The sequence below is a fragment of the Argentina silus genome (assembly GCF_951799395.1).
Source record: "Argentina silus genome assembly, chromosome: 8".
In the NCBI taxonomy this organism is placed as follows: Eukaryota; Metazoa; Chordata; class Actinopteri; order Argentiniformes; family Argentinidae; genus Argentina; species Argentina silus.
The window spans coordinates 4913556-5027817 of NC_139662.1; the positions used below are offsets into that span (position 1 = coordinate 4913556).

General features: G+C 41.3%; 4 protein-coding genes across 10 annotated transcripts; 3 read left to right on the forward strand and 1 right to left on the reverse strand.

Annotated features, from left to right (window-relative positions):
* The first annotated feature begins 775 nt into the window (after window positions 1-775).
* Window positions 776-63455, forward strand: kif1b (kinesin family member 1B). 5 transcript variants are annotated; one of them, XM_083675113.1, is made up of 47 exons: window positions 776-1038; window positions 2511-2664; window positions 18392-18468; window positions 18598-18777; window positions 19659-19724; window positions 20232-20410; window positions 21308-21419; window positions 22404-22481; window positions 22580-22645; window positions 23384-23459; window positions 24626-24704; window positions 24844-24986; window positions 27812-27945; window positions 29745-29824; window positions 30881-30956; window positions 32502-32581; window positions 33046-33152; window positions 33505-33588; window positions 33712-33892; window positions 34095-34167; window positions 42117-42219; window positions 42430-42456; window positions 42781-42929; window positions 43886-44064; window positions 44571-44708; window positions 47780-47898; window positions 48371-48456; window positions 48835-48964; window positions 49390-49543; window positions 49880-49970; window positions 50086-50204; window positions 50282-50337; window positions 51875-51983; window positions 52102-52168; window positions 52603-52687; window positions 53069-53174; window positions 55999-56113; window positions 56224-56357; window positions 56571-56632; window positions 57151-57296; window positions 57545-57811; window positions 57943-58014; window positions 58128-58249; window positions 58512-58664; window positions 58991-59183; window positions 59507-59625; window positions 59888-63455. In XM_083675113.1, exons 2-47 carry the CDS (start codon window positions 2559-2561, stop codon window positions 59928-59930), a joined length of 5121 nt encoding a protein of 1706 aa, XP_083531239.1. In that variant the 5' UTR covers window positions 776-1038; window positions 2511-2558; the 3' UTR covers window positions 59931-63455. The 5 variants fall into 5 exon arrangements, with proteins under 5 accessions (XP_083531239.1, XP_083531238.1, XP_083531240.1 ...); XM_083675112.1 differs by having other exon boundaries at window positions 776-1028; XM_083675114.1 differs by having other exon boundaries at window positions 776-1028; window positions 51881-51983.
* Window positions 63456-65344: 1889 nt separating this feature from the next.
* Window positions 65345-71419, forward strand: pgd (phosphogluconate dehydrogenase). Its single transcript, XM_083675416.1, has 12 exons — window positions 65345-65486; window positions 66041-66116; window positions 66272-66451; window positions 66727-66792; window positions 66884-67072; window positions 67173-67307; window positions 67567-67756; window positions 68905-69035; window positions 69360-69493; window positions 69945-70044; window positions 70552-70674; window positions 70876-71419. Exons 1-12 carry the CDS (start codon window positions 65479-65481, stop codon window positions 70993-70995), a joined length of 1452 nt encoding a protein of 483 aa, XP_083531542.1. The 5' UTR covers window positions 65345-65478; the 3' UTR covers window positions 70996-71419.
* Window positions 71420-74608: 3189 nt separating this feature from the next.
* On the reverse strand, window positions 74609-79685 carry tardbpa (TAR DNA binding protein a). 3 transcript variants are annotated; one of them, XR_014554345.1, is made up of 7 exons: window positions 78889-79685; window positions 78412-78575; window positions 78184-78324; window positions 77855-78025; window positions 77650-77734; window positions 76638-76784; window positions 74609-75879 (listed from the first exon to the last, which is right to left on the reverse strand). XR_014554345.1 is itself a non-coding variant. In XM_083674634.1 (6 exons), the coding sequence occupies exons 1-6, from the start codon at window positions 79127-79129 to the stop codon at window positions 76690-76692; spliced, it is 897 nt and encodes a 298-aa protein (XP_083530760.1). In that variant the 5' UTR covers window positions 79130-79685; the 3' UTR covers window positions 75957-76689. The 3 variants fall into 3 exon arrangements, 2 of the variants coding, with proteins under 2 accessions (XP_083530760.1, XP_083530759.1); XM_083674634.1 differs by lacking the exon at window positions 74609-75879 and having other exon boundaries at window positions 75957-76784; XM_083674633.1 differs by lacking the exon at window positions 74609-75879 and having other exon boundaries at window positions 75957-77734.
* A 616-nt stretch (window positions 79686-80301) lies between these two features.
* ciroz (ciliated left-right organizer protein containing ZP-N domains) lies at window positions 80302-85452 on the forward strand. The gene is made up of 11 exons (XM_083675963.1): window positions 80302-80381; window positions 80489-80571; window positions 80791-80892; window positions 81316-81440; window positions 81551-81694; window positions 82126-82164; window positions 82540-82677; window positions 82782-82866; window positions 83233-83429; window positions 83544-83661; window positions 83782-85452. Exons 1-11 carry the CDS (start codon window positions 80344-80346, stop codon window positions 84114-84116), a joined length of 1404 nt encoding a protein of 467 aa, XP_083532089.1. The 5' UTR covers window positions 80302-80343; the 3' UTR covers window positions 84117-85452.
* The last annotated feature ends 28810 nt before the right edge of the window (window positions 85453-114262 follow it).

Genomic DNA, 114262 nt, shown 5'->3' on the forward strand with positions numbered 1-114262 from the left:
AACTATGTAAGTGTACTGTAAACTGTCCCTGTTCTTTCAAGGAAGTTAGTTTGATCATAATAATTTGTTACTACTGCTTCAAATCAAACAACTAATGTCCAAGCACAGTCCCCAGGCATGTAGCTGTCAGATGCCGGTTATGGGGGTTAATATTGTGATTCCAAACTGTTTGAGTTACAAGTTATCCTATTTATGCGCAAGACTTATTGATAAAGAGAGACTTTAAAATATTTGATAAGATTCTGTACTTGCTATCTAAATGTAGAATATACTTGCTACACGCACACACACACCATTGAAATGTACCGACACACCCTGTCTCTCTCTCTCTCTCTCTCTCTCTCTCTCTCTCCATTCATTTAAATTTTAATGTCAATAGACTTCATCAGATTACATGATTACTCTGTTCAATGAACACAATCATTCAATTTATTCATGCAATTGTGAACTAATATGTGGAATCTGAAGCTGTGTGACATTTTCTATCAATTATATCTATTACTATAATCCTGTAATACAGTTTTCCTGCTAGGTGGCGCCCTATGATACTATGGCCCTTGTCCACTCTGGGGCAGTGACAGGGAAGCGGTGAGAAATCCTGCAGTATGCCGTCACGGCCTATAGTAACTCCCATCGCGTTTTGTGGATCTTCATTGGCTTTCCAACACATTGCTCACGGTTAGTCTGATTCTATTGGTTTATCAACATGACAGTCAGAGTAGTCGAAAGGGAGTTGACGTAATCTTTTCAGTAAATCAAGGCATTCTATCCCTTCTTTTTTCGCTTGTAGATATACGGCCGCCTTTCATCTCAACTGGAAAATAACCTCACCAAGGAAACACCGAATGCAGTGGAAGCCTATCTGGTGGAGACTAAAACACTGCTATAATGGGTGTTTTGAATAAAAGTGGACGTTTCGACCGTTTCTCTGCCAGCAAAATCTGATGAACCACATTACACACTTTATTTGATCGTTTCGTTTTCGCTGCTTTTCTATGGTGTAGTCGTTTTCCTGTGGATCTGCAAAAGTAAGTAAACGTATGCCCCCTGTTTTTTTTTTCTTCTGTATAGGCCTGTGGCTTTATCAACACATCTAACATAAATATTTAGCAAGTGTTGATGGACGTCGTTTTGGGTCATAAAGGAGGGCGATTTGCAAGTCTGTGCAAGAGTGGTGTTTTTTTGTTGTGTATGCTGTTTTGCTTTGGAGAAGTAAGTTTATGTTCATCGAAGAGATCGACGTGATGTTTCGACAAAATATGCCATAGCCTATGGCATTGTAGACCAAATGCGCTTGAGAGGTTTGTAATCAGCCTTGCGAATCGCGACGTATAGGCCGTACCGACAGAGAGCCTATGTTTCATGATATTGATAGGCTGACAGTGGGTTTAATTTCACCAGTGTAAATCCAACAGATTTTAGTGATTTATGTGGAAACATATGTTTGCATCAATTTTACATTCGGCCTACTACATTGTTTCAATTTCCCTCCATACAATCTAGAATGTTGCCATCAAAAGCATTGCGACAATGTATCGAGATTGCAGGATTGCTCGCGCTTGATTTGACCAGACTAATCTAATATAAAATTGGATGTGTTTTCTATACATGGTCGAGTTTTTCAAGAGGTACAGATGTATTTAGTGGGCCTATGGTAGTGGCTCTGTCATTAGTGTAGCCTTTACCAAATAGGGTAGATAGAATTTCATGGGCGTATGCCTTAGCAAATGGTTGACTGCAAGGACACATGACAAAAACATCAGATTTTTCTCTCTAATCTTTATTATTTGAGATGTGGCCTACATAATGATTATCAAAATGGTATTGTTCTTATGTTATAAATTGTAGTAACAAATACAAAAAGAGTTATTTGTTGAAGGCTATGGGATGTGTTTGCCGCCTGTTATCCAACAAAGATGGTCAATAATGGTTACATTTTATGTTTTTTTATGACCATTATTTTATAAATAAGTAGTGTAGTTGCTTGGAATTTGAGGAATGTGAACATAAGTGAGGTAACTGTATATTAATGTCAAAATAATTTATACACGCTGTTTGGGGTCGGCCGTATTTGTTGTCAGTGCATACGCCTGGTAGGAATTGGCCTAATACCAATTGCTTGCTTACAAAATCTACCGGTATGAGTCAGGTTTAAATGTATGTTTTTGGTATGACTCAAACCGTTGCAGTTGTCCAAATTAAGAATGAGACATTTAATGTACAAGCCCCTGTAACTACTCTTTATTCTGGTATGGCTTGTGACAACCACTTGAGACATGACGCGGTGGTAGCCTTGCCAGCTAGTTTTATGTGAGGGGAATATTTGATATCATTCAGCACCTCTGCATTACAACTTCATTATGCTGTGTTCATGTCAAATCTACAAATACAACCTGTACACTCCATGTTAAAATCCAAGTTGTAATCATCTCTGTAATCAACTCTTATAATTTGTTTGTAAATGTGGTTGTGAGTTTTGAAAATAAGACTTTATTTTATTCTTTCCTCAGGAGGGACGTTATTGGAACCATACTGGGAGAAAGTCCTCAACTGCAACAATGTCCGGGGCTTCTGTTAAAGTCGCTGTCCGAGTTCGTCCATTTAATTCAAGGGAAATAAGCAAGGATTCAAAATGCATCATTCAGATGCAAGGCAACTCCACCAGTAAGTAGCCTTGGCTCTTGTGTACACACACACACACACAAATTATTTTCCTATAAGCCACAGATATGAATACTGCTTCCCACATGCTCCATCTAGGGTCTACCTTAAGGGTCTAAGTTGAAGACAGTACAATGAGCAAATTAAATGGATTACACTGGCTTGACAAATGGCTTGAGCAGGAATAAGAGCCCTACTGAATGTTTCTTCTTTTGAAAAAGGTTACATGCCTGAGGAGCTTCAGTGACAAAAATGCTGACTGAGTTAGTTTGAGACCAGGGGGGTCACTTCATACAGTAGTCTTCTCTTGATCCTATTACCAAATGAAAATCACACTGGTAACCTGGGCATTTGGTGGGTTGTCAGTAGTGTTAATACTGATGATGTAAATACTCAGAACTCATGTTCTACACAGCCATTTGGTGCACATTGAAGGACAGTATAATTATTTTAAGAAGGTGACATGGGATGTAGCTATAACTGATGTTTTGATCTATCTTTGGTCTTTATTCAGTGGTACATTGAATTGGTTTAATCAGTATACAGTTTGGATCTAACTGAATGTAAGAAACCATGTTATCTAAACATAATTGGAACTCTGAGCCACTGTAATTGCAACCATTTTCATCATTTAGTATATAGATCTGCAGCATTTGAAGTAGAGTTTGATGTAGAGGACTTCAAACACAAAATGATTGTAATTGGTATTAAGTTGCTGTGTCAGCTGATGAAATGTGTCCCCATCCAACAGCATATAATAGGAATAAATGATTTAGATGGATCATCATGGATTCTGGTCAAATGTTAGGTCTATCTGACAGCACAGCAGTGTCATGTTAGCACTGATATTAAACTAGCTGAAAGAGCAGAGATCTAGAGAGTTTTGTCTATTGAGACTAATCTAAGACCGTTATTAAAGACCAGACAAAGCAAAGGCCTTCATGTTGTTTGTAGTCAGTGATTCACCCTTTCCACCTGTGACTGTGAGTCACCAGTCAGTTTAAATGGCTAGTTTCCCCTCAACCTGCTGTCGAATGTTACATTAAAACCCTCATGAGATGAATACTATCTCCGACAGGCAATGTAACTCCTCCTTACATTGACAAGGAACGCAAATTACATTGCAAAAAGACTGCAATGGATCATTTTAGAAACCTGTTCTATGAACAGGTTTTTATTTGCTTTTGGTTTCTTGTCTTACTGTAATAATGTCAGTCCCTCGTTGACATTTTGCATGCCCCATCTCAGAGAAACTGAACTCAATGCCATCCTCGCTTTCACTTCATAAGGATCAAACTTCTCCAAAGGAGAGCTTTGTGTTGAATCTTTAGTCTTTTTGGTTTGTGTCATTGTCCTGGTGGTTTTTTTTTTTATGCCAATGACACTTGAAGGTGTCATAGGAGCCTAGGGGTTTGTAGCAGAGCAGACCAGAGTTGCAGTAGAATATGCAGTGTTTTTGGGGGTTAGTGAGAGAGCGAGAGAGGAGGCTGCAGTAGTGCCTACTCTACTCCTATCACATGGGCAGATTGCAGAGCAGAATGGGAGCCTGGCAGGCAGCCCACTCTCCCTTGAACAGGACTCCATTGCAGATGGTATGCTGAGAATGCTGTCTTATTAGGATGCTGAGAGATCTTAGCCTATGGCCCACACACACATAGTCCAGACAATATGTGACAGGAAATGAGATAAGATCCCCTTTCTGTAGGTCATTTGACCATTGTTCACTGGTTTTCTAAGCATGTGCCTACTGTGTATACACTGAACCAACAGTGGTTTGTTTTGGGTCAAGATGCTGTTGAGACTTATTTCAATGTTTTACTCACAGTTTATGGGAATGAATGTTGCCTTTTTTGTGGTCACACAGCCAAATGTTCTTAAATTGCCTTGTATTCTTGCCAGCCTTGAAATATGTATTTCAGATATGGTTATTGTTCGAATTACACATTAGACTCAGAGAGTGGCCTGACTGATTTTAAGGTGTTTATGGATATCCCTGGTCAACTTACAGAGGACAACTGTGAGGACTGGGCTGTGACACTCCCCTTATTGTTGTCACTGCCTCAAGGTGTGTGTGTGTGTGTGTGTGTGTGTGTGTGTGTGTGTGTGTGTGTGTGTGTGTGTGTGTGTGTGTGTGTGTGTGTGTGTGTGTGTGTGTGTGTGTGTGTGTGTGTGTGTGTGTGTGTGTGTGTGTGTGTGTGTGTGTGTGTGTGTGTGTGTGTTCCTTAGTGCGGGGAGGCTGTCATGGATGGGGAGCAGAGAGGGGGTAAATTGATTATACAGTGTGCAGGAGATGAATTCAAGGCCTATGCAAGCAGGGTGATGAGGCCGTTAGACATACCAGAGCTAATGTAATTAGTGCAATATGATGCGATGGGCTGCAGCCGGTGCTAGCGTCGGTACACTGGATGTGTGTCGGAATCACAGGAGACCAGAGCTCTCACTTTATGACCCTGATGTGCTCACACTGGTCTCTTTGTCTTATGTAACCCATGTGTTATGTTCTTCCTCTTACTCGATGCTGTGCTATCGCGCTAGGCTAACTGTAATGGAACTAACCTTTTTAGATGTGCTTGACTGAATTCATATATTTTGGGTGCTTTGCTTCTCAGTCCGTCTGTTCCATCATGGAGGATATCTGCTGATATTCAAAGGTAATTGTTTTTGAGCGGGGGAGTCTCACTCATATTTTTAGTAGAGAAAGACAGGAAAGTAACGAGAAGAGGGTATGTCAGCAGGGCATGGGCTAGATTTGTGTGTACTGTATAGTGCTAGACCACTGGATCACACCAGGCCACATCTGCTGATATTCAATGGACACAAGCAATGGAGTTGTATCTATATGTCCGTATTGAAAGCCGTTCATTGACGATAGTCCATTCATGCTTCCACGTAGTGAAAAGTAGACGAATTAGATGAAAGTCTTAGCATTACAGAATTACAAGTTCAATTTACAGTAAGCATTTGGATACAACCTATGGCAGAAGGTCATAGAATTGGTTCAGCAACCATTTTCCAGATACAATTCTGCTCTTCTCATGAGGAAGTCACCTAGTCTTCACCCCCACTACCCTCCCTGTACTAACCCTAACCCCAACCCTTGAGACCTCTTCACCCCCACTACCCTCCCTGTACTAACCCTAACCCCAACCCTTGAGACCTCTTCACCCCCACTACCCTCCCTGTACTAACCCTAACCCTTGAGACCTCTTCACCCCCACTACCCTCCCTGTACTAACCCGAACCCCAACCCTTGAGACCTCTTCACCCCCACTACCCTCCCTGTACTAACCCTAACCCCAACCCTTGAGACCTCTTCACCCCCACTACCCTCCCTGTACTAACCCTAACCCCAACCCTTGAGACCTCTTCACCCCCACTACCCTCCCTGTACTAACCCGAACCCCAACCCTTGAGACCTCTTCACCCCCACTACCCTCCCTGTACTAACCCTAACCCCAACCCTTGAGACCTCTTCACCCCCACTACCCTCCCTGTACTAACCCTAACCCCAACCCTTGAGACCTCTTCACCCCCACTACCCTCCCTGTACTAACCCGAACCCCAACCCTTGAGACCTCTTCACCCCCACTACCCTCCCTGTACTAACCCTAACCCCAACCCTTGAGACCTCTTCACCCCCACTACCCTCCCTGTACTAACCCTAACCCCAACCCTTGAGACCTCTTCACCCCCACTTCCCCCCTGTACAAGTTCTCTCCTGTTAATAAAAAAAAAAAAAGAAATATATATATATATATATGCCTTCTGGCATTACGACTGCCAATGGCCCCTGGTGTGAGCATTGATTACTTTGTCTTATGATGACTGTTGGATAGATGATTCACTTACTTAAACAAATGTATTTGTTGGCGTCTGCTAAATGCCGTAAATGTAAATGCTCAATTTACTCCTAGAGTCAGCAAAGTGGATGTCCAAACTGACCTTACAAAAAAAAACCTTCAGGGATTGACTGAGCGGCATAATCAGTGAGACTGAAAGAGACCGACTGTAACCAGGGTGATGAAGACGTCAGTCAAAACCATCTGCACTGATACAAATGGAGAAGTGGGTGATTGAAAGTCACAGAGAGAGCAGTGACAATATAAGCTCGGGCAAGAATGGGAGAGAGAGGGTTGGAGTAGGGAAGGTCATCTTGCCATTGAGTCTTCTGTAGATGGGGGCGATTGACCTGATTAGGGCCAGTAATCCGCCAGCTCGTCTGAGTTTGCCAGGCTTGGCACAGTAATCCCTCTGGCCCTCACAGGTGCACACACACCCACTCAGGGTGTTACATTCCTCGTCGGGCTTGATCCCACACTGTCATTGTTTGGAGTGGGACACACACTCGTACTCTTTGAAAAGCAGACACTCACATTCCAGACTGACTTCCTAATGAGATGGACAGGCAGATAGTGTCTGTAAATTCTAAATTCATGCTGTACCAGGCCTTGATCCTGGGCAAGCAGGGCTTCGTGCACATATGGTTAAGGTTGTGGTTTTCTGGGGATGAATTTTTACATTTCATTGACACATAAATGCAGATATTCAGGTTATTGCTATTTACCAATGTTTTACAAACATTGAGTGCAGAAATGAGTTAGTCAAGTTCCACTGTTTGAGGGAAATTTAGTTTTTGAGCAGACTTTGTGTTTGATCATGGAATTTCCTGGAAAGTCTTCTAGGATCTTACGGAGCAGTAAGAATGCCTGTCGTGATCAATAACACATCTTGTGATGGTTGAAGGAAGCCATTGCAGAGTGTCTGATGATTCCATTCACCATTTGTTGATGTAAGACACACACAAACAGGATATGTCAGAGTATGGTGACACCTTATATCATTAATGGTTGCCTTTTATAGAGGGTTTATAAACTGGTGTGTATATTACAAGCATTTGCATTTACCAAGCAGTACTAACAGTGCAGCCACATATTCACCAAATGACTGACAGAATTTCAACCAATGAGTTATTGCTTTTTGTTTTCTCAACTATCAAATAAACATCAAGCTTTGGCTACTTGGTCATTAGCACGTCATCATTTGGTGTTTTGAAAGGAAACGTACAAGAGGAGCATGACATGCATACCAGGAATAACAGCTTGCTGTGTTAGAGGTCAGAAGGTCAGAATAACAGCTTGCTGTGTTAGAGGTCAGAAGGGTGAGCTGATAAACGACTGCTCTCACTAATATTTCATTTCTCTTGCACTTATCACTTGGGTTGACTTTTTTCCACCCTGTCATCTCGTTTAGTTTCTGTTTCAATTCATTTACATTGGGGTTTGAATGGTTGCGAATGCAGATTTCCATTTTCTTTGACCTCTGTCCTTTGACCTCTCACCCTGATTTCAATCACAGTGACATGAACTGAAAGAAATAACACAATAACACCAAGACATTCAAAATAATTGTCTGTTTATTTTGGCTAAACCCATCTTGATAGAACATGCAACAATGCATCCCCCCGCTCCCAAAAAACTGTAATGGTCAGTCGAACTAAAGATGCCCTGTACATGGATAGGCAATGATGACATCATTGGCTCAAGTGATGTGCCACAGCTGTGTGGTAAAGCTTAAGACACATGACATATTAATAAGATATGGATAAGTAAAGTTCTGTTTCATGCTGGAATTTTCCTCAAAGGGAACAACTTGTACATTTCCCCTAGAGAAAACAAACTGTATTAAGTTAAGTAGGTTTCAGATGTTATCTAGGCAGATGTCTTGCCTTGAATGACCATGACTAATGGATACATGAAAACTATTTACACTTGCATCATTCACTACAATTGGATAAAGCAAATCGAATTCATGACGCGATCCCGAAAATAAACTTTACACAAGCATCATCTTACAAGACACATGTCGGTCCAAGGCTGGAATTTGGAATTTATTCATAATTTACTCATTATTATCTGCTACACATACCTATAGGGTAACCTGGCCTTCCCTTTCCCTTACCCGCATCAAGACTGCACCCTGCAACCTTGACATTCAACAAAATGTTTTATTATGCATGTTATTTTTTCTATTATCAAAATGCCATATCTTACACATTCCATTTTTAAATGAGAGCTTGACTAGGCACTCGATCACACTATCTATGTCTGCATGATGATGAACCAGAGAGCCATCCTTCCATTTCTCACCTTTTAAAAGAGGACATTTGTGAGCACCTCGCAGTATTTTTAGCTTGCTATCAGTTCCCTCCAGTAATTGAGTCTGTGTGGTTTCCTGGGTGCTGGGTGTGAGAGAGGATACAGGGCTGTGTCTGTGTGTTTCTTCCTGCAGAAGATGAGGGATGTGAGGGGAGAGAAGCTAGCCGTGGTGGGGGAGGGGGGATGGGGCGGGCGGGGGGGGGGGATGCAGCAGCAGCAGAGACCGTGAAAGGCGTGCATGAGCACCCATCACGTGCAGGAGAGCGTGAGACAGCGTCGCAGGCGCCCGGCCAGCAATGATGAGATTTTTGTTGCCGCTGCAGGCTCCGAAATTTGTGAGGCACATCTACTGTCATGCTAAGAAGAAGAGGTTTCGTCCTCACTGACTGGACCCTAGAGGTTGTTGTTTTTGTCTGTGGTGTGTCTTCTGCCTCTCTTCTTTGGTGGGGGAGAGATGGATGTTTATTGGAAATTGCTCCTAGAGGAAAGCGTTTCTATTGGCTGCTGGCCACCAGACATAACAGAAATCCATTAGGTTTATTAATATTACTAGAGATAAAGGCCAAAGTCCAAACCTCCCCCTCCTCCCCCTTAAAAGGTAGTACAGTACAATACTAAATTAGTCCTGTGAAATTCAATCCCACCAAACCCAAAGACGTGTCCCAGTTTTATGGCGATGCATAATCAGATGATGGGGAGGGGGGCTTGGATACCATAACAGAGGAGTCACTGTCCAATTTCCTCTGATGGCGTTCTGGATGCACTTTAGTCTGAGTTAGGAGATGAATCAAGAAAGTGTGTGTCCGTACCCTTGCAGGCATCTGTAATTCGAGTAATAGGAAGTGCATGACTAAGGGATGTGGTTGTCCAAAACATAATTTGATCTGAATTAGGATTATTAAAGGCACTGCAGAGAAAGGGACAGAGTCCTACAAGACAGACACCCATGGACAGTATATTTTGATTTAGCTATTGACCTCTTCAGAGGAAGGATCTGTTACTTTGGAAAAGTCTCCGATGTTCAATATTCATGGTATTACTATAACTATATGACTAGCAAACATGTCATACTGTATGAAGTAATTTACTACTCAAAGATGGAAATAGAAATGCAACGTTTTTTTTTTGTATCCAACCTCAAATAGACATTGATCAAAAAGTCTCTTTATGTAATGAGAGGATTTTTCTGTCATGTCACACAGGCCCACATCCATCTCCATTTGTCTCCGTCTCGATGATGCAAGCAGCAGTTAAAAGCAGATAATGGTGCGTTTGTTCTGAGGTCACAATGCTTCGAATCCCTCTAGAGTTTGGCTTGTTACCTAAGGCTGGGATGAAATAGCTAGACTTTCCCACATTCAAAACTGAATGTGTTTTTTTACTTGCGCTCAGTCCCAGCACAGCGCTGTTTCCAGACCTTTTTTCTTGTCCTCTCACAGATGAGGAGCTGAATGCGGAGACTAGTGGGAGAGTTTTGTAGTCTAGGCACGAGCTGCCGGTGTTGGGCACCATGCTCATCTTGTATTATTCATGAGAAAAGGAGGGAGGGATGAGGAAGTATATTATTTTTTAATCCTTAATTAATAAGTGGAATATCCTCCTCCCTCTGGTTCTCTCTCTGGAACCTCTGCCTTCAAAAGTAGAGCTGTTTCATGCTGCTCAGCTGTGCTAATACCCTCCAGATAATCGATCTCACACAGGCACGCGTGCGCACAGTTCGTCATTTCCGTCCTACGCAGAGAAGATGCTGGATAAATGGTGTTAGTCATCTGACGTTAACCCTTGCCATCAAACAGTGTTTATGTTTCCTGCATTTATGGAACACAGACTGTTTAAACTTGTTTTGTTGTTTCCCTTAAAAACATGATCCTTTTTTTGGTGTAAAATTGATTGCTATTGTGAGAACTGAATGTCAGGGGATGTATGATGACTAACTGACCATAACTGTGGAGAGTGAGGCCAGCCACAAAGGGCCACCACATTTTGTGTGTTACATCTGTCAGAAACTCACATTTCCATATTACATTTATTTTAAGACCACTAGACTGTTGTGTTCATTTAGAAATAGAAACAGATGTTGTACCTGTTTAATACTACATTTTGGCATTTATGTCCATGTATCTTTTACAGCATTACCAATGTGTTAGAACGTGCAGTGCAAAAATAATTACAGGATTTAGTCAAGTTTGATGCCAAGTCTGATGCCATAAAGAGTGTTTAGCCAAATTAAGTCGGGGATTCCCTGTCATATCTTTTACCACTGTAAATGAGAAGAGTACAATTTACAATGTACCGCAAATACTATATGCCTACTGGCTCTTGTACAAATTCATTTTGGGAATGAGAGCCCATGCCTTGGCCTTGGGTTGGTTTAATGGACAGTTTAACCTGCCTCCGCTGATGTTTGGAAAGCTTTCCAGGACAAACAGCGAATTTCAACATGGAATTATCTTGAGTGGAGGTGCACTGCATCTTGGTGAGTGAACATATTTCCCTTGGCATAACTAGTTCAGGTTTAGGTTCCCTAGGCTGTGAACTATTTGAAGATAAAGATGCCAAAGATAGTTCAATTTATTAATGTATATTTGTCCCCTTGAGCCTGATATGTGGAATGTTTTTATGATACAAATCTCACTATAGGCAAATCATTATTTCTTAGTAGTAAAAAAAACAACCACTTCATTGTTTGTAGACTTTTGATAAATCATTTTTGCTTGTCAAGCAGTTGACTTTGAATTCTGAATAGTGTTATTTTTAGGCCAGAACATTCCAGAGCCTCCTGACACTTAAGTGTGTTACAGTGTAGGTCTCATGACACAGGAAGTGTTTGGGAAAAGACCTTTGAGGAGGACACCTGCAGCAATGTAGATATCCTCTTTGCACCACCTCGATGAGAATGTGCCTCCTAGAGCTATGAAAACAGCTGAAAATTCATCCATAACATCTCCTTAATGTCATGATGTCAAGTTTTGGTACATGTCAAATTACATGGAGTATAAGTGTTTATGTTTGGCAATGTCATTTTCATGTGTTCTTTTTTAGATTTCTCACTGGCAAGTATAAGATGTTTTATTTGTTTGTGTTTAGGGTTAGATGCAGTCATCCTCTTCAATACCTGAGGGAGGTGGCTAACATTTGGCTAATGTTTCCTCTCTGGTTTCAGGGCTGTGTGGAGCTTGTGAATGAAACCATGCTGGCTTTGCATGTTTTCTCTTAGAGCTTCTAGAAGCCTCTCTATAGCTTAGCTGTCACCCTGGCCTCAGCGAGTCTGCGTAAGCTGGCAGTATCAGAGGCCACTAGCACAGTGTGCTAGCAGTGTCTGTGGGTTTTGGAGGGCTGTCAGGTGTGGCTACAGGAGTGTGGCGGAAAGGTTGGGCAGCAGAAATCTGCCCATTCCTTCCTGTCACTGACAGTCTGTCGGCATGTGAAGCACCAGTTGCCATCTGGTGCTGTATAAATAGACAGCACTCTCAGCTAGAGCAGCTGGCTAAGGCTCGGCCGCTACTCTTTCCCAGTTGTTTCCAGCTAGACAGACAACCCCACTGACCCTTATATCCACTGTCTCTCTACACCCCAAACCCCACTTTACAGGTTGACGATTTCTCACGTAGAAAGCATTGTTTATTTCTACTGTTACGGACAGAATTTGGCTTCCTGCAGAGAGTATTTCCCCTGGAGTTGTAGCGTTTTACAACTGCAGTAAAGATAACATAAATTTTTTACAATGAACCAACTCTGCTTTTATGTTCTGTTTACATAGACAATGCTAACCTTGGTCCTGCAGGATTTTTTTTTTTGCTGTTGAGTGCAGTCACTCTGAAGCTCAATCACCTCTCCATAGAAAGTTTCCTTTTTTATGAAAGTGGCAAAGTAATCATAACGGGGGTACCGTAAGGCTCTGTGAAAAGGGTCATTGTCTGCAACAGAGGGGAACTGGCCACATAAAGGCTTGTCATAACAGATTACCTAATGTGTTGTGCAGCCTCTGTCGTTGACTGCAGTCCTATATTCACTGCATTGTTCTTGTGTCTTCCTGTGTTTTTTCTCTCTCCTCTCACCCAGTAAAAGGGAAAACTACGTGAACGGCCTGCTGAGTGGAAACCGAGAACTCATCAGTGGGAATTCTTTGCCTCCCCCTAGAGTTGCAATAATTACTCTCAAAGTAATGACTCACCTAATGAAATAAAACTGGGTGCTATGAACATTAATGGGATTATACTTTGTCATTGCCTGGATGTTTAGCTCTCCCTTTGGGCTTGTCTGATTCAGACGAATTAAGAAATATGACATTTTGGTTTGATTCCATCTCATGGTTATCATCTTGGCCTTGAAAACTCTTGGTTCTGAAAAATCCAACCCATTGGCAAATTACGGGATATGACAAAAGTCGTATCCAGAGTGTTTTTTGTGGTTGTTTTCTTGAATTAAAGGATGAGGGGTTTAGAATGCTAGTGCTAGTGTGTACTGTATCCAAGGCCTCTAATGCAGATCCCACATGGCATGGTCTCTGTTTTGGAGATGTTTTGCGTACTGTGTTGTGGCTGCGACAAGCTCAGCTGTTTGAGGAGAGTGTACTGCAGTGGTTGACGCTAGTTTTAGCCTGTAGCGCTGAGCCTCAGCCACTGAGATCTTTGCCACCTGTGCTATGGCCCTGTCGACCCAACCTACAAGCAGCCACTGCCAAGCAGATTGAGAACAGCATGCCAGAGCATGTCAGTTGTCGAGTCAGAATGTGCCCTGTCCTCTTTTCTGCTTCCTCTTTAAGATGGAGGGATTGGTTTAAATGTCGCTAAGCTGTCTTTAACTATCAGGCTCATGGCAGTTTTTTTTTTTTTTTTTTGCTTTACCAATAAATAGTAACACAGGTGTACAGGTTGACCCCGTCCTGACGTACAGAGACAGAATTCACAGAAATAATGTATTCTGGGATTGAACCGTTCCATTACACTGCCGCCCCTATGCACACAGGCCCTAGGGAAGCTTTTAAATTCGTCTGCCTTGCAGAAAGGCTCATGGTAATTACAATTCTGCACGGTTATAATTTCAATGAATGTCTGAGTCCTTTAAGCAGTTAGGCATTTGTTTTGCTTTGTTTCGTTCTTAAATATGCATTTATTTAATGCATTTCCCCCTCCCTGTAACACAGTGTGCTGCTTTCACTGTTGGGTATTGATCGGCTAGCAGCTAGCGGGTCCTTGGAGGGTCACAAGAGAGGCAGACACATTCAGCCATTTTAGGCCTGCCTCATCTGATAGGGCAGGCTTTTAGTCACCATCTGGAGTTCAAAGACCACCTACAGCCCAGTTACTGGGGTTGTCTCAGTTTTCCATTCACACCCACTGCGTGTCGAGCATCCCGGCACAAAATGGCTGCCGGCATCATTCACCTAGTTATTATTCTTTGGAAAGGGAGATGAGGTGTGCTACCCCACCCCCTCCTGTTATGGAGAGCTCCTATAGGTTTGAGAAGAAGAACTCAAGAGAGCCCAGATGGGGAAGGATAAACATGTGAACCCCATAACTTGACCTCCTATTGAGCCAGGATGCAAAATGGCGTGAAACTGGGTCAGGGACATTATTACTGGGAGGTAGATGGCACAGTACTCAATGGAAAAATCCTCCCACTGATGGGTTCCCCCACTGCCACTGTGGGATGCTTGGCATTACTCATTCATTGTCACTCCATCTTACTAGGCATTACACAAGTATGTGTGTGAACTGATGACACTGTATTGTCAGTCAAATCTGCTCATCTTCTGTGAGTGTGCCTGAAGGACCCAGAGTTCATGCAAGGTTGGTACAGTATGTGCCCGATCAATAAGTCAATATAGAATAGGCCTACCTTCCAGAAATAAGTGTTTTCCTACTAATGCTCCGTCCAACAGGACTGAGCCATGCATATACAATACCTTCCTTGTTTAAATGTTAATGGTTAAAGGATAATGTTATTTTTTTAGTCAAAACCAGCAAAAATATACTTTTTTACATGTACAAGCTCTGTGGTGTTTCTAAAGACCGAACACAGTTGGAACACTTTTTATGAGTTGCCTCAGAGGTATAGAATCTGTGTTAAGTAGCTTAATGCCTCAGTTACAAATCCTAATACTTTCATGGTGTGCCTTTTGCCTGTTTAACTGAGTTTAAAGGATTTGGTTCCTGAATAAACACTGTTTGAGAATAATAATTGCATTATAATTGTCCATGAACCAGGATTTAGCCTCAAGATTATTTCCACAGAAAAGAAAAGTGGAATGTTGAGGGGGAGAAAACAAGAACGCAATGTGCAGCATCCTCCCTCCTGTGCCATGCAGGGGTTGTCATGGTAACCAGAATCCGGTCCCATACCTGTTGCCATGGTTGAGAAGGGCAGAGTGATGACGTAGTTCATTAAATAGAAAGACATGTCTTCCATTTTAAGCTTAGGGTTTTATTCATTGCAGCACATAGCTAAAAGAAGCTTCTAGATTTACATCTTCCTATTAGGATGTGTGTGATTATGGGTCACTGTACTGACTGTTCCCTCTTTTCTAAATTATTCTTTACTGTCCTCTGAAATCCACTGATGAACCTGAACAGTCACTGTTTAAGCATTGCTGACATTCTCTCAAATGCACACACACACACACACACACACACACACACACACACCATTCACAGTGGTTGTGAACTGAACTGAGTGATTGATAATCCAAAAAAACAGCATGGTAAGGTCGGTGAGTCATGCTGTATTCTCTCCCTGCCACATACAGCATGGCCCCTGTCATATTCTCTATGGCTCAGGTGATGAAGGAAGGGAATTCAGGTTAAACTGCTTGGCTCTTGGACATTTCATGACCTCTCTGTAGATGAGAGCAGCAAGGGTGGAATGGGTTAGGGATGTACACCAGGGAAGGCTGATGGGTGGGCTCATTGCAATGCATGGACATGTGTTTGATACCATTCCTCATTCCATTCCAATCCATGTCCTCCTCCAATTTCTGCCTCCACCAGCCTCCTGAGAACAGGGTGGACAGAACTTTAATCTCCTCTCATTCTGATAGCTCAACCAATAAACCAATAAAGTAAATTAACTTCTATGCCGCTATCTGATGGTGGGTATCTTCCTCAAGTTTGTGAGCTTGTCCTTTCCCACTCTTTGCTATTGGCCCTGTTAGTGTGACGCTTAGCTAAGGCCAGATGGATAAGAAGGGAGGCTATCTGTTCTGAGAGCGAGCGAGTGGGCAGAGGCGTCAAAGCCTGAATCGTGAGTGTGAATCATCTCAGGGAGGAAAGAAGAGAACGTGTCCTGGCTGTGGTGAGCCATTTCTCTCCCACTGACGAGAGGGCTGCTACGGCATCATGAGCAATGTATGCGTGTCCCACTAATAATAATTCCACACAATAATAGCCCACTTTCCTCATCTCCTTTCCTTGACCACCAATCTGAAAGGACTTTGAATCGATGTGCTGACAGGTGCTCAGACTTGACGAAGCCCCTACTTGGAGCATAGCCCTGTGTCCCAGTAAGGCCCCAACTGACCAGGAGAGGCGCAGGAACGTGGCTAGTGACTAGCCTGTCAATGTCCTCTCACTGTCCCCATGCCCTAACCTGGAGCTGCTGGGAGCCTCATCAGCCTGTTTTACTGCATTTGCTGTTGCCTGTGAGGCATTGGAACAGAGCTTAGGCAGCCCCCCTCTTTAATAGCCCCAGTGGATTGTTCCAGGAAAAAGGAATAAGAGCGCTGGTAACGTAAATCTGTGCACATTTCCCCCTCCCTCAGCTCTGGTTTCTCTTTGGACGCAGGTCAAAGGTCAGACGGAGCTTTATTTAGCCTCCTCTCCCCCCAGGCCCAAAAAAGAAGCCGCTGGCCATGCTGCTTTTACCTGCGACATGTCGGATCCTTCCCCTACAGTCAAATATAGGCTACAAGGCGGGCACCGCGTTCACGGTCTATGCTGGGTTGACAGAGTTGGCTTTCTCATTTCTGAGGACACACTGTGCCTTTCTGTCAGCATGTACCTGTAACCTGTGGAGGGAAGAGAGGGTGATATGTAATCCCCCACCCCTCCCTATCCACTGCATTATTGATCAGCGCTGAGAGATCCTCTGCACACACACACACTCACACACTGAACACACACACTGCGAGGGACTGCTCAATACAGAGGCCTCTTGAGTACCCTCGGCTGAAGTAGCCAGACCAGAGTCTAATTGTACATTGACTATGGAGGGCATGATTTTCAAGCACAAAGGCTCATTACTCTATTGTTACACAGTTCAGCGAATAGAAGGGTGATATAATACTACAAACTACCCGGATAGAATGTGTCCTTGCTGTGATTTGATCCTTAGCTTGAGAATAGCTAGATGGGTTTTTCCCAGTCTGCCGTTGCTGTTGCTTGTCTGTTTGGAGCGTTGCTAGGCTGAGCAGGCTCGTCACTTTAGTCAGTCTATTCCTTTTTTTCCCTAATGCCCTTCCCTCCCCGCCTCTCCTGCTCCGATGGCAGAGGTATGCGATTGTCTGACTAGCCTCAGCCAAGTCTCGACATTGGCCTGGGCACAAGACAGCTCCAGCCAACTCGGGTGCAATCTGACAGGGGAACTTCAGCAACAACTGGGGTGCTAATATCTGGAAATATAGTACATTCCACCGGGCCTCTGTTTCCACTCCCTCCCTGCCCACCGCCAGGCCTTAGCTTTCTGTTTGTGTGGAAAGCTTGGACATCTGTACCAGTGGGACTAGCAAGCGTGGTTGAGAGGGATGAAATGCCAAGCATGGCTGCAGAATCCTGTTTATTAAGAAATGTCTGTGGCCATAGGGAGAGAAGGAGAGGGGCTGGGTAGAGGAGAAATATTGTCATCATTGTCATGCCATATGCATTGACACAACTGCTGAGTGCTTAGTGATGCACATTGCTTGCTTTGCGGTAATGCTGAATATGACTGTTTCCTTCAAGCCGAATTATTTTCGATCATCATTACATAAATACTGAACACATCCTTAAAAGTTAGTTATGTCAGTTTCATTTCTTGGAAAAGCTGACAGCTCAGCACAGTCATTGGTCCATTTGACCTTTTAGTTATGTCAGGATTTGTATCTGCATTGATGAATGAGCAGGAACTTGAGAGAGACACATGAATTCTCAACCATAACAAAACAAGTGAAGTGTCATGAAGTGCTCTGTTGTGATTTGAACCCAGTGTCCCCTTTTGATTTTCAGTCGTACTTGATTGATTGTGTTTGGATTTGGTTGAAGAGATGTGAAGTTATATATTGTATTCACAGGAATGATGGACTTTGAACAGTCTTTTGAACATTTACCTCTTAAATGCCAGCACAGTACAGTAACTAAGACAGTGAAATTTAATTTCACATTTGTGGGAGGAGAGTATGGGAAGGCTACAGAAAATACAGTATCAATTTATAGTTAAGGCGAAATAATTGCTCATGCAGAAGCCTGTACAGTACATATTGTTCTTGAAACTACAAAAACAGTGGAAGTGGCTCTCACACACACTCGCTCTCTCACTCACACACACACACACGCACTCACAGCCTTTTGTTATGACTAATGTGTTTGTCTACTCTCCAACAGTTATTCTGAACCCCAAGACCCCAAAGGAACCAGCAAAGAACTTCAGTTTCGACTACTCCTACTGGTCACACACTTCGGTGAGCTTGCTAATTATTTAAAGATTATCTTTGGACAGCACCATATTGTTAAATTGAAGCAAACCATATGTGGTCCATAGGTTGAATACAAACATGTAATGTTTTTAACTTGTTTTTCTTTCCCCACAGACAGAGGACCCCTCCTTTGCCTCACAGAACCTTGTGTACAATGACATTGGCAAGGAGATGCTGCAGCATGCCTTTGAAGGCTACAATGTCTGCATCTTTGCCTATGGCCAGACTGGCTCTGGCAAGTCCTACACCATGATGGGCAAGCAGGAAGAAGGGCAAGAGGGAATTATTCCCCTGGTACGTACACTCTATGACTTTCTTGTCTTCCCGAGGTCAATGGATCATTGTAAAGCGATGTCTGTGGCTGAGTGCCAAGATCACAACAGACATTTTGACTTCAACAAAATGTTTCCACGATCAGAGGCTGCTATTGTTAGTGCCTTTTGAACTATTCCACAAATGTATAGAGCATATGCGATTTTTATTTCTATATCAAATGTATATTCTCCATCCTGTAAATTAAATTGGTACATTTCATTTGCACCATGTTTTAAAAGTTTCACGCTAAAACGTGATTCAATCATCTGAGAAATGAGTTCCAGCCATGCAAAGTGATAAGTGATTGCTTGCCATCAAACATTTCCCTCAATGGCAATGTTCATTGTAAACATGTCTTCCCTCTGGCAAGATGGCATACTACATTATACATACATGACATACTACTGATTGAAAACCCATCTCTTCAGGCTACATCTTAACAGTCCCTCCTAAAGACCGCTTCACCCTCACTACCCCCCCTATACTAACCCTAACCCCAACCCTAGAGACCTCTTCATCCCTCCTACCCCCCCAGTACAAGTTCTCTCCTGTTAATAAAAACAAAAAAATAGCCTACTGGCATTACAACTGCCAATGGCCCATGGGGGAGCATTGATTACTTTGTCTTATGATGACTGTTGGATAGATGATTCACTTACTTAAACAAATGTATTGTTGTAAGTCGCTTTGGATAAAGGCGTCTGCTAAATGCCATAAATGTAAAAATGTAAATGTAAACATTAAGAAACTGGTCTCCAGGCATCGCCACGCAACAGTTATTTGTGTCATCTATCGATCTACATCCCATCTCTCTTTGAATGCTCCTAAATGGCAATAACACATTTCTCTGTCTGCCTCAGCTCTGTGAAGAACTCTTTGAGAAAATCAACGACAACAACAAAGAGGGGACGTCTTACTCTGTGGAGGTGAGTCAAAGGGAGCCTTGGGGTCTGAATCCCCTGCCCCCTTCTCTGATGACCCCTAACCCAGTCCGCCACTCATTCATCTCTGATGTGCCCTCTCAAATTGTAGCACTGCAGCAACCCAACTGACTGATGATATTAGCATTACCTCAAAGCATTGGGTTTCCCTAGCATTGTTATACTAGCAGAACATATTCACTGAACTTTCTGTTGAAGCAAAAAAATCCTCAGAGCTGGAACACTAATTGATATGAATGTGTATGATTTAAGGATTGGTACACATTATGTAATCATGATCATTAACCCTCAGCAGTTAGTAGCAAGTCTTAATGTCGCCATATTGACCGTGTTTTGTGGTTGTACTTTGCAGCACCAGAAGCATGATAACATAACAAAAAAACGGAAAAAAACAAGTCATGTTGCTTGATGCTGCTGATGTCCAGTCAGTGCTTCACTGTATAGCGCTCGGTGCCCATGCTGATGCACAAAATCTAATGCAATCGTTTCTAGGTCAGCTACATGGAGATCTACTGTGAGCGAGTGCGGGACTTACTCAACCCCAAGAACAAAGGGAACCTACGTGTGCGAGAGCACCCCCTGCTGGGGCCCTACGTAGAGGACCTGTCCAAGCTGGCTGTAACCTCCTACACGGACATCGCTGACCTCATGGATGCCGGCAACAAGGCCAGGTCAGCCTCAGTTTGAAACCAAACACAGGGAGGCAGGGGTGGTGATGAAGGGGCCGACTCCCTCGTCATCTTGAAATGGCATCCTCAATTGAGATGCATGTGGATTTATGTGCATTCATGCGAAGAAAATAGTCCTTTTATTGGTGTAGATGTTTTGTTTAGAATGTTTTAGAAAAAAATGTTGGCTTTCATTATTGCCCTGATTTAGGATGAGTTAGTAGTGGTTATTGACTGAGCAGTGGTTGATAGTTGTTAAGGCAGCATCACTGTGTGTGTGTGTGTGTGTGTGTGCATGCAGTCCTGTGGGGAGGAGTGAACCCTGCTTTAATCTTCCTCTGCTGACTCAGAGAGCTTATTTCTGGAACGTGCCGTGTAAAGCCCATTTCCCTCCAGTGTCTATTCCACTGTGTGTGGTGCCTCACAGTATTGCCCACCTCTGTGCTGTAGGAGTTAATCCTGTGGGTTCCATTTGAACAGCCTTTAAGCATGATGCCCATTAAAATTGTCAAACTTGAATATTATGAATTTATATAAATTATTTTATAGAATTTATGATTCAGACTTATATTGTAATTAAGTATTTAACTCAAAGTCTGCCCTTGAAAAATCTAGCAAAATGGAAAGTCATTACATTTCCATTAAAAAATAAACAATCCAAATGTATTTAAAGAAATAATGGAAATGATGTGTTCCCAAGCTACTTGAATAACATATTTAGATGAATGTTCAACTGTCTGTTAATCTGAATGATCAAATGGATTTTTTCTGCAATATTGAATATCCTTGCATCTAACTTCCCCTGTAAACAGGCCTGACACTGTGTAGTATGAGTAGTCAATATGAAGTAATAACAGTTGAAGTTAATGCCATGTTAAGATGTCTCCTCGTGTGTTACAGGACGGTGGCTGCCACCAACATGAATGAGACCAGCAGTAGGTCCCACGCAGTTTTCACCATCGTCTTCACACAGAAGAAACACGACAGTGAGACAGACCTCTCCATGGAAAAGGTGAGAGGAACAGGGTCCCAGACTGCGCCTTAACCTCAAACTCTTAAAAGTGTGTGTCTGTGTGTCACTGTGTCTACTGCCTACAACCTATATCCAACTCACCGATCTGAGTTTGGTCTACACGTCTTGTAAGGCTTTTCAGGCTGATGGTGAACTTTGGGAAGAAAATACCCTGTGGGATCTGACCTCCCACATTTCCTCTTATTGTGGAGATACAAATGACACTCTGTCAGTAGACAGACAATGGCTATTGTAGGGAGATACTATCAGATTAGATTTGAATTGTGGGTCTTGGCTCCTTTCTACTAGGGCAGTGGGAGAGGTGCTTACAGGCAGATATGAGAAAGTCAACTAACGAGAATCCAGCATACTGGAAACAATGGCGACGCACAGGTTGTGCTTGGGACCATACTTGTAGAATACTTCAAAGAATAGCTACATCATACATTATAATAATATAATTCAATATGAAACGTGTAGAGCTCTGACAGAACCAAAGCTGCCTTTTTGATATATCTAGCGGATATTATCATGATCGTTTCAAATACTTTTTTAAGAATAGACAGCCCCCCTGCTGTCAGCACCTGGATAGTGTGTCCAAATTGGCTACAGCTGAAATGTGTTACTATTTTGTGGCCAGTGCCATTTCTGCTTTTGTCCTGGCAATGAACAAACATTGTAGAGGAGGGTGAGAGGGGGCTTGGTTGCATCGGCCACTGTGAGAGCTACTATCGGGTCTGCTTGTGCGGTGTTAATTGCACCAAGACACCGTGGCATGGAGAATTTGTCTTGCACTATGAGACAATGCAGAATTGTCTGCATTTGTAAAAAAAATTGCAGTGTCCGCCTGGCTTTTACTCAACACTGTCAATGTTATAATGATGATATTTCCCTTCATATTGTTAGATTATCTAACCAATTGTTTGTTAACAATCAGTCCTTTGATGCATTATCAATGTTCTTTTTCTTTTTCTTTTTATCCAGGTCAGCAAAATCAGCCTGGTAGACTTGGCGGGCAGTGAGCGAGCTGACTCCACAGGAGCCACAGGCACCAGACTAAAGGTAGGACTCTCCCTTAGTCATGAAGGCTGGATCACACTCTGCAGCAATATTTTGTTGACTAGTGTTCATTCTAACGAACATTTTCCCTGCGGTTTCAGGAGGGGGCAAATATCAACAAATCTCTGACCACGTTAGGGAAGGTCATCTCTGCCTTGGCTGAAGTGGTGAGTACTTCTTTCTTTCTTTCTTTCTCTTGATTGCTGCTTTTCTCTTTCCTTCTCATCCCTCCTTTCTCTGCCCCTCTCCAGCCTCAGTGTGTGTGTGTGTGTGTGTGTGTGTGTGTGTGTGTGTGTGTGTGTGTGTGTGTGTGTGTGTGTGTGTGTGTGTGTGTGTGTGTGTGTGTGTGTGTGTGTGTGTGTGTGTGTGTGTGTGTGTGTGTGTGTGTGTGTGTGTGTGTGTGTGTGTGTGTGTGTGTGATAGGCATGCTGTAACTTTGTCTGCCCTACTTTTCTCTCTTTCCCTGGTAATGCTTGCCTATCCAGGATAACGGTCCCAGCAAGGTAAATTCTTTGATGATTCAATCATTAACCACTTATTCCTTAAGAAGGAAAGAAAATAGCCTTATAAATAAGGTTTTGTTCCTGTGCAAAGTTGGTGTCACTTTTGAAATCACTCACCCCAAGCCTTTATAAAAAAAAAACATCAATATTGTATTTGTTTTTGGAAAACCCGGCACAATTTTAGCACCGGAGCAAAAGCTTACGAAACCAGGCCTCAATTCATTTTCATCACTACTGCACTTACTGTGAAGATTTAGTCATTTTCCAATCGACTCTCCTTCCAGTCTCTACTACTTCCATTACTCATCCCCTATAGTATTGGGATAATTTGATAGATCTTCAATTACTAAACATTTGTATCTCTTTTTATCTCTGCCTAACATCTGTTTTTGTATGCCACAGAGCAAAAAGAAGAAGAAGTCTGACTTCATCCCCTACAGAGACTCTGTTCTGACATGGCTGCTACGAGAGAACCTCGGTAAGAAACATGAATCATGTACATGATATATTGCACTGTATGAGAAATACATTAAAATATCTGGTGACACTAATGTATGTAAACTGTTTGACAAATTTCATATGCCTGGCCGGCGGTGAAGATGAAAACATCTGTATCCTGTGTAATATGACGAAAAAAGATTGGAGTGAGATTACTCCATGCCACTTTAAGAACTGGACTGTCAGCAAACTGTATTTCAACATAAGTAGACATGTAGACCCCTCCCCTTCTCTACTCAGACTCATAGGGCTGAGTTTTGTGTGTGTGGGGTAAATACTTTATATACAATTCTGTAGAGGCCAATTCTGTTGATGTTTCTTCAAAAATAAGTTAAAATTTATCAAACTTTTGTTCTTCACACATTTATTAATTTATGTACAACTGTAGAGAACAAAAACATAACATTCTGAAACAATAAAAACCCTGGCCTGGACGGTAATGATGGCACCCAAGACCTAGTACTATGTTGTACAGCCTTTGGCGAAGATTACTGCCTTAAAACGCTTCTTGTAGCCATCAGTGAGCTTGCTGCACCTTTCTCCTAACAATTTGCTCCACTCTTTCCACTCTTCAGCTGCTAATTGGGTTCCTTTGACCAACTGCTGTTTTTAGATCACACCATAGGTTTTCATTGAGATTCAGATCAGGACTCATCGCTAACCAGAGTAGTCCAGTGTTCCCGCAGGACAACGACCCCACCATACATCCAAAAGCACCCAGAATGAAACACTGGACTACTCCTGAGCGGGCAACGATGAGTTCTGATCTGAATCCCAAATTTGGGTGTTTCAAGCTAAAATGCTTAATTCTAGTTTCAGAATGTTATTTGTTTGTTCTGTGCAGTTGTACATGAAGTGAATGTTAAATTTTAACTTATTTTTGAGTAAACTGCAACAAATTTTACAGAATGGGCCCCACATGTCTAGCAATGAGTAACAGTAAAACTGTATTCTCTCTATGCTTTCCCAAAGCTGTAGCCGATAGAATTTGGTCTTGTGAATTCTGACTGAAAATTTGAGCTGGTGCTGTTTCAGCATGGTTCACCCTAGTATAGATCCACTGTGTCCTCCTGCCACAGGAATTACCTTGTGTACACTCTGTATCATGTGAAGACCCTTTGATCTCTCCTCTCTGCTCTCCCGCAGGGGGAAACTCCAGAACAGCCATGGTGGCCGCCCTCAGTCCTGCAGACATCAACTATGACGAAACCCTTAGCACACTCCGGTAAGTGTCCCTGTTTGCTCACATGCTTCAAAGAAGGCCTATTTGCAATTTCAGTAAACACATTTAGGGCATTACAGTACTGAAATCAGTTCTCAAGCCCAGTGAAACGTTTCTCCTGCTAACCTCAAACCTTCGACAGCTACGCTGACCGGGCCAAGCAGATCAAGTGCAACGCCGTCATCAACGAGGACCCCAACAACAGACTAGTGCGTGACCTGAAGGACGAGGTGACGCGACTGAAGGATCTGCTGCGTGCCCAGGGCCTGGGCGACATCCTGGACAGTAAGTGTCCGCATCACAGAGCCCCCTGCAGTCACAGAGGCCACATGGCAAGCATTTCAGGCTACTCATTCCCTCAGTGGCCTAACACAAGCTGGCAACATCTCTCTCTTCTTTTCTTCTCTTCGCTCTGATCTAATTTCTTTAATTCATCCATATTTGTGTCCATTGTGTTACCCATACTAGTGCCTAGTAGTGCCTAGTAGTGCCAAACTAGACCTTAATAATATATGTGCAATCTCATCGCTTTTCCCATAGTATGGTAGACTTGGCATGACAATTGGATAAATTATACACAGTAAAACAGATGAGCACAAAAAAAAAATATATATATATATATATATATATGCTGATTTCTTTAAGTTCAACAAGCTTATGTTGACATGCCTCATATGCAATGTAGATAGTGGTCTAAAGCTTATGTTACAGTTACATACTCCATTAGCTGCACATGCATATATAGATAGCGGCCATTAGGTGAAATGGAGACAATACACCATCCCATTAATAGCTTAATGTGTGAATTAATGAGTATTAGTGCATGCTTAATCACCTACCACATATCTTATCTGAGTTTTCATCTTCATTTACCTGTACATTTCATTCAGCCCAGTTAGAATTGTTTGTAACTGTTTTCTCCCAGTCAACTTCCTCTACTAGTCTGACCTCTGACCTGTCACCTCTGATCCTTCTCATCTTCTCCTGCTTCCCTTCAGTTGACCTTGTGGGGGATGATTGCCCAGGAAGTGGAAGCAAATGTGTGTATATGTGTGGTGGGACACCATATCTCGCTCTCTTTGCTCTTCTGCCATTGATAGCTTTCCCCTTTAAAAAATAAACCTCCCCTGCTTTGCATGTAAATGCTAAAGCTAAACATAAGGAATCCCAGACATGCGAGTGTTGGAAAGCGTGCTCATTTTGAAAGGGCCGGCATGCCAGTAGGTTAGCATGCTTTTGCGCTTGCATTAATTTGATTTGTTCGAATGATGGAGGTGAGGTATCAATCCAAAATTTTGCAAGGCACTAGTATATGTCTGAAATGCATTAACCTCTCTTATGCCATCTGAATATCTTGTCTGTCTTTTCCCCACACCCACATCATTACTTACTATTTGGGTCCTTAACCAACCTTTTGTATATTTTTTTCTCGCCAGTGAAGCTTGTTGTTTTACTGATTACCCATTGCAGGTGACATTGACAATGTTCGAGACTTTAGAATGCTACCAAGTTCTCAAATTGAAGCTCTGAGCTCCAGGCGGAAAGGTGCATGTTCTCTCATTTCTGAATAGCCAGTCTAAAGGCTAGAGATGTTTGCTGTGTTTTGAGCCAAACCCAGTTTCGATTGCTGCTAGCTAGCATAGGTTTGTTGTAGCTATATTCCCAAATGCCCTACCCTCTGTCCTATCCTCTTTACCTTCTTCTACACATTCCTTGTAAACCCTCTAAAAAGCTCCACGGTACAACATAAGAATGGAGGCCTAGTGGCATTATGCGTCTGGGAGTTCTTGGCATGCATCAAAACACAAACATTTGGCTGCTTCAAACTGTCATCAAGTGGTCTTAATTAAATGGTGTAAGAACTGAACCTTGATGCACTCCTCTACATTATATGAATTGCACAAATTGCTTGCATGAAAGTCAAATTGACTTTGACTAAATTATCTTGTTATGTCACCGGTTGTCCTGTCATTCAAATTCGATTCTTAGAGGATACTAAGACATTGTTGCTCTGAGAGACCCTGTCTCCTTAAATCTGGCCTCGTTTTACGTTTAGAGGGCACAATCTTAGTCAACCTGATATGCCCCTGAGGCCATTTTGTGGAGAAGAACTGGCTGACATTTAGAGAGGCGTGTGTGTTTGTGCGCTTGTTCTTGTGTATGGGGTAAGTTGAAGTAACTTTCACTATACTGCAGCCTGAACTTTGGCAGCATGTGTCTCCATCTCTACCACCTCCAGACTGTCATTCCGCCCTCCTCCCTCCTCCCTCCCAGCCTTCTTGCAGCCTCCCCCTCCTTCCCTCCCTCCCTACAGTACAATGATAGCAGTTTTCACACAGGTGTAGAATTTGGGGGAGAAAATAACAAAGGTTTATATCCATAATAGGACTTTATGATGTTATCCCTGATTATTCTTTATTGATCAAATTTTAAATTCAAGTGCATTTTAAGCGCATATGATGTTGCATTATCTACTTTAATAATTAATTAGGTGGAAAAATCTGTTTGTTTGCCAAAGTTTGTACTGTAGTGTAAAATGTGTCGTATAAAATTCCTTTTAAATTTATTTTTTTGTTTCTGAAGACTATTTATGAAGATTATTTGAAGCAAAATACTAGTATTATAATCACCAATACAATACATTACATGTGAACAATACATGTTATCCTAATTTTGTCAAGTTTTTAGGAAACTTTTTTTTTTTACAGAAACCAAACTAATTGGCATGGCATGTTTTTGCAGGAAGTTGATTTGAAAGGCAGACAATTCTACATAAGTAACTGGCCAATCATCCTGTAGCTTTTGAACCACCTGGAGTGAAAACTGCTACCCTGTGTAACTGACCATTTTGCTGGGTGTCTTGTCTTAATCCTTTGATGTGCCAATGTGTGTCTTACACTGGTCTTTCCTCCTCTTTGTCCTTCTCTCTTTCCCTATCCCTTTCTCCCTCTTCCCCTGTTCTCCTTGTCTCTGTCATTTTGTTACTCTCCTCCCTTTCCTGGGCCTCCCCTTCTCTCCTCTTGTTGGCTCAGACCTGAAAGACATACACAACAATAAGCATAGATACTTGCTAGCCTCAGAGAACCAACGCCCTGGCCATTTCTCCACAGCCCCTATTGGCTCCCTGACAGCCTCCCCATCCTCTGGCTCGCTCTGCAGCCAGGTTGGCCTGCAGTCTGTCACCAGCATTCAGGAGCGCATCATGTCCACCCCAGGAGGGGAAGAGGCCATCGAGAGGCTCAAGGTACAGTACCCCAGGCTCAAGCCACCAGTCATCCAATCCTTAACTTGAAATGGGTTGTCATCTGTTTGTGTGGGTGTTTCAGGCAACCTAGAACAATATTTTCACATATCACCATTCCCCCTGCACTCCTAGTTTATTTATACCAAATAAATATAGTCCCTGAAAGTATCTAGTCTAGTGTAATAGATGGGAAGAATTGCTTTAGCTTTCCCAACCATACAAGAATGTAGGGTTGGAATGGGAGTGTCATTGTGGATTTATCAGTTTGTAAACAAACCAAAGTGATTCTGTTAAAGGATACATTTGAAGTTTGACATGAAGATTTGTTATAAAAAGTCATTTTAGTGAAGGTAGGATGCCTTCAAAATATCTTTTGATCCTATCAATCTTCATCTCTTTTTCTATCGCTCCTCTCTCTCTCTATCACTGTCACACACTCTCTCTTTCACTGTTGACGATGGAGCACATAGGCTGGCAAACTGCAGCCATTACGAACGGCAGTTTCCATGGCTACCATGGTGCCCAGTCTGTCTGTCATCCAATGACGTCAGGCGCTGACGCAGATGGGGAGGGAATTGGCCAAAAATAGATCTAGTATTTGTGGCCATTAGGCGTAAAGGTTAAGAACATATCCTGAGTACACAGTGTTCATATTTAGAACAATTAAAAGTTGGTCATTTTATCATTCTGCCAATAATTAAAGTTGCAGTTGCCAATAGCAAGTTTTCCCATGTTGGAGATTCGTCCCTAATAGGTACTGTATGACTGGATTTGTCTCATTGATTTAATATACCTTGTGCCTGAAGATGAAACAATTTATTATAAAAAAGCTTCTGTCTTCAGACCTTTTCAATGTATTATTACCATATCATTATGGAGAAAATGGCAATTTTTATGATCTGAAATAAGAGGATACCAAGACACTCATCACATGGTCTCCTCCCTCTGACCCAGCCAAGGCTAGACTTGGGTCAACTTGGGTCAAGATACTGTAGAAGGTATTACTGTCAGTATTATATAATGAACCTTTTTCTTTTTAAAGTTAACATCCTGCCCTGGCCAAATTACATGCACAAACTTCAACATCATCTAAATTGCTGCTAGGATATCATGGAATTAGTCATTTACTTAGCCAGTGAACAATATCTGTGTCCACTTCAACAGACGGTTGGGGTGTTAACCCTTTAGGAAGGATAGATGGCTTAGTGGCCATATTTCCTGCTTGCTTGGACAGATGGCTGTGAGCGAGCCCTCAGATGAGAACAATGAGAGATTAACACAATAGTACTAGGCAGCACGTTGGATTTCCTTGGTTTGGGTGTCTGACCCCCTACTTAGGTCTTGACATTCTGACCGCAAGGCCTTTGTGTGAATAAGACAGACTGTCCTCATTAAAGTTAAGCTAATGCTACAGTATATAATCCTACACATACAGTATGCTAGACCAATTGTGGCAATGACCAATTGTAGCAATGCTAGCCCAATACCACAGCGATAGCCCAAGTTACTTTTTTTACCCTCGTTATCAACAGATGGTAGGAATTCACAAGTTGATGAAAGTTTTAGACATTTGTGTTATTATTGTAACTATTAGGCTCCAGTTGCATCTCTCTCAGTGCTAGCACAGGCTATAATTTGCATAGGTATGTAACACCTTTTGTATTACTGAACATATTGAGAAGGAAACCAAGAAGTCCTAGTAGTTGAAGTAAAGGTATTTCAAGTTCATCAGGATTGTGTTGCACAATAGGTTACGGCATGCTAACTGTACATTTTTCTTACACCCCATCTGTGTTCAGGAATCAGAAAAGATCATTGCCGAGCTCAATGAGACCTGGGAGGAGAAGCTGCGGAAGACTGAGGCTATCCGCATGGAGAGGTCAGTAAGAGGATTGGGCCATGGCACCCTGTCTTTGCAAATGTAACACTTTTAGTCATGGTCTCATTTGTGTTCCTATGCCTCCTTCAGAAAGACCTTATGCTTGTCTTCCTCTTTCACCTCGTCTCTCTATACTCGTAAAGTGTCTCACTCTACCGTATTCTCATTCCTTTCTGTCTCCTCCTCTTTGTCGTCTCTCCGCCTGCTTCTTTCACCAGTCATCTCGGTCTGTTGCGTCTCACTCATCTCAGCTCTTGTTCTTTCTTTTCACCTCTATCCGTTGCCCTCTCACTTTACCAATTTTCTCTGTCTGGGTCTCTCTGTACTCATCCATTCATCTCCCTCTCTCCTCGTGTTTCAGTGTGCTTCACAGTCTTTTATCACTTTCTCAGTGTCTGCGTCTCTTTTTATCTAGTCATTATCAACACCCTCACTGTTCCCTGGGCACTGCTGGTGCCTGTCTGTACCAGTCTCTCCACAGGTCCTTGGTTTCCTGCCACCCACTAACCTCTCTAGACTCCTCATCTGTTAGCCCCATAGGGAGGAGATCCCTCTTGCATTAGCCCATAACAAATACCATGTGAAGCAAAACTAGACAAGTCACATATTTTAGGGGCATTAAAGGGCAATACCGACAGAATCAGCCCACTAGAAAAGTAGTCCATGACACTTTTTGGCCAGCAAGAAGACTTTTTCAATTTGCTTTAATCAAGTGTGGCTCCATGGTACGGGGCAGCTGAAATGTGACTATCAAGAAGCACATCACAGCAAAGACAAGACTAGAATCTTGGTTGGAGGTTGACCATTTTATTAATCTTTATAAGGCCCTTTCTATTTTCAGAAGTTGAAAATTTCCCAAAGTTTCGACTGTGATATACAGTAGGATGATCTAGTTGTCTAGGATGGTGTGTTACAAAGTCTTTTTTTATAGAACCATTAACCACGTTGATGGTATAAAAACATCTACATATCTAACATATTCTTCACTGTACAGAATAGAACGACCCTTACCAATGTGATAAGTAATAACTCTTTTTCCAACATCTTCTCTCTTAGGGAGGCCTTGCTGGCAGAGATGGGTGTGGCTATCCGTGAGGATGGAGGCACTCTGGGCGTCTTCTCTCCTAAAAAGGTAAATGGACTCTTTTAAAAGAGTTCAGGGCATGCCGTAACCCCCATCTCACACACAGATGCTGATAGCTACAACATCTATTTTCCCATGGTAGTCTACTCTTGTCCCTTTTACCATCCTTGGTGACCTCATCACTACTTTCCTCCATGTGTTGTCATATCCGACAAGACTTTCCCTAAACTTTCACTTGTTAATACATGCATTATTTTCATTCTATTTTTATTCCCATTCCATTCTTATCGCCTCACTCCGTACAATAATATTTAGATTGGTCCTGAAAGGCCAATGTCCTTGTTTGGCGAGGATTTCGATTGTTTTCCAACTCCAAAGGTTTGTGGAATCAAATTAACTGATTCTTGACTCCTCCCCCACTATATAATCCAAATTATAGCTACAGATCCTTTAGTGACATAGCTGTAGCATGATGTTATAGAGATGGTCGATAGGTAGTGTCCCATTTACTATGAGACCTGATTATGTGAAAGAAACCTTATAGCAATTCTGAATTTCTTATTATGTGCCCTTTACATGAGTCAGGCCTTTAATTCAGGCTTCTGCATGTAGTCATGCTATTCAAATGACTGCTATTGTACCGTAGCTTGACATCAAGATCATTGCTTATCCATTTTAGCTCTATAGGGACTGAACTTTCAGTTCTGTTTCACTTCTCCATGAGCTCTCGACTGATTCATGTTGTGGAGATGGGGCTCATAGAAGAGTGGTTGAATTTGTGCACCTCTGCACTCCCCCTCCTCCCTCAATCTGCCCCGCCTATCCAGAGGCAACATCATAGGCTAGGAATAAAAAGACCAAGTGCGTCAAAATTCTCTTGTCAGTGGAGTCACGATCGAGACAGAGAACAGAGCCATTCATAATCTTCCCATCAGACTTACAAATGTGACTGTGATATCATAAAATGTGATCACAACATGTGATATCCCCTCTGTATTTGAAGCCCTATATCATAAGATTTGACCCTCCCCATCTACTATAATTTCTTTTGTTTTTGCATGTTTTTTTTGTTGTTTTTTTCATTTCACTCACACTTTCTCCCCCATCAATGTTCTCTCCTTTCACCTGCTGCTTCTCCATTGATTAGCCTTTCGTAGAGAGGCCTTGTGATCTCTTTGCAGACTTTAATGGAGTATTTTCCCCAAAGAAGGTTGGTGGCTCAGTGGTAGATAGCATTGATGTGTTCTAGTAGTGTGTATTGTGAAACCACACATCCAAAATTCTATGTAAGGATTTTGTTCATATTACCTTTTCAGTCCGCTTTCACAAATGTGGGCTTTTCACTGAAATCTGTATTTCCTGTATGAGAACTTCTCAGTTCTATAAGAGCTGATTTCTTGCATGTTTTGCTTGTTACAATATCTATAATATAACATATATCTGTATAATTATAACACAAGAGTTTCAGCACTGAAACAGTTGGGAAATCTGCATTTGTTGTCATGTCATCTGTTCCTTAGCTTAGAGAGTGTACATGTGTGGTCTTCGCCTGTTTCACTGGTCAAATCATTCCTCAACATTCTCTGTCTGTAGACCCCTCACCTGGTGAACTTGAATGAGGACCCACTGATGTCAGAGTGTCTGCTGTATTACATCAAAGATGGAATCACAAGGTAACTAGCTGGAAGACCTTAGACTAGAATACAACAGTGTACTGTACTAAAGGGTGCTGGATAAATAGATAAATGGGGCTTTAGCTCTCTGAAACACTGACTATACTTTTTTTATTTTTTATATACAGCCAGAAGAGCTTTTAAAGTCAAAGAAAGGTGATATGTCATCACCAGTGAGTTTTATTGTCTTGAGTCAAGCCGCTTTCTTCTCCTGTCTCTACTCTGCATCTCAGTAGACTTCCTATAAAGTATTTAGTTACCTCAGTGCCTTAGGGTGAGAGTAATGAGTGGCAAGAACTGAGATGAAAGACATGGAGGGCAATACTTCATGTCCTAGGCAGGGTTTGTACGTGGCAGATTTTTCCTAAGGGATTGACTTGTCTCACTTGCTAAAATTACTGCCCATGAGGCTGCTGTGCATGAGGCTCTTGACTCTTTCTAAAATGGCCTCTCTTGTGCTGCAGGGTGGGCCAGGCAGATGCTGAGAGACGGCAGGACATCGTTCTGAGTGGAGCCCACATCAAAGAGGAGCACTGCATCTTCTGCAGTGAGAGGAATGCCAGTGGAGACGGTGAGACACCATGCAGCCTCTGTCACTGTAAATCAGTGGAGTGCTGTGTGTGTGTGTGTGTGTGTGTGTTTTTGTGCGCCAAACTGGGGATGCACCAAGCGCGTTTTAAGCGCTGTAAATTACTTACCAGATCTTGTAAATGTACCCTAAAGGATAGGGCTGCCATTTTCTGGATGGATGCCACCATAGATATAACTTTCTCAGAATAAACAGTCACACTTGCAGCCTACCTCATGTTGACTCAATTGATCTATATTCAATTCCCCTTGCTGATTCAATAAACGACATGACATGAGTTATCTGGTGAAGGGATTCAAACTTCAACTGTGTTTATATGATATGTTTTTTGCAGTGGTTGTGATGTTAGTGCCTTGTGAAGGATCGGAGACCTATGTTAATGGAAAACGTGTTGGGACTTCAGTGCAGCTTCGTTCAGGTGTGTACATGTGCTGTTGTTTTATGACATTTTCAAGATAAACATCCTGAAACTCCTGTAGCTTGATGTTCAAGCTCAGTGACTGACTTGTTTCCTCTGTGCGTGTCGGCCACCTTGACGCAGGAAATCGCATCATCATGGGGAAGAACCATGTGTTCAGGTTTAACCACCCAGAGCAGGCCAGGGCAGAGAGGGAGAAGACTCCATCAGCAGAGACTCCTGTGGAGCCAGTGGACTGGACCTTTGCCCAGAGAGAGCTGCTGGAGAAGCAGGGCATTGACATGAAGCAGGAGATGGAGAAAAGGTACAGGACCCAGTGCCTATAAGCTCTGATTATCTTAGAGAGGAAACTCAGAGGCTGTTCGTCAATTATCTCAAGCTTCAAATGAGCCTCCATGAACTTGTAAAGTCTGTTCAAATCCTATGCAACTTTAGATGTCTAAATGGTAGAAAGTCCAGTAGCATGTCTCTTCACATATATATTTTGCGATACTTTATTAATCTAGACTGACTGAGATGGAGATCTTATACAAAAAAGAGAAAGAGGAAGCAGACCAACTTCTGGAACAACAGAGACTGGTAAGTCTTGACCCATTAAGAAACAGCCTATTCTTTAAGATGATCTTTGGAAGTTGACCTGTAGCTTAATTATGTTGTGAGGGACGCAGAAATACCTGTAATAGTCTTGTTATAGTGTTGGGCGAAATGTACTGCAGGATACAAAGTTAAAGCATGGTTTTCCTATGGTCAGTCCAAATACTTTAGCTATGTGGATAGTTAATTTATTTTGATGGGTGTTTATTTCCCGCTTGCTCTGTTGAAGCCTGACTAGCACTAATTTCTCACTCTAAACTATTACACTTTTGAGATACTTCTGTTGTGTGTGTAAGAAGCACTTTTACTCCTACTGTAGCGCATGTGTGTTCCTCTTGCATGGAAGTGTAAATCTACTTGATCTGGTTTGAGATAGGGAAGAGCATTTAACCCTTGATTTCTGATTTTGACTGACTTGCCATAGCAATTTGATTCAGTGAGAATTGGATTGTAAAGCTTTCCCCCTCTCCAACCCCTTATTTTCACTCTTCTTGTGTCTTCTAGATTTGAACTGAACCTTGCAAAACAGCATCTTATAGCAGAATTGTCTGTGAAATTGAGAATCTATATCAGATTAATTTAACTACAACCCTGCGGTACTGACCTTAATATTGGCTCAAAAGAAATTCTGTAAAAGTCATGCTGGTCAATATAATTGATGCTTTTGCACAGTTTATGTTTTTAGCATATGTTCTTAACTTATTCAATTCTGATACCAGACTAAGTTGCAGTGATTTTCTGGTCAATGTTCAGGTGGCTGTCGATTTGCTTGGTTTAGATTTCTACTCTAGTTTTTGCTCTGTTTTTCTTGAGTTCTCAGCTCAATGCAGTTGCTGATATGTACAATGCATTGTGATAACCAAGATTCCTGCTGTAGTTTTTGAAGGCTAGCGACAATGTGGTTTCTCATTGACTTCTCTTGCACCTTCCTTATGCTAGCCTCACCTGTGTCTGTGTAGCACACTGAGGGCATGGCTCAAGACAGAGTTATTAGACCTTGAGTTTTAATCCATGAATCACAAAAGTTTTCATTCTCTGGTGGTTTTACAAGAATACATACTACATTCTACAAACGTATGATATTCAGACTCCCACTACATAAAACATGTCCAGTTATGCCTCTGATCTAGTCACAGATACATGGTCATCCACTTCCTTTCGAAGTATCTGTTCCCGCTGGTTGTGATCTGTAATGTACCTTGTCTACGAAAATGAGAAACTGCATTTCCTTCCAACTAACGTCTTTCTTGTAGTGGATGCTTTAACACTTAACCTTACTTCTGCCTGTCCTCTCTCTACTGGTTTTCCAATAAAACTGCAAGAACACCTTTTTGTCTTCTAACCCACTGCTAATACTAGAGCACCTCTAAACCAAATTTTCTCTATCATGGACTTCAAATGGGGGAATGCTCCAAAATTCGTCTGACTTTTTGCATGCCTTGGTAGCATGTTTGGGATCCAGCTTTCAAGTGCCCAAAATGTCAATTATGAAGAGGAAATCAGGAAATATATCAAAAGAACTCAGATCAACATCTGTCCCGCTTTCTGTTGATATTTTGTTTCTAATCATGATAGTCATGCTTTACCTTTTACTTTTAATATCAATATGCAACATTGGGAATTATATTGGCCTTGTTGATTTAAAATATGTGAGCTCTGTATGACACAATCTGCAAGGCAGTATTTCTCTAGAATAGAACATGCACTCAACCGAGAAAGGAAAAATACTGTCAGGAAACACGACTTTTGTATGGTATTAAGAATCATTTACATTTTCCCTGCATAGCACATTTGAGGCTCTTCTGAATTCATACCACCTGATAACAACTACACAATTAGAAATATGGAAAGAAAGTCAATGGAAGCCACTGTCAGAATCAATTTATTTAAGCTGGTTTGTCCATCCTGTAAAATTGCATGTCCTCCTTAAGTTGCCATACAACTTGTATGTGAATCTCTAGCTTCTAGCTAGTTTTTATCATACAAAACTCAGAAAATTAAATAAGAACAACATAAGCCTGCAGCTATAGATATATCTTGAGTAATGTGATACTAATTTGAATGATATCATCCCCAAAAACATCCCAAGGCAATAGCAGTTCCCATGTTGCATATTCGTACTAGTATCCATTCCTTTTTAAAAAGCCATTCTTCCTCTTTTTTGATTTCCCATTTTAATTTCTCCATTTTGTTGGGAACCTTTTGGGTTGTTTCCTGTTTGTTTTCTCAAGGACGGCGACTCTGATAGTGGGGATGACTCAGATAAGAGGTCTTGTGAGGAGAGCTGGAGACTGATCACCTCCTTGAGGGAAAAGCTGCCTCCCAGCAAGCTGCAATCCATAGTCCGAAAGTGCGGTTTGCCCAGCAGCGGAAAGATACGAGAGCCAGTCAAAATGTACCAGATACCCCAGCACCGCCGCATCACCAAGGACTCCAAGTGGGTAACCATCTCCGATCTCAAGATCCAGGCGGTAAAAGAGATCTGCTATGAAGTGGCACTAAACGACTTCCGCCACACACGGCAGGAGATTGAGGCCCTGGCCATCGTGAAGATGAAGGAGCTGTGTGCCGCCTATGGCAAGAAGGACCCCAACGAGCGGGACTCGTGGAGGGCAGTAGCCAGGGATGTGTGGGACACCGTTGGGGTTGGTGACGAGCGCATTGAGGATGTCATCACCAATGGTGGACGGGGAGGAGGGGTGGCTGACATGGATGACCTCAAGGTGCACATCGACAAGCTGGAAGACATCTTGGACGAGGTGAAGAAGCAGAACAACATGAAGGATGTGGAGATCCGGGCCCTCAGGAACAAGATGGTAAAAATGGAGAAGGTCCTACCTCTAATAACCCCAGAAGGTCAAGACAAGCCCGCTACCACTAGCCCCCCTGGCAGCACTGCCAGAACCCCTAGTCCTCGAGAAAGTAAGACCCTGATGCAGGTACAGGCTGAAGGGGAGGACCGGGATCAGCAATCAGCCCAGACTATGGGTGATGAGTCAACCCTTCGCCGAGGACACATGCGCTGGATGCGTCAGGAGCAGGTGCGCCTGAAGGGCCTCCAGCAGCAGGAGATCTCCAAGCAGCTCCGTCGGCAGAGCGGTCCGCACCGCTTCATCCCACCTGAGGACCGAAAGCTCCGCTTCCCCTTCAGGAGCAACCCCAAGCACCGCAACTCCTGGAGCCCTGGCACCCACATCATCATCACTGACGAGCAGGTCATCGAGCTGAAGGTTCCCAAAGAGGTGGAGGAGGAGGAGGGCGACCTGGGGCAGGCTGAGGAAAGGGCAGAGCCTAAAGAGAGGATGGCTACCCCTGTTGTTCAGACCTGCCCTCTGCCAAACCTGTCTCTGCAGAGCAGGAGCAAAGACCTGGAGCAAGGCTTGAGCCAGGGCCACAGGCACAACCATAGGAACAACCATCATCATCAACCCCATGAGCGAGGGCGCAGCAACTCCTTCAACCACCGCCAGAGAGGATCTGGCTCCATGGAGTCACTGCAGCACTCTGACAACAGGAGGCAGCAGCAGGCCTTCTACCAGCCCCGCCACTATCAAAACCAGCCACCACACTCCCAACCACACCCCCACAAACAGGCCTGCCACTACAACAGCATGCCCTATGCAGATGCCAGCTTAACTAGTTACCAGCAATACCCTCAAACTGACCAACACAACCACCAATTCAACTTTCAGGCCCCACCTAGAATGCGCAGACAACTGTCTGCCCCCAATCTGAAGGCTAGCAGGGAGACAACAGTGTAAGATGGTTGGCTAGTGCGATCAGGAGTATGTACTTTTAGTAGACAAACACATTACAGATCACAACAGCTTGTCCACCTTGAGTCAAACAGCTAGAACTGTCACTTTTTTGCACTTGAACAGTGTCTTTGTTGTTGGTTGATCCAAATTTCAATTGTATGTATTATAAAAGCACAATTGATAACTATTATAAGCATAATATGCCCTTACTCCTTTATCAGTTGTGCTGCACTATATGTTGTCAACACTTGCAATGGCAGAGCTCTCATAAGGAACTGAAGCCAACACAAGACGATGATGGAACTTTTGTGAGGAGAGATGTCATAGATGATGATTCTTCATACATTTTCATCTGTCTAGCCAAATCATCTCAATTGTTGATAATCTGAGTTTACATTTTTACCATTTTAATTTTGGTTGATCATGAATGTTCTTTTACCCATTACACAGATGAACCTATGACTAGGGCGAAGGGGGTTATTTTTAAATGGTTTGGTAGTGTTCCTTTGGTTAGGACTGTTGCTCAACAGTCATTTTAAGATTTTGCCTGTGGGGCTTAGTTGCGTAGCACACTAATGCCAAACCACATAATCGCAAGGTTCCCGGTTTGATTCAGACCCTCGACATATCTTGCATGTCTTCCCTCCCCTCTCTCACCCATCCTTCCTGTCAATCTCTACTGTCTCTATCCCAATAAAAAGCAGAAATGCCCTAAAAACATATTTAAAAAAAAAAAAAGAGAAAGAAAGAAAGATTATGCCTTATATACAGCCTACAGGAAATTGAAATGTTGTTGACATTGAAACGTTCCCAGAAGATTTGAGTCTAATAGCTGACAGAATTTTGGGGCAGTAAAGGCAATCATTATCATACTGTGCGTTCGTGGCATTTGAGTTTGAAATCTGAGACCCAGAAGTGTTTTTATATATTGGCTGTTTTCGTATTGATCTGGAAATAAACAATGAATTACTTTCCATTTCAAAGTGACTTATAAATCTGATTGTAAGTAGAGTAGCTAATTCATTAATCCTTGAAAAGATTGACTTTGCACAACCAACCTGTGAAAGTGATTGGAGACAGAGTGGCACAAAAGGGAAAAAATACTTTTTAATTCACTAATATCAATAACATTGCTCTAAATTCACAATCAGGTCTCTCCTCAGTCTCTCTATTCCATTCACTACTTCTTTATCCGGTTTCTAACACCTGCCCCCAGAACACAAAATGAATCACCTGAATTATAGTGAACTAGTATTGCTCTATTATTAACTAACCAAATGAACATAAATGGTATGGATGTAATGGTACAGAATTGGGTTGATATAGATGCCTTAGTTATTCCTTTTGTTCAGCATTTTTATTTAAAGTCTTTTAATCCATTTAGATGAAAAGGAAAATATTATTTTTTACTATGACTGCCACCCAAAGTGTATTTACAAAACTCAATTGCACTTCCTCATATCATGGAAAAGCTGCATTGTTTGTTGTATTACAAGTAATGACTGAATATGGACAGATGTCTGTCTGTAGCTACCTTTTTTTTTTTTTTTTTAGCACCAATTGATTTTTAGATTGTATTTAAGAAATTGCTCACTCCACACCATTTCTTCAAACTGCCACATTTTGAAGGCTCTTGCTTTTCCCACGGGGATGTTTCCGATGTATTATAAGTGTATTGCTGTTCCACTCCGAATCCTCTGGAATCTATTAGAATCACATTTACTTTTTTGGTGGTTGAGTGAGTTCGCCCACAAATCAGCGTCTTTGGAAAGGGTGTCCAACAGAGGGTTACCATGGTTTCAAAAGACTTACCCGGACAATTGTTGGAAGAAAGACAAGGAATGAAAGGCTTTGCATATTGCATATTTAAGGAGAAGTACTGTATCCATGTCAACATTTTTTGCTAATTGATGTTACATGAGTTCAATTTGTAGATTCTGTCAGTGTCAGAGTCCATTTTTAACAAACTTTCTACTCAATGAGCAGTTAAGCTACCCTTAAACAATGAATCTGATGTCTCTAAAGACATTTCATACTCTCAACAATGCAATTGTTTCCTCTTGAGTAAGTTGCAAATCTGCCTATTGCTTATGCTTAAGTCTTCCTTGCTGCTTTCAACAGCCCTACTGCTTTAAGAGAACCCTGTGATTGTCATTTAATTCAGTTAGACCTCTAAATGGTTTAAATAAAGCAAAACATTAATTCAGGATGATTCTAGTCTCATTAGTAAATGAGTTCCAGAATCAGAGTTCAGAATAATTATGCAATATTAATAATGTTTAATTTGTCACAACAGTAATACTCTGCCTTCCTGTGTTGTAACACAAACCAAATGGAAATTATTAATATAATCTCTTAAACTTGTGCATCACTTTCCATTAAAAAGTGCTCTTGCTTTTATGACTATCATCGCATGCCTTACATGTACATGTCTATGCTTCAATAAAGAATGTTATTTAACGCATGCACCGGTGCTGACAACTACTCCGAATATTATATGGGGAGCTGGAAAAGTATACAAAATGAAATGGACAATGTACAGACAGTATACTGTTCTTTTGAAATACACGTCTATATGTAAGGTCTCAGTTCTAAGTGTCTGTTCAGTCTTGTAAGTCTACTATCTGAATCTGCGATATCAAGTGCCTCAATAATGGCTGTATCAATTTGTGTTGCTTCTTTAAAGGCTTAATCAAGCACTTTGTGCTAACATATATGAACTTCATCATTCAATTGTTTCTCAAGGATATAATGAATCCCTTTGTGTTGCTGGAGATCTATTTTCAAAGTATGACTGAAATAAAATGTCTTGTTCCAAAAGCAGTTACTGATGCGGAATGACTGGTTTTCATATTATTGGTTTCAAAAAGTTTCTCAAGTCAGGTCATGTAGCCCCTTGTGCATAGCCATATTGTCTCCTTGACATAATAAACAGAACGTTTGCGCTAAGGACATGCAAGAGTTAAGCATGTCATGATATTGTAAAGGCCTATGCATACACAGAGGAGGCTCCTGGGCCAGAATTGATGTTTTGAATTATACATAACATGATATACCACACAAAGGACTGTTCATTGACTTTTGAATGACAATATATTTATCAGCATCCCTCCTCAATTTTCATACTTGTGTAAGACCCAAGGTACACCATGTACTCATGATTCGCTTTCAATTAATTAGAGCAGAAAATTACACATTGGCAGGGAGGTGTTATCTTTCATATCATACTAATTGTGAAAACTAAAGGCAGTTGTTGAGTTGTAAGTGAAACACGACAAGGCACTGAAAATGAAGACATTTCAATAAGAAACATGTGATCATGTCTGTCCTCTTATTATTTATTCAAGCATGTCCACCCTGAGTGAAACAATTGCACAATCAAGATTTGCTTCTTGTTGGAAGTTTTAGAAATACTTCACTTTAAGATTATGTTTTTGTTTTTTTTCCTAATTTAGAACAGTTATCTGGGTAGGGGTTCTCCGAAGATGGATAGATGTATTCTAGATGTACAATTTAAACAAGTACTCTATATTCTATAGATTTATTGCAGGATTATATAGATGTTGGGATGTTATTGTGTAAACCAGCCTTCAAAGTGTTATACAATTCCTGTGGTGGTTTTGCACATCATTCGAGGTTCTTTCAGCCTGCTGGTAGGATGCTGGAAGGGAAGTGGTTAATGATATGAAAGGCTGTATTGTTCCCCAAAACACAGTGAACAAACCAGATGAGGTCACTCTAACCACTGTCTGTCATGCGTCCCCTGCATTAATGACGCCTCTTGTTAGACCCTGCAAACACTTCTTCTCTCCAGTCTGACCATTTCCTTCTGATTATTCATCATGTCATTTTGATATATATATATGTAAAACAGCATTGTGATTGCCAGGTAAGACAGTGACTGAATTGTGTTTGTCTCCACACGAGACCACTTATATCTCTTTTTCCTGTTAACTTGATATCTTGGCAAAATTATCAATAATTAGGATTTGGGGTGACCCCGGACCCCCCTCTATTAACCACCTTTGTTTCCACAGCCCTACTTGGGCTCTACAGGACCTGTTAGCTCAGTAGTGCTTGATGTCTGGTGATGATGACTGGGCTCTCCTCCTGTTATCCTTTCTGCTGACAGGCATTGTCCGTTCTCTCCTCTGTGCCCTCTGCTTTGCTGTGCAGGTATATGAGAGAAAGTTGCAGGAACTTCAGAAACAGGTGGAAACACGCTCACTGGCTGCAGAGACCCCTGATGAAGAGGAGGACGAGGAGGAGGAAGAGGAGGGTATGTTCCTCCTTAATGAGCAGCAAGGGTCCTATGAATTAAATGTACCCAATGAATTTCACTACGTTGCATAAATCCCCCAAAACATCTTGGTGTCAAATCAAGGGGTCAAATTTGGTCCAGTACGTATTCCAAACTTGTGTAAGAAATTAAGAAAAAAATGAAACTGTCCACTGACATTGTTTCGTCATAATTCTTTCATCCACTTAGTCTCTCCAGCATCTGAACAAGTGGGATGTGCGTATATTTTCTCTTTTATAAACATTTAAAGGAAGTCATTGATGCAGCACCTATTTGAGTGCTCTTGACTTGTATTAATATATTTTGCCATAAGTTGTGCCCATTCTACATATTATTGCTAGCTATTTATCTTTCTAAAAAATAGATTAAATACATACTAATGCTGTCATTTGGCCTATGATCATCACAATTACAACGCAACAACACACAATTTATTTGTCATGTAAAACAACCCACTAACTCTTACCCATAAACAATACTTATCACCATGATGTGTGTGCGTGTGTGTTGGTCTTTGACACTGTTTCTTGTACCCTACAGTACCCTGGACACAGCGTGACTATGAGATTGCACAGTGGGCCTTCAGAAAGTGGAGGTACCATCAGTTTACATCCCTCCGTGACCAGCTTTGGGGCAATGCTGTCTACCTGAAGGAAGCTAACGCCATCAGTGTTGAGCTGAAGAAGAAGGTAACCATCATCACAGTACACAGTCAAATTCAGTTCATACATTTTAATTAAATGTAATCTCAGTTTCAAGAAATGTAATTGAAACCCAAATTTCTTATTGAAGAGTTTAGTTCAATATAGAATTTAATATTCTATATTGAAACAAAAACGTTAAGTGAAATTGGGCTCGGAATCTCATAAACATCGATATTAGCATGCACACCTAACCTAACTTCAAAATGGCAGAGACTTGTCATGGCCTTGGACTGTAACCATAATTAAAACTGTCTGATCTGCTGACTAGAATGTGAATATCCATACTGTATACATGAGATGATGTCATGAAGGACACCGCAAGGTTGATGAGTGTTTCGAGTCAGCCATGATTGATTTAGATAACAAGGTGTCCTACCAAAAGAGGATGCGGATGAAAATGCTGAATTCAATCCTTTAAATTATCCATGTTGGAGGGGTGATTTATTTCTGAGATGAACAGATGGAATCTCTGATAAATCAGGGAGTAGCCACAATAGCTGGATTCTTCTTGGTCTATTATGGTCTCTCTGACCCATCTAGAGAGCCTTGATTTATTTTCTGATTCTAGACACGTCAGGTTGTTGGTGCAGGGTAATAAATGTTAGAGGGGGGTCGGCTGTCACATACGTAGGTTTCAACTGTCCTTTTTATCCCTAGTTTCTGCTGTCATGTTATTTATCTACAATGTTGTTCTTTTCTTGAACATTGTACCTCAATGGACCAAACATGGAAGGATGTGTAGATTTATATGACTTCTCTCAACCTTGTTGTGTCCTTATAGGGAGTTATGGGCTTCACTATCGCAATGACGTGTACTCTATAATGTCGTCCTCTATATTTTGCTCACACAAATGAAAAATGGAGTGGATTTAAATGGCTTGTGTCTCTGGGTTTCTTCCTCTTGTTATCCTCCCTCCTTCCTCCTACCTCTCATCTCTCAGGTGCAGTTCCAGTTTGTCTTGCTGACAGACACCCTATATTCCCCACTGCCTCCGGAGCTCTTGCCTCCGGAGCCAGAGAAGGAGCGCAACACCCGGCCTTTCCCCCGCACTGTGGTGGCTGTGGAGGTCCAGGACCTAAAGAACGGAGCTACTCACTACTGGTCCCTGGAGAAACTCAAGTAAGCCTCTCCTGGCTTTAGTCTCCTTTGTAGTCCTACAGTACTTGTCAATTCTATTTCACCCACAGTGGGTTTACGGTGGAAGATGAAGTGGGTATACATTAAGTGGGTTGAAATAAAAGAAGTGGGTTGATTTTGTCCATTCATTTACAATGACTCGAGTTTAAATTCATTCCCTGAATAGACTCGACTTGATGGACTTAACCAGGTTGAGCTATTCAAGCAAAGTTCGGGCAGCTACTGTACAGCTTACATGAGTTCAAACAATAGATGTCTTCTAGGCCTATATCCCCAGAAGTGATGTCACACCTATGACATCCCTAAGAGCCTGTTCACATTACATAACTCAAATCGATTAGTATCTGTTGGGTCGTAGATGCAACAGTTATAGAAGCCTGTGTGTGAACGGGGTCTCAGTGAGCTGCTGTATGATAAAGGGTCTGAGTAAAATCCAGTTACTGTAATCTATTGGGGGGGGGACTAAGTCGACTGTGATGCCATTGCAGGCAGAGGCTTGACCAGATGAGGGAGATGTACGACCGCGCTGGGGAAATGGCCTCCTCTAACCAGGAAGACAACGATGGCCCTCTAACAGGAAATGACCCGTTCTATGACCGCTTCCACTGGTTTAAACTGGTGGGCAGGTACGTAACACAAACTAAAACTGTAAAAAATATTTGGTTAGACATACTATGTCTTTTCATTCTTGGGATGATTCTTAAGAGTTGTTGTATGACCACCCCATTAAACAGACCAAGATCCTTCAAAAGGAATCTTCTGTTTATATCCATTCTAACCTCTCAGATATCATAAATGGTCCTTCAGATGTTTGAGGAGCTTTTCATGAATCATTTATGAAATGGAGTCCATTTACTGTCCCTCCATTACATTATTAATTTTTATGTTCCAGTGCTGTTGGTTTGATTCATTTTCTCTCATCACTGGCTCATGTTTGAATGATTTCATATGTCTTTTGGTAGCACATTCTTATCATGTACTGTATGGTTTTTGTTAATGCCATACATTTTGTTCCCTTTAAATTGTTTCAGTTCCAATTGTGCTCATGTAGCATTTCACTTTTCATGTTTTTGTTTTTATTTGGTGATTTTGATTTCATTTCATATATCAATGTCATTTTGTGTTTAAATGTCATCGTTTTGTGACCTGTGAGCTTTTTTCACTAACCACTCTGTCTTAGCGTTGTGGTTTGTACAAAAACAAATGTTGTAACAAAATGTGTTTGTGTTTGATGTGATTTACCATTGATTAAGTGAAATTAACAGTAGTTTGTAGCCAAAAGCTTTTTCTGTTCTTATCTTGCCTCCTTGCCTCCATTCAAATTCTGAGTAGTGTTGCAACAAAAGAGTTCGATAGTGTTACCTAGTTTCCCAACTGTGCACTTTGAAAGAATGACCCTCGAGCCTGTCTCTCATTGGAAAATCCACTCAAGCCTTTTGAACTACACTCACCTCTGTAACACTCTCAACTACACTCACCTTCACATGGCGCTTGCCCCTGCACCCATCCACCATCCCCTCCCTGCCCTCCCATTACCCCCCTCAGCTCTCCTATCTTCCACGGCTGCGTCAACGAGCACCTGGCTGACCGTACGCCCTCGCCCACCTTCTCCACTGCTGACTCGGACATCACCGAGCTGGCGGATGAGCGGCAGAGCGAGATGTCGGACTACATGGACGACGAGGCATTCGTGGACGACACAAGCTCAGATGCTGGCACCGAGGAGGGCTCAGACATCTTCAGCGACGGCCAGGATCCCTTCTACGACCGCTCCCCCTGGTTCATACTAGTGGGAAGGTTGGTGGTCAACCATGTCAGCTCTGTCGTGCACCACACAGCCTTGGGGACGGGTAGAGGAGGGTGCTGGCTCATTTAAGTGACCTATTTGGTGCTGTATGTAGACTACTGTATGTCAGTTAGTGCTGTTCTGAATGTAGCATTTAGGGTATACAAATATGACTCAATATCACAACATGCTGATGATATGATTTAAATTCATTGCCACCACAGTTAAGTTCCAAGTAGGGTACACACATATTGAGCAGTTACTGTACATATCTGGGATTGTACATCTGCAATCATAATCATGTTCCCCAACAATTTGCTGAATTGAGTCCCCTGAGAATAAAAGCAGTTTCATAAGGTGTGTAGGCCATTGAGGTTGTAAGACTGACATAAGCTCAAACAAACAAACAAATCGTTTATTCATACGGAGAGACTCAAACAACCACTCAGAGACGTCTGCTTTTTAAACGTAGACAGAAAATAGATGCGTAAAGACACATTCAGAAGCAATGCAGGTGGGATAGAAGGGCCAGCATCCGTATTCTTCCTCTGTACTGTCCTCCAGGCTGGTAGCTTAAGCCCCCCCACCCCCCCCACCCCTTGATCAAGGTGCCACCATTTCCATTGCAGACTGTATTAACTCCCATCTGTAGTAACATCTGTCTGTGTAGTATTTGCTGTGGCTAATTCATCATCTGTTTGTTAGCTAATCATTATGTTTCATTATTTCAACTCTCTTTAATTTCAATACCTTGGTTTTATGTTGTGTATTTGAATTGTTTATTTTACTTTGCTTTTTATTTTTTGTCCTTTGTCAGATTTAACTGTGTAATATAATGATATTATATAGATTGATACTATACTGACAGTAATTACAATTGTAGTAGTGATAATTGCTATAATTGTAGAAGTTGTCATACATTTGATCTGATCTGAGGTCAACAATAATGGTAATCAATAACCCTGGTAGTATTTTCCCATTTCATAAACCCAGACTTTGCACACAATAGTTTAGATATGAGGGCAGTGCTAACATAGAGCATCCACCCCAGAATAAGATGCCAGATCGATGCAGACCCAGCCAGCCTCCGAGACTGTCATTTTAATAGCAGCTACCTGCGTCACTGTGACTTCAGAGATTTGCAGAGTGATATCTCTCCTCTGCCTCGGCCTTGAGTTCCCCTGCAAAGGGAGAGAGGGGAGGGATGCGAAGAGGGGGGGGACAACAGGGGTGCTGCAAATCAACTCCCACAAAGCATCATGTCAGTGTGTGACTAAAGCCTACGCTGCTCTAGAACAACACAATAAGCAAGTCTGCTACTGCTGCTGCATCTCAATTGATCTGAAATCACCATTGTTGGTCTTCTACTGTTCAACAGCAGGCTGAAGGGGCCCGTTTTCATGATTGCCTTGATATCAGCTGTATTATTTATTTCTATTTTGGTTTCACCACTTTGACGTCACACATTGATACAGTAATCACCTCCCTATTCCTGGCTATGGTGATGTGAAGCAGTTGATTGAAAAGCACTTGTCGTCTTTGCATAAACGGGGCTTGAATCATCACCATGAGTCATAGCAATTGGTTAGTGGTTCATTAGATCTTGTTTCATATTACATCCCTTCAGCTTCCACAGGGCACAGACGTCTGATGACGACGCAGGTGGCTGAAGGTTAACTCGTTTAGGGAATGTACCATTGATGAATTCAGAATTGCCTACTTAATTTACATTTCTTTCAACTCAATAGATACATTGTTGATCTAATTCCAACTGAGAAATAGAAGCACGCTTTTAAAGGAAATACATTTAACCCAACTCTATGATGCAAAGCATACCCCAAGTGAAGTAGGATTCTCACCTCTTCCCACCTTCCTTTCCCTCCCCCCTCCCCCCTCCCCTTATATTCACAGAGCCTTTGTCTACCTGAGCAACCTGCTGTACCCTGTACCCCTGGTCCACCGTGTCGCCATAGTGACAGAGAAGGGCGATGTGCGCGGTTTTCTGCGGGTTGGTGTCCAGGCCATCGCTGGTGAGTGTTGCTCTCCCAAGATTGTCTATGACAGGGTTCCCCAGTTGTAGTCCTCAAGAATACCTTTGCACACAGGTTTTTGACCATATCAATGTAACTAGTACTGTATGTTATTCTGTCAGTATTTGTCCATTTCTGGTACTTAACTTTGTATTCAGGTAGACTAAATACCCACTTAACAGAATACCTGCTGTGTGTAGCAATTAGGTTAACACAGTATGCCACACCAAGTCCAGACAGCTTCACTAGAAGCAAAGCAAAACAGTTTTGATAAGTACACAAACATAGATAACATGAGATTCTACAGTGTGTATGAATGTCTTGGGGAATGTTCAAAGGCCTTCAAAGCTACTTATCTAGCAACAGAGAATTCCCTCCATTTACTCCTTTATGCCCTTTCAAGAGACGTCTGCTTTTGTCAACAATACACTGATAATTGGGCCTGACGTGAAAGTTACGTGTTTTTCTGCAGCTGATGAGGAGGCACCAGACTACGGATCAGGAGTGCGACAGTCTGGAACTGCCAAGATTTCCTTTGATGATGAATACTTCAATAAGGTAAGGCAGAAGTCAGACAAGCTCACTTTTTCAAACTTTAGAAGACGTATCTTGTTTTTGATATTGTTTGGTGCACTCCCATCCTGCAGACAAAACAAGGTCAATGCATTTTGTCAAGCTTTAAGTTAATAAAGTAGTAGTGTTATAGCCTCACAGTACTATTGGTAAGTGATCTTTCTACAAAATTGTAAAAAGTTGTCTCTCCATTGAAATAAATTATATCCTGTTTTTTTAAAGAGACATTTACTTACACAAGGGTATCAAATAGAACACCTCCCTTAGGTGAAATAGCACCATGTTATTCTGTGGTAGTTTGATTTTTATAGCCACATCCAGCTTCATGCTAACCATTTCCTTACTCTTGATCTCTCCCCCAAGAATGACTTTTCCACCACGGTCATGACCCGTTCTGGCATGTCCCTGGAGGAGCTGCGTATTGTGGAGGGTCAGGGTCAGAGTTCAGAGATCATCACCCCCTCCGAGGAGCTCAACAGAATCAATGACATGGGTATGGAAGCAGCTCCCTCACCCTCACCTCTCCTATCGTAAATATTAAACCTCACTGACTTACGTGAATAGGCTGGGAGAGAGAATGGTGGCAGATGTTCCTGTTAGAGGGTGGAGCATGTATTGAAATGTCTTAGCTGTTTGATATACGCTGTGAGGAATAGTTGGAGATGGCCTGAATCTAAGTCATGAATTTAATGTGACACCTGGCTGGTGCACTCATGTTTAGTTTCATTTGAATTTGAAATGCCTTACAGAAACTATGTAGGAGGAAAACATGATACGCTTGACAAATCATCATCCAGTGCATGAAATAAAATTTAAACTGAACATTAGACTATCATTTACAGCCATTCACATTTCTCCCATAGAAGAATGTTGTTTTGTAATGAGGATATCCTGGTATACTCCTGTGTTTGGTCTCAGATCTGAAACTGGGGAACATTGCCGACACCAAGCTGAGTCTGAACGAAAATCTGGCCGGTCAACTGGAGGTGGGCAGCATCTTTACCTTCCGTGTGACGGTGCTCCAAGCCAGTGGCATCCTGCCCGAGTATGCCGACATCTTCTGTCAGTTCAAGTGAGTCTCCTCTCGGCTGTTCACAGATCAACCTATCAGGCCCTGAGGGGCTCATGTACTGCTGCCACACTGAACTAGGATCAGAGCTTATTATACCATAGTTGTCAAAGTATGTTTTAATGGAGCAAATCTGCTGATTACTATGTGGCTATAATTTTGACACCACAGATCTGCAGTACCATCAATGGAGACAGTGTTTTTCCACTTACAGTACTTTAGTTACAGTATTCCGTTAGCTTTAGAATGCAGGTACTTGCTATCAAATGATCACTCAGTGTTTGGTTCAGAACCTCTCATAACCTGAAGCTCATCAAGCATCATCTCTGTTCTCCTCAGTTTCCTCCATCGTCATGATGAAGCCTTCTCTACAGAGCCCCTGAAGAACGCTGGCAAAGGCGCTCCTCTGGGCTTCTACCATGTCCAGAATGTGAGTGAACAAACATACATACACACACACACACACACACACACACAGTTATCTACACATTCACAGAGAGGTAAAGACAGATAACCCAAAGCTGATTCTTGTTTTTCTTGTGCAGATTGCGGTGGAGGTGACCGAGTCATTCATCGAGTACATCAAGACCAAGCCTATTGTGTTTGAGGTGTTTGGCCACTACCAGCAGCACCCTCTGCACCTGCATGGCCAGGAGCTGATAAGGTTGGTTGAGAGGTCATATCAAAGTAAATTACATTATGTAATGATGAATTGACAATTATGTTTTGTTTGTTTTATAGTCCTCCTCAGCCATCAAGGAAGTACTACCCCATACCGATGCCTCTGTCCAAACCAGGTATGGACACCATACCAACAGTGTGAATGGAAATGTGTGCACAGTACAGCATTTTAGCAATGTGGGCCACCTCTTCTTTATCCATTTTTCTCAATTCTTTTTAAACCATCATTACATTTCCAGTCATGTTACATCAGGTCAAAACTGCATGCTTCATATTTTCCCCTTATTCTTTCTTTAATTTCTCTCCTCATTTAACTCATTTCCTCATTACTCTCCACCCCCTCCATCTTTCTCCCCCTCCAACTCCAACTCCCAATCCATTTCCATTTCTCTCCGACTCACTCCCCACTCATCCACTCCCCCCCCTCGGTCGTGTACGACCTTGAACCCCCCTCTCTCAGACCATGCCCGTAAGATAGAGTTGATTCGCTACCTAATGACGGGGTACGTGCATGGGCAGGTGCTGGACGTCCTGTCTGAGCATGCCAACGCCCTGGCATCTACAGCCGTGGCCAGCCTGGAGGATGAGTCCGACCAGCTCTCGCACTTCTCCCTCCTCCCTGAGCCCACCAGCCCTGTGCTGACTGTGCCCAGGCACGATGGTTGGTACAGCGGGCACTAGAACAGAGAGAGTAGCTGGGCCGTACTGTATCTATGTACTGTACTATAGCCTTGTGCTGTTGTGTCCTGACTGCTTGCTGTAGCTAGCTTGGTCCAGTGTGACTCAGTTGTGAGGTACAACCAAAGTGTTGGTTGATAGTTTAGTGCGGTCCAGTGAGCCACATGAAACTACAGTGTACATCACTTCACAACCATCACACTTCTTCCCGCCTCCTAGCATCACAGAGTGATATGATCAGAGATTTTATAAATTATTCAAAGAGGCTTTGATATGATATCCGGTCCTTTTTAATAGAATACAGGCCTAAAGCTGTTTAGGTACTAGTTCCATCAGGCCTTTCGTCTACTATGCATGTTCCCTTCAACCGTCTTTGACATTGTGAAACAAATAACAAAAGGTAATCTCTAGCTGTGTGACTCAGAAATGATGCTGTAGAAGCAGGCAGGTAATCCTGGTGTCACAGGTAACCCAGCTTGATGCCGCTTCTGTTGGTGTGTAACCTGTGATGTAGGCTCCTAGCCCCTCTAGTGTGTAGAGCTTCTATAGATGTGAGTGTGTGTTGTGATGGTCTTTAGACAAGATATGTTGTTATCGTGCTGTTCCTTGGTAGTGTGAAGATTGAAACAGCATTCACTGCTTGATGCAATTGTAATAGAATTTTAAATGGATTGCCTTTTGTGCTGTGTGTTAAATAAGGCCATCAAGTGCAGTAAGGTGTATTGATTATGTTTTTCCAGGCTAGTAGCTCATTCGCTTGTTTAACCACAATAGTGTATAATAGTGCATACATGCATGGTCCATCCCTTTTTTCCTCATAACACCTTTTTCCATGAAAATGTATTCTTTCTCAGAAAATATTATTCCCACACTGCCTCCCTATTTCCTACACTGTTTTAGTTGAAGTGTCTTGTGTGTGTGTGTGTGTGTGTGTGTGCGTGCGCGTGTGCGCGTGTGTGTGTGCGTGCTTCTCAGTTCCAGCGACCAAGCTGAACACGATCAGCAAGTCCAACCTAGGTCAGTGTTGCAGCAAGTACGACCTGCTGGTGTGGTTCGAGATCAGTGAACTGGAGCCCACGGGAGAGTGAGTGTACCCACACACACACACACACACACACACACACACACACACACACACACACACACACAGCTGAACTTGAGACTAATTCGTGATGGTTGTTGTTCCTGTCTCCTTCCATTAGGTACATCCCAGCAGTGGTGGATCATAGTGGAGGACTGCCCTGCCATGGAACCTACCTACTGCATCAGGTAGCATACTACCCCTCCAGCTGTACTGTTCTATCCATCTCCATTTAACAGTGGTGGTGAACCACTATGCAGTAGAAATGAAGCCTCTATCTATTATTCATGTTCTTGTCTCAAATCCGTGTAGAATTATACAATTATGCCGTTTTGTGTCTCCCAAGTTTACAGCAGATGTATTATGCTGATGTACAGTATATCATTGTGATCATTCAAAACGTTGAATAGCACATTTCATACACAAATGCAATAATTAGCTTTACATGAAAATGTTATAAAAGCGAAGGGAGATATTAAAAACACCTAAGAGAGATATTAAAAAACACGAAGGGAGATCTTAAATACATGTAATACAGCAGTCAAACAGGTAAAACAACACTAGCGTTCAGTGTTGTTGCTGCTATGCTGTAGAACTGAGGCTGTGTGTTTGGGTGTCCCAGGGGATCCAGCGCAGGGTCACAGTGACTCTCATCCATGAGAAGGGCAGTGAGCTGCACTGGAAGGACGTGCGTGAGCTGGTTGTGGGTGAGTGTTCTCCTCTCCCGCTCAGGCTTGCTGCTTTAATAAAGGCAATATGCAGCTCTTCCAAAAGAAGCACGAGTGGTGCTGGGATATAAATATTTAGGGATATAAATACAGCCTCAACTGGGATATTTACTGTATATAAAAGCATCAGCGTAAACACCATGTTATACCTGGCTACTAAGTGTTTATTTGTGTACACAGTACAGTAACTTAAAGATAATGTCTGTGAAGGGTTTATTTTTTGTTCTCTCTTGAGTTCCACACTACCACTTCTACTACACAGCAACACCATTCAACTTTGACCTCTCTCAAACTACAGTATAGTGTTACTGGAAATGCAATAAGTCCTTTCATGACTGATGCGATACTGTCTTCCACCAGGTCGGATCAGGAACAAGGCAGAGGTGGACGACTCTGCCGCAGACGCTGTCCTGTCACTCAACATCATCTCCGCCAAAAACATCAAGTCATCCCACAATGCAAACAGGTATGCCACCCTCAGCTGACAGTAGAACGTGTTATAGGAATAGATACACATAAATACTTTATTTAGGAATATTAGCACATGAATATAGCATATCTATGTTGAAAGGGCTGTTGTTTGTACAGTAGAGACTAAATCATAAGGTGGGTGAGATATTATCATCAACATTTATCGAGAGGCTATACAGTAATGCGTGAAGATTCAATGTAATTTCATTGCTTTTCATATTTTCCGAAACACAATACATGACAAATATAACACGATTTATAGTACGATGAGAAGAAATGTGCCTAAGTAATAGAACTTGAATGGAATAACAACTTCAAGGTTGCCTTCCCTGCTATAATTTTTAAGAGATCTAAGAGAAGTGGACAGGTGGTTAGGAAACAGAAATGTTGCAATTCAAATAGCAATTGTGTGTGTGTGTGTGTGTGTGTGTGTGTGTGTGTGTGTGTTACTGTATGTATATGCACACTATTACATCACTTAATTTTCATGGCTAATGTTTCTACTTCTTTGATTTGCTCCATTCTTCCTGTTGCCTGACTGTTTCTGCTTTTCTGTTCTTTTTTGTGTTCTCTTTTCTCCTGCTGCGGCTGGACTCTTGATTTTGCTCAGGCTTTGTATTGATAAGGATATTGCTAGGTACCAGCAACCAGGGAACATAAATCCCCTCTTCTGAAAGGGCTTTATGGCTCTCTTACAGCTTTTATAGACTTAGACTGTAATAGTAACTCCTCATGAAACCATTTGTTATTTTCTGCCTTTTGCCTTTTGATATCCTTTTGATTTGCCTTTTGATAATGGTATTTAACCCATTGTTAAATGCTGCAAAGCTATTCAAAGTGCCATAGATTGTTTCTATTCCATACTTGGATTGCACACTTCTCATCCACCACAATGTGGAACATAGAAATTGACAGGTTTCAGCTATCAAAGGTTATTATCCATACTTATCACTGACAACTGAGGAATTTCTGAATTTTCGGACACCCATCTTGGCATGTCTGGTTTCCTTGATAGGTTAATTAATCTAGGTACAAAACATAATACTTAGACTAATCAGTATTACTCAACCAAAGTAAGCCTATGTCTGCCTTAGCTGTAGCATACTTTACTCGTCTCCATAACCACACAACCTACACTCACTAATACTATATGAAACACTATACTAATACTGGGTAGGGCCCCCCTTTATTAGAAACACTATACTAATACTGGGTAGGGCCTCCCTTTATTAGAAACACTATACTAATACTGGGTAGGGCCTCCCTTTATTAGAAACACTATACTAATACTGGGTAGGGCCTCCCTTTATTAGGAACACTATACTAATACTGGGTAGGGCCTCCCTTTGCTCTCAAAACAGCCTCAATTCTTTGTGGCATTGATTCCACAAGATGTTGGAAACATTCCTTTGAGATTCTGGTCCATGATGACATGATTGCATCACGCAATTCCTGCAGATTTTTCAGGTGCACTTTCAAGCTATGAATCTCCTGTTCTTCCACATCCCAATGGTGTTCACGAAGGGATGCACAGCAACAATACTCAAATAGGCTGTGACATTCAAGCAATGATTGATTGGTATTAACAGGCCCAAAGTGTGCCAAGAAAACATTTACGCCACCTCCACCATGAGAAGGTGTACAGGCGTTCCTAATAAAGTGTTCAGTGAGTGTATGTGTGTCCTAGGCGAGGGAGTGAGTCACCAAGGACAGGGCCAGGCAAACTGTGGGTAACAGTGCCCCCTGGTGGATAAGAGAGGCAGTTTACTAGTACTCATCAAAGGAGGTCGTCCTCCCCTTTCACTGGGCTGTGCGTGTGCGTGTGTGTGTGTGTGTGTGTATGAGAGAGATGGAAGGCCTCCCCTTAATACAGACAGTTGACTGACTAATTGAAGCATGATGTTCAGAATCCGGTATTGTCCCTGGTTCTGTTAGACTCCCATTTTCCATGATACATGTTTTATCTTTATTAATAATTGTAAAGAGAGCAAAACAATAGAGCACAGAGAGATGACTGTCACTAAAAGTTACTTCAGTGACCTCCTGTAGTTACTTCCCATGTTTGGCTATTTCTGTGCACATGCCAGACACACAGACCCGTCTCTATTGTTACATGAAGTTCTGATTTTCTTGATGTAGAATCCCAGTTCTGTACAGCAATAGTTTGTGTAATATTCTATAGTGCTTTATCCCTACCCTCAGTCAGTACTACATGTTCATGTAGCCTACAGTACTACACTATTTGAACTGTTGGGTTTCTTGCTCTGAATCTCTATATTAAGACATATTATAAAAGTACCTTGCAGAAACCAAAATCAAACTAGCTGCATCAAACAGATGGCTAGAATTCCCGACACAGCTGAGAGAGTGAGGCAAGCCTGGCGCCAGGGGAACGTGAGTCACTAAGGGGGCACCTGAAATGTCTAATAATAAAAATGTGTTTGCAGCCATACACGGCTGTCTTGCAAGCGGAGAGCGTGTTACTGTGCTGCTTTACAAAGAGAGAGTGCATTTCAATGAGTTTTGCGCTGCTACAACAGTATTCTTCCTCATACTGACTGGCAACTTTAGGTGTGTGTTTTTCCAGAGTTCAGCCTAAGCCAATCAAATTAGCTGGGTTTTTTTTTCAGAGGCGGAAAGAGCAGAGAGGGGATCTTGAGAGTTAACCCTTTGTGGAGCGGATAAAATGACTTCACAAAAGACGTTTCATAAATTGGGGCACAAAACCCTCAAGGCCCCTTGTAGCGCCGGGCCCGGATTGAGGAGAATCTACTAATAGGGAGATAAAAATGAAAGACCTCTCCCTTCTATTCTTCTAGGACCTTCTACCGGTTTGAGGCGGTGTGGGACAGTTCCCTGCACAACTCCCTCCTGCTCAACCGAGTGACTCCCTATGGAGAAAAGATCTTCATGACCCTGTCTGCATACCTGGAGGTCAGCCCTGTCTGCCATTGTGCATCACTGTAGAAACATTTATGTATTGTTCTCAGGACCTCCAGTGCTAACATAGTTAACATGTTGCTAACTGTTTTCCCACTCCACAGCTTGACCACTGCATCCAGCCTGCCATTATTACCAAAGACATCTGCATGGTTTTCTACTCCAGAGACGCCAAGATCTCCCCTCCCCGCTCCCTGAGAAACCTGTTTGGGAGTGGTTACTCCAAGACCCCAGACTGGTAAGGCAACTGACGGCCATTTTGTGTCCATCCTCCCAAAATATAATTGGCTGCTGGCGGCCATTTTGAGTCCACCTTTATGGCTCCCTAAACAGCTGGCAGATAAGAAGCTGTCAGCCATTTTGTGTTCACCTCCTTATGACCAACTTTGAAATGTGACCTTGACTGACAGTACCGTTTAATAAAACCTTGTGTTCCATCCATCCATTACAGCAACCGAGTGACGGGCATCTATGAGCTGAGCTTGTGCAAGATGTCTGACACAGGAAGCCCAGGTGAGTGCTGTCTATCTTCAACATCATTACAATGTTGGTATGGGGTCAAAAGAATAAGTGCGCCTTTTATCTAGTTCAGTTCAATAGCACAGAGGTTGGCGAAATGTAACCTTTCCCCTCCATAAGAAAATAAAGGACAGCAACAACTTTGAGTTTAAAGAATCCTTTACTTGTGTATCAGGCAGCAGAGCAAGTCCATGCTCTGGGCCCAGCTGTGCGGTCTGAACCAAGAACTGAGTTTTCCCTCAGCTCTTGTAGTGTTTTACCCCTTTGATCACTGAGTCTGAAGCAGTATACAAATAATGAACATCTCCATGTCACATTTAAATGTATGTTAATTGGTTTGATATTTCTTGTTACCCTTAACTTGATTACTCACCATCACTGGGTGTGATGAAAACAAGTTCCAAATGGTTGGCCTGATTAACCTGTTTCCCAACAGTCTCAATCTTGCACCTTCATCCCTAACAATACTGCATGCTAATGAGTATGTGTGTGTGTGTGTGTGATTTGCACAGGTATGCAGCGGAGGAGGAGGAAGATTCTGGACACGTCTGTGGCCTACGTGAGGGGGGAAGAAAACCTGGCTGGCTGGAGGCCCCGAGGGGACAGCCTCATCCTGGAGCACCAATGGGAGCTGGAGAAGATGGAGCAGCTGCATGAGGTAAGTTGCATGGAGGGCACAGGGTGGTGACAGAGAGGGTATTCCTATATGATCACATTTTCAGTCCAAACAGCCTTTGCAGAATTGGACATGGGAGAGGAAAATAGTATCTCAATTTATTTTATTTTAATATATTTTGCTTTCCTCCTCCCAATAGGAGAGGATGAAACTATAGATCCCTCGCTTTCATGAAAAAATAACATAGGTCTCTCTCTCTCTCCTTCTCTCCATCTACCCCTCTCTCCCAGGTGGAGAAGACACGTCACCTGCTGCTACTGAGGGAGAAGCTGGTTGAGACACCGCCAACTGGGTCGGGACCAGCCCCAACCAGCAAGTCACTGAGTGAGTCCCTGTCCCCCAGCATGAGCAGCGGCACCCTTAGCACCTCCACCTCCATCTCCTCCCAGATCTCCAGCACCACCTTTGAGAGTGCCATCACGCCCAGCGAGAGCAGCGGCTACGACTCGGCCGACATCGAGAGCCTGGTGGACCGCGAGAAGGAGCTGGCCACCAAGGTGTGGGGGGGGGGGGGAGTGATATCATACAGTAACTCAGCTCACAGTGACCATAACATTTGGAACCTGCCATGACTGTATGACTGCCATGCAGAATGTACTGATGGTAGCTTTCTGTTGTCCTGTTGTAGTGCCTCCGCCTCCTGACCCACACTTTCAACAGCGAATACAACCAGTTGTGCAACAGTATCAGTGACTGCAAGGTGAGAAGAGGAGAACTGGCTATGCCATTGGAAAATGTGATGCTCTTTAGTGGTGAACAAAGTTAGTGTCGTTGATGTGAATTCAACTTCTTTCTTTCTTGCGCAACCTCTAGCTCTCAGACATCTCGCCCATGGGTCGTGACCCGTCCGTGACCAGCTTCAGCAGTGCCACCCTCACCCCTTCCTCCACCTGCCCCTCTCTGGCTGACTCCCGCTGTAGCTCCATGGACCAGAAGTAAGACTCTTGTTCTAACCTGTCACTGGAGACTCACTTTGACATTCTAGAACAGGTCACTCCCATGAAACATTACTCGCTATTAATCATTTGATGTATTTTGAACAAATTACACTCGAGTGCCAGAACCTACCCAATGACACATCTGTATACGAATATATGCAGTGACTAGGCCCTTACATACTGTAACAATAATCTTTTACAAGTGTATTACATTATTATGTAGGATTGTATGCTGATGTATATATCTATTGTTTATCAGGACTCCAGAGGCTAACTCTCGTGCCTGCAGCCCCTCTTGCTCGGACTATGAGAACTTCCCCATGGTGCCCACTCTGGAGTCCTCCTACCTGGCACGAGCCGGCAAGAATGAGTTCCTTAACCTGGTGCCCGACATTGAGGAAATGAGACCAGGGTGAGCATGAGTGCTTCCATATCCTCTCTTCCCCCTCTTCATAGTCTTTCTCTGTTGTTTTTGGTTTGTGTCACAGTTTCTATCTCCCAGATGGGAAAAGTGTAATGTGCTGCCTAACCATGAGAGTCCTGAAGATGAGAGATGTTTAGTTAACATATTGCAGTTCATTTGCTGCAAGGCTTTATAACCTCCTTGACAAGAACCAATGTATTGAGACTGGTAAATGGGCTGGCATACTACGACGGCGTAAGAGTAGTCATCATTCCATGATAGAGGAAACCCCCTAAACTGACCACTCCCACCCTGTTGTCTGTCTCCAACCCCAGGTCTGTGGTGTCCAAGAAGGGCTTTCTCAGCTTCATGGAGCCGCGCTCCAACTCGTGGGTGAAGCACTTTGTGGTGGTGCGCCGTCCCTATGTCTTTATCTACAACAATGACAAGGACCCTGTGGAGAGGGGCGTGCTCAACCTGTCCACCGCCCAGGTGGAGTACAGTGAGGACCAGCAGGCCATGCTCAAGGTGGGCCAACTAATACACACAGACACAGACACCACCCCGCTCTGTAGCATGTAGTGAAATGCATAGGTAGGAATTTAAGTTTTAGTGGTAGTATTTTATAAGTTAAGATAATACATCCCTTGCAAAGCAGATTTGATCTCAATGAAACTAACCTGCATAGATAAAGGTTCGATAAGTGGACACAATATTGTATACTTCCGTCAACTGCTCTACGTGAAATGTGTTAGGCCTATCCAGTAGAATAAGACTGCCACTAAATTTCCAGGTGAAGCTAGATTTGCTGATAATGGAATAATAACTATTCTATGTGGAATTCTTTCTAGACCCCCAACACATTTGCTGTGTGCACTAAGCACAGAGGGATACTGCTGCAGGCCAACAATGATAAAGACATGAACGACTGGCTATACGCCTTCAACCCGCTTCTAGCAGGAACAATAAGGTACTGGATACATCCCTCTTATTAGAAGAAACATACTGCATGAAGAGACTGAAATGTTACCAATTATGATTGCCTAGCACTATAACTGCTCCTATTGCTATTGCTCTTATTGGCCCGCGAAGATTGTAATGAACCCTAGAAATATAATCACTTGGCATTTCAACAGACCTCAATGTTACCCAGTCTCCCTGTTCAGCTATTTTCTTTTATATAATACATCCCTTATCTTTGCTTATCATGGTACCTTTGTTTAAATCCACAGGTCAAAGTTGGCAAGAAGGCGCTCTGGTCTGCTGAAGAACTAATAGAGGTTGTCCGTGTGCGGGAAACATTGCTCCTATTCTTCTGACTAGCCTTTACCAAGTGTTAACACTTATTAACCATTGTGATTCTTGACGGTTTTCTCTTGTACGTAGACTTGTGGCTTAAGTCTCCTCTCCAGCAACTAAAAGTTTCAGTTCCTGAAAACCTGCCTCCCCCCTCCCCTTCCCAGAACCCCAGCTTATCTCCCTTTTATTCTCTTTCCCAGCCTTTCGTGTTTTTGTTTGGACGTTACGTCTTTTGTTTCACTTTGTTGTCATTCCCGCCCCCTCTAACTAGTAGCATGTCGTAATAGTCTACTTGTGTGTGCACGATTCTTCAGAAACAGGTTCTGGCCACTCTCTTTTCAGTTTACTAATCATCTGTAAAGATTGTCTTTATCAGTGTTATCTGTCTGACAGGAGCAGTTTTTTTTTTTAATGTGCCCACATGACAACTGCAGCAGTCCTCAGGAGAAGACCAGGTTTGCTTACTTACAACAAAAAACATGAGAAACTCCATGAGAAAAATAAGTTTACGCTCTCCCTCAGAAAGCAAGGCTGGTTCAAGAACTATTGCTGCTAGTGACTTTGCAGGTTTTCAGTCTATGAGACATTGCATTGGGCTACTGCCCTCCCTAAAGTAGAGTCTAGTCCTCCTATCCCACCCCTCTCAATCTTTGTGTGAAATACTGAACAGGAAAATAAGAAATGTCCATCAAGGTCCCCATTTTTAATCAGACATTACTGCAGCAATGGAGGAATATGATTATTTTCCATGTGGTATCCATGTCTCACTCTTAGACCTCTGTATATACACTAATCCACACCAAATTTTAGCAATTACTTTTGTGGTTATTTAGGTATGAACATGACAAATCCTTGTTAGCGAAACCAAAAAATAATATACTTCTGTCGGTCTTGTAAAACAAAATACATCATCAAAATGGTTGATGATAATGAAAATATTGAATTTGGCCATTCCCATGAACACATAACATTATCTCTCTGCCCCTTTGCCACTTCAGCTCTCCTGTATCTCTCAATCAGTGCAGGAAGATATCAAGTCGCAGACATAGAAGAAGGAGCAGGGACAGAGGAGGGACAGTACTGTGAGGAGAATGTCATCTGTACATACGTTCCAGGATCAGTGTGTTATAGTCGCCTCTCATTAAAAGACATTCCTCTTCCATCTGTTAGCTTTTAACGCTTTTCTTACACAGTATATTCAGGTTCATGGCTTACATAGCCAGGGGTGGACCTAAGCATTTACTAGCTGTTTATCGTCACATTCTTGTGTAACTGAAGACAAAAGAAGGTGAAAAATGGAAGGAACCAAGCTGGGTGGGATGACCTTGACCCTGGTAGTTATTTGGTGAAGGTTACAGTGCATTGCCTTGCAGACATAGACTGTATAATATAGCCTGTATCTGGTCCATTCACTCATGAAAACCATCAGGTACTATTGTTCTGTATGTGGAATATTATAGTCAACAGGGTGGACTAATGCACAACAGAATCCCATATTTTTTGTTTTATTTTTTGCATTCTTGAATCTAAACCTCTTAACTCAGCTAACTCAACTCATAAGTTATTTTTGTATTAACACTGTTGATTATTTTATACTATGCGCTCATTTCACAGTGGATTTTGATATGAAAGAATGAAATGCAATTTTCAGTTTTATCCAGCTATGTTTGTTTAACATTATTTTGCACATTTACATATAATTATAGCAAGACTAGAGAGCAGACCATACCAGACAAATTCAGTCTAAGATGGATTGAATCTTAGCACTGTTAGTTGTAAATATGAGATTCCCTAACACCTGTATTGATAAGTGATGGGGTTCCAGTGTGCATGGGGTGTTGGGTAGTTGAGTCTGCTAAGGTTTATTACACCACTGGGTTCAAAGGGATGGAATATGCGCTGAGCTTTTTTTTTTATGTTATTATTTATGAAAATATTTGCTCTGTTCATTACTAACTGTGGCTGCAAGACTTGGGCCCCACTAAATTAAATAGCATAGCATAGTGCTGTCTTTACATTTGGTTGCATTGTATGTAAAGAATGGGTGGTGTAGATGGGCATGAGGTGGCTCTGGTCAACCAACTAGTAGTACCCAGCCATGTCCACTATATATTGCAAAGACGAGTTCAGTTTGGATGTAGAGACAGTGACCATTCTGGACAACCCTTGAGGTTTTGGGGGAGCATTCTTTATTTCCCTCTAACTGTATTAGAATGACAGTTATTGGCTAAGACATTGTCTTCAGTTTGGAGTTTCCTTGACAGCATTTTCTCAGAGAACAAATGAAAATGGCTTAAAGGGACTGTCCTCAGGTCAACCAGCCTGTTGGGCAGACATCTTTTTCCTTGCTGTTGGATCGTTATTTTATCTGCAGAAATGGTTCTCTATATCAAAATATCCAAACTAAAAACAATCAGCTATTGGTATTCAGAGGACATCCTTTCCTCAGAGAGAGTAGAGAGTAGCCTCTGAGCCTCTATGCACTGATTAAAACGCAAAGTTTACCTCGCATTAACATCACTGTACTGAATAATGACATGTATGAGCTAATATGAACATATTGATATGAATACCTGTCAGAGCAAAGATTTTCACTCCGCTACTAATCTCTAGAGGTAGATGGTTATGGATTATTTTCATGTGTATTTAGTGTTTTTGCAATGTATATATTAGTTTGCAGCTCTTTGCACATAATAAAAAAGGTATAACGAACTGATCAAATAAAGTCTGCTAAATTTCTGTTGTTTAACTAACCAGATAATGTTATGCAGCATTTGTAAGGTGAGACGGTTTGAAACGAAAGATGAATGTACTGTCAGGATGTTGCTGTGTATTTTGCCATCATTGAAAAGGAAAAGAGAGAACTAAAATGTAACCCATTGCGCCCCACTGAGATGGGTTACTGAGTGCTTCCTTTTATTTAAAAGTAGTTTGAAATAAGTTTGCTTTTGAACTTCAAACATATTTAGTCGTAACATGACGTCAAGTCTACATTATAATTAGAATGTTATGGTTGCTCTTTTTGAGTTGTTTTTTTGTTTGTTCTTCTAATATCAGGGAGTAAGAAGTAGCTATTGCTAAGGCATCCAAAATGACAGTATACCATTGTTTCTGCACATGTCTTCACCTCTACGCTTTCCCATGCTGCCTTTCAAACAAAACTAGCCATGATATTTTGCTCCCCCTCTGAAGACTCATATCTGTTTTAACTAACATTTCTTCTGATTTTGTTCACAAAAATGACAAACCAAGACATTAACACTGTACATTATTTGTCAGATTGGCTTCATTTTCATACTTATTTTGTAAATATATGTGTTGTATGGGGCTTGAATTAAAATGTAAATATGTTTCCTGTATTTGTAATAATTATAATCCATTCGCTGTATAGCCTAGACGTGTCATGCAGATATCCTAATTCTGTGTATGGTAACCTTGCACCATTGAACTGTTTAGTGAATGAGGTAACAATAAAAGTACAACCCGTGCATTAGCAGAATAAATTAAACCTGTGTCTGTCTTTTATTCTTAACTTCTACACATGTCAATTGACCAGATACATTTTTTAACACTTTGTGAAATTCTTATCTATTATACATTTACATTGAATTCAAGTCATTTAGAAGAACATTTTTCAGAGATACTTACAGTTTTGTAAACATAGGTGGACTGAGGTCAGGTTGCACCTGTTTTTCTTCTTCTTCCAGTGATAGTCCCAAATGAGTTTATCAAGTTTCATCATCCCTCTGTTGAGCACCCTCCCCCTATTATCTTTTAAACTTGGCTATAGCGCTCTGGGCACACATTCCCACTGGTCAAGTAGGCCTATTGTTATTCACTATTGCATATAATATGTCTACTTATACATGTTTTGGCGAATAATGTTTTCAAGTGAACATGAATGATCTTATGGTGGTCTTCAATGTAGGGTACTGTTTGGGATCCTCAAAGAGGATTATGTGGTTCACTATTTCATTTATCTAATCAATGACACAATAGCAGTACATTAGGGGAAACATATTCCTTTGATGTCTCTTTCCCTGTTCTCTTAACTCTCAAGTCGAATTATAATAGACTGACCTACTGTGCGAAGAATGACTTCATGAGTGTGGTAGTTCTACATCATAAGAATGTGGCGTTCAGTATCATTTTCACAGTGACATTTCAAGCTCTTGAAAAAGGAGAAAAGTTAACAAAAGGAATGCAGAACTGATACAAGAACCAAATAATTTATTGGACCAGACACTGAACAATATGAATTAACTGTGTGTTAAAGAAATTAACATGGCTAGTGTTTGGGGGAGACCATGTGTATGGCAAGATTACTATTACTTTACTTACTTTATATTTGTTCTGATTTTGTTCACAAAAATGACAAACCAAGACATTAACACTGTACATTATTTGTCAGATTGGCTTCATTTTCAGACTTATTTTGTAAATATATGTCTTGCATGGGGTTTGAATTAATATGTAAATGTTTCCTGTATTTGCTGTAATTAATCCATCCGATGCATAGTCTAGATGTGTCATGCAGATATCCTAATTCGGTGTATGGTAACCTTGCACCATTGAACTGTTTAGAGAATGAGGTAACAATAAAAGTACGTGTGCATTCGCAGAATAATCTAACACAACATGATGGTTTTGTGAAGTTCTTAGCTATCATACATTTACGTTACATTTATAATTTAAAAAAAATCAGAGATACTTACAGTTTTGTAAACATAGGTGGACTGTTGCAATCTTATCCCCTGTTCAGGTTGCACCTGTTTTTCTTCTTCTTCCAGTGATAGTCCCAAATGAGTTTATCAAGTTTCATCATCCCTCTGTTGAGCACCCTCCCCCTATTATCTTTTAAATTTAATCGGCTATAGCGCTCTGAGCACATATTCCCACTGGTTCAAGTCAAGTAGGCCTATTATTATTCATCATAAGGAATGGACTATCGTGAATTACCATTTTCACAGTGACATTTCAAGAACTTCTTGAAAAAGGGGAAAAGTATAGAAAAGGAATGCAGAATTGATACAAGAACCAATTAAGTTATTGGACACTAATATTTTTTAAAAGAAATGATGGTGTTTGGGGAGAATATGTATGGCAAGACTACTTTACTATTACTTTACTATTTTGAATATGAGTATAATTAATTAATGTTGTGAGTAAATTGCAAGGATATGGTTTGTGGAAGGTTTGGAACCGCTGTGAACCTGTGTTTCTACTTTGTGGGCGTCTACTTTGTGGGTGTGTAACAGCGTAGAAAGAGTGACGGGGATTCTAAACCAATGACATGTCTGATATCTCTGCTCAGTTTTTCTGCACCAATGAGAGCTCGAGAAGAACATGGCTTGAGCTAACTTGACTTCGTCGTCATGTTATAAGCAGCCCCTTTGCTTGGTTGGATGTCAGGTTTCCTTTTCTTGAAGTTGGGAACGAGGAAGTAGTACCGAGGAAATCTCAACCATCGTGGAATAGTGTCCCGAGTGTAATTTGAAGACGGATTCTTCTCGTAACAAGAAACATGGCTGAGTAAGTGTTGTCCTTTGCGTTGAATTAAATGCGGTGGACTGAATGTCTGTTTCTCTTCTGCAAAACAATGATGATCCTCTATTTTTTTTTCTCTCTGTCCGTTTAATTGTGTAACTAAGCTAGTAGCCGCAGTATCTTGTGCATTTCTGTGAGCTTGCTGGTTAGCTTCCACACTTCAGTTATTAGAGACATATTTGACATTTAACATGAGGATCACTGACAGACATGATCTTCCCCTTAGCTAGCTAGCTAGCTAGCTAGCCAGACAGAGTGAGGCACAATGACATGTCATGAGCCGGTTCCGTACAATCACAATTAAATTGATCGGGTTTTTAAAAAACTAGCTATCCACTTTATGTAACTTTCTGTTACGTATAAGATCAAAAATGCACTTTGCAAGCTAATGTACATATTGTACATTATGTACATGTTTAGACATGCCTTTTAAATGCCGCTGTTGTTTCATGACCAGCTAAGTTAGCTGTTCCTGTTCAGTCCCAAACCAGATGCCCTAGCAGGACTCATTACAAATATTATTTTGTTTGCTTCCACAGAGCAGACATTGCATTGATTGGTCTGGCTGTAATGGGCCAGAACATAGTTCTGAATATGAACGACCATGGCTATGTGGTAAGTCTACAATACAGTAACAGATGTATACAGTTGTGTATTTCCTATTGTATGTACTGCATCATAAAACACACCTTGGGTGCTTCATTTTCTACATAGGGTTTAGATTTTTCCATGTACATGTCTTTCTGTAACAGTATATTCTGTTTTTACAGGTCTGTGCATTCAACCGAACAGTGTCCAAGGTGCACGACTTCCTGCAGAAAGAGGCGAAGGGGACCAAGGTGATAGGAGCAGAGTCCCTGGAGGACATGGTGTCCAAGCTGAAGAAACCCAGGAGGATTGTGCTGCTGGTCAAAGCAGGCCAGGCTGTGGATGACTTCATTGACAAGATGGTCAGTGGCAGGAGCAACAGTAGAGAATTGATGAGTCATGCTGTCTTGTAAATTTCTTATCAGTCCAACTTACACCAGGAAGTGGATAGGATGCATTCTGAATGAGGAAATACCATATTTACACTAAAGGAATTTACTATTGACATCATGTATATTGTACTGAAATTAATTTGATACCAACTTGAAACCTAATGTTTGCTGGCTAAGTTATTTTCTACTCTGCGAACTCAGTAGCACTGTGTCCCCTTATTTAACTGCCCAATGTCCATTCACAGGTTCCTCTTCTTGAAGCTGGTGATATTATCATAGATGGTGGCAATTCTGAATACAGAGACACAACAGTAAGTTGATCAGAGGCACCATTTACAAAGACATGGCGATCTCATTACATAGTGTCATATATCAAGAGAGTATGTTTTTGTGTGTGTGTAGCGGCGTTGTAAAATGCTGAAGGAGAAGAACCTCCTGTTTGTGGGCAGTGGAGTCAGTGGAGGGGAAGAAGGGGCACGCTACGGTCCCTCCCTGATGCCAGGGGGACATAAAGAAGCTTGGCCACATATAAAGGAAATTTTCCAAAGTATCGCTGCAAAGGTTGGAACAGGAGAACCATGCTGTGACTGGGTGAGTTGAATTGTTTTGAAGTATTGAGAAATTGTCACTTTATAGAATCTCATCATTTTATTGGGGCTGACTTTGACATTTTGAATGCGCTATTTGACAGGTTGGTGAGGAGGGTGCAGGTCATTTCGTGAAGATGGTCCACAACGGCATTGAGTATGGGGACATGCAGCTGATCTGTGAGGCCTACCACCTGATGAAGGATGTTCTTGGTATGGAACATGACGAAATGGCTCAGGTCAGTCATACCAAACAAACCTGATAAGTTATTGTACATTATTTTCATAACCTTCTGACTCCATTGGTAATTGTACAATATAACAGATATTTGTTTAGCAGGTATTTACATAAAAACCCCACAGTAAGACTGTATTAAGACCATAACTAGAAGAGGGTATGTGCATATGGCTCCATTGTGCGAACCATAACAGCTGTTAACTTCTCCTGGTTAACTGTTTTATTAGTGAATACCACTTATGTTTTTGGGTTCCCCTCAGGCTTTTGACAACTGGAACAAGACAGAACTGGACTCCTTCCTCATCGAAATCACTGCCAATATTCTCAAGTACAAAGATGCCGACGGCACTCATCTGTTGCCCAAAATCCGTGACAGTGCCGGCCAGAAGGGCACAGGAAAGTGGACGGCCATTTCCGCTCTGGAGTACGGCACACCAGTCACCCTGATTGGTAGGAAACAATGTCTGTGTTCACCCTGTCAAGGAAGTTGTTTGGGTCATCTCTTTTAGACAGCTCATTTCCAGTTAACCACTCTTTAACCAGAACATGGCCAAGAGGCTTAAAGCCCAGCCTAGTCATAAAACAGTTTATATGCTGTAGTCTCTGCTGTTTTGGCCATTCCTACAGTGACAGACGTTTTTATTATACATGGCCCTAAGATAGCGGTAGCGTCAGGTGGTGTGTGGTTATTCCAGGAAAAACTGTCTCAAGCTAAAGACTCAGGAGGAGTGGACACACCTCTACACACCCCCACACATCTAAGCAAGGGATATTAGCATAGTGTTTGAAAGTGAAGTCATAACATACCTAGGCCTTATTCACAGCTATTATTAACACACAAAACAGTGAGTGCCAAAGAAGCAGCTACGTTTTGCTGCTTTTCCCAGCAAAAGAAAATGGTATCTACTCTTGCATCAACAGTGCTAGGGGACGCTGTGTGAGAACGGTAGAGGGAATACAAAAGCACTCATTGTGAAAGCGGAGCCGCTGTCTGTCTGTGTGTGACCATTGGAAAGGAAAGCAAACTAGACAGGCGGGCTTGTACAGTGTGTGAGGGTGGATTTCAGCTCTCAATAGGGCAGCATTCCATGCCTAGATTGACGCTTGGGCAACTCATTGTGACACACTTCTTTTTTTTTTTTCCCCTCCCTTTCACCATTGCATCATGAAGGCAAGCTGTGGCAATATTTAGCAAGTGATACTGTTCCCTCATTATGATATGGGGAGAAGTTGATTTCTTTGTTTTAATGTGGCAAGCCCTGTTTTTACAATAGTGGTTACGAATGCTTAGTCATCTGGAACCCTGTTATTGTCTTGTTGCTAGCATTGGGTCAACATTGGCTTGGCAACGGATCGGGTTGCTAGTTATCACAAATTCAGTAGTATTAGAAAATGAATGTCTATTAAATCAGGTTTAAATACAGTTATTTATCTGATCTTTCACAAATGACACATTTGTATTTCTACCGATATCAAATTCAAACATAGGTGAGTGTCTGACATCTCTTAGAAAGCACAGCTGTTGGTGGCCTACAATATATGATGTGTTGCTCAGTAATAAGCTGACATCCCCCATCTCCCTCTCTTCACTCTCACAGGAGAGGCTGTCTTTGCCAGATGTCTCTCTTCACTGAAGGATGAGAGGGTGGAAGCTAGCAAGACCCTCACAGGGCCACAGGGTTCCAAGTTCAGCGGGGACAAGGCTGTGTTCCTGGAGGACATCAGAAAGGTAGGCTGGATTTCTGGGACAGGGTTGATAGTTTTCTGGGGCAGGATAGTAACTTGCCACACTGACACTGAGTATTTGGAATCCTAAGTATCATGCTTGTAAATTTGTCTAATTGCTATTGAGGTATTGCAAGGAGAGAAAAAGTTATGTGGAGAGTTATGTAATTTGAGTAAAACCCTAAACCTAAACTTTAACAGCATTAGATTGTTGATGAAACATTGATATTGGACCATCATTACTATTCACACTCATTAGTATCAGTGTGATCAGTAAACATTATGAAAGACCTATAGAAATGGGTTCCTCATTCTGTGTCCTGTCAAGGCTCTCTATGCCTCCAAGATCATCTCGTACGCCCAGGGCTTCATGCTGCTCAGAGAGGCTGCCAAAGAGTTTGGCTGGTGCCTCAACTATGGCGCCATCGCTCTGATGTGGAGAGGGGGCTGCATCATCCGAAGGTAGGCCCTTACATCAAAACGTTTGTTTATAACTTTGGACCTCAGTTTCTCACCAATGCAATATTTGTTCTATTCTGTTTGCCACCAAATGTTGTAAAGCATGGTTGAGAAAGTGACGAGGAAGAGAAGATATGGTTTTGTGGAAAATGAGTGAGACAAGAATGAGGAAATGTTGGTCTTTATGTGCAACCTGGGGAAATATGTTGCATAAACCTTGAGCAAACATCACTCCATTGTGACTTCTGTCAGACCAGTGTCAAACTACACTGAAGTGTTTTTCAAAGTAAAATGTGTTTATCTGAAATCAGGGTTTTTTGTAAAGATAAGGTTGAAAAGTTTAGAAATGTTTCAGTCAATGTACTGAAATGATTCTCGTTGAAAATGCTGCCTTCTGTTTTGAAGATAATAAACTTGACCCTGATACTAGTTGGTCCCTCCCTTTTATGTCCAGTGTTTTCCTGGGGAAGATCAAGGAGGCCTTTGAGCGGGACTCTGAGCTGCAGAATTTGCTGCTGGACAGCTTCTTCAGTGATGCTGTGCAGGACTGTCAGGTAAAGGAAGGAGGAAGTGGTGCAAGCCCAACCCTGCATGGTCATGTTGGCAACACACACTAATGGCTGTTTCCTGTTTAGAAATGCATCTTAACAGCACCTAGATTACAAAACCTAAACTTCAAGATTACTAAACAATCTCTCAGCCCACAAAGGAAGAATATGATGTGAATGTTCATGTTATCATCAACTGTGTTGTTGTACTATACAGTATATACATATATATTCAAACACATGTTCAACATGTCACATTAATGTAGTTTATATGGTATTTATTTTATAGTGGTATGTATTTGACATCTGTTGTTTTGTACACACATTTGTGTGGTGTCTGCATATCCATATGGCGTTCCTTGATGATACCAAAATCGTATGGTCACTGTAAAACTCTTTGCATTTCCTACATTCTTTTAGTGTTTTCTGTGGTACTATTCTGTGTGCTCTTGTTCATATACCCAGTGTGCTTTTGTTCACACATGCCTTTTACATTTGTTGTTGTTGCTGCAGGACTCTTGGCGCCGGACAATCAGTACTGGGGTCCAGCAAGGGATCCCCATGCCCTGTTTCACCACTGCTCTGGCCTTCTATGATGGTTATAGACACAACATGCTCCCTGCTAACCTCCTCCAGGTAACACACACATACATACACACAATGTAATACATTTTATATATAATACTGTATACACAGTTGAGGGGACAGATTTGCTTCATCCTTGGAACCCCCAAACATACGGTCCTTGCACCACTCTACTGACAATGATGCTTAGATCACTATCAGCAAAAATAAATTAAACAATTTCTGCATATGTAACTTTGTTTGTCTCTTTAGGCCCAGAGGGACTACTTTGGAGCACACACATATGAACTTCTGTCAAACCCTGGCAAATACATCCATACCAACTGGACAGGCCACGGCGGAGACATCTCCTCCTCTTCCTACAACGCTTAAGGATCAACCCAATGGCACTCACAAACAGACCAGAGAGGGACAACTACAAGCGAAAGAAGATTTGTTACATTCCTTCTCTAAACCCCCCCATCTCTCCCCCCCCCCCCCCCCCCCCCAAATTCCCCCAAAAATGTTTTAGAAGTATTATTACAGTTGTATTTATGATGAAATGGGAAAATGAATCATAGAATATGTGAGTGTAAACTGTCCACCTGTGAGGTAGTGGAGGGCTAAGTGGTATAGGGCCTTTTGCCACAGACACAACAAAGGGATGTTTTTCCCCATCGGAGCCTACACAAGCTGTTGGCCAGTTCTTCCAATCATGTTTGCCCCAGAGTTCAGAGTGAACTGGATTAAGGTTCACTTTTGCACTGCACTGTACTGTACTGTATTAGGCTAAATAAAGACTTAAATCCCTTTTGAATTAGTTTGTGTGGTCCTTACTGTCCAGCCTCTCTTTGTAAACAGGATTTACTGTTGTGTATGTGCTATATATGTAACAGTCAGTGGTTAAATTGGGTAGCAACTGACCTCCAACACCTTAGAAGGCCTATAATAAGAGTCAGGAATCAAACTGTTATCCTATGTTAAAATGAGGTTACAAACTCAATTTTGAGAATATTTGAATCTCTTCCAACTGACCACTTTAACCCATGCAAAATGTTAAATATTGACAATGCAAACCAAACCAAAATTGTGAATGGTGATCTTCTGGAATTAATTGTAGGCCTTTGTGCTGTTTCAAGCAATGTCCAGTAGATGGCACTGATGGATTAATCTTCCAGGCAGAAGCATAAACCTATAGACTGATGAGACTTCAATGATACTGTATGAGTGTGAAAAGATAATGAGAATTATTAATTTGTCTTCTCCTCCTGTCTTTAAAAAAAATATATACAAAAAAAATGTTTTCATGTGGCAGGACGACAGAGATGGAGAACTCTTGTTTTCTCATATACTGGTTAATGATGATAATCTAGTTCTCAGTATGAATAGTGATATTTACTTTAATGTAATCTTCTCCAGCAAAAATATTTTGCAAAAAATAGTGCCCTTTGTGTAAATGTGAAAGCTGACATCCAGTTTTCTTTAGAGCAATGCACTGCTCTATTTCAACAGGTGAATGTCACACCTGTTATTGAACTAAGAACAACACCCCTTGGCTGTGCACCAGATGCTCCTGTAGCTCCTTGTCGGGCCATTATTTTACATTTTTTTTAATTGCCCCTCATTCAGCTTATGTTGATCACCATAAGGGAGAGTTACTACAAGGGTTATTGGGCCCCGGTTTTGCTAAATAATTATTCCTGCAGCAAAGTATTTAAAAAAAAACCCCCAACAGGAATTGGCATTGGAATAATTATATAATATATTCTACATATTCTAACTTTATGTAAGGTTTCAGTCATATCTCAGCAGGGCTGATGTATGTCCATGTCAATCCCTATTTTTGGAATTGATGGAGAATGGAGCCTTTGTCACTGTTGGCTTCGGATACACTATGCTACTTGGTTCTCCAAGTACTTTCTCAGCAAACAAGAAACATGGCATTTTGTTTGCAGTACAGACAATTACCATAACAACCCCAACCCTCCTGGAATTACCATTATCAAAGCAAGGATCATCTCTGATACAGCCCACTTAGCACAGCTTTGCTATTTTTATTCAGCAGATTCATTAATACTCTCCTTTTTGAAAATATATGTTTGTCTCTTCTGGAGCTTTGTTTATGCATAAGGACTAATTAATCAACAGGAAAGAACATCTCCACAATTAGCAGCTTGTTGAGAGAGGAGAATACTGAGTGTTCTTAATGACTGCTAATGTGGAGGATGCATTCAAACGTATGAGGCAATTCTAGGTCTTTGATGGCAGCATGGGTGGATGATGTTGCTGAGTCATCCATCCCTCAGACGGTGAGCAGGTGAGCAGGCAGTAAGGGGACACCAGTCTCTCCATTGGAACCTTGTTCAATAATGCATCACACACGGCAGAGGACAGGGGTCAATGAGAACACCCTCTCCAAACTATTGTTTCATACTGAAAAAGTCCAAACAAACAGTACACTAATATCTCACTTCCTTACGGTTCTTGAACACACACGATGTCGGTCTGTGATCCCTTCCTTTCTATTTGAGAGGGTGGAATGAATGAAAGCAGTATAATGGGAACCTCAGTTAGCTAAATGGGACTGTAACTATACTTTATGCACCCATTCCGGAGGAAGGGGATGAAAAACTCACATCTGACTCAAATGCATCTGCAATATACTGGGAAAACAATGTCATTAGTGGTAGTTTCAACAAACTCTCTAATGATGAAGAATAAAATCATTAGTGTTCTTATGTTATAATTGTGAGACACAGAATAATTTATAATTAATCACTGTAGAATTAATTTGATGTGAAGAGACCTCAATTTAGTGGGGACTTTTGAACCAACACATCCACTTCATTGTGATACCTAATTCTGAGAAAACACAGAAAATCCTGCTGCAGTGGATGTATGGGAAATGGCATGCTGTCTATTGCGTCAAACACCCTCTTGTGTGAGGGTCTATAAAAACAAGGGTTGAGCTGCAGCAGCTAGAGGACACGGATCATCATGAGGATGCTGGCAAATTTGATTACCTTGGTCCTCATTGTGCGTAGCTGCAGACAAGAAACAACAGTATTGGCCATTGAAGAGTTGGGACTAGAGGACAATCAGGTGAGTTAATAATGCTCATATAGTATCATAATAAGAACTCATTTAGCATGTTGTTTTAAAAGTAAAAAGATCAGAAGTATTGATATAGTATAGTGGTAGTATAGTGTTACTACTCAATTAGATCAAAGAGTTCTGGGGGAATGTTACAATTTCAAAGGCATTGTACAGCTTCTTGACAACACAATGCTGACAAGGGCTGTATCCATATTTATATAGTACAGTAATGAGACATGAAAAGACTGAACATACAATCTGGTCCAGGAGTTCGCTTTGAAGCAGAGGGACTTGTTGAAGATGTCAGGATGGAATGAGGTGACATCTGAGTACTTGGATCCTGATGGGCAGCTACAAAGTGAGCTAGAGGAGAGATCTCTCAGAGCTCACATTCCTCATCGAGAGAGATTCCCTTGTAAAAACTTCTTCTGGAAGACCTTCTCATCCTGCTAAGAGGCAGTTGGCAACAGCAGACCAAGCTGTAGATCCTATCCAAACACCCTGATCAACATGGAACTGGAATAAATAAACTGCAAAAGTTTCCCCCAATTGACAGTGACTCAGTACTTGTGTCCAGGTCCTCTAGGGCAGCTTGCATCATTGTATTGTTGCAGCTTTGATTTTTATCATTTCTCAGGGGTTGTTTTAAACAAAAACTGGTGCATGTCAAACACACGTTAAGCCTCAACTCATACAGAACAGCTAAAACACCAAGATCATTCTTAATGATACGAGAAGCCAAGACAATCCACCACTGCCTTTTAGAAGATCCCGGCCTTGGTGTCTTATTTGTGTTTCTTCTTGGTTTTAAAACATACAGAAATACAATATTTCAACCCAATTGCATGGGTTTAAACATGATCTTGGTTATAGACCCCTGGTCCCCGTCTTTCTAAAGCATTATAAAAGGCAGTGTTGGATTGCCATTTCGGTTTCTGGTGTCAGTAGGCAAAATGACTAACAAATGCTATGCAAATAGCAGACGTCATCCTCTTTTCCAAATCATGGACATTTTGCCCAATAGGAATAAAGGCAGCAGAACGGGTCCCCTCACTCAGTTGAACCGACAAAAGCCATTTGGACAGCCACTAATTGTTTGTGCACACTCAGAAAATAAAGGTGGTGCTATAAAGATCAAAAATAGAGATTTTATAATTAATTGAAAGAAGCCTTCAATCATTCTACCATAAATTTGCCACCATAGGCTGATGTCGAATTTAGACCGATATCAAATATACAGTACTGCACAAAGCTCTCAACACTACACTTTGGCACCACCTGGAGGACAGCCAGGTAGGCCACACCCAGGTAAGTCTTAGGCCATAGAGCTGCTCTGACTCAAGTTAATGAAGTGAGTTGGTGCAACAACAACATTCCGGCCTGACACCAAACATGGTGCTCACTGCTTTAGACAATCTAGAAAACTTGTTCTAAATGGAGAAAAACAACAAATGATTAAAAATTTAAAACTTTATTTTACACTCCATAGGACTAAAAATAAGAGTTCAATATCAGTACACAAGTGATACGATTCCTGTTGGCGAGTTCAATCAGCAATTTTCCAAACATCCAAAACCCTGCAGAATTGACGAGTCATACATTTCCCTCCCCCCCCATCCCCTTTACAGCCTTTAATGAACACGCAAAAGTCCTGTCAGTCTGACTGAAATTGTACATTTGAACCACATGAAATTATCTACTGTAAGAAAAGCGCCTTTAACTTAAATCTTTCAATTTACAATTACAATGGCTGTATTGGGACAACATTTAACAAAACAAAATTAATCTTTGAAAAGCAAGATCGAAACCAGGTGAGGTCTTAAAAAAAAACAGGTTGAAATAACTACACAGTAAAGCATGATCGTCACTTAAATGCAGGCGATTAAAGTTAGATTTATGATTTTGGCCCTGCTTTTAAGATTTTTTCATTTGAAGGTATAAAGCGAATACCTTAGCCCAATTGAGAATGGTCCATTCTAAATTTCAATGGGGGTGGTCCAAGGGGGTCTTGTTAGTGAGGTGAAGAAGTCCCTTTTCAGGCATAAGGCATTCTGCAGCATCTCCACTGTTGGCTTGTGTTGGCCCCACCCAACAGCGCACCAAACTCCAGTCTTCAGCTTTCCGAAAATAGACTTCACTCTGGATTCTGATGTAAACCTGGGCCGTCCGTGTCCAAGGTCCCTATACATGCGAATTAAAGTGTTGGCAGTTCAATTAATAACAGTCAAAATAAATAACTCACTGTCAAGTAGGCAAAATACCTAGTCAAATTTAGTTTTATTCGAGAATTCCCTTTGATTCACAAAACATAAAATCCATTCAGAAACACTTCAACACAAACTTTCAATAGGGACTAGTCAAACACTCGCCACTGCACCCTCTGAAGACACACTGAGCTCACTTGCACCGTCACACACTCCCTCCAAGCTCCCCCAGTGCTCTCAACACACATCACCAGCACCAACTCATTTTCACACGGAAAGGGGTAGTAACAGGGAGAAAATAAAGCACACACCATTCATCAAATCAGACAGCAAGAAAAGGATACAAGAAAGGATACAAATTTATAGCACTAAACATTCCACTGTGTTTTAAGATTAAGCTTGATAGAAAATGTTTTGAGAAAGGAGACCTTAGAGATCTGGAGATGCAATAAATGTCCTCGTGATGGTCTTAAGGAACACACTCGTACTTGCTTCTTCCTTTCACACTCGCACAAAGCCACAGGTTCTTCTCAACTCTCGCAGACATCTGGCCCTTTAGCATCGCACAACCAGTCCTTTTCACACTTGCTTTCTTTCATTTTGCTCTCTCCCGTTCGCTCACTCTCAGTCTCTCACTCTTTGGCCACCACCAATCCCACTCATTGTTCTCAAAAGCGCTACAGAGCAGACAAGATTTTTATATCCAAAAAAAGGGGAGAAAAAGGCAACACCCACCGTCTAACACAGTATATGCAGAGTGAAGCTGTGTTCTTTGATGGCAAAGCATTTACACATGGGAAGAGGGGTACTGATACTGAGATCGGTCGAACATTGCTGCCAACGAGGGGCTTCTTCCCGGGAAATTGGAAAAGAGTTGGTGAACTGTAGAAGAGATTTTCATGAAGGCGTTTCCATAAAACAGCAAACAAAAAAGATACAATCAACTGCATACAGAGATTAAACATCAATCCTAATTCAAGACCATTTAACCATTTACACATGGTTGAGGGGGCTTTTGTGATACTCGTGCATGTTTCAGAAATATCTACTTGGCATGCAGAGTCATGTCTTATACAAAATAACATTTTCCAAGAAAAACAAAAAATTACGAATGTAGTGTAGCATTTACCACTAACAAACTAAACACTTCAACCACTCTGCACTCATTTCTAACATAATTAGTCACACATATGCATGTTGAATTTGTCTTAAACAAAATAAAAAGGCAATAGTTTTAAATAGCAGGGACTTAGGATATGACTAGAATTGTTCTTTCCCCCTCTCAATACTTACCAGATTAATCTAGAAATAAGAAATCATTCAATCAAAGCTCTCTACATTCCCCAACCTGACGACTTTGACTCCATAGAGGTGCCAAAGCCGGAGCTGAACCCACTGCTGGAGGCAGAGTTGGTGCCTGCAGCCCACCCTAGACTAGCTGAGCTGGGGCTGCTGTAACTGGTGTTGCTAGAGCTATAGGTCTGGTCTCGGGTGGCAGCACTAGTCTGCCCAGTAGTGGTGGTGCCTGCAGTGGTGGCTTGGCCCTGCTGGTTAGCCAGCATACCCATCATGCCCCAGCTGCTTTGAAGAGCAGCCTGGGCTGCGGCCATCATGGCAGGGTTAAGGCTTAGGGCCCCAAAATTAACCCCACTGCTGCCACTGCTCCCCAACCCTCCACGACTACTGCCATAACCCTGACCCCCGAACCCACCAGCCCCAAACCTCCCACGATCCATCATTTGCCTACTATTATTGTGCTTAGGCTCGGCGTTGGAGATGTGTACGCTGACTCCCTTGATGATCAGGTCCTCTCCGCACAGGGCTTGAGCAACCTGGATAAGGGTGGGGAGGAGATGATCCAACACTCGTATAAAACCACACTAGGGCATTATCCACTCACCATACATACATTGAAAGTCTCATATTTGAAAAGCAAGCATTGGAAAACATACCTGGTCATCTGCAAAGGTGACAAAGGCAAATGCCCGGAAGGGTTTAGGAATGAAGACGTCAGTGACCTCGCCGTACTGCATGAAGAACTGCCGGAGTTCATCAGTAGTCATGTCTTCGGTGCAGCGGCCAACAAATATCTTACGGCAGCGCATGGGCTCATCGGGTCCAGCCTGTAAAGATGGGATAGAGATAAAGATGTGATAGATCATTGTACCTGCACTTTGTTAACCAGATCTTCTGAACTCATAAAAAAGCATTTGGAAAGGAAACAAAGTTTCTAGGGAAAATGAATGAATTAATGAAGAATTCATTGACTTTGCTAAAATACCTTAGAGTTGGGTAGTTTGCAGTCACACCATCTTCCATCAATCATGTGTCGCTGGGAAACCACTTTGGATTGGGTCTCGTACTCAGTGAATCTGACAAATCCAAACCCCTTTGAGTTCCCAGTTTTGACATCTCGTTTGACCTGCAGAGAGAGAGCAAGGGATTATTCACACGGTCATATTCTTGAAAAACATCAACTATCATATAAAATGTTGAATATCAGGTTTACCTGCACCATGATGACTTCCCCAAAAGTGGCGAAGTAGTCTTTCAAATCTTGCTCAGATGTTTTCCAAGGTAGGCCGAGGACGATAAGGTCTGATGTTTTCTCAATACCTCTCTTGATTTTCACGGCTGAGGCAGCATCCATTTCGTCCATCTTCCTTTTGTTGTCTGACATGTGAACAAACATTGTCCTATCAATATTGCAGTGCAGTAATAAAACATTCAAATGAAGATACAATCGCCCCATAGCACCCACTCAGTGAAATAATGTTTATGATCACCCAACTTAATCCGCTAGGCAACAGTAATGTTAAGTAAACAGCCCTGGTGTAACAACTTTGCAGTATAAAACTGCAGAAACTTCGTGCATGTTCGATTTTGAACTATTAAGACTTTGTAAACAAAAACAAAAAATGTAAAACAGTTAAAGATAGCAAGCATGTTCTAATCACAATTTACACTCGGGAAAAAAACACCTTACCCTTTGGATAATTGACGACGTAAACCAGATTACCCCAGTCGCTCTCAGGTGCATGCAAGACACCCTCAACTAGACGGACGCCTCGCATGCACTGAGACACCGGGCTCCTGTAACGTAGGCCGCACGCTCCGGGGAACTGGGCAGCTACAGTTGACAGCAAAACAGTGCCATCGTCCTCAGACGGGATCTCCATCGGCTCTTCGTTTTCATCTTCGGCCACGCGAATATACAATTCTGCCATGATCTCAACTGATCAGCGCAAGCTAGCTGCTGAAATGGTGTCGCTTTCACGTTCACAAAGCTGACGATGCACGCGGCTTTCACTGAATGCTAAGTTGGCTAGCTAGCTAAAGTACCTAGCAATATTAGTACACTTTCAAGTTTGCTATTATAGCTTGCTAAATACAACCGGTTTGAAGACAAATGGCCTAAATATAGTATTTAACGCGATAGGCAACGTAGACAGATCGATGGTTAGACTGCTGTGTAAAAAAAAAAATCGTTAGCTGGCGGCCATGAGAGCCGATTCTGGCCCTCTTTTAGCTTGCTAGCAAACAACGCACACGCTTGCAAAATGAATGGCCGTTAGGTAATTTGCGCGCCTTCTTTGCCACACAAATTAATGGACTCTTCTTTCCGGTTGCAATAATAAGGTCGGTGCAGGTCGCTAGTTAGAATTTAGTCTTGATCAATTATTTCAACCAGCGAATCGTTACTTCAAATGTTAGAGATAAACAAGAATGAAAGACGCTTCTTCCTTGCCCTCAAACTTCCAACAAAATGGCTGCCTTGCCTGATTCATTGACGGGGTGACATCATCGTATTGGGAGGTCCCATTTATAGAACATGGGGGCGCCCTTGAAGGGACATTTCTTTTGAAACGTAATATCGACATTAAATTGTGTTATTTAAAAAAAATAATTAATTGTGTTATAAACAAGTGAAGCGATAGTAGTGCATACAAACGACATTTGTTTTATATCTCTCGGTTTCCAAGTTGTGTTAGTGGGATGTTTACAAGATCCAATCCTTTGGGGTCCCCCCTTCAGTCTGGTGTGCGGAGCCTCTCAAAACAATGCAGTGGGCAGATAGAAAAGTGCGCACTGAATACGCTGTCATCGTTGCCACACTGGCTGGAATAATCATGCAAGTGTTATAGTGGCAAGTTACCATGATAATCATGAGCACAGTCATGTTGTAAAAATATACCAAGCCATCAATCACATTCGCACGTATGTATTTCACATCTCTAACCTTAGTTGTCATTCACCTCCTCTTTCTTCAAAGACCCCAGGTGACACCACCTGTTAGGACTGCTCTGATCTTTTCCTTTCATTTTCTTGTCACGTGCTTGTTATTTGCTAAATAAACACAGCTGACACTATACACCATAAGTTGATGGCCCTGGCAAAATCTATAAATACCCATGCAAAAAACAGTTTGCTTCAAAACAGCATGGATCGAACAAAACTTGTGGTCTTCATTGTTACTTTGTGAGTAGTGGGACTGGCGATATCGTTCACTATTTGCATTTGTTTCAAAATGACAACAATTAGATTCTATTATATTAATCTCAACTATTCTACCTTGCTTCCTGTAGTACTTTGGTCTTGCCCATCAAAGGGAATGTCCTGAAATTTAAAAAAAGAGACTGGATGGATAACCCACCACAGACATTAACAGGTAAAAAGCCAAAAGTGCATTTCCTTAACATTGCAGCTGCACATATCTGAGGAGCTATGGGAAAATATGCATAGAGAAGGCATCACTTTAGTCATATGACAAATATTAAGCACCACTTGTTGTTAACAGTTAGGCCTACCTCTCATTTCTGTGCATGGTGTCTATATAGTTTCTTGCAAGAGTGTGACACTGACAACTGAGAGACTGAATTATTTTTAGAAGGAGATGTCGAATGCTTCTCAGAGTACATGGAGGTGTGGATCCACAGAATGAGGATAGAGGGCTTAAGACTTTGGCTCTCAGGAACCCTAAGAATTCAAGGTGAGTACCGCTATATGACCTTATTGTTAGCAACCTGTCAATGGTGTTGGCTTTTTATACTATTTCTTAAACAGAAACTATGGATAAACATACTTTTTAACCTTACTTACTTAGGGTGCTCTTTCTTTTCATCTATTTTGATTCTCTTTTATTTATTTTATCTTGGTCTATTTTATTGCATTAGTCTCTTCAGTCCACTATTATCTTTGTTTTTGTTTTTGTACTCTGTATTTATTTATCGACTTATATGATGTGCTTTATATTAGCTAGAATGTGTGTCTATATATATATATATATATATATATATATATATATACACACACACACACACACACACATTCTAAAGAGCATTGTATTGCATTAATGTACAAAATGAGCTGTACAAATAGTTGTATTTGTATTGATTCACTGTGTCCTCAATAGTCAGCCTTGTCTCCCTGGATCATCTAAACCTCCAGCTCTCTGAATGTGGATTCTCACTCCACAAAGATCTTGACAAGAACTACATTTTTAGAGTCATGTACAGTGGCTGTTTTGTCCAACAACAGGTAAATAATGTCTTAGTAATTTAGGACTATATGTAAGCAAACCTCAACAAACCTCAACATGCCTGACCCAATTTGACCACTTTCTGTTTTGTTTTATGGATACATCTTAGCATGGCAACAATGTCCTTGTGCTGAATTTAGTGAAGAGAATTCAACGATTTGGAGGCCGAATTCATAACTTAATGATGAAGTGTCCAGTGGTTTCCACGCTACCCAACACAGAACATATTCAGTGTGATCCAGAAAACATCCAGGTAACATCATTAAAGGGGCAATCTGTAATTAGTAAATTTGGGGATTTTTAAATAAATGATATATAGCCATTCATTCTTGAAGAATATAACTTAAAAATGCCTCATGAGCTTAGTTCTGTCTTAACTGTCTTACCCTATCAGAACCCAACATATGTTTGTTTTACTCCATATTGATCTCATGGATGTTCAGTCCTTACATCCATACTGTAGCTCTGTCTAAGAAATTGAGAGTGGTTTCATTTCTCCAGCCCCATCCCTCAGCCAAAAGATTTGGAGCCCGGTTTGTTTTAAATCACAGTATCCTATGTGTGTAGGCAACTGTATGCATGTGCTGTACAGTTTGTGTTTTGAAGAAAGGTTGGCAAGAAAAGTCAGAATTGCCTTAACCAGTATGAGGGTTTATAAACTTGTGCTTGGTCATATTGATGCAGGTGACCAGACAAATCCCACTGGACAGTTGGAACAATAAGGTAGTTTTTACAAGTTATATTTCAGAAAATATGCTGCCTGTGTTGCCTATAACACTATAATAAACACTCTAAATAATCTGAGATGTGAGTTATTGGTTATTGTAGCCCACTACAGCCCACTGTGCATACTGTATGTGTCTTAGAATAAGTGGAGTTTGGAGAATGATTAGAAAATTTGGTATCAACTTTAGGTTTGTAAAGGGTTTATGTTGACTGTTAGTTGTTAGTTTATAAATCATCATGAAGAGTTATAGCTAATTTGTTAAATTTATTTTGTAGTCCTACTAAATCTCCCCCCCCCCCATCTCTCTCTCTCTCTCTCTCTCTCTCTCTCTCTCTCTCTCTCTCTTTGTTTGTTTGTTTGTTTGTTTACAGCTTCAATGGTCTCTTGCCCTGAGGGGAAATCTAATTGTTGCCCTTGAGGATTCTAGCCTGATCCAGGTAAACATTGACATGAACGGACCAAACATCACAGTTCAAGGCAGGAGGAGAGAAGTGCTCAGTTCTGTGAGGGTGAGAAATATGAAGCATCCTGCCACATTGTGGTCATTTAGGGAATTACAACTGAGACCCATATTGTTGTACTTAAATGACTGCTGAAATTGTTTATATTACAGGTAATGGAAAAGACTGGGGAATTTCTAGCCTTGAAGCTGGTCAGTGGGCAATATGCTTATAGTATGGAAGCTACTTGTCCAAATGGTGAGTCTCAAAACATTTACTTTGTGTAGAAAAATAGTTTTCTTAAGTAACATTAACGGTTATGATAGATAGATAGAGGCAGAAAAAAAAATCTGTTGCTAAAGGAGCTTCTCTGCTCTGCTACAGTATCATGTAGGTGATGGGAGGGATTGTCCATGATGGCCATGAGTTTGGTCCTCATCCTCCTATTGGCCACCTCCTCCACAGTGTCCAGGGTGACACCGAGGACATAACCAGCTTTACTAATAAGCTTGTTCAACCTCTTGGTGTCACCTTCCTTGATGCTGCCCCCCCAGCATACCACCCCCTTTAACTGCTATTAATTATATGTGACCTCATACACTTTCTTCTTGGTGTCTGTCTCAGTTTACAAGTCTGCAGCAGAGGAGACAGTGATGCACATTTTCAAACGACGCATGGGTTTGACAAAAAGAGGTGGCAATGAGAGTGAGATCCTAACAGTCAGTAGTTTGTCTGTGAAACAAACAGAGAAGTTTACAGTTCATGAAAGGAGTGACTTTGTGCAGCTAATCATCCCTACTGCCCTCATCTTGAAGACAAAGGTTGGTATAGTTCACTCAAATAATGTTGTTAATTGAATGATTTAATGAAAGACCTACATAAATGTAATGTATGATTCTATATGCTTAATTATATTCAGTGTGTTATTTTTACAGAACTGTATAGCGGATGAGCGACTTCTGCAGCCATTCTATAGGGTAGATGTTGTGCTCATGTTCAAGGAGACCAACCACAAAATGTACTGGACAATAGAGAATACTCTACCATGCACAGGTGAGTTCATGTACAGTATGTGCTTAGGGCCAGTAAAACATTTTAAAATCAAATGTATTACTCTTGCGGTGATGTTATTGTTCTTTTGGGTTTTGATGTTTTGAATTCCACTTGTTTCAGCATCTCACAGCTTGCCATCAGTCTCTTGGGCATATGATCTTATCTCAACATCTCCATACGATCCTACCGCAATATCATCCATCAAGCCAACTCTGCCATACACTACCTCCACTCCTGATTCCTATACCACATCGCCTCCGAGCCCATACACAACATCAATGAACCAACAGTTTGTATCCACAGAGATATCCCTGGAGCAACTCACCTCTTTCCCATCAGCAACAGAAAGAACTTCATATGACGAAACAAGCACAAAGACAGCAAATGTGTCTTCCCCAATCCCCCACATATACAGACGAAAACCCCTAATTCCAATATCTACTGGAGCCATGTAATGTCAAGAGGGAACCATGGTCGCAAGTGCAACAGTGTGAGTGAAATCCCCAGCAACTGCTATGCAACAGCATGGTCGGAATTCCAAGCAACAACCACTACATGTAAACCGACACCGGTAACAGGACAACCTTTAGGCCTACAGGTGAGGTAACACAGATAATTCTGTTACAAAACTGTTACAGGTGAAATAGCACAAGTAGAAGCCCAAGAAAAAGGAAAAACTGATGACATCCTAGGAACGACCTCTGTAATTAAAGCAACACGCTTCAACCCCTTCGGAGGTCCCCTTCAACTCATCCCCAACATCAGAGACAGAGCTCCCTTTGTCCCATTTATTAATTCACAAACTATGTCAAACTCCTGCCCCAGCAGTCAAATACCAGACAGGCAACTGTCTCACCATCCTTCATATGGTCATTCAGTGAAGGTGAGGCTCAAAGCTTACCAAGCTCAGCAACCCCAGCCTCATCCACAGACTACCCTGGTTCAGGACCAGAGGAGGGGAATAAGCATACAGGCGACAAAACACTTGAGCAGCAAGTTAGTTATGAGGGCAGTTTTGAAACATCACCTCCTCCACTAGCTCAATGATACCTAGCTGCAATTCACGAACATATAGTGCTTGTCCTAGCTACTCTATTCAGTTGCCAAAGCTTAGCGCTTAGCCTAGCAATGCAGCACAAGCAAGATGGCTAGTTTCAGATATGAAAGGTGCTGTGGTGGTCACTACAGTGAGGGTTGATTACACAAGCAGAAGCATAGCAACCCCTCTCTGCCAGCCATTGCCTGAGGGCAGACATTATCCAGACACAGTTTAGTAAACATGTCTCAATCCAACATGGCCACATGAGAGACTGATGCAGGGAAAGCTCCCACAGTGCCTCACCATCTAGCTAAAAACAGAATCCATGAGGACATATGACAATAGGCAGTATTTAAATATCTCATCTACTAGAATTTAGGTTGTTATGGAGACTCAAGTTCCATTTGTAATAGTATAATAAGATGTACAGATTTTATTCATAGTTAGATAGTTTGATGTGGTTGCAAATAAATGTGTAGTTCATCTTAGACCCTGAGAACATGTAGGCCTTCTGCAACATACACAGTTTGTGAATACAAGAAACAAGATATTTCACAAGACTGTAATTTTTTTTTTTGTGTAAATACAAGTAATACTCTGGAATAATTTGAATGTAAAAGTGAAACGAATATAATATTGTCTACAATACATTTGAAGCACTGTTTTTATTGGACAAAAGAGGGCGCACTTGCTCATGTTTTCTTTATTGATACCCAAAATGCAAAGGCTGCATTTTTAGAGGGATGTCTGGAGAAAACTACAATCCATCTTTCTGAAACTGAAACTTGCACAATGTCCCCATTTCTGTGTGATTTTGACCTAAATTGTCTTTTGTTGTTATTATTGTTGTTTTCAAACAAATTTGATTGAAATTAATGGTGAATGGTGAATTAAGATGAATAGATTTGTATTGACACTGTCTTGATCGAAGCAACTAGAATTGCTAAATTATTTTCAAAGATCATTTGTAACATTTTTCTAACCCTCCTCCACAGAGGAGACCAAGCTCCACACATTTTGAAATTCATGAACATATGCGTGATTGTTCTGTCATGATTGATTAGAATTGTTCATTCTACACATTTGTTATTTTGTCCTCTTCCTATGCACTGAAGACTTTACACACTATAATAAAACACTGTTACCCTCTTAAACACATCATACACAATGGACTGTAAAGCAGCAAATCTAAACTTCCTTGTGCCTTTGGTCCCCATCTGCTCCATGAACTTGTGAGCAGGAAACAGAATAGTGCCGCAAAGTACACCAACATCCTATTGCCTGCATGTGGCCTCTATCGCCAATTTTTATATCTGTAAAGACTATTAACTCTCTTTGCAAAGTAAAAAATCCCTTTCAAGTGTCAGTGGTTCGTTTTTGTTTTAATTTCAGTCAAAGCATATGGCTTGCACATCTGGGAGATCCTAAGCATGGCACCCCAACCCCCACACACAGCTGCTGTGCTGTGAAGTGATCCATACATGGTCTTCACTGCTACAGCTTGTAATCACTCATTATTATCATCATAAATGCTCTTTCTTGATTGGCTGTTCAAAAAGTGAGAATTCTGGTTTCCAAACGGTCTCCACCCAGGCCTGAAGAAGGGCCAAAGAAAGAAAGCTGAAACAATCCGGAGACATCTTTCTTCATTCTACCGGTGCGATTACATTTGCTAGGCACAGATGACTATATGTGCTGAATGAGCTTACGTAACTTATTGCACTTTCATGTCATCATTCTTTAAACTGGGGACACGCCGTAGGACTGATGTGGGATGTCTTCTTCTCTATATTCCTGTATTACATGTGCATTTGCAGTAACATTCAAATGTGACTACTAACCTACCTAATCTGATGACTACAGTATCTGGCCAAACCTAGGCCTCAGGTTGCATACCCTCTGAAGTGTAGGCACATATTCAAAAGAGCACTTCAACAGTAACATACATGAATATGGGGGATACACAATGACTCAATGACTTTAATTTAGTATCCTGTATGTATTTGCTACCCAATGATCTATATACATATAGATCAGTGGTGCTACCATGCAGCTTGATCCAGAAATGGATCATGGATCTTGAGTGTAGAACCTGTTTTGCAGCGCAGCTCAGTGGAGCAGCTTGCACTTGCCAGTGGCAGTGCCTCTCATGTTTTGGAGGGGTGAATAGGGATCTGTGCCATGGGGGTGGGGGGTGGGTAGGGGGATGTGGGGGTTTCGGTGGTTTCTCTGGGCCTCTTCATCTCGCTTGGAGGGTAATTACAGCATCACGGGTCAACCACGCATGTAACCACGGTTACGTTGCACAGTAGCAGATGTGCTCATGGCATTATCGAGCGCGAGCGCAAAGGTAAACAAAAACAGATGCCGCTGGTTGCTACAGACCCTAGCCAAACTTACTTTCCCCTAATTGTTCCCATGTGAGCTTCTGGAACTGGAGCAGTAGTAAAAGATGCCCATGGTTCTGAATGGGAAAAATTGTGAATGGCACAGTTTCTGGGGGATTTGTGGTGGTGGTAGTTGTGGTGTGTGTGTATGTGTGTGTGTGTGTGTGTGTGTGTGTTAGTGCATGCAAGTGTTTGTGAGTGCGTGTGTGAGGAGGGGTTGGGAGATTTTATCTACTGTACCCTCTAACACCCACCCACACCCCCTCTTGCTAAATAGATGTCTGTATTGTGCCTGATGCTGCAATCTACATAGTACATACTGACAGAGAAAATGTGTTGACTGCTGGTCAATGAAGCATCCTTCAAATAATTTTGTTATTTTGGTTAGTTTGGTTTTCCATTACCCAGATCTAAAGAAAGTATCTATGTGGAGAAGAGGAGCTCTGGAGCCTATAAAGGCCTGTTGTTTTGAATCTGGTCCTCCTGATGCTTGTTTTGTTGAACCCTGCCTGCATGTATACGTGTGTGTACGTGTGTGTGTGTGTGTGTGTGTGCATGCATGAGTGTGTGCATGCGTGACACTGCACAATGTCAGGGAGGTCCCCACTTGGACGTTGGCCAGGCCTGCAGCCCAGATGAGATTTGAGGAAGGGGCTCAATTTCAGTGATATCCTGTCCATCTGATTACTGTACACAGCATGGCTAACGCCTTTGAGTGCGTGTGTGTCCACATGTTTGAATGTGTGTGTGTGTGTGTGTGTGAAAGAGAGAGAGAGAGAGAGTGAAAGAGAGAGAGAGAGAGAGTGAAAGAGAGAGAGAGAGAGAAAGAGAGAGAAAGAGTGTGGCGACGTGTGCTAATGATCACACAGGTTAACAAGATGCTCGAAGGGCCCTTGAAACTCAAACTTAGGGCTGTTTTGATAATTTCATAAACAAATGATTTGCCGTTTGTGTGTCTCCGTTGCTTCTGTTGAGCTAGAATGCTCTCTGCCCTCCCTCCCCCAACACTCCCCACTTCACCCCCCCCACCCCACACACAAGCCTTTCTCTATGAAGCCTGCTGCCAGCAGCGCGTGCGTCTCCTCTCTCTCATTAACCGCAACTGTCAGATCCTCCAGATGACGAGCAATTAAACCAGATAATAAACGCTCGCCATCAATTCCTGTTTGTTGTTGATGTTGTTGTTGTTGTTGTTGTCGGCGAGTTGGGGGCTCCGTCTCCTGCCACCTTAGCGCTAACTAGTACTTCAGTAACGTGCGGGTGTAGTCGGAACGAGTCTCTCATAGCACTTTGCCAACACTAAAAAGGCCTCTAACTACTTGGTGTATGGCAACAACAGGCTGATAATAAGGCACAGTGAATGTTAACAATTAGATCTTAATCAGACGCAGCTCGCCGAGGCTCTTCTTTTATCCCCGGGCTTCACAGAAAGGCAAACAAAGCGCCGCAAACTGCCAAAGATAAAATACTACTTCTGCATCATGGTGTCTCAGGGCTTCTAAAAGGACAATAATCTTGCTCTGTGTCGCTTGCTGAGGCAACATGCTGTACAGACTCCTGTGTTTGCTCTTATATTGAAGCAATAAGGCAGCTTCTTTACTTGGTGCTAATGGGCGTCTCTTTTGGCGATGAGGATGACTCGGTGATGGAGGGATAGAGAGGGTGATGGAGGGATGATCTTCTTGTCTGGGTTTGCCTTGTGTCCAGCTTGATGTCAGGGGTGAATTCTGGGTAATATCCAATGGGTGACTTATAAGGATCCTGACTTGAAATAATATTATTCTTTGGAGTTTAGTATCATCTCCAGCTCAAGCTCAAACTCATTGGGTGTTTAAGCAAACCTGGAATCAATCACTGCTCTGACATTTACTTTATTTTTACTTGCAGTTTCAAAGCCACCCAAAACAAGATAATCTCTTGATAATATGCACTGCAATTGACCTATATGAACCAGATCCATGATGCATTGTTTATCACAGAGATGGTTGGGATGTTCTTTCAGTCAGTGTGCTGTTTTTGAAGGTTGGACAGGCCATAATAGTCCCTGTTCTTTTACGTTCTTTCTTTCAAAGGCTATAAAAACAAGTATACAGCTGTAGAAAGAGTTTCCTGATCCAATGGCAAAATAAGGTATCATATATTCCCATTACTAATCAGGAGTGGCCTGGAAAATACTGTATACAAGATGGAACTGGCCTGTTTGAAAAAGGAGAGAAAAAAAAAGATCTGATTTCCCCTTCTCCATGGAAAAATAGACGTGGACACTCTTGTTTTGAAACCATATTTCCCTCAAAAACACTCTGAAAACTAAACAAAATTGACAGTGGTTGGATTTATTGTCTTCTACTCCTTTGTTTCGTGTCTCCTTTTGTTTTCTCAGTGTTTGTGACTTTGCCATGGAAACGGGAGGATTATTTATCCTTACGGTACTTTTACAATAACGTCCCTTTCCTGACCAAACAACAAAGGAAATATTAGGTCAAGCCTCAGGATTTTCACATAAGTGTGCGCACACACACACACACACACACATACACACACACACACACACACAGACACGCACGTGTCTCTGCATCATCCTGTTTTGGCCCACTGATAGTTTTGGGTTCAGGGATGTGTATGTGGGAGACCATGGATGATGGTTTGAGCAGAGGCTTAACAAATTGTCAGAAGGTTCCCTTATGCTATCTTTTGTGTTTAAGACCGAGTGTTTCTGGAATAAATCAAGGGGGATTTGTTGGTACTTGACAGTGCGAGGGCTGAAGTGTGCAGCCTGGTAGAGACACAAGGTGGAGACAGAGGAGCCAGTGACTGTCAAGGCAGTGAGGTTCGTTTAAACCAACAGCATAAATTAGGTCTTAGAGACATAAAACATAAAAACAACATATATGACACACAGAAACAAGTCACTATAAGGTGAGGAAAAACCTAGTTAGGAATGGAAACCAATGCAGATATCATTACAAACACTCACCTGAAGAGGAGCTTGGCCTATTGTCCCTTCTCTGGTGCCATTATATCTTGCATCTTCTACAGTAGGTGCAAATGTTGTAAATTAATTCAGTTTTCTGTGAAAGGAAATACACAACACAACATATTTTAACTGTGTGAGAAATGGCAGAGAACTTGGAAGGGAAATGAATATTGTTGTACAGAAATAATGATTTTGTACTCTTGCACAAAATGTTCCCGGTTTATGTGGTAATGTAATAGTGAACCATTCCAGGCTAAAATGTGCATTGTGCAGGCATCTGGGCAAATCCGTGTGACTTGTGCATACTCCAGTATACTTTAGCTGTCTACTGCTGTCCCTTTCTTAGCATAAGGGAGACAAGCAATTACTTCTTTTAAGGAGATGTTCTCATAAATGTTGTCTCAGTACATGCAGAGTACTTTGCTGAATCCCCATAAACAGTGCCAATGATAGAAAAAAACTGACAATTTAGATGAAGAGAAATAAGCATAAAAGCATGAGGTGTGTAGAAAGTGCATGTCACAATTAAATTACTTAATGGGTGAAAGTCCCCTGATAGATCACATATAATTTACATCAAGAGTAAGTGTAATAAAGACTTTGTAAAACTTACATTGAAATTCAATTAGAGTGTTGAATACATAACCAAAGCAGTGAAAAATTCATTCTCATTGGGGGTCCCTTTTCATTCTTGCCCTGAGGCAAAAGAGACCATTAATTTAATACATTCCATGTTTTTTCACATGAGCATTTTTAAGTTACTGCACATTTCTGTACTAATGTACCTAATACAATAACAGTGCCTGCCAAAGACTGCATTATACAAGCTGAGGAGAAACCCCGCTACAGTTGTTACCTTGAGTAGCCAGACCACTTTCAATCAGTCAAGCTTGAAAAACGACCTGGCCCCCTAAAAAAAAACAACAACAACCAAATAAATTATGGTATTGTTTTATTGATTTATTGTATGTTGAATATTCCTGTGCTGCAGGTGCTATTCGTGGCTCCGAGGTCCGATAAATACTGTTACTTCAGTTGCAGAACAGTTAAATGGCACATCTTAATTAAGATATTAGTGTTTTATCTCATGACAGTGGATATGCACCCTTCAGTCACCCACGAAGCAAAAACAAAGCAGGGAGCCCATTAGATCTTCAACCCTTAAGATGAGAGCTAATTAAAATATATTTCATTAACTGAGTTCCAGCATGGTAAATATAAGTTTACATGGGGTCAATACACTTTACAACACATCATGATTTAGAGTATAATTACTGTGTAACAGGAGCCATGAGAAACATGGTAAAATGAAGCAAAGTTGTTTGCTGGTGTGAGTGTGGCCTATAATGTCAAACTTGGGTCAATAGTGTCCAGAGGGCATGCCATAACAGCTAGTATCAATTGGATGTATCAACTGTATACATATTAAGGCCATCATCATGTTATTGCTGTAGGTCTGAGGAGACACAGCGAACCACGGACTGATACTCTTTATTCAATCTTGATTCAACCAAGAGAGTTAATTAAGAACCAGTTTTTATTTTCAATAACGACTTAGCCCAAGGGCTCATTGCAAAGATGATTTAAAGAATATTGTTCAGCCAATTCAAATATAACTTCATCCACACAAATGAATGGAACAGTAATTCACAGATGAATTACTGCCCGTACAAAATGCATACAAGAAATGTCCAGTTGGTCACAGAGGGGATTGTTTGGTGAGAATTTGATTTTTCAGACCCTTGTAAAGCATATCTGTAAGAGCAGAGTTGATACAACATTAGCTGAGTTGAGTTTCTTGAGTGTAAGAAGATCCAAGCCCATTTTCATACATATGCCAGCATGCAGCATGGCCATATGTCCATATATGAGAACAATGAGTATAGTTCATGTATTTTGGACAGGCAGTGTTGAAGTTGATTTAATGCAAAGTGGACAGCTGTAGCCAAATGTCCCAAACATTCTTTTCCGGGAAAAGACAAGAGGGGGTTTGAACAACACTTAAGCCAGCCTGGGTGTCTCCAACTAAAGCACAAAGGAAAACAACACATCCATTTTCACAAATCTCTAAAAATAACAGAATGGAGGATGGCACTGAGCTGTACCAGTGTTGCAGAAAGAGGGGGAACTGGGTTGTTAGTCAGGGAAAAACATGTATTATTAATTGGAAAACTGTGAATGTAGTGCTTCTTTTCCTTGTTTCAGCACGCATTTTATCCATTTGTCTTGTGTTGCTAAATCTTTTAACGTTTTTTCTTCACATTGGATTGATGTTACATATAATTACAGACTTTACACCAATATCACATCTGACACCACTTGGTTAGCAAATTAGAACGTTTCAGAGAGGGAAGAGCCACCTGGGAGAGTAGGGCATAGAAAGTATCAAAGTAATCTAAATATTACATGCACCGCCCTAGAAAAGTGACAAAATCATTTGAATTAACAAAAAAGATGTGAAGCCTAATTGAAAAGTTTTTAGTTATTTAGTTATACATATTTAGAGAGCTCATCACGTTTTCTAGAACAGGATGCTTCTTCTACAAACACAACATCATATCCTCTGCAAAAAAATGCCAGGAAATGCTGAAGTGCTTATTTGATTTATTCATTTTCACCCAGACGGATACTCCAAGCTTTATACAGATTTTGCCATTTGGAGGTTGAAATAATGGATGGAATGCTCATTCATTTTTAATCCCTGCATGTTGTGTGAGGGTAAACATGCTGTTTGAGATGTATTTTCTCTGTTGAACTGTGTTTTCTCCTTATGAGACTGTGTATAGGGAGCAGAAACTCGTCACATAAGTGTTAAAACTGACCATGGAAAGCCTTAGATAAAAGCCTTTCCCCACGTTCCTTACATCTGGGAAAAAGTTATGATTTAACTGTATGCACATTTCAATACAATGTAACTCAGTTGAACTGTACATTTGAAAAAACCTATAACACTGCTCAGCATGTAAGTGCTGATTGTTGATCATCATCATTGTTGATCATTGAAAGAAAGAGTGGAGCTGCTGACTCCATATCTCTATTTTGATTTGAAATTGTATGCTCCATATATGTTCTTACCATTATCCTACAATCATGTTCACGCTTGGCAGTTAGTTTGACTGATTTGGAATATTCTGTGTTCACTTCAGGACAAGCCATTCCACACCCCTGAGAGACATTTTCCACCAATCTTGCAATAACTCTCTCACTTTGGACCTGCAGACATCAACCCACAGATCTACTGATAGCGTGTTCTGAATCATTTTTAATAAGTCGTAATTAAGCAGAGGGTATGATTGTGCTTTGCAGCCCCTTGAAGATGAAATATGTTACATTGGGGCCTGATGGTAAAGGATATTGCTTGCTGTTCATACATAATTGAGCGATCTTGAATGTCAAACCAGTAGGAGCAAATGCAAGAGAAGCAACAGTACACCTCACCACAAAGTATACACGACATCCTCTCCATTCAGAGTAAATGAACAGTGGAGGACATGTGTTATGTGGTATACCAAAGTACCTCAACGAGATGTAGCCTACATGTGCAGATTTTTTTATTTAAGTGCACTTTGCAAAGATAATAGATATAAATGGTTGTAGGAGAACAGCACCAGTCATTACTCTACTTCCCAGCCACAGTTAAAGAATATTTGGACTCTTCCTTAACCTTCAGTATTGAGAAATGTGTTACTGGAAATGGTGAGGTGTGGTCCAAGCCACTGGTGGTACTCCACAGATTTAACATTCATACAAGATGTTGATTGTTCAGATTAATAAGGTAATATCAGTTAGATTGATAATGGTCTGGCTCTGGAGATGGAATTCGAATCTGAGAGCTAATTTGATATCAATATGTCAAACCACATCCTTCAAACTGCTCACTGTCAGCCTATTATGAGTAGAGTGAGGATAGTTATGGTGGGAAATTCAAGTCTGATGCTGCACCCCATTTCTCCACCCATTTCCTGAAGTATGCACTTGAATTTAAAATCATAGATTCAGTCTATGGGTACTTACCGATCCATTCCCATATCCATGTGGGCAAGTGCAAGTATGTACTTAAGGAGAAGGGTGGAACAATGGGACAAGTCTACATCAGCTGACAGGTAGGTAGTGTTTATCAGTTGAAAATTATATTTTTGTCCACAAATTAGAAGAATATCTTATCTAATGTCAACTCCCACTCTAGTACAGTAGGTCCATATTTTATATATTTATATTTACTCATTCTCTCTCTTTCTCTTATCTGTGATAGCCCCACTCTGCAGGTCTGGGGAGAGAGACTTGTCTATAAAGAGATCTGAGCCTGACTTTGTTGCTAAATGAAATACACAACAGCTCTGGATGGAGGCTATTTATTTCCTTTTGAGTCCCAGTCTTGTTCCCAGATAAATGACTGGTTGTCTCCTAAGCAAAGAGCCAGCTTTATATTTTTGACGTTTTCTTGTTTAATGTCTTGTATATTTTATATGGCCCATCTTTACGCTCTCCCTTTTTGCATTTTCTTTTAAAGCTCAAATGCAGTTATTGATGCTCTGCCTCCAGTACATTATGCATTATTTGTTAGTAAGCACCATTTTTGCATATTGACGGTAACAAGGAAATGCATGTATGGAAATTCTAATATAAATTGACTTATGTTTAGGGGCCCAGATTCTGCTCGCTAAGCTCTTCTGAGAATAATATATAGTTCTTTATATTGCTAATCCTGGGGACCAGTCTTAAAGACTCCGGCTTGAGGAGAAAAAACGTCTGGACCTTTCGCTTTAAAGACTTTTATCTTATATTACAGGAGTGACAGATTGTGCCTCTTTCTATGGCTTTTATGCTTTGTTTCCAAAGGCCCCAGGATGAGGAAGAGCTATGTCGTGAGGAGACAGCGGGGGTTATTGATAAAGATGGAGGGTGGAGAGGACTGTACTCCAATGTAATGCAGCTTTATGATGCCCTTTTTCATTTAGCATGAGCAGTTTTTATGATTTCATTGCTCCGATGAACAGGAATGGAGGAGGAGGAGGAGGAGGAGGAGGAGGAGGAGAGGCATAGGGTTGATACAAAGACAGAGGACACACCGAAGCCTCCTAGGACAGGCTTTCTCAACCATGGTCCTGGTATGGCCATGCTGCAAAGTCCAAATTGGCTATAGTGAATTTGCTTTTTGGTCTTAATTCAGGGTTGGGTTTAGGCATATGTTTCAAAGTATGGTTGAAGTTAAGGTTAGGGGTTAGGGTAAATGTTCAAAAATATGATTTAATGAGAGAAAGACTCATACTTCCTGCTCTGCGGCATTGCTAAATAGTGAAGACCAGAGTCCTGGGGGACCCACAGTGTGTTCAGGTTTCCATTCCAACCATATCATTTGAATGGTCACAATTTGACATGATATCCTAACTAACTGTTTCAAAAGATACAATAATATCTGTAAGAACATGTTTTCCAACAAGTGTAGTGGGAATGTTGATGTATTTGAGATGGGATCAACCTGAGAGTGTTGAAGGAGTGAGACTGTTCAGTTATCTTGACCTGTCACATGGGCACAGCGTTCTCTGGGAACAATCCTGGTCTTGTCTGCTCCACTCTGGCCATGACTGCTTTAGCTGACACAGTTGCTTACATCAATGCTCAACTCACCCTTAGACCTAGAGTTGGGAGAGTATTAGTGATGTGGTTCTCTAAAGATAGAAAGAGCATATTATGCATCATGTTGTATATATTATTCATGATAATCATGTTAAAACAATACAAATATCAATGTAGGAGACACCTAGATGCATAGTTTAGTTCATGGTCACAAAACCCTAAAATTCAGCAGACAGTATAAGAGGAACAGAAGAAAGAAAAAGAAGCAAGAAATGGCCTTTAAGCGGCCTAATAAAGCCGTTATGCTTTAGACCTAAGAGAAACCTTATGGATGAATCAGTTCCCTGATCCTTACACAACCATCTCAATTGCGATCCCAATACCGATACTAGTGTTTTCAGCATCCTCTCCTCAAAAACAGAACACCAGCTTTCAACCTTTCAATGAGGTTCTGTTTTTTTATTCTGTGCATCTTCGATACATAAAGGCTTTATTAGGGACGCTTACAGACAGACTCCCTCAGAATCTGGCTTTTTGAATCTGTTTAAATGATTTTAAAGGCAGAGTGGAGGGCCGTGATTCCCTGATTTACTGCTTCCCCCCTCTTACTTCAGATTGATGCTTTGCTTTTCCATCCCTTCCTGCTTTTACAGCATCATCTTGTATCCAGAGATGTGGCTTCCCCAATAAAGAGCCTTTTAACATTCGCTTGCTTTTCTATAAACAAAGGACGAAAAACTGTTAAAAGAACTTATGTAAATTAGTTCCACTTTAACAGGATTCAAATATATATTTACAGGTTGTATCATATCTTTTGTGTGATATGCATGAGCAATTCTGAGACACATTTGTTTGTCACCAAATGTTTTTCAATTCATTGTGATATGTATACTATCCATATTATTTGAAATTCAATGCTAATTTGTGTCAATTCTCTACCTGTAACTAGAATAGGCACAAGGAAAGACATCCACAAACAACCTCGCATATCCCTGGCCATAGTTGTACTGTATAGAGAGATTTAGTTCAATGCATTGTCTTTGTTAGTCTGCACTGTATTGGTTGGTACCTAAATGAGGACATGACCTGAAAGCAAGAAAAAGAGTTACAGGGACAGGTAGGGCAATAAGAAAGACATCCATTTTAATCAGATGTTACACAGTCCAACTCCCAGGCCCTAATACAAGTGGGCTTATTGCGAGGCTCTCATTTGGACAAACAAGACGACTGCATCTTTCTCTAACTATCACCCATAGCCGTGAAGCGCCCCTGTGATACAGGGCTGTAAAATGAGTGATGTTTGTAAAAAGCGACATTTCTGCCCAGTAAGCACTTCTACAGGGACGCTCCAGAGTTTTTATCCTCGGCTTCATAAGCTCCCAGGCTAATGTTCTCTGACACTCTGTTGTGATATCATTACAGCATTATACTCAACATTTTTTGAGTGAAAAAACACCAGTACTTAGAAAGACGAAATTCATAAATAAATTTATGTCAAACTGCACTTAATATTGATTTTGTTAGTGTACAGATTCAATAATAAGGTACCGAGTGCATGAATATTTAAATACAATCTTCATTTCTGCATCTCCTAATGGCCTCTTCTCCTCTACACTCAATTTAAACACAATTTGGAAACTATAATGTATTGAAAATGACTCGAATTCAGCAATAAATCATCCAAGGGATATTGTGGGCCTTTTATAAGATAGTTCAATATTAGTCCCCAGAGAGACCATGACAATTAGATTCCTGTTTTTAAACTTCTCAATTATCCTCCCTACTATCATTTCATGGGGAAGTTTTTTTTTCCCTCTCTCATCTGATTCCCAATTTTCCTTGTAGAAATGGAAAACAGCTAAATGGACTACACAACAAAGAGGTTCAACCCAGAGGGGTCAGAGGTCAAATCCCTGGCAGTAAACTAAGGTCTCAGCCTCGCTGCCATAAGCCATGCAAATGATCCCCAGAATGTTACACTCATGGTTTGTTGGGAACCCAACAGTCTGTATACAGTCAGTGATTGTTAAAAGCAAATGGATAAAAGATAAGAGAAGGAAAGCGATGCATAGTTCAAGGCAGCAATCCAATCCAGTGTAAATGAATGAACAAAACCCTCTAATAGGTGTGTGTGGAGCTACAGTGCGCGATCCATATGATGGCTATTAATAATTCATTCTTAGTTTGCCCTTTTGGGAGACATTAAGGTAATATGAAGAGCAGTCAGTCCAAATGGTTTGCAAACCCTTTTTAAAACGGATATATGCTATCGGATAACACAGTTTTCAGTACAATTAGCATTTTTACCATAAGATAAGTGGTTTAAAAATCAGTGCAAGCTATCACATCCCTGTCTTTACATTACAATGTAATTATCTATAACAAATTATAAAAACATAAGAAGCAACACTGATACCTGCAATAATGAACTATGTATTACAACAACACATAAACTGGAATGTAACACAGCATGTGTTTGCATTTGCACACACAATGCTGTTCAGGATTCAATACATTGCGGACGGAAGACAGAAATAGGCTAGCTAAACCTCAAAGGTGGAGTGTGTTAACACAGGCACCCATGTGGACTCAAGCAAGCAGTCCCTTCACGACCTGAGACAAACCACAGCTCATATGGGTTTCACACTCTCCCAAACGAACAGCTGATAATGGTTTGTTTTTGGAACTTCCTCTGTACACATCATCATCTCAGCCCATGTGGTTCCTGTTCCCAAATCACACTTTGTTGTCTTTGCTCGCCCTCCCAAAAAAAGCCCTACTTCAGCATTAATAATTGGCATTTCTGAGACAATTTTATTTGTCACGGCGTCATCCGCAAACATGTGGATGTGATTTGAGGAAAAAACAGGCTCTCATTCACACACTCAAACAGTCAATAGATCCCATATGATAAGAACTAGGGAGTAACCGATATCAGAGTCACCAGTGAAAAAGGGTATTAAGAGTGATGACAACAACACCTTGATCTGTAACCATGTACTGTGTGGAGTCATAGTTGGATCTCGGTCCAACTAAGTTATCATGTTCCTCAAAATGCACTGCATATGGATGGAATGTGATAGACTTTGTATGACTTGGGTGCTCAGTGATTAGTCCAGAGCTATATTATGTAAAGGTGGCCTAGCTCTGGCGGCTAATGGGCTCCCTGTCTCTATAAGTTATGGATGTAGCCTTTTGTGCAGCAGGGTCGCACATAAATGCCCCCCTTTTTAATTCACCATCACCCACGGTCATGCTAAATGGCTGATGGCGGAATTGGAGGCCCCGTTTATTCCTGTACACATACACTTTGTTCCAAAAATGGCTATTGACATTGATAAAGGAGCCTGAGTCGTTTTTTTCTGGGATGTTTTTGCAAGGTTACAGTACATACAGTATGTCTACTAATAGAGTATTTGCTGATGGTATTATATGAGAACCTGGTTCTAAAATAACCTAATAAACTTAGCGCCTACAAAATATAACAATACATATACGAAGTAGATGTAATACATTACATAACACGTTTATACTAGGTTTCTATTTAGACCTAAGTAAGGTAAGAAAATACTCTCAGGAAACTACTTCTCGTTGGAAATAATTGTAGCTATTTCTAAAAGAATCTCATATCCAAACATACATTCGGTTGAGTAGTTTTAGATAATTTAGTGCTCTATGAACACTCATATGCACATATGGTGCTACATGTACAGTTGGCAGTGGTCAATAGCAGTTCTCATTTCAGCTTCATAACATAAAAGCATGGCTTGGAAGCCTTTCATGTTAATTGTGTCTGTGTTTCTACAAAGCGCCTTAAAACAAAGACGCAAGGACCGCTTCTGAAGCCAAACACTGATTGCAAATGTTACAGAATCCTGATCTCTGCATTTCTGAGCAGTTCTCTTGTACAGCACTTCATTTTTCCTTTCTTGAGTAGATTATTAAACATTTATAATTCTTTGTAATAGCCTCATTTCTGTCAGTTTTCATATTTTAATCCTGTTTTAAGGAAAACAAGACACATTAATCAAATATGACAGAACACACTCTTAATGTAATCATGCAAGGGAATATGAATTGCAAATGCCTCGCCATTCCCCCCTCTTCCCCAAATGTACTTCCATTAATGTTACAAAATAAAATAATCATGACCATTTTAAATAGAAATCAACTACATGGAATGCAATGGAATATTTTAAAATTGGGTTTGCGAGAAATGGCTAAATGAGGCGGCTTTACATCAAAAGCCAGCAGCGTTATGCTGTGAACAAGGACTGGTGCCCAGGGAGAAGGACTCAGGACAAAGGCAAGATGACACACATGTCTTTTTTTGTGTCATGAACAAAGATTCTCCTTTGGTTAAATGATTCTCCACTAATGGTACATCAGCACTTCCTGGTCTGTCCCCCCTGACTAGATTGACAGTTGTTAGCCTGGGCTACTGAGGAGAACGACTGCAGAGATTCAGCCCAGATTGGAAAGAGAGTGCAACCTAGAGAAAGGACCGTATGTAATGACAACTGGTGGAAGGTCATGGACAATCTGCACTGTAAAGTACACCTTTGGATTCATTCACTTCTTCTTTCATTCACTGCTTATTGTATGCAGATTTGAACACTCACAGTGGGGATAGTTTTTTTCTGTGGTTATACACACACATAAATTGAGAACTGCTGTGCTAAATCAAAGAATAATAACAAAGATGGACTCGGTATAGATGTATATAGCAGTGCATTTATGTACTAAAAGTCTCCATTGTATCCATACAGACGTTTGCCACCGATTTTTGACCTCATATTCATTATCTCCAGCACTATACCAATGTCTACATATGTGAAAATGGAGATTTTCTATGTTTTGCAGTCAAAAAGATAAGAGAAAAGGTCCTAAGGAAGCCTGTTTCTGAAAATTGCAGAATTTAAAAAATAATTACCACCAATGACATCATAGAGGATAATTTCCTTAGGACTTTTTTCACTATCTTTTTTTTTGCTAATATTTACTTTAAAATATGTACTGGTATGGTGCTGGAGATAATGAATATGAGGTTAAAAATTGGTGAAATGTCCCTTTAAGAGGAGAGAGGTTTGGACCAAACATTCCAGAGACATTGCCTTTAACTGGAGAAGCACCTTTCACAACAAGTCAATATCCTGCACAGAGGAAAGGGGTCCTAATTAGATTCATTTGCCTCTCGGATCAATGTTTTCCTAGGGATGTGAGTTATAAAGTCAGAGTGGGGCATAAATAATCAAAACCAAATAAAGATGTGTGTTTGAAGAAATATGTCTGAAAGTGCTCATAAAACCTGAGCTAAGCATGCAAAAGAGGAATGAATATTTAAAGATGGAAGGAAAGAAAATAGCTCAGGTGAAAAAAGGCAGTTTTTAAAAGGCCGACCTTGGCCGGTAGAGTGGAGGAATCCTTTAGAGGGTACCTCGTCCATACTTAGCGAAAAGCAGATAATTCGTTAATGTCACGCACTTGTTGGAAATGGCAGATAAATGGATTTCAGCCATTATTTGCCAGCCTAAGTGAACTGAAGGAGGAAGCGTCGCTGAGAGGACAAACCCAGTTATGACTGATAAGTGTCTAAAAGCTAATGAAGGCTGGCTAGGCCAAGGTCAATGGCTGCTAGTGAGGTGTCTGAGCTGCTCCGTTGTCCTGCTGCTTAAATATAGAGGGAAATATACATTGAGCTTTTAACACCTTGAAACATAGGAGAGACTGGAATATGAAATATGGGCTTGTAATGGCTTTTTAATGATGGCCCCCCAGCCCTCTATTCTGGCCCGAGATTGGAAATCGGAGGTGAACCTTGATATCACTGCACTAAGTGCTTGTAATGCACCGTAACTTCTGGCCATCCTGTTGAGTGAGACAGTTCTGCTTCGGAGATAAATGGTGCTCTTCTGGACAGGGTCTCTCTCTATGTAGTTGGACGTTGCACTGTGTAACCACATATACCTGGAGTGAAGTTCTCAAACTAGGGGCCCACCTTGAGATCACTGACCAGACATTTCCTCACATGCCGCAAGAAGATATTATTGTAAGGGGGTCATTTGAAAAAGTGTTGGGAAATAAGTTGTTGTGTTGGTTCAGCAGGGTCAGATCAAAAAGTAGACGAAAGACATGCATTCAGCGGTCATTTGTTTAAGTTTATCCATCTTCAGCAGAAGATAGTCCATCTACAGCTGAACATAGGCTTTGGTTGACATTGCAGACATTACACATAAAACTTCTCAATCAAGTCCTTAACAGCAAAATCTACATAAGAAACCATCTACATATATGAACCAAAATGTAATAAGGGCCGTTCACTTTACATGAAATGTCCCTCTAATGGCTTAGGTAGAGTAAGTCGACTCGTAGTTGGACCCTAATTTCAAAGACGTGACACAAGCAAAGCAAGTCTGCATGAATGATTCCAAAATGATCCAACGTCATCTCTGCAGCCTCACTGAAGTGGCTTCCTTTCCCGACACTTGTGTGCTTAATGTCCTCTAAAGACCTATATTACACCCCAATTAGATGGCACTCTTGTTTCCTTACATCAAGGGCTTGACTCTGCTGGCTTGTCACCCTCCCTCGGCCCAATCAATTTCATTACTCCAGTTACAGCCCCAGCCCCGGGAAAAGCTGTGCCCTTAAACTTCAGCTCCCTACTCCGATCGATCAATAGCCTACGTCCCTGCCAAGGTTCCATTTAAAGTTCATTTATTTCAAGCCATCATATAAAACAAGACAGAGCATCGATGCAGCCCCACTTTGTTTTATTTGACTGAGGATTTCCAGCATGACACTCCAATCTGCTCCGGATCACTCCGAGGGCTGTTCTGAGAACGAACCACAGGATCCCCCTTACATAGAGTGGATGGTGTGTACTTACTGACTTCAAGTGCTACGTATAGTCCCATGAGCACTTCACCTCTGTGTATGGTTCCGTCTGTGTTTTTTAGATGATTCCAAAAGCACACTGTTATCTGTGAAGTTATGATTCCCAAGCACATGTTGTGAGTGAGCTGTGAGCCAGAGGATGATTGAATTTGTTTTAGTTTTTTCCTCTCACAGTTAAAAAGCTCCAACAGTTTGGATTTATGGGATCAAAGAACAGATTCTCAGCTTTAATGCAATGTTTTTTGTTTTTTTTAGATTGGGTTCACCAATCCAAGTACAGCACAACGTTTTTTAAACATACTCCTCCTGTTTCAGGGCACCAAAAATTGTCAAAATAAATCCTTTGCATGCAATAACTGCCTGAAGTCTGCAACCCATTGACCCCACCAGACGCTGGGTGTCTTCTCTGGTGATGCTATGCTAGGGCTGCAGTACAGGCATCTTCAGTTGTTGTTTGTTTTGAGGTCTTTTTGTCTAAAATCTTATCATCAGAAAATGTTCAATTTGATTTAAATCTGAAGATTGACTTGGCCAGTGAAGAACTTTCTGCTTTTTGGCCCTGAAAAACTCCCTAGTTGCTATGACAGTATGTTTCGGGTCATTGTCTTAATCATGATGAAGCGCTATCCAATGAATTTGGAAGCATTTGCTTGTACTTGAGCAGTGGTATGTTTTAAATCTTGGGTCGATCTGTTTTTTCTCCAAACGTTCCTCTTGCAATCACTGGTACATGATAATATTCATCTTATCTGTCAAGAGACGTTTTCCAGACCTCTGCAGGCTTTTTAGGTACGTTTTAGAAAACTGTAACCTGACCATGCTTTTAGAGGATAACTAGTGGTTTGCACCTTGCAGTGAAGCCTCTGTAGTTCGGCTGGTGACGTATTCTGCGGATTGTCTCTGGCACATTCCCAGAGAGCAATTACACACAGAACTACAGTACATAGGGGATGACCACCCTCAATAGCAAAAGCCTGGATTTTCTTCCTTTCATAAAGTCAGCAGATCTGGGAACAAAAATCAATATTGGGAGTGTGTTTTGAATATAGTGAATTATTTGTCAAGACACTGTTCGCTTAATATTCAGATAATGTGTTTATCACACATATTTCACAATATCTGGGGCCTACTTCATGGCTGTCTGACTTGACTTGAGACCCAACTCTGGTCACCCTAGAGAGAGTGCTCTTTGTACTGCTGAGTCAAAGCTGACTGTCTAACCTGGCACTAGAGCTGAAGATCTCAGCCTCCCAATCATTGCCGCATCACTGCCACATGAGTGTGACAACACAACCTGTCACCGCAGTGTCTAAAGTTCACCCAGTCTTTCCCCTTAATTACAACTGTCATTAACGATCAAACAATTCCATCAGTGCAATATCACTACTCACCCTGAATGGCACCTGGATTGTCTCCTTCGGCTAATGTCCAGGCAAACTAAAGCTCAATATTTCTGTCTTGAACTTAAGCCCTACTATTCTGAGCTGGTCAGAGGTCTCTACATTCAGTTGATTGATGGTATATACCGAATTGTATGGGAAGTCAGAGGCAAAACTCCTCCTTTGGAGGATTGGGTATTATATGCTGCAGCATGTTGCTTTAGCGGCACACGGCTACCCCTACTGTAGTACAGTTGGCAGTGAGAGGCCCATCTCTTGGAGTGATTTCTTGCAAAGCTGGCCCAAATGAAACCATCTTGTTTTAATCAGGGATTCTGGCTGCGATACCAGCAGTGGGAGCTGTGAGGATTTGGCAGTCGGTTGCATCGCAGGCCGTGGCACTCGTACAAAATACACAAATATTTCCACAGTAATTATGTGTCAAGTTAAACAAGCAATTGAAGGCTTGGGCTGAATGTGTTGAGGGGGAAAGGCAAGGGTACGGTGTGTTAGTTGGACGCTGGGGATTGAGTAAGACCCCCAACAAGACAAATTAGGCCATCAGACTTTGATAGGGTTTGGGATTTTTGGCTCAAGCGAATGTAATGGACCGCATTGTAATTGTGAATGCTCAATGGATTGAGTAACATCATGTGGTCTTGGCACGTTCCTTCTCAATGGAGGGAGGCTCTTCCAGTTCACAAGATAGACTTCAAAGCTTGGGTGGACGGCCAAAGGGACTAAGTAATTGTGAGATCATTGACTTGTCTATTTTTTGTGGTCCCTCGTTTTTTCAGGCACATTTGTAAATCTACATTGGCATCAGTGCTCTAAAATGAAATATGATCGCCTTCTTATTCGACAGTTCAACTGACGCTGTTGGAATATGCAGGGAAAGAGAGTTAGGAGAAAGATTGACTTTAACAACCTCTGTGTATTGTCTATCTTATTCTATAAAGCCACGTTTTGGAGACCTGTGATAACAAAGTAAGAATGTCGTAATTGCCACCCGAACAGATCAAGACAATCAATGACACACTTAAGTTAGACAAGGTAACTGTCATAACGCATTATTACAGTAATAAGAACTGTAAATTCAAGTGTTACCCAGAATTGTAATAGGTAATGTGGTAAAGTGATAAGGGATATTACACTCCAAAATCAAAGTTTGTCAGATACTTTCAGACCTCAAAAGGTTGTGTCATGTCAATATGTGTCCCACATCATCGGTTGAGTAGATCTAGCTATATGTTTAAACTACAAATGAATTGGAAATGAAGAAAAGATTGGCCTACTAAGATAACTGAAAGGTAAGGGTTGAACTACTTATTTCGATGTTAAACTGCAATTAATGTGTAAAAGTGTATCATTCAGTACATAGTGGGCTATATAATATCAGTCCATAAGTGAAGTTGTAGTTGAAGTGCACAGGAAGCCTTTCACAGCACGGCTATGACACACTCATTACACCAGCTCCACTTCCTCTCCTTTCCCTTCTCTTCAGATGGATCCGCCACAGTGACAACACTCCTCTGAAAGAATATGCTCATTAGCTAAAAACAGCCAACAGTAGATCTCCCCTTGTCTATTAGTGTTACATTTACCTCCCGTATGACAGTGATTCATCACAAATATTAGCTTTGACGGGAATCCTGTCTCTTTACACTTCTATTTCTGCTGTGACAACCATTAAATCACCTGCCACAGCTACAGCTACTACACTAATGCCACTGTACCTCTGCTTCAGTGCATTTATAGGGCTACCTCATACACAGCTCTACTTTCTATAAATGCCTTTCAGGGCCGCATACTGAGTTAATGAAAACTTTGATTCTCACAGAGCGTATTACTCACAGGTGAAATGTTTTTTATTTTTATTTTTATTTTTTTAATTTTTTTTTTTACATTTGATCCTCAGTACATTTAGAACAAAGTGCTAAAAGTTTGCCTAAGAAAACAGTTGAGGGATTCAAGCTTACTGTTGCACATGTGCAAAATAAACAAATGCATATGGAATTCTTAAATGCATGTATTTTTGTTAGCTCTTGCCGTCTTTGAGTACCAGTGGAGCATTTTGATAACTATCACATATGGTATACTGACATACTGCTTCCACAGGCAGCCTTGTGCCTCTGTTCCCTCCACCCTGTATGGTTTGGAATGTGACATTTCCTGGGGTATTGCCTCTTATTCCAGAATAAGAATCCTGTCTGTTTCTGTTTTCTGTTCCTTTTTGTGTTGCTTCCAACCAGCGATATGGGATTTGAGGAATAAAGTAAACAGTAGGGCCCAGCTCCATTTCTTATTTAAATGCTCACATTGTCTGTGCCAAAACCATGATTTCCCTCCTCACTCCGCCTACTCACAAAGACTGCCTTCCCAGGTGTCTGCTACAGATGGTGATAAAAAGGTATTTGCCTTTTGTTGGTGTTGTCTTGGGTTTTCTTAAATACATTATTTAGGATATCCATTGCTGGATTTCCATTATTCTGTGTTCCCACAAAACGTACATGGTTCCAAGTGAACTCTATTTAAGTCAAGTTGTATTCTATTCATTGACATGTCAACATGAAAGACATAGTCCAATGTCAGCAAAATCAATGGTATGTAAACTTTTGCTATATCAAATAATGCATTAATTTGCAGTCTAGTGCATCATTTGACTAGTGTTTACATTTGTCAATCAAGATATTAAACTGAATCTGTTTCAGTTATTTCCATCAATGTGCCCACAACGTGTCCAAATATTTTTTTGAAAGATTTTTAAAACTGAATACTTTCTTTTACAGCCCCTAATAAAACGTGGATGGGATCAATTGTATGCACATTTGACAGTAGGGGGCGCTTTAGCCGTACTATAGTCAAAGTACTTGAGAGAAAGGAATGTATTTTCACCCCACTAGTAAACTTTTTATTGGACGCATCATGATCATACTATCAAATATCTTCAAGCAACGAAGTGCTACTTAGAAGTGCACAAGTTAACCCTTGGTGAAGTAGTGTCCTAAATGTTCTCACATTTTAAATGAAATTCATGCTTTATTTCCTGATCAAATGAAAAACCTGATCAAATATCTGCGCTAATACCGGCATCCAGGTCATTTTGGTTGTCAGTATTGGAGAAGAAAAGGGCATAGAAAGAGAAGACAGCTTTGTTGTGTATCAATTCTACACCCCACGTTTGGAAGAGTAACATTTGAAAGGCTATGAACTAACTTGCATATTCCAGCATTGCAATATTCCATTCAACATGACGTTAACTGAGAAGTTAACTCATTACCATAAATTGCCACCGCAGTCGTTTTACCTACTACTCTGTTATGTAGTCTAATGACATGGGTTAGTGGAGCTTGGATATCCGCATGGACACTAAAATTAACTGGTTTAGGGATGCAAGGAAGGGTAAGCAAGGTTATTGTGAGTTACGGGTAGCAATTAGTTTACAAAAAAATATGTCTTCAAATGGGGCCATTTCCATGCAAATCCTGGTACTAAAGCTCTAATCTTTTAAAACAGTTAATAAAGCTGGCGCGTATGGTGACGTGTTGGGTCAGGGTCAAGGTGTTACTCAAATTTCGTTTCATTTGCACAAAGACAGACAGACGCCTGCCCTAATGATAGTCAATATTGTTAATGACAAAGAAAGGATCCTTTTAAGACACAGACATCCTTAAAGTAGTCTGAACTCGCAAATGCGGAGAGCTAGGGTGTTTTTGCAATGCAGCAATCTGATGATTTGTAACTGAAGAACAAGTAGCCTACTTTATCAATATAAGAAAAGGTAAGCTTCAAGGACTCGGTCATTTAGCAGTTTACCTGTGTAGGCCTAATCTGAGCTGGTGCCTGGCCAATTGCCAGACAAGAGGGGATAAATACAGGCGAGTTATTTTCTCCTTGTTTGGTATTAAACACTTTACAGAAAATGAAACCTTTCAAAGATAGCTGTAAAAGACTGAGGTGCATCTGTCTTTTCCATATTAACCCATTCGTATCAAACCAATGCCGGGGTAATGTATTTAAATACAAGTCCTATTATTTTTATTGTTATTTTGCATTTTCTCATTCGCATCTTTGGCTACCAGATGTGTCTCCACATTGAAGAATTATTTCTCCTCCCCAGAGTCAAATAAATGCAATCAATATGAGTATTGCTCTCAGGCCTTGAAATATTACATTAATGTTCCATGTGGTGACATTTTAGCTGGAATTTTCAAATACATCATGAAGGCTCAAATTAATATTTATCAGCGAGAGGCTTTTATGCTTTGCAAAACAGTATTAGCGTGATCTCAAATAATCTTGTCCTCTAAGTATGGAGAAATAGCATTTACAGTTATTGGATATTGTAACAGCTCTATCAAGGTATATGTTTTTGGGTTATCTAAGCTACCTTTACGTAGAGGATGCAGTGATGATATGTTTGACTAGTGTTGGTGATATGGTTCCTCTGCTATTTATTTTTCGTGGCATTTTATTTGGATATTTTCATTAAACGTTGACATAATGCGTATATTTCCAGGGGCATTAAATAGTCCTCCTACTTGTTCAATAATAACCTGCAGTTTTCATTGTAATCAAGAAACTTTGGGATACCTCGCATCACATTTGTAGATGATACCGGGTCTGACTTGATTTGATTTAGGGGAGGAGTGGGAGGGTTAGGGGGAGGTGATATGTCTAGGGACGCGGCGTGGAGAATTATTTATTCAAGTATGTTAAACAATTTGTCCTTCCTATCCTTGCTGATCAGAGCAGAAAATCGCAGGGAATTCAGAAAAGATCGATATCTCGATATGTACTTGAACTCTCAAGATAAAGGCGTACCCACAACATATTACTCTTGCATACCAGTGAACAAAGACATTTGATGAATATTATGTTTTACGCATAACACTGCGCGGTTTCTTTGCGAGGCGTCGCAAGAATCATTCTGTCAATCTAAGGAAATAGTTATGCATCTTTCACCACAGGGAATTGCATTCTATCGTTTATAGATCTGTTTTAAATTATTCTTGTCATTGAACCCAAATTTATGCTACCATTGATCTTGCAGGGAAAATATGAAACGATTTGGGGTTGCGCTTTGGTGACCCCTGGGTCAAGGAGATTTTAACATTGGTGTTATTGAGCGTGGCATCTGTCACCTCTCTCACCTGGAGTTGTGGTGTGCGCTCCCTCTTTTTCCCTTACTAGCCTGTCTGTCTGGACCGCATGCACAAAATAGGCTTATCTGTTTTGGTGTAATAACCAAGGAACTCCTTGTGAAAACCAAGATCAAATTGAGTGTCTATTTGAACTCTGTCAACAAACTGTCAGGAATGAGATCTTTCGGGTGACATGTCACCTCCAAATCTTACGAAAAATCTGAATGGAAACAAAATATATTAGTCAACCAACTTCCCCAGTTAGCCTTTGGTCATGCCCCTCCCTGCCAACTCACCACACCTTTGCCCACTCAGGTAATCTGCCTTACACTAACACACCCTTTATATTCAGTCTTGTTGGAAACATACTAAGTGTTGATGTAGGCTATGCATGGAGGTGGCCAACCTTTGTTCTTTGTTGCTTATATATTGCATTTGTATCAACAAAGTAAGTGTTGTATCATTGTTGAATATAATGGATTATTCATATTTCTTTTAATGTTAACCCTTATTCAAGATCTTTAGTTTGGGCACCATACAATCTGGATATATCCGTTAACCCACTCTGGTGCTATCTTTTGTTATCTTACTGTTTAATACATTTACTTTCAGTTTAATTCCTTTTCAGTTAAACATGGTTGGTCTCGCGTCTCCTTCAGAAACCACAACCTACAGTACATCCTTAACCTGGTCCATACCCATCTTGCCCTCAATAACCTACAACAATCCTCAATGTCTGTGCTTGTGTTCTTGGTGCCTAGATATTGTTCACTCGATGCTCTGCCTCATTGACATCCTTCCATTGCATCCTAACTGATGCACCCAAAGTAATGGTAGAAAAAAACGCTAAACCAGCCAATTCAGGCAATGCATGTTTTGGTAAGGTTGCCATGATGCACAAGGCTTTGTGTGGTATTGCTTGTGTATGATTGGAACTTTTAATAACAGAGCAGACTGAAGTGAAGATTTAACCCCCACTGCCCCATTGATTCTTCTTATTGCACAAGAAGTACCCCTTCATCTTACAAAGACAGATTATTCACTTGGTGACGATAACTCACTGATACTGTAGTTATCGTTGACGTTTCTGGAACAAAGTTTTAGAATCCACAGTGAGTGTGGAAGTTTACTGCATGTGAGCTCTACAACGGTCTTTCCCTAATATCCTCTGATACCATGTAAGTGTGTGTATTATTCCCACTCAGATAACCCGGCTACAGTAAAGCATCTCTGTGCCTCTTCCAAGAGCTTGCACACTGAGCCAGGTGTTGCGGTAACAGAGTTCCCCTGTGGCCTACTGATGAAGAACATCTGGAGTGCTTCTGTTCCGCCACTTCTTTCCTGTCCCCGATATGACCAGGCGATGTAGCTAACAGTGCGATGCATGTCGACACATGGCTCCGAGGTCCCTTGACAGGCTAGGGAAGTGCTCCAATATTCATACCTGGCAGGGCTGCCCCATTGACATTGTGCACAGGGTTTCCATATGTGTGGCCGGTGTCAGGTGCAGGGGGGTTTGAGCCTGTTACAGTGTGGTAACCTCAGGGATAAATGCTCCTCGAACTGTTTTCAGGTCCAACTGGAGAACAACATGTATATACTGTAGATTAAGAGGCAGGAAAGAAGCTGGAATGACGTATCGTTGAAGACAAGTGACCCAAACCCCTTTTGTGAATGGAAGGAAATCTGAGGCCTGTCAGTGAAAGAATGTAATTAGCAAAGCGTTTTGTAATAAGTACTTGATCATTATACAGTATGCACTGTATACAGTACTTATTATATACCAACTGTCACTTGTAGAACAGCAGCCTATGCTTGGTTCTATGAGCCATGACCATTTAAATATTGAGCAATGTAATCAACATCACAACAGGTGAGATTGTTGGCTCACTCTTTACATTACAATGCTTGCATTACTGTGTAATTACTGTTAAAAGTACAAGGTAACATGTGTTGTTAGTACTTGTTGTTACACTGTACTTACACTGCATTTAGGGTTTAGTTATTGCTGTAAGTACAGTGTAGCAATCACTATTTACAGTACTTCTTGTATTGAACTTACAATAGTAATTATACAGTGTATAAACACTGTAATGCAAAGTGTTTCTGTTTGTTGCCAAAAAGGAAAGCAGATCAACTGACAACCAGTATATACATGGGGTACTCAAGAGTCTGCGTTAGGTAGCACTATCATCAATATCAGAACATCTAATGGTGTAATTCAGAGACCCAAAATGACACAAAACAAAGTAAAACACTAAATGCAGATGAACTAGGCTAGCAATCCAAAATAATAATGAATCCAAACAAATAATTGTCTAGGTAAGTATTTCGAGTATTCCATCGGAAAGGAGCGAAGATGGATGTTAGTTAACTAAAGACATGACAAGATCTCCTTTGCTTGAATTGTTTTTTGACAAAAGCAAAATATAAACCAGTGGAATTTGTTGCTGCTTTCCCTCTCATGTATCTGGGGTTATCAAAAACTTAAATCTACTGGAAGCTTGCCCTACTGCCCAATTGAATGGCAGCTACTGTGATCCAAAACACCCTATGCAGAAATAAAACAATATATAGAAATGTGCAATACTGGGATTTAATTTTCCTACCACCATCCATTTATATAATACATGAAATGAACCCCAAATTAATTTGCACAAGGGCTCTAAAGTAACAATGTAATCTCAGTGTTCTAGCACAGTTGCAAATGGATTTCTGTCTGTTGTCATTTTATAAGAAGCACTCTGGGGGTCACCTTAAAAGATGTCGCTATTTTTTAAAGCTAAAACTATCCTGTAGCCTGTCAGCAGTCGAATCTCTGCAATGCAATCTGTTTTGTGCCATCGATTTGTCGGGTATTGCATCTTGTCACATGGTTCGCCTGTTAGGGTTGCTGGTATTGGCAGAGATGACTAATTTTATACCCAGATGTCCATGATAAAGTCGGAGTATCTGCTTACTTGTGCGCAATCTAGTCCCTAGAACTTCCTGACTGGTGCAGAATGATTTGAACCCTGCTAAATGTTAAAGGAACAACATTACATTACATGGCACAGCAAGGGTGAGAGAGAGGAGCTCAGCAGAATATGATGATCTTTCTATTAGTACCCTTGCTAATTCTTGCCCCAAAGCATGCTGGTGAGGAAATGAGAGCCTCTACTCTGATCATTCTGAATCTCTCCACAACCAAAGCCTTTTGATGCTTTCCAATGATGCTTTCCAATACAAACAATATAAAACAATAACAGCGAAAATACATAGTCAGGCTCAATACTATCTATATACAGTGCAATACATGCAGCTAAATAAACAAAACAATATAGTTAGTTCCACATAGTGAAGTTATGAATAGTTAGGATTACAGCCACTTTTGGTCAAAATAAGTCCAGTATACTGTACATGCACTTTGACTGGCATCTGTGTGCATATATATATTTATATATATGTATATAAATAAAACACAAAAAGGGATACATGAGCATTAAAAAGTCAGCAACTTTTCCCATTTCTAAATAGGACGTTCATCTGACACTGTGCGTCATCCAGCACCTGTCAGGCTATCTGTCACCTCTGAGAGCTCCTCCACTGCCATAATATATTCCCCCTTTACCTTATACTGCAGATCCACTCAGCATATCCACAACTTTTCATACGTCACATGATCCCACCCAAATACCCCATGGCCCATAACTCAGATCCTAAATTTAGTCAATATATTAAGCACCCCCACCTCCCCCTCCCCCACCCCCACCCCCCTGTTGACTTTTGCCTTTTTTTGGGAGCAAAGCTCAGCATTTAACCCTTGTGGAATGGAGGAAGTTCTATTTTTTTTTTTTCAAATTACGACAAAGACTCCTGTAATTTGAAGAGGTCACTTTGAATATACAGTGTACAGTGATTTAAGGTGTGTTTTAACAAATGACAGCAGTTCACACCATGTAGCTGCGAGGAAAGGGCAGTTTGGGGACATTGTGTTTGCGATGTAGTTCAAAATAGATAGATCATTAAGGAGTATATTTTGAAAAAATCATGTATAATAGCATTTTGCATTACTTTCATCCTTCTAATTCACACTTTGCTTTACGATGGTCTTATATCAGACACTCAAAAAATGAGACTTCACAGAATAAGATAATTTCATTATAATGAATTGTAGTCAGATAGAACCAGGATTGTTTTTGCCAGGAGATAAACCCTCCCCTAATATGATACTCCAAATCAACCTCCTCCCTCAACCCAAATGCCCCCCAAGCAACCTGATCAGATGGCTTGTTAATTTCCTCATTTCAGAGTTTTATGGATTTTCCAGTTGCTGCTCTGTTCATAAACAAGCATTTCAGTTGACCCCCCCCCCCCCTCACACACACACACACACACACACACACACACACACACCCCTCTCCCCTCCTTGTATGTCAGCATTTTCTCTGAAGAAGGAATCTAGAGCTCTGAAAGTTTATAAATAAGCCTTCTATCAAGTTCCACAACAGGTGTGACCTCTCCGTGTCCTAAAACTGAACACTTTCAGTGGGTGCCTTCTCTAAAGGGAGGAGAGGAGAATAGACTATTTACTGTCATATCACAAAAACATTGCTCAGGCGATGAAGTTATCTAAAACATGTGGCACAAACATAAGGTTGTCTTAGAAATAAATCTTAGAAATACAGTTGCCCTGTTTGCAAGAGCCTTTCTTTTCCCTATCCTTCCAGCATAGTTGCCCCTCTAAATTATGACACCGTATTAAATGAGAACACTATGCCAACATAGCAGCAGCTGTAGCTGGGAGAGCAGAGTTCTGCCCCTACCAGGGGAGTTTGGGATATTCAACTGGGCTTTCAAGGATACCCCCATATCAGGTGATATACACTACGTACGCCCCTCATCACGACATGGTTAAGAAATCAGCCCATCCCTTTGCTATTTGAACAAATCACATGTTGTGGGATGGGGACTGGGGATACTGCCAGACAGAAGTACTTCTTCTAACCTCTTTTTCAACACCCACATCTGTTTTGCTAGAACTTATTCACCTAGGCAAACAATCCTGCCTTTGATTGGACAATGAGTGTTGTTACGCAGTATCAGTATGATTGATCATATTCTTTATATGTCAGAGTGTTGATGAACTAAGTTACATGTATTGTATATGGAAATGAAGATGAGATCTATGCTGTCATTAACATCTCTCTTGAACCTCAAACCTT

Excerpts from the sequence above, each read along its gene's own strand:
- kif1b (XM_083675113.1), top strand. The coding sequence starts at position 2,559 with ATGTCCGGGGCTTCTGTTAAAGTCGCTGTCCGAGTTCGTCCATTTAAT. Across the intron at positions 56,633-57,150 it reads GTCTGACACAGGAAGCCCAG|GTATGCAGCGGAGGAGGAGG; the intron begins GTGAGTGCTGTC and ends TGATTTGCACAG. Across the intron at positions 59,626-59,887 it reads CTTCTAGCAGGAACAATAAG|GTCAAAGTTGGCAAGAAGGC; the intron begins GTACTGGATACA and ends TTAAATCCACAG.
- pgd (XM_083675416.1), top strand. Across the intron at positions 67,308-67,566 it reads AACATGACGAAATGGCTCAG|GCTTTTGACAACTGGAACAA; the intron begins GTCAGTCATACC and ends GGTTCCCCTCAG. Across the intron at positions 69,494-69,944 it reads GGGGGCTGCATCATCCGAAG|TGTTTTCCTGGGGAAGATCA; the intron begins GTAGGCCCTTAC and ends TTTTATGTCCAG.
- tardbpa (XM_083674633.1), bottom strand. The coding sequence starts at position 79,129 with ATGGCAGAATTGTATATTCGCGTGGCCGAAGATGAAAACGAAGAGCCG. Across the intron at positions 78,026-78,183 it reads GCAAACTACCCAACTCTAAG|GCTGGACCCGATGAGCCCAT; the intron begins GTATTTTAGCAA and ends CCATCTTTACAG. Across the intron at positions 77,735-77,854 it reads TCACCTTTGCAGATGACCAG|GTTGCTCAAGCCCTGTGCGG; the intron begins GTATGTTTTCCA and ends ACCCTTATCCAG.
- ciroz (XM_083675963.1), top strand. The coding sequence starts at position 80,344 with ATGGATCGAACAAAACTTGTGGTCTTCATTGTTACTTT. Across the intron at positions 80,382-80,488 it reads GTGGTCTTCATTGTTACTTT|TACTTTGGTCTTGCCCATCA; the intron begins GTGAGTAGTGGG and ends TGCTTCCTGTAG. Across the intron at positions 82,867-83,232 it reads GGAAGCTACTTGTCCAAATG|TTTACAAGTCTGCAGCAGAG; the intron begins GTGAGTCTCAAA and ends TGTCTGTCTCAG.